Below are 144179 nucleotides of genomic sequence, written 5' to 3'. Positions count from 1 at the left end.
CCCAGTGACTTGCTCTCCCATGCTTAAGAGTGAACACAAGTGGAATGAGTAGGCCTGAGCTCCCAGTTCTCCACTCCCCAGTTTTCCAGGTAATGATTAAGCATGTGCATCCTCCACAATCTGTGCATCTGTGGTTACAACCCCATAATACCCCAATTTGGTTCAAACATAAAACAGAACACTCATTGAAGATCCCACATGCTTCCTCCTCAGTAAAATATGACCTTTACCCCAAGATGTGTAGACAAGAAAAAAAAAAAAAAGGTCAGAAAACTAAATATCTCCATGAAGGATCTCTAGTCCCATGCTGGAAGCCTCCAAAGAAAACAGAGAGAAAAATAACAGAAATTTAATCAAAAAATGGAAACACAACAAGCTATGTGTCCCTGACCAAGAGAATTGCTGAACAGGAAGCAAATCATTTAAAAAAAAATCAAATAAGTGAAATTGTACAAATTGTCTCTTACAGCACACAGCTTTTATCACTAGGCTTAATGTAATTGAAGAAAACCAAAGAGGCCTCAAAAGAGAAATAAGTGAATGAAGGTAAGTCAACACATAGAGGATTGCAATAACTGGCTGATTAAGGTTAATGAAAACTAAAATAATTTTTTTTCAAACTGTCTCACATAATCAGAGAACAGGGAATGTGCCCCAACTCCTTTTATGATGCTAGTATCAGCATAATACCAAAACCAGACATCTGGAGACCATTTTCAGTGGCAAGAGGCCTTAGTGAATGCACACACACACACACACACACACACACGCACACACACACATAAATAAATTTTTAAAAACCTTAATATTCTTATTTGTATACATTATGTAATGTTTGACTCAGGACAAAAGCTTTTATTTTACTTTATTTGGCCTTCTTTCTTTATTTCAAATTTTTATTAACAACTTCCATGATTATAAAAACTATCCCATGGTAATTCCCTCCCTCCCCCCACTTTCCCCTTTGAAACTTTTTTTTAAAATTTCAATCAATTAAAGAGGACATCACAAAGAGATAATGGCACTGTTTATTCTTAGGTCTTTAGGAATTGAAATCAATATTTCACATTGTTTCCACTTCTCATTAGAATATCTACTATATATGCACTACAAGAAGTTACTGGGTACATGTAATTAATGTGATTATAATAATGCACACACAGTTTCATGTAAGAGTAAATACATATGTTGTGCTTGGTAATGTATTCTTTCAAAATGTCAGTTTCTATAACTTTATTCAAACATATTTCAGCAATACTTTGGGATTGACAATTGCCTTTCTTCCATTTAAATGTAATGAGGATAAACTTTTTTTTTGCAGTAGGTAAATTCATTATGGGAGAAAACTCTATTATGATTTTCATTAGTTTTTGCCCATGAATACTGTAGCAGACAGCTTCAGGTTCACTGAGATGAACTTTCAGAGCAGACACAGTTATGGAGGAAGGGATATTTATTGAAGCTTACAGGTCCAGGGGAAGTTCCATAATGGCAGAAGAAACTGGCCTGCTTTCACAGGACCAAGCAGAGAGAGAGAGAAGTACAAGTCTAAAGGTCAAAATCCACAGCACACTTCAGGAACTCCAGCTAGGCACACTTGGCATATCTTTCGACTGAAATCTGAAACCCACCATCACACCTTGAGATCCACCCAGTGACACTGCCTTCAGCCAGGTTGCTGCAGATGCAAACTACAAGCAAATAAACAACTGAATATATTGGGGCCATCTATTTTATTCAAACCACCATAAACACCAATTAAAAAATATCACTCAGGGCTGGAGAGATGGCTTAGCAGTTAAGCGCTTGCCTGTGAAGCCTAAGGACCCCGGTTCAAGGCTCGGTTCCCCAGGTCCCACGTTAGCCAGATGCACAAGGGGGCGCACACGTCTGGAGTTCATTTGCAGAGGCTGGAAGCCCTGGCGCGCCTATTCTCTCTCTCTCCCTCTATCTGTCTTTCTCTCTGTGTCTGTCATTCTCAAATAAATAAATAAATAATTAATTAAAAGATAAAAAATAAAAAAAATATATCACTCATATAAGTCACCTTTCAAGGGGAAAACATTACCTGTTTAGCATTTCTTTGCAATAGCTGAAATGACTATCAATACTATTATTTGTAAAAATGGAGCAATTAGAGGCTAGAGAGATAGCTAATTGGTTAAGGCACTTGCATGCAAAGCCTAAGGACCCAGGTTCTATTCCCCAGAACCCACATAAGCCAGATGCACATTGCTTGTGCATCCGGAGCTTGATTGCAGTGGTTAGAGGTCCAGGCATGCCTATTCTCTCTCTCACTCTCTGCCTCTTTCTCTTCCCCTCTCTTTCTCTCTCATAAATAACTAAAAGTAAACTAAAAAAAAAAAAACAAAAAAAAAACTTTTTAAAACTATGCTTTTAAAGTAAAATTTTGCTAATAATATATTATCTCAATTTTATTTAGCATTTGAAAAATGCGTACATATTTTCAGAATATAACATATAAAATCTCTAATTTTTTTGCCTGTGCATAGTATGTAATGGCTCAGTTTTTTTTCCATGAAATTCACAAATGTGCTATATACATAGCCGTTCCTTGAAAATCTCATTTTCTTGATTATCTCCAAGAATGGAAGCTATCTTTTCCTTACATGACTAGGATTGATTTTGAATAAATGGAAGACAAGGTACAATAGCTGTCTTCTATTCAAACCATCACTTTCAAGAGTTCCCAGGTGATGCACTTAAAGTTTTGCTAAATACTATGTCAAAACTCAACCAGGCTATGGGTTAATCAAAGCTTTTGGGTAGTCACTCAATGTAATTCTTTGATGGTATTTCTAAAACTTGTATAACATGAGTCAGATAAATTCCCAGACAAGGATCAAGATCCAGGCATTATGTGTTTAATGAAATGAGATGACTGCTATGGGCTCATTTATTTGCCTTGGAGATAGACTCAGAGCAGTAGCTGCTGTAAATGTGCCTTCTACTTTCACACAGGGAGAAAAGACCTAGCATCTGCTGCTACCTCCCTTAGGAAACACCTTGCAGACTTTTATTAATTTAAGTCATATCCCTCGTGTTTATCAAGTTGTTTTCACTACATTTTTTATTTTATTTAAAATAAAACAGGAAACTAAGAAGCAATCTTTCCCAAATACAAACAGTATGACTAAATGAGATGTAGGTTGTGTTAGTATACTCTAAATGTATATGTATATATACACACACAATTTGAAGGTTTATAATATTTACATAGTTCCTCTAGAATCTCTCTATGAAAACTACTTAGGGACAATGATCTGGCTGAGGAGGAAGTAAAGTTTGGTGGCTCATGAGGAAAAAAATGATACCAAATTTTATGATGTATTTGGAAAGGGATGCAAATATCCTTGGCAGGAACAAACTTTAGTCTGCTTCCTCCATCCACTTGCACATTAACTTGCAAAATCCAGTTTCAGCAAAAGTACATGATAAGTCCCATTACCAGGAAACCCTACTTTCAATACCTCATCATCTCATATAACTGACAAGGGCTCTATTCTCTCCATCCCCTAGATAATGCCTGTCACTCTAGCCTATCTCTAGAGTTGTACTATATTATGTTAGGTGAATCTTTTCTTATCTTTCATAGGTATTTCCTCTAAGTGGCTGCATCTGTTGAACCCCATCCTGCTCCAGAGCCCTGGATTCTACCGGTTCATGCTTTATTTGCTGTTGTTTTGGGTTTCTCACTCCCATAGCAAATCCCATGGCAGTGGATCTGTACCTACTGCAATGGACCAGGATATTGTTTTTCTTACCATATCACTGACTTTACCTTTGATTAGGTTGCATGTATGCATTCATGTGTGCATACATGCAGGCACACACACGTACAGACAGAAAGAGAGAGAGAGAAAAAAAACACTCCAATTTTTCTTTTTCTACTACTTACTTCATGCTACCAGGTTTCACCTTTTACTTCAGTATATTTGAAAACAAATGGAGAAGTATCTTTTGTGATTTTGTGATTGGATGACTGTCATTTTAGCATGCTGTGATACAGAACTCACATGCTAATTCTTTCAAATATCTTTTTATTTCTACTAAAGTGTGTGTGTGAATAATTGAATATGTCATGGTTCTATTCTGTTTTCTTTAAATCACTGAATTTGTCTGTCCTCTTGTTTGATCATTAGCAATATAAGGCTCAAATAATGATAACACATGGGTGGGAAAATAATCTTTTAGAAATTCTGTGAATATATCATAAATGTATTATGTGTAATGAAAATGAAATTGAATTGCTTTAGGTGTTAGCTATTAGCATTATCTGTACCACTTAAAAGTATTTTCCCCAGTACACTATAGTCCCTTTATAAATATTTATTGAATACATACATTCACCTATATATGTAAATATATATTTTAGTCAATAGTACCAGTAGTGAAACTCAACAAAATTTGAGAAGTTGGTTACACAGGGCTAGAGAGATGGATCTGTGATTAAGAGAACTTGTTGAGGGTTGAATAAGACTAAGAGACTACTTAAGTTCAAACATTGGAGTCCACATAAACAGTTATGCATGGCCAGAGAATGTCTGTAACCCCAGTCTTTAGGAAAGCAGAGACCTGAGAACCAGCAGAGCTCATAGAAACTAAGCCAGTTCTAGAATCAGTCAGAAACTCTTGGTCAAACAATAACTGGTGGAAGACTAATGGAGCACGACACCTGATGTTCTTCTCAGACTAGTGCATGGGGAGCCACAAAGACACGTACACATGCACATACCACTCAAGCCACATTACAGGCACATGCTTAGGGTTTAAAGGCATTTATATTAACTTTCAATCACATCTAAACCACCCTTTAATTTCAAGGTTACACATAAGAAGTCTGAGACAAATATAGTAAAGGTTTTTGAAAGATGAGTAAGGTCAAGAGAAAGGTTACAAACATGAATAGGTACACACATGCAGTGAGCTCATGGGTACAGGGTGTACAGAAATTAGTGAAAAATAATTTTACCATTAGCTGTCACAAGGAATGGGGCCACTACATTACAAAATCATGTTCCACTTTAGAGTGGGTAATAATTTAGCACTGACCATTCAGTCTGAAACCTTGTTTTAGTAAGAGTTTAATTATACATTTCAATGAGATTTTATTATAGTTGTTGAATAAGTTTTAAAATTTCTGTATTAAAAGAATGTGTATTAGATACTAGGATATATTCACTTCATTAAATTGAAAAATATTAGGGCTGGGAACATGGCTCATGCAGTAAAATGTTTGTGATACAAGCATGAGAACTGAGTTACCATCCTCTGTACCCATATAAAAGCCAGGTGGTGTGACCACTTGAACTCAGTGGTGAGGAGATGGAGACAGAAGGATCCCTAGGGCTTTCTGACTAGCTAGTCCAAATGTGAGCTCTATTTTCAGTTGGACTATACTGATTCTTTTTTAAAAAAATTTTTTGTTTATTTTTATTTATTTATTTGAGAGCGACAGACAGAGAGAGAACGAGGCAGATAGAGAGGGACACAGAGTGGGCACGCCAGGGCTTTCAGCCACTGCAAACGAACTCCAGATGCGTGCCCTTTGTGCATCTGGCTAATGTGGGTCCTGGGGAATTAAGCCTCAAGCCGGGGTCCTTAGGCTTCACAGGCAAGCGCTTAACCAATAAGCCATCTCTCCAGCCCTAGACTAATTCTTAAAACACAAAACGAGAATAAAGAATTTTAGAGTACATTTAATTTGTTTCTTCTTTTTAAAATAATTAGAATTAGATGGCATGAGTAATGCCAACTAGAAGTTGATTTAGCAAGGACTATCACCAATGTCGCACCATTAGTTTATGGAAGGATTACTTTCAAAATGTGCAAAGTTCTCTTTTAACTGTAATTTCCTACATTTGGAGGATTGATGTTTCAGATGGGACTTATAAAAACAGTTGCATGCATATGTCTTAAAGTATCGATGCATTAGGAAAGGGTGATGCTGCTTAATTACATCTGGCCTAGGAAATGTCAATAGCTTCCTTGAGAGGTATGTATACCTTTCATGCTTCTCTGAGAGAGATTGGCAACTTGCTGTATTCAATTTTCCATCAATGACATGGCAGTAAATGAAGTGCATCTACGTCTGATAGAGTTTTTAAAATAGGCATTGTTATTTTATAATGCGATTTGGTTATAGTTTTAAAATTACATAATTTACTTTATTAGAGAAGCCATTTGCATGGCAACTTCTCTCAAGTTCTTATCATGAAAGAATATCATTAAAAACTGAAATTTAATAAAATTACATATGAAAGATTGATTGCTCTAACATAAGTGTTATATCTGTGTAAAAGTACCTGACTTAATTTTAACATTAAAATTAGGGTGAATGAAAACAACTCCTGTAAGAATATGTGTAATTGGGAAATATTTAAGTAGATAAAGTTCAAAGCAAAATTAATTTAAAAATATCATCCTGTAGTTGTCTAGACAGGAAATAGCAAATTCAAGAATGAAAAGGCTGACTTTAAAATGACAAATTCTAGAAGGAATTCACAAATTATATCTTTAGGAGTTTACAGTTGTACAAATGTGATTCGGTAGAATTAATGTCAAAATATTGATTTTCAAAAATGTCTAAAGATAAAGAAAATCAAAAACGAATCTACCACTGGGATTGATAAACATTAATGTGGAAGCATTTAGTAGGTTATGTAAACTTCACTAGATAAAGTTGAGTTTCTTTATATAAAATAAAGACAAGGTATGTGCTGTAACTCCTCTTAACATCAAAATAAAGCTTTAGCAAGTTTTTAAATGTTCACTGATTAAAAATGTCTGATAACTTCAGACTGATGCTGAATGAAGGACATGAAAATCCCTTAGGATTTGAAATGGAAAAACAAAAAAGGAAAGGAAAAATGAATTGATGACTTGCAAAGACTGATGAAGGTTAAATTTTGATCCAGATTTGAACATGGAATTGGAAATCAAAGCCTCCAATAATTCTTTCAGAATGGAAATAACTTGATGCAATTTTATTTGACTGGATTTAACTTTGATATACTATGCTAACTGATAAACCTCATTCTCTTTTTCTTCTACTAAAATAAACAATGCCAAAAATTCAAGGTATGTACCTTTCAAGAGGTTAAAAATTTTTTGTGGTTTATAAAAATGATCATTTAGAATGTGTTTCTGTCTTAACACAGAATTTGAATGCCACATACAGTAAGCAAATATAGGTGTCATATGAAATGAGGGGAGTCTTAGAGGTGCAAATTTTGTATGCCTCAGGATGCCATCACCAAAGCTATCAGTTGAGAAGAATAAACACAGTTATCCTTTTAACTATATTAACATAATAAAATATGACAGATACAGAAATAACTTCCAAATACAATGTTGCTACTGGATTTTTTTCAGTTATAAAATGATTCCATTTCATATATATGTATATTTATGTTTATATATGTGTATGTGTAGCTAACACATTTTAACTTTAATTTTCCCTGCTCAAATATACCATGCTTTTAAAAATTATTTTTCAAACCTATTCAAAATCTGAGACTCACTTTATCTTACAGGTAGAAAACTTATGAAAGAGAGGTCATGAAAATGAAGCTTTGCTGCAGGAAGATTTATACCATGCTACCTTTCCAGAAAGCAGTTGCTTCAGTGAACATGCTTGTGTAATTAACACAAGATGTCTACAAGGTTTATTGCTGGGCTCCTTCCTGCACAGGTAGTGCCAAGGGAAGAACCAGGCCTGCTGGTTCCTCCCTAGGGTTTGAGGGGATGATGAGCATCAGATGACCCAGAAAACTCTCCTGACCACCAGAGAAAAACCACACTGAATCTGGAGTCCTTTCTAAGCAGGAACTCACTTTATTATTACAGGTGGGTGTTTATATAATGTTGAGAAAGAAGGCGGAGACTTTAGGGTGGGGTGAGATGTAAGGGCCAATAGCATACCAAGACGTCTGAGATGATTGGTTCTAAGCGCATGAGGGGGGGGGGGAACTGACTCTAACTTCTTGTGTGGAAGTGGCAGGCCAGAGGCCATTTTGCCCCCTGCTGAGTTCTAAGTGCCCACAGGCAGGAATTCTAATTTCCTGTGTGGAAATAGCCGGCCAGAGGCCATTTGGCCCCTTGCTGAGTCATAGCTGGGCTGAGGCAGTTAGGCTCAGGAAGTTCCACTAGGCCTCACATCTGGGCCTCTCAAGGCCCAACAGTTTATCCCAAATAAGACAGAGGAAGAGGATGGTAGACAGAGGGAAGAAAGACAGAGGGAAAGAAAGAAAAAGAAAACTGGTTGATAAAAAACAGGGAAGTATGAGGTTTTGTCATGTAAGCACCACATATATAAAATTCTGCTGCAACCACTTATTTAAGTGTTTTGATAAAGAGAGAAATACTGCTATTTCCACTGTGTCTGAGTTGTAAAAACATTTTGGGAACTGAAAATATATCCACTTTCTTGCTAGGAATCTGTGAGACACAAAATTAATACAGATATTGTCTCCTGACAAGGAAATAAAGAGATTCACACTTATGATTCTTCCTTTGAATTGAGTTTCCTCCCAGTGGTGCTACAGATAAACACAACAGCCCAGTAAAAGTCTTCACTAGATGCTGGCTGCAAAGGAAAGTTGCAGATGCATTCCTGTTAACTAGGGGACTCAGAACTAACTAAGCAGCCCACCATGGCATTTTTTGAGGAAAACCAGCTAGTTCCAAGAGGAGGTGAAATTGCACTTATCATTCAAATGGTCTGCTTAGTGTTCTCTATAGTGATCTCTCTCCAAATCCCCAAATCCACATGAAGCAATTACTTTAAGAAAGCTTTATTGTAGTTATAAATAAATGGAATATTTACAATTTAGTAGGTAGTTGAGGCAGCACTTCTCATCATGTGAATTTTTTTTTTTAATTTTTATTTATTTATTTGAGAGCGACTGACACAGAGAAAAAGACAGAGGGAGAGAGAGAGAATGGGTGCGCCAGGGCTTCCAGTCTCTGTAAATGAACTCCAGACGCGTGCGCCCCCTTGTGCATCTGGCTAATGTGGGACCTGGGGAACTGAGCCTCAAACCAGGGTCCTTAGGCTTCACAGGCAAGCGCTTAACTGCTAAGCCATCTCTCCAGCCCATCATGTGAATTTTTAGTCAAGGCACTATAGGCAGCCTACCATGTAAACATTGCAGTTTTTTAAATTTTTTTTTGTTCATTTTTATTTATTTATTTAAGAGTGACAGAGAGAGGAAGAGATAGGTAGAGAAAGAGAGAGAGAATGGATGCACCACGGCCTCCAGCCACTGCAAATGAATTCCAGATGCATGTGCCCCCTTGCATCTGGCTAATGTGGGTCCTGGGGAATCAAGCCTCAAATCAGGGTCCTTAGGCTTCACAGGCAAGCACTTAACTGCTAAGCCATCTCTGCAGCCCAACAGTTTATTTTTTAATAGCATGCGTTAATTGTGCAAAAACAATGGGAGAGAATGTAAACTTTTGCAGTTACTTTAGAAATAAAAAATCTAAATATAGGTCTACCATATGATTTAGCAATGCCACTTTGGGGAATATATCCTCAGTATGCTATATCTTACCACAAAGATATTTTCAAGTTCATGATTATTACTGGTTTATTCACAATAGCAACAAAATGGAATCAGCCTAGTTGCCCACAAAAAAATGAGTAGATAAAGAAATGTGGTACATTTAGAGAATAAAATTTTATTGAGCCATATGGAAAAATGCAATCTTGACATTTTCAGGGAAATGGAAGAAACGGAAAATCATTATGTTACATGAAATAAACCAGAATCAGACAAATAATAACTGTTTTCCCAAAAATGTGTGTGCTAGTTAAACTCTGGTTATCAATTTAACAGAATTTAAAATCAGTGTGGATATCTGCCTCTGAATATGTCTATGGGACATTTTATAAACTATATTAATTGAGGTAGGAAAACCCACCCAAATTGTGCATGCTACCATTCCATGGGCTAGGATCCCAGACTGATGAAAAAGGAGCAATATAGCTGAGCAGCAACATTTATCACTCTCTACTTCCTTCTGATGTGATGCCATCTTTTTGTTCCTGTTGTATTTTCTCTGCCATGATGAACTCTATCCCATAGAACTGTAAGCTGAAATAAATGTTTTCCATTTATATGTTGCTGTTAGTCAGGAATGAAGATCATAGGTTTTAATGTGTGTTTGTGTGTGTGTGTGTGTGTGTGTTTGTGTGTGTGTGCCCATGCACAGGTATTGAAACTTGAAGAGCAAGGTGAGAAGAGACCTTAAGGCAGGGAGATAAAAATAGAATACTGTTAGGCTGGAGATATGGCTTACTAATTAAGGCACTTGCCCGCAAAGTCAGTGGACTCAGGTTTGATTCCCCAGGACCCATGTAAACCAGGTGCACAAGGTGGCTCATGTATCTGGAGTTTGCTTGCATCAGCTGAAGGCCCTTAGGGCATCCATTCTCTTTCTCTCTCTGCTTCTCTCTCTCACACACACACATACATACATACATACATAATATTTTAAAATCAAATATTCTTTTTTTTTTTTTTTTGGTTTTTCAAAGTAGGGTCTCACTCTGGCTCAGGCTGACCTGGAATTCACTATGTAGTCTCAGGGTGGCCTCGAACTCTCGGAGATCCTCCTACCTCTGCCTCCCGAGTGCTGGGATTAAAGGCATGTGCCACCATGCCCGGCTAAAATCAAATATTCTTGATGAAGATGTAAAATTGTTAATTTTATTAAATCTCAACATTGGAGTAAATGCCTTTTTTACATGTAACAAAATTGGAAGTTTACATGAATTACATGTGTTGCCCCCAAAATATGATTATTGAACCAAAGGTGGTTTTTAAATCATTTTATTTACAAATCAAATTTTATCAGCACTATTTTCTTTGAAAGACAAAGTAATAGTCACGTTATAAATAACAATTCCTGAGTAACTGACAGACTTCCATCCTTGTTTTAGAAAATGTTCAGCATGAGCATATTTCTTCAAAGTAAATCAGTGTTACTGTTACTAATGAAAGCATTCAAACCTGCAAGAGAAATTTATAATGTTGAAGGCCTGTATCTTCTGGCATGACTCACCAAAACCTACAAATTTTTCTGTCAAAGTCAATAGCAATGTTCCTGAAGTGTGATTATTGGTATTAGATCATTGCTATGGAACAAATTGTGTTCCTAGAAATTCTATATATTCTAGTTCCAAATTCAATGCAATGCGTGAGTGAGTTCAGAAAGAAGATTTTAAAGAAGTAATTAATGATAATGAGGCCAGTAGAATGAACTTCATCCAATATGTCATTATGAAGAGAGACTTGAACTCAGTCACACAAAAGGAAAAGACCATGTGATTATTCATTTATTTATATATTTGTAGTTGGGATGTAACCCAGATTCTCAAGATAAGCTATGTAGCACTTACTACTGAGCCAAATGGTCAGCCACAAACAGAAAGATTATATAAAACCATATGGACATTTAAAAGCCAATGGAGTAAGACCACTAGGAATCTTAGCCTCCCAAGTGAGAAAGCAAATCTCTGTTGTTTAATTCCTTTTTATGATACTCATTGTAGCCCTAACACATTAGCATAATAATGAAATATGTCAATATGAAGTATATTTGAGAAATTTTAGCAAATCAATATTTTTTGATAAATTCCAACATAATAACATACAAGTGGATTGCTAATGTAACAATACATTAAATGCTTATTGACATAGTTTCAGTTATTTATTCACTGCTATGGAATTAAACTTCAGTTATATTTCAACTGAAATTTTTGAATTTAAAATTTGTGCTTTGGTGGAATATAAGGAATATTGACTTAAAAAGTGATGAAACAATCTCATCCTTCAGCTGTGCATGTATGTGGTGCCAGATTTTCTTCATGGACTTATGTACATGAGACTTTACATGAAATAATGACATCAAAATATCCATATGTGCTTAAATGCATGAATTTTTGCTATAATCATGTTGACAAAATGTTCATCAATGCTTGTTGTGTATAAAAAGAGGAAGGCAATTTTTCTTAAGAAGAAATTCACAAAAATTGCACAGCACAAAAGCAGCAACATTGGCACCCATCCCATCTGTGTTTTTGCATTTGATCATCCTCGGCAACTTATTTAAAAGAAAAGGGCAAGTCAGTCACACAGTGAAACCTACTGCTATCAAAAAGAGCTTGAGTCATAATATTAAAAACTATATATGGTGAGATGGATGAAAGGCTTGATGCTAGTACACATAATACTTAGTCTCTTCAAGATCTAGGTGGACACAATAAAGTTTTGACAGCTGGAAGAAGTTGCTGGTGACCCCACCTATACAAAAACATTCATAGCAAGTTGACGGTATTAGAAGACATCATAATTTTCATAATGCGAAAGCCAGTGGTGCAGCAGTAAATTCCAATACTGTAGCTACCAAAGCTTTTAAGAACAGTAGTCACAGATGATTAGCATTCATTGAAACAAAAACAAACAAACAAACAAATAAATGACGTGCTGACGTAACTGGACGAGGAAAGAAGTACAGAAGCTGAGACTGAGAAACAAGAAGTTCATAGCAGAACAACAATAGAAACTGGGAGAGATGTTTTATACTATCATTCTTAATACATAGATCTTTAAAAAAACTGAAAAACATTAGAGAGATTCAGAAGAACTGACTGACTGACTCAGGATGCTCTTACTTATTATGGAGAAATAATGCAAAGAAGAAATAAACTATAGATCCAAAATCTGAAATTTTCATGAAGGAGAGTAAGTGTGCTGAACCTGCAGGGGTTTCTGACCCAGTATTTTCTACCCACTGTTCTTGAATCTCCTCCTAAAGGAAAGAAATGGATGATCCTGATGCTATAGCTTCCCTTTCACCCAGCAATTTGTTTTAGTTCAATGTTTTAAACGTTCTTCTGGTATAGTATGCTTTTGGCTGTAAGTCTAATGGTAACAATGCATACAACCACACTTTATTTTACTTTCAATAAATTTTTTATAAATAGCATCAGTCATTCAACACTTTAGTTAAATATACTCTGTATTAGATGACAGGCACAACTTCAGGCAAATGTAACTGCCGGAGCATATTTGAATTAGACTAGGCTAACTCTTCAGTAGTACTCATGCATCCTGACATTTTCAACTTATTTGGACATAACACAGATTAAGCAGATGATCTGCAGATTGAAGCAAACATATTTGTGTCTGACAGATGTATTCAAGATTATCTAAACTAGTATACAGCTAATTAATTATTTGTTATTTATTTAGACAAGGTCTTCACTGTGTACACAAGAAGAGCTTCATATTGGAGACCTCCTTGCCTCAGTTTCATTAGTGGTAGGATTACAGGCATGCATCATCACATCCGTTAGCTTTCAAAAAAATTGTGTATGAAATTGTTTCTGAAGAAAATGATAATTGCTGTAAAGTTTATGAATGATTATTCATGTGTCTCAAAAATTTCATTTATTGGCATGTGTGTGTGTGTGTACATGTGCATTAAATATGGTGTGGTTCACATGTGATGAGGCCAGAAGAGAATACCTCATGTCATTCTTTGTTCTCCTATGTTGTTCCCTTAAAGTGGAGTCTCTCAAAGTTGACTAACAATATCCAAGGATTGATTCTACTTTCTCTCACATCCCCCCTTCAGGGCTGGGGTCATAGGCATGTGTGGCCAAAAATTCACTTTTTACACAGATGCTATGGATTGATCACAGGCCCACTCAGACTCTCATGCTTGCTGTTGAGCCATCTCCCCAGGATGCCTCCAAATCAGGTTAAGCTACTATAGCTGATGCTGCAATTTCTTTTTACTTTTCTTTAAATCTCAAGTAATTTTTATTTTATATTATTTTTATAATTTGGAGAGGAACATTTATTTATTTATTATTAACTAGAAACTTTGTATAGAGAAACCATGTATTGGTACTATCATTTCCCTCCTCCCTGCCCAATTCCACTGAGTTTAATTTGTTATTAGACTATTTGCAATTAAATCTCCAATCCTTAGTGGGATTGCTGTTATTCACCATAGGGTGTGGGTTATAAGCTGTGAGAACAGTAGTCAGTCATTGTGGGGGGCAAGCACTGTGTCTGGATATTCCCTCCCCCCTCTGGCTCTTACAATCTTTCCTCTGCCTCTTCCACAAAAGTATATGAGCCTTTGTGGGTGTGTTTTAAGTCTACTTTAGTGTTGAGCTCTCAGCAGCTTCTAGATTTTTGCTTTGGTACATTTTGAGTATCTGCAGTGTCTGTCTCCATCACTCTTAGTCAGGTGGTCAGGCTTTCTTTGTACTCTTGTTCATCTCACCAGTTCCTCCAGGTTTCACCTATGTCCTAGGTGCTGTGCAAGTGGTCAGCTATCTTTTCTTGTCTTGTTTATATTTTGGTTATCCTTAGTTCTTGCTGCTTTCTGAAAAAGAAAAAAAACTGATTCTCCAATGCAGAGTAAAGTCAACACAGGTTAAAGGGGATGAGCATTGCTAATTTAGAGAAATTCTGATGGGTGCATCCTCTCTTTTGGCCAAGTACTAGTGGGAGCTTCTTCTTGGGATCCTTAATCTTTGTCTCCATAGGATTCTGACTTGGCTCCCTGTTCTAACTCTTTGTTCCTTTCCACTGAGTGGCTCTCTTAACCAATCAGAGACTCATTGGTTACCCACCTAGGCTGGGTCTTATCACCAATTGTTATGGAATAACAAGTTAAGTCCACAATGAGATATGATTTTCACCTATTTAGAATTATGATCATCTAACATGAAAAACATGATAGTTGTTGAGAATACATAGGCAAAGCAAGCCATATACACTGTTGATGGCAATGAAAATAGAATAACCATTGTGGGAAACAGTAGTAAACTTCCAAAAACCTTAGAAAAACAAGTATATTATCCAGTTACCTTTTCTTGGTATACTATACATCCAAGGACAATGAAATTTTTTATCACAATGTACCTCAATTTCAATTTTTATTGCTGTATTATTCATAGTAGCCCAGATGTGTCATTAGCCAAGTTTCCTATGAATGGATCAATAGATAAAATATGGCATGTATGCAAAATGAACTACTATTCAGGAAAGTGATATTCCATCTATCCTATAGTTTGTTGAAATATTAATTGAACTGCAGGACATTACATTACATGATATAATTATAAATGCAAGTAATTACATATTTTCTTTCATGGGAATTATGAAAGACTAATGTTGCTTTATCAATATTTTGTTATATCTAGAATGCATCTAATTCTAACTGATTTAATTGAAAAAAAATACATAGTATTATTAGTGTCCTACCACCTGTTCCTTCATGCCTAAGACAGTGAAACACTTGGATGCCATAAGACTGTTGGAAATAGGTAGTGTCAGTATGTAGATCCTGTGCTGGTTTGGTATATGCAGTATCACATCTGGAAAAATTCTGAAGTAAAATACCACATTCTTCCATATATGGTTTCTGTGGTTAAGCTAATCCTTTCTGCCAATTTCTCTGCATGCTCTAGAGAATGAGGGACATTTTCTACAAATGACATTCCATAGAATAGAAGTTTTGTAGAAACGTCTGCCCCTCATTGGTTTCTAAGAAGTGCTGGAAATCTACAAATGGAACTTGGGCTTGCTGACAGATTTTAGCACTCCATAATATTCTAGGCTGAATAACTTTTTGTTTCTGACCTTCATAGCTATTTGTCATCAGCCAGGCCAAATCAAATCTACTCACATGACCATTTTATCAAGTGAAAAAGAATGTGGCTTCATCCAGATGAATGGAATTTAGGTTAATGCATACATCCACACTGGTCATGGGCAAGCTCCATTTATGAGACTTAGAGTTATAGGATGAAGCTAAATGGCAGTGGTCTCAGAGCCAAACATAAGCAAAGTTCATCATGGTGTTGGCATATTGCACTTCTGTGCTGAAGATCACCACGCTGAACTCCTCAGTGAGCAAACATGAGATCAGAGGACTAAGATGGAACCTAGCTCTGCCTTTGCCTTTTTATACCCACACCCTCCTATAATTTTTATTAATTATGAACTTTACTGTATGAACAAATCATGAGTTGGTCATATTCTCCTCAGATTGTCCTCTTATATCCCCTCTCCCATAACTCTTTTCCCCCATTCCACTGAAAGCCCACCTCAATGGGATTATTGGTATTCACCTAGGGGTCATGAATGCATCAATCATTCTTCCTGTGTCTGTGGTAGACACAATACCCCAGGATACTCCTTCCCACCCTGTGGCTTTTACAATCTTTCTGACCCCATTTTGGCCATGATCACATCTGCCATGACCCAGGAGATATTACAGAGATAGTATGGATGAAAACAAGACTGCAGCTCTCACTGTTAGCCCAACAACCAGGGAGTTGGTAACAGACACTGAGCACATTCAAAACTTACCAAAGCAGAAACCCAGAGGTTTGCAGAGAGCTCAAAACTAAAGTAGTTATGGTTCAGAGAACATTTCGTAAGAGGGGAAAAAAAGATTGTAAGATGCTGCAGTTATATTTTAACTGGAGCTATATTTTGAAATTTTAGGAATAAGGGTATACTTATATTTGATTATTATCTATCTATAATTAAATTAAATACAAATAAATGCCTCCTGCAGACATCCTTTTATACATTGAAACTGTTTTAACAAAAATTGCAAACTATCTCTTAGGTAACATTAGTATGCCATAAAATGTATGTAAGGTTATCTTTTCAAAAATAATAAAAAATGTAATATTTTCCATTACAAAAAAAACATGCATTTTAACCAAATACAGCACTAAATAACTCCAGCTGTCCTTACTTAAATATGTGGCCACAGAAGCATGACTTACTTTGTCACATATTATCTTTCATTCTCAAGCCCACAATTAAGAAGAAAGAGCATTTTTCAATATTTTATCATTTAGGAATCTGATCCTAATTAAAAGAAGAAATTGTGCTTTTTTATTTTATGCTACCAAATAACATAAAGAATACTGTTAAAGAAACTTCATTTTGTACATTTAAATATGTCATATGATATACTAAAATTCTTATAAATCTCATGAGTATGTATTTTTCACATATATTAGTTATCAAAGTTTAATAAAATTCATTCACCATCTGTTCACACAACTGAATGCCAGTTACAAAGAACTTTATTAGTCTGACCTCTCACATGCTGTGACCTAACAATGTCTGAAATGGAATTTCCATAACACAGTAATTCTTTGACTCTTTGGAATTCTAGCTTTACAACAGTAATTCATGCCATTAATTTAATAAGTTCTAATATTGGCTTTGAAAGTATTTATATATTTTAATAATAAAACCCTTCCAATGTTCTTGACTCATCCTATGGTACATACCTTAGAAAACAGAAAATGTATTATTTAGAATTCACAGTGCACACAACAAATCAAATTATGAAAAGTATTAGGAGCCTGTAAATATTGTTATTGGACTAATTTAATGTGAAGATCCACTTAGTACAGATGACATTTTGAATTCCAATTATGAGATGCTTTTCATAATGTATGAACTTTTATAGTTCACATGTGAGGTTCATAAAATTGATGTCAGATTTTAGAAAATGAAGAAAATATATAAGCCTTGCTATCAAGGTGCTTACAATTTTGAAAAATAAAATAAAATAATAAACATCATAAGAAACCATGAAACTAAATGTGACCAGGCCTGGAGACAATGTCTCAGTCAGCTTTACAGTATCTAAAATTCTAGTACATAATGAATGGCATCAATATGGAATTAGCAAAAAACTTCTCAGGGTTTTCTTAAGTATTCCAGAGTTTTAAAGAGCACCTGTGATAATTAGTGAGTGTTATTGTTTTCTGTCTTTGTACTATGAGCAAAAATACATCTCAATATTTTCTTCTAACTGGCATGACAAAGACAAATTCTTTAGTTCATATCACCTTAATTAGATAAATTCTCATATTGCCATGGATAAAAATTAGGCAAGCAGGCCCATAGATATGTATTTAAGTTTGGGAGTATAGTAACTTCAGTAGAGAAAAGGATCCCTAGCCATTTCTATTGAGATGACTAGTATTTTTTTTAATTAAGTATATAATTTCTATGGTCACATCATGTGTTGCTACTGTTATTTCTCTTCCCTGTCCCCGTTCCACTGAGGGCCCTCCTCAGTGGGATTGCTGGTATTCCCTATGGGGTTGTGGATTATGAGTTGGGAGAACAGCAGTCAGTCATTGTGTGTGTGTAGGAGAATGCTGGGAATGCCTCTTACAATCTTTCCATCCCCTCTTACACAAAATTCCGTGAGTGTGGTGGGTGTGACTTAAATCCATGTTGGTGCTAAGCTCTCAGGAGCTTCTGGATTCTGCTTTAATACACGTTGAGTGTCGTCTGCCTCTTTCTCCTGCTGCAGGTTGTCATGCTCGCCATGAAGCCGCGCTCTTTCTCTTTTGACCTACTTCTCTGCAGTTTTCTTCTGGACTTTAGCTGATGCGCCAGGGGTGGTTCATCTCCTGCCAGGGAGTCAGCTTTTTTTTTTTTTTTTTTTTTTTTTTGTCTTGTTGATAGATTTTGGTTGTACTCAATTCTTGCTGCCTTCTGATAAACAAGAACAGATCCTACAAGAGAGAATGAGATCAGCATAGTTTAAAGGGGATAAGCATTGTTAATTTAAGAAATTTTGATGGATGTAGCCCCTCTTTGAGCAAAAATTAGTGGGAACTTGTCATTGGAGAACTTAATTTTGGTATCCAGAAGATTCTGACTAGGTTCCCATTTCCAGATATGGGCTACTTTCCAAGGAGTGGATCTTTTCCAATCAGAAAGCCACCAAGGCTGGGGGTCTAGGTTTTAGTTACCATTTTAAATGTAAACTGTGCCTAGGACTGGAGAATGCTTTTACAATTAGAAGAGAAATCAGAGGCTGAGGTGATAGCTCAGTTGATAAAGTATGAGGACCTGAGTTCAATCCCCAGAACTGACATAAAAATTCCAGACATGCTGCATGCTACCTTTACTAAGGAACTGGACACAGATGGATACTTGGGGCTTGCTGTCCACCCAGTCTAGCTAATTAGGGAGTTCCAAGCCAATAGAAGTCCCTGTAGCACACAAACCCACACACAAACATAATAAAATAAATAAAACTGGGTCATGGGGGTGGAGTGGCTGGAGAGATAGATTAGCAGTTAAAGGTGCTTTCTTGCAAAGCCTGATGGCCTGGGTTCAATTACCAGTATCCACATAAAGCCAGGTGAGCAAAGTGATACATGTATCTAGAGTCTATTTGCAGTATTACCAGGACCTGATCTACCAATTCATATTCTCTGTCTCTTTCTCTCCTCACTCCCCTTTGAAATAAATACAAAAACTCGGTGGGAACTATAATTACTGAAAATGATATCCAATATTGACCTCAGGCCTCCATACACACTACACATACACCTACACTCCCACCTCCCACACACATTTAATGAAATAACTAATAACTCAGATATTAGCATATGTTAAACCATGGTGACAGTGTTGAGGGAAGATGAGAACATGAGAGTTCTAGCTAACAATAACCAGAAATTTGCACTGGAAAAATAGACTTTCAGAAAAGATGAGTTTACTCTGATTGCAAAGTGAGGTATACCACTCACAAAGTGAGATGATTATAAACAATAAAATCTAGATATCACATGCATATGCATTTGATCTTTTAAAAATTTTTAGTGAGAGGGACACAGTTGTCAGTTGTGAAACTTTGGCTAGAGCTTGATCCTTTCTCTGTTCTCATTTTATTTTCCAATATTTCAGTTCTTTGGCTTAGTAGTTGCAGCTTTTACTATTATGCTGAACTATAATGTTATTGCATGCAGAGACTAAGTCATATTAATCTTTCCATCTTTGTCCCAACTCAAATTGTAGGTTTTCATACCTACTATAATTTCTCAGACTGAAGGATAGGTGAGACAATTATCAACCACATCATACTAGTAGGCTTTCACAAAAATGCACTTAAGATGGAAATAGATATTTTTAATTTAAATTTTTCTATTTATTTTAGAGAGAGAATGGCAGCTCATCAGGGCCTCCTGACACTGCAAATGAACTCCACACACATTCGACACTTTGTGCTTCTGGCTTTACATGGGTACTGGGCAATCAAACCTGGCCTGCCAAGCTTTGCAAGCAAGTGCCTATCACTTCTGGGCTATCTCTCTAGACCAACAATAGAGTTTTTGAAAGAAGAAACTTTGTTTCTCTTTCATTATGTTTTATTGCTTGCAGTTTGGGAAGAGGACCTCAGATATAACTTATTACTAAGCAAAGATTCTTTTAATAAATACAATTCTATTTTCTTAACTTTCTCTCACCTATAGAATTCATTGCATTTCTTCAGAGGACTTAAAATATAGAACATAAAGATCTAGAACCTTATTATGACAACCTGTTGAGAACCATTTAATCCTGAGTTTCAAAGCAAAAGGAAAATATATTCAACTAAGTTTTTAATTCATATATTTTCTACATACAACATTTTATCATTTGTTATTATTTGAACAATGATTAATGTTAGTATGGTAGCAACGAATATGTTAAACTTGTATTCAACTTATTCAGATAAGCTAACAATTGTATTTTCTTTTCTTTTTTGGTTTTTTGAGGTAGGAACTTGCTCTAGCCCAGACTGACCTGTAATTCAGCATGTAGTCTCAGGGTGGCCACAAATTCACAACTCACAGTGATCCTCCCACCTCAGCCTCCTAAGTGTTGGATTAAAGGTATGCACCACCACTCCTGACCCTGAGTTTGTGTGTGTGTGTGTACATGTTTCTTATATGTGCAGTTACATGCATGAGGGTGCATGTGTATGTGTGTGTGTGCATGGGGAGGTCAAAGGGCAACTTCCAAAATCATCACTCATGAATGCCATCCACCAGTATTTATATATATATTTGAATTATGCTAACTTGTGAGCCAGCAAGGCCCAAGGATCTCCCTGTGTCCATCTCTCCAGTACTGGAATTATAAGCATGCCACTGTGCCTAGCATTGTTATGTGGGTTTGGGGAATAAGTCAGGTCCTCATGCTTGTGATACAAACATTTTACTGACTTAGCCATCTGCCAACCCATAAATTCACAAATTTGAATCAGGCTGAAACTAGAATATTATTTTTATTTATATTGAAGACATCAAAAACAAATTAACATATAACTTGAGTTTTTACTGCATTAAAGATATTGTGCTACTCTTCTGAGATAAACAAAAAACTGAGATAAAGTTCTTATCTTCAGAGGATTTTAGATTAAAGAAAGCCCATGAAGATTAAAAACAAACAAAAATAAATTGTAAAGCTCAAGATGTGTCTATTATAAAATTACTAATAAAATGCCTTGAAATTTTAAAGACTTGTAAAACAATGATGCCAAATTGATTCTTTCATACTAAACCTTAAATAAACAAAGCAACATGTTTTGATAATTTTAGTTTTTCATGTACAGTAAATTTTTTTGACTTTATTACAGTATAAAGTGTATCCACACATATATGTTATTTTGAGTTTATCTTGGATCTTTATTTTATTTTCTGTAAAGTTGATTTTGTTTATAAGATTATAGGAATCTGATATAGCAATTGATTCATTTAAGTTGAAAGATTTTAAAAAATTGAGTTCATTTATGATTTGCAACCAAATAGACTTTTTTTTTTTTTGAGCTGCCCATCTGGTATAAAAGTTCTAAATCATTGAAAGTTGCTGTTCTACTTTTGTTGCTTTTGTCACTTCTGCACTAAATGCCAAATACCAAATTTTTATCTTTGGTAAATAAAGGAACTGAAAGTGCAATATTTCTTAATCTCTCTTATTTATTGCATGTACTTCTCCTACTATGAAAATTCTGGTAATTTAAACTAGCTTGTATAAATGGTCTGTGTACAAAGTCCATGCAGCATAAAAGCCATGGTGAATTGTTCATGGTTACTTTATTGCCACTGAAGACACCAATGTGGACTACCCATTGTAATTCTGTCAGGATTTGACCTCTCATTTGTTGTTGTCATTGTTGAGTAAAACTTAAGTCTTTCGACAAGAAAGATGGACTATGTCATTTTAAAAATTAATGTGCCCAGTTAGAGGGAAAAGAGGGAGAGAAAAGGGGAGAATGAACTTGGCTGGTGTCAGAAAAATTACCAGCTTTGTTTTAATTTGCTGATTTGTTTATTGTTTGCTGCTGTGCAGTATGGGAATTGAACCCAGGGTCTCAGGCTAGCCAGGCAAGTGCTCCACTCCTGAGCGAAATAATCTTACTCCATACCTCTCTCCTAGTTGTATCCCTGTAGACTTTCAAATTGATTATCCTGTTTTACTCCTTATGAAAAATGTATTGCAAATGGAGTATTTTTATCCAGTTGTAAAGAGCAGAAGTCCTGGGAACCTTCCCAGAATGATTTCTCTCTCTCACTGGTGACTCCATTCAAAAGATGTTATAGTACCTTCTCTGTTGGGGATTTCTCTACTAAAGGAAAGGTAACTATATCTACACAGTTACACGCAACCATATGTGTGTACATGATATTGATGATTGCATAAATATTCAAACACCTACATATCTATTAGGGATATATAGGAGTAAGAACTTGTTACATTATGATTATTCCAAATAAATGATTAAATATAGGAAATGTCTTTTAATTTTATCAATAATAATTTAATATTTTCAATGCTACTAAAGGTCTTACATCCCTAACTTCTTAAGTTTATATAGAATACATGCTCTTACTGCAAATGGGTTTTATATATCTCATTCATAGCAACATATTCTTGATTCCATTTCCAAAACCATACTGAAGAATAAACAAGATATTGTAATGAGCAACATTACAAAAAGCTATTTTAAAATAATGACTCTATTTTCTGAAAAACCTACATACACTTATAAGATGTTACTGTCTAAAAACAGATGTGGTAAACAAAATTTAATATAGCATCACATAATAATTATCAGAGACATACCTGCAAAATGCATGGAGATTTGTTTGAGAGATTTTGGCCTGAAACACCACCTCAACCCTCTTCTTATGTAGACTGTCAAAACCGAGCTTGAAATTCATCTCCAAAGTGTCAGTCCACTTTCTGGAGAGCAACTATGCACTCCAGTAAAATGTGTGAAACTGCTTGTTTTGCCAAGGAATTCTCTAGTATATAAAACATATACCAAACCTTTAATGGAGCAAAATAACCTATCACTTTTATTTGAATTGTAACAAAGGATTAGATGTTTCCCCCTAAAAATTGTTAGCTTAAAATAATAAACTATCTCATCATAAAAATTTAAGTTTAAAATAACAGCTATTACTTTACCAATTTTGAAATTGTTAGACATCTTAAACCAAAACAATTTGTACAATTAACATTTCAAGCTCAATTGTAAACTGGATGTATAAGACATAAATTTTGGGTTTAGGATTGAAATTAGTTGACATCTAATTTAAGCACTAAATCAATGTGTATTTTGTTCATTCATCTTACTACCTTAAGCAAGAGAAGTAAATATGTTCTAATATTGCCTTTGAGGAAACCATTGTTCACTTTTAATTTTAGAACTACTTTCACATGTAAGTGCTTTATGTGAAAAGCTCTCACTGTACTGGGCCCAACTTAAATGCACATGGATTTATTCTGTCACAGTTGTTCTGTCCTTTGAGGTTGCAGCTCTCTGCTTTACTGACCTTTGCAGGCTCTCCACAAGTGGTATAAGTGCTATTTTCCATAGTATAGGGCTGGGAGGTAAAATAGAATGTGTTGTATATACATATTTTTGTGTTGAGCTCGCTTGAAGGCAGTGATGAAGATATGCAGATTTATTAGTTATGTAGAGCTAATTGCCAAGCAGCAACATCCCTCCACGGCATTAAGGGAAATAAACTTTGAGGCAGAGACCTGGGCAACAGAAATGCAATAACCCATCATTATTGCAAAAGCCAATGTTGGTATGAATTATATTAACAACATTAATTTTTCAACTATATTTTTCTCTTTAGAAAACTGTAGAGCAATAGAAAATTAAACAGCCTCACTTCTCTGCCTTTTGGCTAAGATCAAGTATAAAACTTAAATAGCAACAATTAGCAGTGCAAACCAATAAAGACAAAACATGCTTAAGAAGTTACCTACTACCTTAATATATTTTCAATGCAATTGGGTGTACATTTTGTTTTGTTTTGTTTTAATTTTTTTTGTTCATTTTTATTTATTGAGAGTGACGGGGGGGGGGGGGGAATGGGCACGCCAGGGCTTCTAGCCTCTGCAAACGAACTCCAGACGCGTGCGCCCCCTTGTGCATCTGGCTAACGTGGGTCCTGGGAAATCGAGCCTCGAACCGGGGTCCTTAGGCTTCACAGGCAAGCGCTTAACCGCTAAGCCATCACTCCAGCCCTTGTTTTGTTTTTTGAGGTAGGGTTTCACTCTGACCTAGGCTGATCTGGAATTCACTGTGTAGTCTCAGGCTGGCCTTGAACTCATGGCAATCCTTCTTCCTCTGCCTCACAAAGACTGGGATTAAAGGTATGAGCAACAATGCCCAGTTTATTTGGGTGGAGTTTTTTAAACAATGTTTTCAGTTTATTTATTTATTTGAGAGAGAAAGAGAGAGCAAACCATGCCTTTAACTACTGCAAATGAAATCTAGTCACAGGCACCACCTTGTGCATCTGGCTTTATGTGGGTCCTGGGGAATTGAACCTGGGTCCTTAGACTTGACATGAAAGCACCTTGACTACTAAGCCATCTTTCTATCCCAGGGTTGACTTTTAATTGATTTCTTTAAAATCAACTCTTCAATTGAAATTCATCTCCTATGTTAGGCACACTACTTGTTCATTTGCTAAACTCTCCATTTTGAAACCATCACACGTTTTTAAAATTATTAGTTATTTAGTGTGGAAACATTAAGTGTTGGTACCATCCTCTCCCTCATCCCAGCCCCCTCTATGAAGGGGTCCTTACTCATTGCAGTCACAAGTTATCCCTTTTGGTGTTGTGGGTTATGTGTTGTGGGAGCATCAGCCAATTATTTGGGAGAGGCAGTGCCTCTAGACATGATGTCCCAACTTGTGGCTCTAACAATCTCTCTCCTCCCTCTTCCACAAAATTTCTTGAGCCATGTTGGATGTGTTTAAGTCTACTTCAGTGAGGGGCTCTTAGGAGCCTTTGGATCTCTGCTTTGGAAGGTGTTGATATCCTCAATATCTGTCCTTTCACCCTGGCAGTGATTATCAGGTTCACCATAGAAGCTGTAAAATTTCTCATCTCCCTAGTTCCTCTGTGCTTTCAGCTGGGGTCAGGCTGACTTCGATTATCACTTATTTTCTACCTTCTGTTTCTTTTTTGCCCTTATTGCACACAAGTTTCCTTAAAATAAATTCCTAACCGAAGGCCAGTCATTTCCTCTCACGATATCTCCATTTTCTCATAAGCTTTAAAGGTTCTTCTTGCTTATTTTGGGTTATTGAATATACACAGATAAAGAAAGATGTCTCCTGTAGCCCAAGTTCCAGAAGAAACACAGATTCAAGCTAAGATAAGCAGTGAAGACAAGCCACAAAAATGAAATCAATTCATGGTGAACTGAACCCAGCAGAATTACAACCAACTTGTGGCCCCCTCAACTGTCAATAAGAAATAAATGCCTGCATAAACCACTCAGATGTTGGCATTAGTTGTTGCTCTAATCACACATGAATACCAAAGCACATAGTCTGGATTTGTGAGTATTGAATTAATTGCTATATTTCTTATTTTGATATTTAAAAATTATGTTTTTGCTTCCATTAACTACAGAAGTATAATTAAATATTAATAGAGTTTTTCACTCTGATAAACATCAAGTAATATTGTGATGACTCTTGAAGTCCTTGAATGATTAATTCAATATAATTTAATCACTACATAATTACTAATTGTTAAATAATTATTAATAGTTGCTCTCTGATCTTCCCTTTGCACTTAATTTTTAATGTTTCCTGATTTTATATTTTACTCTCCTATTATCCTGGTATACTGAAATTTGAAAAAAATGACAAATTTCCCATCACACTGGTGATTCTAATTATAAACTGTTTAGATCATATTCATGCCTCTAACAACATGAAGTATTTTTTAGTCAATAGTGTTTACTTATGTCCCTTTTAAAATACATTGTTCATTTCCCTCCTCAGAGTCACACCTTTACCGATTTTGACTGTTCCTCCTGTTTTCTTTTCCTACAAAATTTGTTCTTCTATTCCTGTGGTGAATTCCAAACACACAATCTATTTTTATTCTTAAATTTTGATAGCAAAATTGATCACAAAGCTACATTCCTCTTTTATTGATGAATGTGCATTGTGAAATATATGCAAGTGGTTGTTATTTTAAATGAATTAACTTTTTACAGCGGTATATGTATATGTCATGTACATATATGTTTAGAGAAACTATAGGTTGGTAATCACAATTGTTATTAAATAGTCATAAGAGCCGGGCGTGGTGGCGCACGCCTTTAATCCCAGCACTCGGGAGGCAGAGGTAGGAGGATCTCCATGAGTTCAAGGCCACCCTGAGACTACAGAGTTAATTACAGGTCAGCCTGGACCAGAGTGAGACCCTACCTCAAAAAACAAAAAACAAACAAACAAATAAATAAATAAATAAATAAATAGTCATAAGATTTTATTGACAGCTTTTAGGAAACTCTCCAAGAGAGATTAATTGCATAAAAAGTTTGCCTAACAAATAAATCCACTGGCCTAGGAACCAAAGCTACTTGATTGGATTAGGACATTTTCCTCCTGTACAGAACATCCAGTCAAGGGGGAATCATGGGAATGAATATTCAGCATGTGAATCTCTCACTGAACCCTATCACTTCACCATTGGGTTATTTCCACATTAAGGCGGAAGAGATACACTGTTCAGTTTTATTAAAAGGTTTCATATAGGGCTGGAGAAATGGCACAGCAGTTAGAGGCACATTCTTGCAAAGCCTAGTGGCCTGGGTTCAATTTCCCAGCATCCATTTAAAGCCCAAAATGCACAAAGTGCTGCATTCTTCTGTAGTTAATTTACAGCTGCAGGATGTCCTGGTACACCCATTTTCTTTCTCTCCACCACTCACTTACTCTAAAATAAATAAATAACAAAGGGCTAATATAGTCACTGCAGTCAGCATCTACCTGAAAGAGGAGTCAGAGAGAAACATTAGTAAGAATTCCATGGTTAAACAGACCTGACTCTGACTCTTGAATTAGGGTGTGCAAACCCAGCAGTGTTAGTTAGTAGTTAATATTCTTGCCTGGTGTATATTTTCCCGACCCCAGGTGGCCATTATAATGTGATTCTACTCAGAAGCTCAATGTTGAGGCTTACTTTAGGCTGAGGCAGAAACAGCAATCCTAGGAAAATTTTGCAAGTTTTCTAGACATATAGGAAGATAAGTTCATAAATGTGCCAGGGATTCTTATTCATGAAACACTTGAGATCATATGTCATGTCAAATCAATGCCTATCCTTCACATGGGTCAGCTAAACCTGTAACCTTTTAAGGTCAATTCAGCCCACATTAGAGCTTCTTATTCCCCCATTTGCAAAATATAAGACTCTTCTGGTTTTATTCAGGCAATACAATGGAGGAAATGGTAGTTTTGTACTCTGCTACTCACCATTTACATCACTGTTCTTCATGGTTTTCTACGCTTAAATATTTTTGATCTACACAAAGACTCCCTTACAATGTCTCTCTCCACTGGCCACAGGGATGGCATCATTGTTGAAATTTCCAAGGCCAAAACCTTTCCTTTACAGCTCCTTCTCAAATATATCAGAGGCCCAGACTCTGGGATGGCTGAATAAATACACAGCCATTTAAATTGCCATCTGGAGTTTTGTTTTTCTTTTTCATTCCTGAGAATCAAATGTCCTTTCCCACCTCCTTTACAATTAAGTCTGCCCCCTTTTCCCTCAAATGATTAGTCTTTCTAAATTAGAGGCTTTGGAAGGATAGCTACAAGGAGTTATTCCCCTATATTATCATGAACTCAAACCATTACCAACTGAGAACTCTTGCATCAATAATAGCAATAGCAGTGTGTCCCACTATATCACAACCTGATGAAGAACAACAAAACACAACTCCATCTGAGATGCTGTTTCTTAGTCATGCCTCTGTGTATAGATTAGGATTGGATTTGGAAAATACTGCAATTTAATTGAGATTTAGAAACTTTTGACATTTTGACTAACAAATAAATCCACTTTAATGACATAAGTAAGCATGAACTCAAAATTTTTTGATGTTTGTACCCAACTTATGGGCTCAGACTTCTACTTAACCTGTATGCCAGGAAGAAAACAAGATCTATATAGTCTAAGTGAATTCAGGAGAAGGGGCTGGAGAGGAGGAGAGAGAAAGAAGGGTCAATCAAAAATTAAGGTGTTGTGGATAAGCTGATAACATCTATGTTAAAAGAAAGAAAGAGTTTTGGAAGATGTATCCTGTACAGGTAGATAATGTTGTGCCCAGAAACCATAGATTATTAGAAAAAAATTAGTGATGGGATGAAATTCCACCTTGCCAGTTGTTGATGTGGGGAAGGCATGGTGCCACCAAAACATTACATCAGGCTCTAGGTTCCCCACCAAAACAAGATGGTAATATTCTATTGCTGAAGAGTCCACATGCTTGAGCTGCAGGTCATTGAGAAACCAAACTAGAACTAAGCTGGAAGCCTCCTACCTATTTACTAGTAGTCATGTTGTTGAAAAGAGCTATGCAGCCTGCTGAAGAAAAATGATCAACAATCTCAACCAGTAGTGGACCCTGCAAGCTTTAAGACTGGCCAGCCAGGCCAAATTTACCAACTGGTTCAATGGTGGAATGGCTGTTATGACAATAACCAACTGTTCTCTGACTGGACTTTGGGCCCACTCAATGGGAGGGAATTCATGCCTGGTACTTAAAATTTAATCTGAGCCGGGCGTGGTGGCGCACGCCTTTAATCCTAGTACTCAGGAGGCAGAGGTAGGAGGATCGCCGTGGGTTCGAGGCCACCCTGAGACTACATAATGAATTCCAGGTCAGCCTGAGCCAGAGTGAGACCCTACCTCGAAAAACCAAAAACTAAAAAATAAAATAAAAAATAAAAATAAAAAAATTTAATCAACCTATTGCTGCAGAAGTCATAAGCCCTAGGGGGGAAGCTACTACTTTTTCCTGGCTAAATGGATGTGTTATGCTCACTAAACTGCCCTCTAAATATTTACATTTATGCCCATATATAAATGCTACTCTTACTTTTTGTTAGAGAAACTTCTGTTTTCAGATGGCACAGATCATTGGGGTGATTAAAACTCACTAAAGTGCTCAGAAGATATGATAGTGGAGTTTTCAACACTAAGACATTTCTATAATATATTCCAAGGCTCAGAAACCATTTTTGAAGAATGTGCAAAAAGAAGGTAAGAGCCAAAGGATGGAGAATAGTGCTTACAACACAATCAGATACAAGGTGGCCTTGATATGTATAATCTCACAGTGGCTGATACTATGTGCATAATAGGAGGAAAATACTTATATCAAAATAGAAGAGAGACTTGTTGAAAAGAATATAGGATTCAATGAAGCGGGGATTTGGGAAGGAGGATGGCACTGTGTGGGGATTATGAATATGGAAATAGTCATTAAAAAGTTAACAAGCAAACAGTCTAGGGTCAACTGACATCAACTGAGTAACTCAAGTGTCATGGTAGTATGTAGGAATTGTGGTCACATACACTCTAAGAAAAGGGAGAGTGTGATAAATTCTATGGACTTTTCCACTTAATGTTTTTCAGCATGACAGCTCTCTTCAGACAATTTGACCTGGACAGAAGAATATAGGTCTCTCATGCAAAGTAAACATCTATCTTCATGTATGAATTTGTTTAGGTTACACATATGGGCAAGATTTATGCCCATGTCATTTAGAACCTCATTTATGGCAGTATCTTCAACACTCAGGGCAGACTAATATGAGCTTACCTATCTTCCTCCAAATTTTTTTTGACATTTTAGAAATTCATATTTGTCCCTTCTATATAAAATCTCACCTGTACAGAAACATATGGAAGTGAAATCTGTGAAGTTTTAAAGTTTGTTAGGCTCCCTGAATGTGTTTTAATAAGGTGCAAGTTATCTTACTAATGGGAATTGAAGTTCATTTTTACCAAGGATGATGAAATCTCTTCTTACTTTCTTGGAATTAAAGAGAAAATAAAAGTGTGACAGAATTCTACATCTCATAAGTAAAACATCAATCTTTCTATCTTTCTAACTCAAGGCCAGTGGGGATAAATGTTCCCAGACCATGCGGTCCATTTCACCCTACCAATTGACCTGCTACACATGTTCTCACCCTACTGGAGTGAGGGGCAGAAGAAATCTTCCTTTAAGCTAAGACTTGTACCTGTCCTGTTTATTTATTTTTATAAAAGATTATACTATTTTATCCCCTGCTCCTATTTCCATAAGCCCCTCCTCTGTGGGGTTATGGTATTTACTATGGGGTCATGAAGGTCTCAGTTAGTACCAATGGGATAGTGGGAGACCATGCCTCCCCAGTGTTGCTCTTACAAGTTTCCATCCCCTCTTTCACAATGTTCCCTGAGTCACGGAAGGCCTGTTGGTAGTCTGATTTAGTGTTTAGTTCTTTGTTTCTGCTTTGATAGGATTTCCTTGAGCACTGTATCAGCCAACATCACCATGGAGCTTATTGTCAAGCTGGCAGTAAGAGCAGTGTTCACATCTCCACTTCCACTGCAAGTTTTCCTGTGCCATGGCAGATGTGAAAGTGGTGACAAGTCCTGAGGTGGGTACTCGATTATCTTATTGTCTTACTAATGGATCATGAATCTCCCCCATTTTATTTGCCATCTGTAAAATAAAGCAGGATGTCCAAACAACCGTGAGAACAGCTTGGGCTAAAGGGGGTATGCAAAGTTATTTTAGAAGTTTTTTGGATTACAAGTCCAGTCTTCTTCTCCAGAGAGCAGTGGAGGCATACTCTGAAGTGTGAATTTCTTGACTATGAAAATCTGACTTGGCTTCCAGTACCAGGTATGAGCTGTCTCCCAATGAGCAGACCTCATGTCCAGTCACAGAACAATTGGTTTCTAGCAGATTCTGTGTGGCACTTTTGAACAAGTGTGTAGTTCTTTTCTGGCTGGCTGGTTTTGTGGTCTGCAGGGTCCCCTGCTTATTGATGTTACTGGTCACCATTTTCCTCCAGGAGCTCCCATAGTGTTTGCCTTTTGGTGCAGGATTTAGGGATTCTGGGAGGGCTTATGAGGCCCAACTTTTGTTCCTTTATCTGCTTTTAGTAAAACTTGCTTTGAGAAGGATAAATTATGAGGTTTATTATAGGGGGTGGGGAATTAATATCCAGGGAGGTATCTAGCAGAAAAACTGAAGCCAAGAGAATTCTCCTCCATGCCTAGCTAGAATGGGAGAGGAGAGAGACATCACAGAATGTCTCTGGGGATAAAAAGGATTTGGAGGAGGCACATAGATGCATATGAAAACAGTAGACCATAAGAAACAAAATATCTCCTTCACACAAAGGCCAGAGAGGGTTAAGAAACAGTGAAGGGCTCAGAGATTAAGGAAATATCATACAATGACAAAATGAAAAGCCAAGCAGCACCATATTCTGGTAGTTCGAGTACATGGTCTGCAAAATAGTCAGTGCTTTTTTAGTCTGTCCTTTAGATCTGTAGTCAACTGACTGAAGAAGGTGTCAGTGGGTGGATCTTAAGGTGTGGTGGTGGGTTTGAAATTCTAACCAAAACATGCAAAGTGTATCTTGCTGGAGTACATGAAGTGTGCTGTGTCGTGTGGCTTTTGAGCTTTCTGGATTGTGGCTTCTCTTCTTCGACTTGGACCTGTGAAAGCAGGGTCAGTTTCTTCTGTGAACCTGATGCTGTCTAGTACAGAAATTGGTACCAGAATGTGGGATAAGATGAACATGACATTGTGAATTTTAGTCTTTTGGAACTTTCATTTTGGAGGAATGGACATGGACTTGGTGTTTGCAACTGAAGATGCCTTTTGGAACAGTAAGCCAAGTTTTATGAAAGTCTGAGAATGCTAAATGAAGCAAGAATTATATTTGGAGGCTTAGCTAATGAATTTGGAGACTTGGCTTATGAACTTTCTAAGGAGAAGGAAAGACTGCAGAGGACTTCATTGGAATTGGGCTACTGGCATTAAGGGCTAGCTGAGTTCTGCTGCCCAGAACCAGAGAGTTTGATCAATGTTAAATTTTTAATGGACTTATGTGCTTGGCTAAAGATATTGGACTGAGAGATTTAAGGTTTTACGCTGGAAAACCTCAAGCAAGTTAAAACTACAGGCAGTGAGACTGGTTTTAGGTTACTGAAGCTGTTACTATTGTCAACACATTAGCAGTCTTCAGTAAGATGGTCCAACTGCTTTTTAGTAAAACAATGGAGAGGATCCCTTAGGAAAGACTGTGTTTGAAATGCAAATTCTTTTGGGAAAGAGTTGAGTGGAGAAGGAACCTGCTTTTTTTTTTATTTTTTTATTTTTTTTTAATTTAATTTATTAGTTTTCTTTTCAGTAAATACAGGCAGTTTGGTAACATTATTTAGGCTCATCTGTGATCTACCCCCTCCCATTAGACCCTCCTTGTTATTGAAAATGGGTCGTGCATTGTGGAGTTAGCCCCCAGTTATTAGTATGATAAATGTCTCTGCAAATCATGACCCAACATGTAACTCTGACATTCTTTCCGCCCCCTCTTCCGCAAGATTTCCCTGAGCCATGTTGGGTTCATTTTTGGTCTGCTTCAGTGCTGAGGTGTTGGGGGCCTCTGAGGCTCTGGCTCTCTGATTTGGTAGGAGTTGATTTTTCTCCGCGTTAATCTCCTTCCCCTTTGTGCTGGTATCCAGTTCACAGGAAAACATCACCCTTGCTTATTTCGCCAGTTGTCCTTAGTTTCAGTTGGGCCCCTTCTGAGGTATGTTGCTTTTTAAGGTTTCAATCTATTTTGTCCCTGAATTAATAATATGGCTGTGACCTGCACACCAGGCACTGGCTTTGGAATAATGAAAAATGCAGTGAGTGGGTCAAGAAATACACACATGGCTCCAGGAGCCACTGCTCAGATGCAGAATGAGGCAGGCCATGATGACACTGATAAGCTGGAAGAGCCCTTGGAAGATGGACCATGGTTTGGAGATATGAAGGCATTTTGGACATACCAGGGCTGTGCAAAGGCCACTATGGAGGCTGTTAGTTATGGATATAAGTTTTCTTCCTATACACTGAGGTCACATCCAGAGTCACCATGCCTGGATTTGCATTTATTTTATTTAAAAAAATAATTTAGGGCTGGAGAGATGGCTTAGCGGTTAAGCGCTTGCCTGTGAAGCCTAAGGACCCCGGTTGGAGGCTTGGTTCCCCAGGTCCCACGTTAGCCAGATGCACAAGGGGGAGCACGCGTCTGGAGTCCATTTGCAGAGGCTGGAAGCCCTGGCACGCCCATTCTCTCTCTCCCTCTATCTGTCTTTCTCTCTGTGTCTGTCGCTCTCAAATAAATAAATTTTAAAAAATTTTAAAAAAACTAAAAAAATAATAATTTAATATATTCTTTGCACACATTTCATGGCAGCTATGCTTTACACAACTCTATTTCAGTTAGGTTAAAGGGTTTATACAATAGCCAGCAGCTAAAACATATCACAATTGGAATTCAAAAGTGAGTCTTTTAAATCCATGCTGGCCATTTATTCAACAAAGTCACTTCTTTAGTTCCTACCTACATGTTTGACTCTTCAGCTGAGGTAAAGCCAAAGGGACTAAGGCAAGGTTTGGAAGAGAGAAGCAGGCATCACATGGGAGAGCAAAGCCAATTATGGGTTTTCTTAGACTATTAGTAGTCACATGACTCATAGTTTTGAGGAGTTAAGCTAACATATTGTTGCCTCTAACACTGGGCTTCATATTTTGGAAGTATTTTGCAATGTGTCGGAAAGTAGGAAATGTCATTAAATAGTAGATATCATAATGAGCAAATTTAGCTGAAAATGGAATATATTAGCTTTTAAATAGTTTGACCTGTAATTATTCATGCTCTTTAGGAAATACAAGTTAAAGATATAACAAAATATTGTTTCTATCTATCAGATGAGGGAAGCCAAAATTTGCTTCTGGAAAATCTAAAGATTGGAAGGGGTCTGCAGAGATGGTTTAGCAGTTAAAGGTTCTTCCTGAGAAGCCTGATGGCCTAAGTTCATTTCTCCAGTGCCCACATAAAGACAGATGCACAGGATGGTGCATGTATCTGGAGTTCATTTGCAATGGCAGGAGACCATAGTTTGCCCATTCTTTCTCTTTCTCTTTCGTTTTCTTTTTCTCTTTCCTTCTCTCTCTCTTTCTGCTTCTTTCTTTCTCTCTCAAATAAAGTAGCAGAAGGAAATTGGCATTATAATTTGATATATTTTTGAAAAAAATAAAAAACTTAACACTTGTTAACAGATTTAAAATACTTGCTAGCAAAAGTAATAATTCAACTTCCAGGAACTTAATCAACAGCATATAAAAAATGTGCATGTAGATGTACAGAGAATGGATGTATTTTCAATGACAAAAGAGCAAAACTTATATTTCTGTAAATATAGGACAAGTTAAAATGTATGGTACAAATGTATAATTAAATAACATTATAAAAATTCACACACATGCACTCACACATATTAAGTGTTTGTGTGTTCGAATGCATGCATGGTATAAACATATGGCTATGAATAATATATCTTAGAGATAAAGTTAAAAGTCAAAGAATTTCGTAGATTATTGCTACCAAACAAATACATATAGACTACTATGGGCACACATTTAAAAACCTTTAAAATATTTCCAGATAACATGGAAAGAAGACTAAAATGTCTTTCCTTGATATACTCTTTTGTCCTAATTGTACATAAACCTGTATTTTAATAAAAACAGCTAAAAGAAAAATTCTGCAATGAATCAATGTTTATTGAGTAGTTGACAGACAGGAATGTAATATGAACTCCAATCTTCTTGCCCCATGAATTAGTGCCCTGCAAAGCACCCAGCTCCTGAGCAGAGAAGGGACCTCTCCCTATGATTGATTTCATGCCTGTGATGAGGTTCCATTATAAGAGAATGCAGATAAAATTAAAGCCACTAATCATTAGATTTTTTTAAAATTTAATCAGAGTGATTTTTTTGGGTGGGTCTGGCCTAACCAAGCATGCCCTTTAAAAGGATGCCTAGTAGTCATAAAAGTTTTCCTACTTGCCTTAAGAAGGCTATGCTGTGAGGGGATCTCTGTGGCATTTTGGAGGCAACTTCTCCTTCCTCAGTGTAATCATTGGTTGTTACTTGGAGCATACTGTTGTGAAGTTCTGAGGAAAGGAGGGTAACAAGCAGTTCTGGATTCTTTATGCATGAAAATGGAAGAAACATTGATTTATATTGCTTTTAGTTGTGAGATTAATGGTAACTCTTAATGCAATTACAGAAAATTAATACAAGTGATTTCAAAATGCTATTCACAAAACAAACAACAACTACAACATAGTGAGGAAGTTCCTCTATAATTTCTAGGCAAGCAAAATTGAATGGAATGAATTCAGTTCTAAGGAGGCAGCTGCATGTGTGGGATATAGAGACCAGCACAGCTTTGACTAACTCAAGAAGTTTCATAGGAATGTGAGAGGCCAGCCTTGTCTCATGTATTACAACAATGATGGCAGAAGCTAATCACTGACAGTGTTCATATAGTGTATTTATTACACCAAAAAATATCTTCCTTTGAAAGTTGTCTGTTTTGATGAACAGTTTTACTTCAATTATGGGTTATGGCCTAGGAAAATAAATAAGGATCATAGTGAATGATTCAACTGTGAAAATGAGAAATGGAGTAGGAAACCTACAGAACAGTGGCTCTAAATCACACATACATCTCCTGATAAACTTGAATTTTTAAATCAAGAATTTTAATATCTTTCCCTAGTAAAGTTTAACAATAATCCCCTCCTATTATTCTTCCCTGTTCCTCCTTCTCACACTCATTTTACTAAACACCCTCCTCTTTCCAAGTAATCTTTCTTCTATTCTAGTGGTTCATTCTGTTCTTCTCTCTGTAAAAATCTTGATGGGCACAGTATTACACAGAGCATGTGGTTGTAACATTTGTTGAGACATCACAAGTGCAGTAGTCAGTTCATGTTTGAGGGAGGATTGTGCCCCAAAGTACTCCTTCCCACCCTGTGCCTCTTATGTAATGTTCCCTGATCCTTGGAGGGTATGCTAGAAATGTCTCCTTTAGCATTGAGCTCTGAACAGACTTTTATTTTCAGTACTTTTATTAGACTCTTTCCAGTATCTACCACCATATACAAAGAGAAACTTCTCTGGCCAAAAGTGAGGACAGCACTGATGTACAGTCTAAGACCTGAGTGCTTGCAGGTGTGATAGAGATATCTCATCTGGTGCAAAGCACTTAACTGTCCCTTCTCATCACCCTGATGAGGCTCTGGTCTTCCCAGTAGTTATTACTATCTGCAAAAAGAAGTTTCTCTTACCAAAACCAAGAACAGCCCTATTCTATAGTCATACACAATTTTATGTGCATAATGTTTTCATCTAACTGAAGAACAGTGGCAGTTTCCCTTCTATGGCCTATGACCTTCCAAGTAATAGGCAATTTTGATTGTTAACCAGTACCAAGATTCTCTCCCATGGAGTGGGCCCCATATTTAATCAGAAAACAGATGTTCACCCCCACAATCAACATGCCACTATTGAACTAGTGGGCATGTCCTTCATGGCTTGTCAGTTGTGTGGGTTGCAGGATCCACAGCTGGGTAAGACTGTTGATGACTCTTTTTTCCCAGTAGCCTAAATACTGAAAAGCATTCTCTAGCAGTGTGCCAGTTAGCCAACAGAAAGAAGGCTTCCAAGGAGTCATCATTTCTAACAAGACTATCAGATGATTTTGAAGAGCTGAAGAGTATATGGATAGATAGCATTCTATTGGAGCTTCAAGCCTCATCTCTTCACCACTGGTAGAAATCTATAAATATAGCACATACCTAGGCTCATCTGTCACAGGTCCTGATAGCATTTGACTAGGGCACAATCTATCTCTAAGCTGCATGTACCCTACATTGTATGCCAGTATCTTTTGTGGTTAGATAGAAAATTGATCAAGAAGTAGATGTAAGCTTAAGAAATACCAAAAAGGAGATGTGAATTTAATCATTTGAGGAAATGAATTATGCTTAAATGTCTAAGGGAATTATAAATGGAGTGTGTGTGTGTTTGTGTGTGTTACCAAGAATCATTACAATACTGCCCAGTGTTAATGCAAGAAGTAACTCAACTGTGGTGAGTCTAGGCATGTCCAGCCAGTGGTCCAGGGTAGCTATGAATGTAGCTGACCACAAAATTAGAAACTTGCTTAAAATATTATAATATATTTTTAAAGACAGCTTTTTCAACTTGATTTGTGATTCTGGAACATGAACTTTGTAAATGACAATCTCATGTCACCGTGTCAAAAGGCTGGACATTCCTGTAACATAATTCATACATGAGAACTGTGGAGAAGCCAAGATACTCTTTAGAAGACTCTCAAAGTTTGGTTTTGGTTTTACAGGAAGAAGAGTGTAGCAGACAGATTCAGGTTAGCTGAGATAAACTTCCAGACCAGGCACAGTTATGGAGGAAGGGATTAATTGAAATTTACAGATCCAGGGGAAGTTCCATAATGGCAGAAGAAGCTGGCCTGCCTTCACAGGACCAAGCAGAGAGAGAGAGAGAAATACAAGCTTAAAAGCCAAAAGCCACAGCATACTTGAGGAACTCCAGCTAGACACACTTTGCATATCTTTAGATTGAAATCTGAAACCCACCACCACACCTTAAGATCACCCAGTGACATTGCCTCCAGAATGTGGCTACAGATGCAAACTACAAACAAACAACTGAATATATTGGGGACCACCTACTGTATTCAAACCACCACATTCCGCCCCTGGCCCCCAGTATATTTGTGACCATCATACATTGTAAATTGTACTCAGTTAAATTTCAAAGGTCTCCACAGTCTTGACAAATTTAAGATATTAAGACCTGTAAAATCAAACAAGTTAAACATTTCTAACATATAAAGGCACAGAGCAAACATTTTTAACTGCCATAAGGCACAGCAAGGAGAGACTAAAACAATGCAAACTCAACCACCATCAAACAAACACCAAACTTCTGCAGTTCAAGTTCAACATAACCAGAGACTGACAGTCTCCAGATTTTCTTCCACCCCTCCAGCTGGGCAGAGTAGCCAAGAAACACTTCCATCTCAGGCCAACAGTGCGTTCTATGGTAGCCCTTTCATAGTCCTGGTATATACAAAACATTTTGAGGTCTTCATGCAAACCACAGTCCATCTTCCAAAGGCTCTTTCAGCCTATCAGGGCATCATGCCCTGCCTCAAGCCACATCTCAACAGCAGCTCCTGGAACCATGTGCAATTCATGGCCACTCCTCATATTTTCCAAAGGCTCTTTCAGCCTATCAAGGCATCAGGCCCTACCTCATGCTGCATCTCAGCAGCAGTTCCTGAAACCATGTGCAATTCACGACCACTCCTTGCATTTTTCATGCTTCTGAAACCAATACCAAGTGTGCAGGACACAGCCATATTCTTAATTCACAGATACATAAATCATAACCTTGAAAAGCAGGGTTTTTTTTTTCTAGTCAACTCTTTCCAAAAGTGTTTGCATTTCTATGATAGTTTTTCCCCAGGCATAGTTTTCATGTAAAGCAATTGGACCATCTTCCTTAAGATTGCTAATATGTTGACAATAGCAGCTTTAGTAATCTAAAGCCAGTCTCTGTGCCAGTAAATTTAACTTGCTTAAAGTTTTCCAGCTTAAAATCTTAAATCTCTCAGTCCAATATCTCTAGCCAAGCACATCAGTCCATTATAAATTTAACCTTGATCAAACTCTATGGGCTGGGCAGCAGGATGCAGCCAGGCCTTATGCCAGTAGCCCAGTTCCAACAAAGTCCTCTGCAGTCTTTCCTTCCCCTTAGAAAGCTCATAATCTAAGCCTCGAAGTTCAATGCTTTCTGCACTTAGCATTCTCAGACTCTGATCAGAATAGTCCATAAAACTTGGTTTACCACTCCAGAAGACATCTTCAGTTGCAAGCACCAATTCCATGCCTATTCCTCCAAAACAAAGGTTCCAAAAGATCAACATCCACATGGTTCATCTCAGTCCACTCCTTCAAAAACAAACAACTGAATATATTGGGGGCCATCTATTCTATTCAAACCACCAAAAGGGTGATATTGGGGAGGCAAAAGGATTTTACAGAGTTTGCAAGTGGAAGCATTAGCTTGTAATAAAATTTTGAAACTGTAACTAATGTGAGGGGGCATAAAACTTGAAGTGTTTCACATTTGTCCTAGAAAAGAGGGGAAAACAATTGTTAAAAATGACATGGTGAAACCGGTGCTCTATGAAGTTCACTCTAGAAATATTTCTATGACGAAGAGGAGAATATGACAAAGATAAGGAGAGAAACTCAGAAAGGCAGCTCTTGCAGGTTGCCAATGTATGTTTGTTCCAGACATACTTGAGAGCTAATAAAGAGTCACAATTCCAAGTCAGGATATGTGGATAAATAAGACTAATCTCTCACCTGTTCAGTTCCTGATATGCCTATATATTTATCATATATTGAAAAGTTAAATACAAAATTCCACTATGCGGAACTGAAAAAAAATACTGATTTAATTAAGTAAAAGTTTCAAAAATTGCAACGGATATAGGCATTTCCACATTATGGTATAAATAACTCACACATTTCTTAAATTAACATATGGAAACATTTTTAAAGTCTTCTGAAACAATTGATTTTGTTCTTGCATAGCAAACTCACTTTATTCCCTTAGAACAGAAATATTTCACTCTCCCTGAAAAAAGTCTGTATTTTAAAAGCACTGCTTAAAATAATCAATTTAATACTTTGATCTTTTTTCATAGGTAATGTGAATTACTAATTATTTTTTTCAGAAAGTACTAAATATAAAATCCAAATTTCTTTAAAATTGGGCTATCTTTACAGATTAGCAGAAAATTTTCAACAAGAGAATTTGAGTTGTGCATAGAGACACATTGGGCCGTTAGAGTCTGGTCCTCCTGTGAGAAAAGCCTCACACTTGGAACTCAGCTGGCGCTGGCAGGAGTCAGGCTGGAAGCTGTGTCTTTGTCACAGTGCTCTCTCTGTGTAAAGCAAAGTGATATATGCAATATCAGACTCATGACCTCTGACTCACTGGCAGCAAATGCCTACCAACTGGCCTAGCAGCTGACGATGGAAAGATGAATTCCCCCATAAACGTCTGCTTTCGTGTTTGATCCAATATACAACACACTCTGGTCTGCTAAGCTGGAACACCCTCCCACTGAGGGATATTAAGTCAAAAGTACTGTCTTTTGTGGAAGTCTGCTTTCCTACAACTTAGAAATAACAATCCTTCCTACAGTCAAACAAGGTAGCTAAGCAAGAACTTCAAGTGGAATTCAAGATTTTAATCAGGCCAAAGCCACTCTCTTCTATGGCTCCTTTATGCCTAACATTGCTATGGGCAATTTTTCTCCTCTTTAAATGTTAAAAAAAAGTGTTAAGCTCTCAATTTGCTGAATTTTCTGAAAGTTAAAATTTCCATAAATGCCACAGCAACACTTAGATCATTCCAAGCAAATTCCATTTGAGAGTCACTGATGGATGAGCTCAGATTAGAGTATGAGCACTTTTGCAGGGAAGACAGACCAAGTCAGTCCTTTCTATATCTCTTCACATCCATACTCAGCAGTTTATCTCATTAGACCTCATCTGCTTAAGTGATGTAGACAAAAAGGCAAAACCTCAAATTATACCTAAAAATTTAGAAAAGGAAAATAATACATCATGTTAAGTACTGAAAGTTGCTTTTTATATTCTTGACCTCAAAGTTCACTATAAAGTGAATACTAAAGACCAAGATAATAGTTTAATTCCAACTTTATAAATTTATAGTTATATAAGTGATAAGTACAATAGAAAAATTTTAAATCAAAATAGTTATTAAACTTGCTGAGAAACTGACATTAAAATATCCTTTATTCCTTTATCTTAATAAATATATTAAAGAACATTTTCTTCCTGATAAAAGAGCTAAACTAGCTGGTATACAAAATTAGTTTAACCCATTATTCCATTATGGACAGGCCTATACCTTACTGTTATTCTATTGGTCATATCTACATGTGCTCAGTTTAAATTTTATGATCTAGTAGGGAAAAATAATAACTATAAGAATATTTAGCAGATTAAACAAACTTCCTAATTTGTATACTATGGCTACTTTATTTTTACTACAATAAGAAAAATGATTTTAGAATACAAAAGAAACCTGGAAAATCTGCAGTGGGGGATAATTTTATTAAATTTTAATTTAATATTTATAATGGAGACATTTTGTAAATTATGATAATGCAAACAGTATTTGGTGAGTAAAACATTATCAGCATTCTGTACTTGGATAGAATTTTCAAGTCATTCCCTGGGCTTTGCTTCTCTATAAATGAGAAAATCATTATTTTCTTAAAACCTCATGAGGATTTTAACTCAGATAATCTCATAATTATTTTGCAAATATCAAAATCAACCAGACAACTACCCTATTTTCTTTCTGCCTGGAGAATGTAGTACCCTATTGAACCTCACTATGTAAAACAATTGTCACTTTCAAGAACATTGCATCTCTCACTATATCCCTCCATATTCCTTTCTGAGCTGTCAGGAGAGTTTAGGTTTGCAAGAGACCCAGGTTAATGTGTTGTACTTGAAGTCAGGTCCCTACTCTATACTGCATTGCAAACAGAGGATATCAGTGAAGAATTGAGGAAATTAACAGATTTCCATAGTGAATATTTTAGTAAATATATGAACGCTTACAGGAACACATTTATTATATGAAGCATGTACATATGTATATGTACATATATATTAATTACTCTAACTGTACAATTTATGCCTCCTTAATTTTTTCAGTTACTCTATTCTTACCACAATGATGTTATGAAAAGCAATTATTCCACAGAGAAAAGAAACATCCTTTGGCAGCTATTGCTTGCAAGTATAATTCATTTTGATTTCTGTAAACACTAAAAAATAGTACACATTTTCCAAACTTCCTTTATTTTTTTATTATGATTATATTGTGTTGTGCCATCTTATTGTCTAACTTTACTGATTGGATATTATTACAGTCTCTTACATATTTCTGTCACTAGCTACCACTTGAAATAAGCTTATATGCCATAAAAAGAATGTTGTCTCTCACATTCTCCTTTTCTTCTTAAATATTCATGTTTATTTGCAAGCAGAGAGAGATAGAGACAAGAAAGGCAGAGATAAAGGATACAACAGGGCCTCCAGCCACGGCAAACAACTCCAGACTCATGTGATATTTTGTGCATCTACCTTTATGTAGGTACTGGAGAATCAATCACAGTTGTTAGACTTTCCAAAAAGAGCCTTAACCACTTAGAAATCTCACCAGCCCTATTCTAATTTTCTTTTTTTTTTTTCCGTGTTTTATTAATTATTTATATAGTGTGTTTACAGACATGATGGTACCATCAGTAGCCTTCTCCCTGTTGCCATCCCCACATGCACTCCCAGTGGATTGTGAATGTTGCATTGTGGTGGTGGCCTTCAGTTGTGGGACAGAGGCAGTGTCTATGTGCAGAATAGGCCAACTTATGCCTCTAACAATTTTTCTGGCCCCTCTTATGCAACTTTCCCTGAGCCATGTTGGGTTCATTTTAGGTCTATTTCAGTGACAGGAGGTCTTGGGAATCTCTGTGTCTCTGGATATCTGATTTGGCAGGAGTTGAGTGCTCTCTGTGTCTGTCACCTTCACCCTTGTGCTGATAACAGGTTCATGGAGAAAGCAACTCTTACTCATTACCCCACTAATTCTGAGGCTTTAGCTGGAGCCCAGGTGGGGTGCGATGGACTGATTCTCTCCTCAGGTTCTGCATCCATCTGAAAAAAAAGAAGCAAATTCTCCAATAGAGAGTGAGTTCAGTGCAAGATACATGGATACCCATTATTATTTTAGAGAGAATTTAATAGGTGTAGGCCCTCTTGTAGTCCACTATTGGTGGGAGCTTGATATTGGAGAGCAGGCTCCTTTTTGGATATGGTTCTGACTTGTTTCCCCATTCCAGGAATAGTTTCCATTCCACTGAGCAGATCCATTAGTCAAATCATAAGCAATTGGTAAACCACTATGGCTGTGTGCCACTATTGCACTTGTTTGAGCATTACATCAGGTTGCTTGCTGTTGAGTAGTTTAGACCACAAGTTGCTTAGACAGATGTTGTTCATTTTCCCCAAGTCACTCATGTAACACCTTCTGGCACAAGATAAGCTAAATGTCTGGGGATTGATTCTCTTCCAGTTTCCAGCCAGGTCACTAAATGTCCCACCCCAACAGCATACTCTGTCTTTGGCAGTAGGGTCTAACCATTAACCTTTGGTGGCTCATCAAGTACTCAGACAGAATTCTGTCTTCTTTTGGGAAACTTTGTAGGTCTCTCTGAACAACAGCTCATTGTGGATGCTACCCACATGCTGGTACTGGGAGTTACAGGTCAGTGCCAAAGGAGAAAAAGGAAGAAAAATATAGGTAACATAAAAGAGAAAGAGAGAGAGAGAAACAGGAAAAGATTGAGGATAGTCTTTATCATACCCTTTCCAGGCCCCTGTGAATCAGGTATTCTCTCTAAGCACCTGATGAAGGATGGACTTTCTAGTATGTCTTTCAGGATGTAAGATTTTATGGTACCATTTCTACTTGGGTCCAGTTTTTTTTCCCCACTCCCAACCTTTCCCTCCCCTCCCACCCCACCATCACTATTGTCCAGTCCTTGAGATGTTTATTAGATATGTCAGCATCTTGGGCAGATTAAGGTTAGGAGCTACAGAGTACTGAGACCATGTGATAATTATCTTTCTGTGATTGCATAAGTTCGCTGAGAATGACTTGTTCCACGTTTGACCATTTTTCTTCAAATTTCATTGTGTCATTTTTCCATACGGCTATGTAGAATTTCATCATGTAGATATTCAACATTTTAGTTATCCTTTCTTCTAATGATGGACATCTGGGTTGATTCCAGCTCTTAGCTATTATGAATTGAGCAGCTATAAACATAGTTGAGCAAATATTTCTGAGCTTTAAGGATAAATGCCCAGTAAGGAAATAACTGGCTCTGTTGGTACCTCTATAGTCATCCTTTTTAGAAGTCTCCATATTGGTTGTACCATCTTGCATACCCATCAACAATAAACAAGGGTTCTTATTTCTATACAACATCACCAGCATTTGTTCTCATTAGATATTTTTTTTTTTTTCGAGGTAGGGTCTTACTGTAGCCCAGGCTGACCTGCAATTCACTATGGAGTCTCATGGTGGCCTCAAATTCATGGCAATCCTCCTACCTCTGCCTCCCAGGTGCTGGGATTAAAGACATGCACCACCACATCTGGCTTTCTCATTAGATTTTTTAACATTTGCTATACTTAATGAGGTAAGGTGGAATCCCATGGTTGTTTCAATTTGCATTTCCCTGATGATTAGGGATGTTGAATATTTTCCTAAGTGTATGTTTACCATTTGTATTTTTCCTGTGACATCTCCCTATGCCCCATTTTGTGAGTGTGTTGTTTGATGTTATTGTTTAGGTTTTTGAGTTCTTTGTAGATTCTAGAAATTACACCTCTGTTTGATGTGTATCCGGCAAAGATTTTTTTCCCATTCTGTGGGAAATATGTTGGCTTTGTTTATTGTTTAATTGTCTGTGAAAAAGCTTTTCAGCTTCCTATGATCCCAATGGTAGAGTGATTGTTTAATTTCTTAAGATAGTGGGGTTTTCTTTAGGAAGTCATTTCCCACTCCTTTATCATGGAAAGTACCTCCTAATTTTTCTTCCAGTAATAGCAGAGTTTCAAGTCTTTGATCCATTTTGAGTTGATTTTTGTGCATGGTGAAATGTGTGTCACATTTCATTTTTCTGCATATAGTTATCCAGTTTGTCCAGAACCATTTGTAGAAGATGCTGTCTTTTTACGTCTACATTGTTAGGGCCTTTGTCAAATATCAAGTACCTATAGTTAATTGATCTAAAATCTGGGTCCTCAATTCTGTTACTATGGTCTATGTTCCTGGTTTTTTTTTGTTTTTTTTTTTTTTACCAGTACCAAATGTTTTCATTACTATGACTTCATACTACAGCTTTAGATAAGGTATGGTGATGCCTCCAGAGTTGCTACCTTTTCTGAGGATATGCTTGGATATCTCAGGCCTTCTGTGATTCCATATGCATTTTGAGATCATGTTTTCAATTGCTGCGAAGAAAGATGTTGAGATTTTTTAAATTTTTATTAACAACTTCCATTATTATAAATAATATCCCATGGTAATGCCCTCCCTCCCCCATTTTCCCTTATAAAACTCCATTCTCCATCATATCCCCGCCTCCTGTCAATAAGTCTCTCTTTTATTTTGATGTCATTATCATTTGCTCATGATGGTCTTCTGTAAGTAGTATTAGGCAACATGAGGCTATGGATACCCAGGCCATTTTGTGTCTGAAGGAGCATGTTGTAAGGAGTCCTACCCTTCCTTTTCACCACCTCTTCCACAATGAGCCCTGAGCCTTGGAAGGTGTGATAGAGATATTTCAGAACTGAGTACTCCTGTCACTTCTTCCCAGCACCATGATGCCTTTTGAGTCATCCCAAGTTCACTTCCATTTGAAAAGAGAAGGTCCTCAACCAAAAGTGAGAGTAGCATTCATATATAGGTATGAACATTAAAAGAAGTGCTTACTTGGCAGTTTGATGAGCATAGTATATACATTTAGCCACACAGCAGCAAACGTTATACCCCTAGGGCTCATGACTACCCCTGCTTTAAGTTTTCATTATCAGGTATGCATTCCTTCCCATGGAGTGGGCCTCCAGTCCAGTTAGATGGCACTTAGTTTCCTCCATGACAGATGTGCCACTATTGCACTGGTTGGCTCATTTGGCCTGGCTGGCAAAATATAGGGTTGCAGTGTCCAGTGTTGAGTATCGTCACTGGTTATTTCTCTTTCTCCCATTGAACTGCATACAGAATGGCTTATTCCAGCTTTCTATCAGCTGCTCTACATGGAGGAGGTTATTAGCTCAGTTCCAACAGTATTTCTCAGTAGTTTTGCAGCCTAAGTATTTGGAGTCTTCAGCCGTAGGACATACCATGCATTCCTGGTGGGAAATCAAGGGCTTCCGCAATGGACTGTAAAGATTTGGGGACATCAAGAACCTCTGTGTCCAATACTTCACTGGAAGGTATCCCATCCCTGGAACTGAAAATTTTCTAGTAACAATTTATGGCTCTTGAGAGTCCCATTGTCCAAAAAAGTAGGTTTCCATGTTTATATCCTTTTAGATTTTGATTGGCCCTCCCTCTGCCTTTTCTTTACTCAATCTCTTCCCCTGACCTCATTTGGGCCTTTTCACCCCATTAATCTATTTTTTTACTTACATATATACAGTACCATTCTATTAACTACCCTCCTTTCTCCCTTCCTTTCTCTTCACTTTATAACTCTTCTCTAGCTTACTGGCATTTGCTACTTAGTTTTCTTTCTACTCACTCAGAAGTCCAATTATCTGAAGCTACAATCTGCATATGAGAGAGAACATGAGATGCTTGGCTTACTGGGCCTGGGTTACTTCACTTAGTATAATCTTTTCCAGATCCATCCATTTTCCTGCAAATGTTGTAACTTTATTGTTCTTCACCACTGAGTAGATCTCCATTGTATAAATTTGTCATATCTTCATTATCCACTAGTCAGTTGAGTTACAATTAGGCTCGTTCCATTCCCCAGCTATTGTGAATAGAGTAGCAATAAACAGGGTTGAGCAAGTATCTCTAAGTTAATGAGATGAGATGAGTTCTTAGGATATATGCCTAGGAGTGATATAGCTGAGTCATATGGTAGATCAATTTTAAGCTGTCTTAGGAACCTCCACACTGATTTTCACAATGGCTGGACCAGATTGCATTCCCACCAACAGTGTAGAAGGGTTCCTCTTTTTCTTCATCTTCACCATCATTTATGGTCATTGGTTTTCATGATGGTAGCCAATGTGACAGGAGTAAGTTGGAATCTAAATGTACTTTTAACCTGCATTTCACTGATGAATAGGGATGTAGAACATGTTTTCTAGATGTTTATATGCCATTTCTATTTCTTCCAGTGATAACTTGCTATTTAGTTACATAACCCATTTTTTAATTGGCTTGTTTGATTACTTATTTAATTTCTTAAATTCTTTCTATGTCTCAGATATTAATCCTCTATCAGATGTATAGCTGGCAAAGATTTTTTTCCCCATTCTGTAGGTTGTCTCTTTGTTTTATTCACAGTGTCCTTTGTCATACAAAATCTTTGTAATTTCATGAGGTCCCAGCAGTTATTCTGTGATTATATTGCCTGAGCAACTGGAGTTATATTCAGAAAGTCTTTGCCAAGACCAATATGCTGAAGGGTTTCTCCTAAATTTGCCTTTAGCAGTTTCAGAGTTTTAGGTCTGATACTAAGGTCTTTAATCCATTTGGACTTAATTCTTATGCATAGACACAGAGAAGGATTTACTTTCATCCTTCTACAGATACATATCCAGTTTCCCCAGCACCATTTTCTGAAGAGGCTGTCTTTTCTCCAATGAGTATTTTTGGCATTTTTGTCAACATCAGGTAGCTATAACTACCTGGACTGACATCTGGGCTCTCTACTCTGTTCCATTGATCTACATGTCTACTTTTGTGCCAGTACCATACTTTTTTTTGTTAGTATGGCACTGTAGTATAGGTTAAAATCAGGTATGGTGATACCACCAGCCTTATTTTTGTTGCTCAAAATTGTTTTAGATATTCAAGATTTTTTGTGCTTCCAAATGAATTTTTGGATTTTTTTTCTCTATTTAAGTGAAGAATGCCATTGGAATTTTGATGGAGATTGCATTAAATATGTAGATTGCTTTTGGTAAGATTGCCATTTTCACAATATTGATTCTTCCAGTCCAAGAACAAGCAATGCTTTTCCATTTTCTAGTGTCTTCTGCAATTTCTCACTTAAGTGTTTTAAACTTTGCATTGTAGAGATCCTTCACTTATGCTTATTCCAAGGTACTTTATTATTATTTTTTTGATGCAATTGTTAATGGGAGTGAATCTATGATTTCATCCTTTGTGTGTTTGTTGTTACCATATAGGAAGAATGGATTTCTGTGTGTTTACTTTGTATCCTGCTAAATAGCTATAGGTGCTTATCCACTCTAACAGTTTGCTGGTAGAGTCTTTAGGGTCCTTTATGTATAGAATCATGGCATCTGTAAATAATAACTTGGTCTCTTCCTTTCCAATTTGTATACATTTTATGTACATCTGTTGCCTTATTGCTATGGTTAACATTTCCAATACCAGGAGGAGCCCAGGCGCCGAGGGTCGTGTCCCCCCCCCCCCGCCCCGTTTGGCTGAGGGACTCGGGCAGGGGAGTGGGAAACCTTGGCCCAAGTGACCAGCTGGGGGCTGGCACAGGGAAAGGGGGCGTGCTGGCCTCCCGCTGTGCCGGTGCCAGGCTGGGAGCCCCAGGTGGGCAGAGCTGCCTGGGGGAGGACAAACCATGACCCTCCTCCAGCCTGTGGCCCCTGTGGAGCCACGGTAGAAGCTGCTCTTGGTTGGGTGATTTCTACCAGAAATGTGAACCTGACTGCAACAGTAAAGTGGTACTGAGAAGTGGGATTGCTGCTAGACACCTGACCGTGTGGCTTTGGCCTTTTGGAGCTGATTTGCAAGAGGAATGTGGAAGGGTTTGAAACCTTGCCTAAGAGATGCCTTGCAGTGCTAAATGTTGCTGAAGTGCTGCTGAAAGGGCCAGAGATGCAAGGATTTAGGACCCATTTTGAACCTTTAAGCTGCCTGACATTGACCTCCTTTCATTATTAATAAAGAAGAAGCAGGAGTTTAGAGTGTATTAACACCACTCATTAATGTACTAACCGGACAATGGTCTGCAAACTCCTCTGCATGAGAAAGAACTGGATTGGCACAAAATAATTTCTATCTTACTCAGCTTATAATATGCCTCAAAGGAGGAAAATTTGATAAGCATGAGGGAAGACCATTCTTTTCATGTTTGTTACAGAATGGAAGCTTCTTGCCTTGAGCTGGCCTTGGAAGGGGAGCGTCTGTGTAAATCAGGAGACTGCCGCGCTGGTGTTTCATTTTTTGAAGCTGCAGTGCAAGTAACTGAAGACCTCAAAACCCTTAGTGCTATTTACAGCCAGCTGGGCAATGCTTACTTCTACCTGCACGATTATGCCAAAGCCATGGAATACCACCACCATGATTTAACTCTTGCAAGGACTATTGGAGACCAGTTGGGGGAAGCCAAAGCTAGTGGCAATCTGGGAAATACCTTAAAAGTGCTTGGAAATCTTGATGAAGCTATAGTTTGTTGTCAGCGACACCTAGATATTTCCAGAGAACTCAATGACAAGGTGGGTGAAGCAAGAGCACTTTACAATCTGGGAAATGTATATCATGCCAAAGGGAAAAGCTTTGGTTGCCCTAGTCCTCAGGATGTAGGGCAATTTCCAGAAGAAGTGAGAAATGCGCTACAGGCAGCCGTGGACCTTTATGAGGAGAACCTGTCACTGGTAGCTGCCTTGGGTGACCGAGCAGTGCAGGGACCAGCCTTTGGAAACCTGGGCAACACACATTACCTCCTCGGCAACTTCAGAGATGCTGTCATTGCTCACGAGCAGCGGCTCCTTATTGCAAAAGAGTTTGGAGATAAAGCAGCTGAAAGAAGAGCACATAGCAACCTTGGAAATGCAAACGTATTTCTTTGTTGCGCCCCTCCCGCCAGCAGGAAGAACGACAACAACAGGATTCTTCTCAAGCACACTTTATTGGGAGCTTATTCTTTGGGGTGTGGCCTTGGCTTATTTCCCCTTTTTGTTTTTGTAAGCATTCTTTAAGAGAACGATGGGCTCGTTCAACAATGCCTTGCCTTTGTGGATTATAAGGAAGGCCAGTAGTATGAACTACTCCCATAGTATCACAAAAGTGGCGAAAACTTTTAGCAGTATACGCAGGGCCATTATCCGTCTTCAATGCCCGGGGCTTACCCCAAGCTGCCCAGGCCTCCAGACAATGAGTAATAACATGATGAGTACGTTCACCAGCAAGGGGAGAAGCATGAATAATTCCTGAACACGTATCAATAGACACATGTACATATCGCAATTTGTCAAAAGAGGAGATATGAGTAACATCCATTTGTCAAATTTTTCCCGAACGTAGTCCCCGGGGATTAATACCAACATGAGGAGAATGTAAGAAAGGGACGCAAGCTGGACAGTTGACTACAATGTCACGTGTCATGGCCCGAGAGATATGAAATTTTTTGCGTAACACTGCAGAGGAGACATGATACAAATTATGAAAATCACGAGCTTTAGACAATGTATCAGAAGAGAATAGAAAAAAGGCTCTGGTGGCTTTGTCAGCAAGATCATTGCCAACAGCCATGGGACCAGAAAGCATAGAATGAGCTCTAATATGTTGAATAAAAAATGGGTTAGTGCGAGACCAAATTAAACGTTGTAACTTGGATAAATGTACAGCAACAGGACTAGTATCCTTAATAAGACCTGCTACTTTTAGATTTTTAACAGCATTAACTACATATTGAGAATCAGAAATTAGATTAAAGGATTCACTGAAAAGTGCAAATACATGACACACAATTTGACATTCTACTAGTTGAGGAGTATTTGGTTCAAATTGTACAGTAACTGGTTGTTTTCCCTGAATGACATAAGCTCCAAGACCTGTCTTAGAGCCATCAGTATAGATATCTAAAGCACCAGCAAGAGGTGATTGTGAGGTAATCTTTGGGAATACAATAGGATGTAGCGAAACAAAATGCAATAACGGATCTCTGGGCAAATGATTATCTAATTTGCCAGAGAAAGCACACATAAGTATAGCCCAATTATCAGTAGTAGCAGTTAAAATACGTACCTGTTCAGAGTTATAAGGGGTAATCAAAGTATCAGGTGCCACACCAAAATGTATTAAAGATGACTTTATACCTTGAAGAGCAAGAGTGGCTACCATAGTAGGATAATGTTCTATGTATTTTTTAGGAGAAGAATGCGAATGTATCCAAAGTAAAGGACCGTGTTGTCATAAAACCCCTGTAGGAGTTTCTGGCGTAGCAAGAATGCACAATAGAATAGGTTGTCCAGGGACTATTCTGCATAACTGTGCAGACTGTAACGCTTGCTCTACTTTAAAAATAGCTACTCGTGTAGCTGGAGTTAAAGCTCTAAATGAAGAAATATGTGAATCACCTTCCAATATTTGAAATAGGGGTGTCAGTTTATGAGTAGGAATCTTCAGATATGGCCTAATCTAATTTATATCTCCTAATAACTTTTGAAAATCATTTAATGTCTGCAATGTATCTGTTCTAATTTGTAATTTTTGAGGTCTAATAATATGAGTTGTAATTGTTGTTCCAAGGAACTTACCTACCTCTCCTTCCTGTACTTTTTTATTAGCTATATGTAAACCATAGGCTTTAAGATCCTTTTTGAGAGATAGATATGCTTTTGACAGAATGTCCTTCACGGGAGCCACCAAGAGAATATCGTCCATATAGTGGCAAATCCTCAATTTTGGGAATCTCTTTCTAGTAGGTGCTATTGCTAGGCTGACATAATGTTGGCAGATAGTAGGACTGTTGGCCATCCCTTGTGGGAGAACTCTCCATTGAAATCGTTGATCAGGTTCCTCATGATTGATAGTTGGTAGAGTAAAGGCAAATCTTTTACAATCTTCCAAAGCCAAAGGAATAGAGAAGAAACAGTCTTTTATGTCAATAATAATAAGAGGCCAGCCATCTGGTAAACTAGATAACAAAGGAAGACCTCGCTGAATCGGTCCCATGAGGTGCATTTGTGTATTTACAGCTCGGAGATCATGAAGTAGACGCCATTTTCTAGACTTCTTTTTAATAACAAAAATAGGAGTATTCCAAGGAGATTGAGAGGTTTCTAAGTGACCTAATGACAATTGCTCTTGTATTAATTCTTTTGTTGTTAGGAGTTTTTCTAAGGAAAGGGGCCACTGAGGTACCCAGACTGGTTCAGCCGTTTTCCATGGAATGGGAATCGCATCCTCAGTGGCCCCTAGGAAAAACCCAACCCTCGTGTGCCTGGATTACTAGAAGCTACAAGAGGATCCATCTGCCCCTGTAACTTTTTACCTAGTCTTCTACCTGGTATATGACCTATCATTTTTATAATAGATTGACTCTGAGGAGAATACTCATTAGTTAATTTTAGATTCATTTGTGCCAAAACATCTCTGCCCCATAAAGTAATAGGAATATCTACTATATAAGGACTAACTTTACCTTTTTGTCCCTCAGAGGTAGACCATGTAAGTTCCCGAGAACTAATAGCTGGAGTATGAGTATACCCCAAACCTTGTAAAGTTTGTGAAGATGATTGTTTGGGCCAGTTTTTGGGCCAGTACTTACTTGCAATAATACTTCGGTCAGCTCCTGTATCTAGCAATCCCTGAAAATTTATTCCCTCAATAGTAAGCTGTAGAATTGGTCTCTCATCTAATTCCATGGATAAATATGTCAAATCAACTCCTGTAGAGCCAAGTCCTTTGTTCCCTCTAATTTTCTCACCAGAAGGGAATTGCTTATGGAGGCTAGGAATAACCAATAACTGAGCTATCTTATCCCCAGGTGAAATAGCAATAATTCCCTTCTGAGATGAACAAAGCACTTTTACGGTGCCTGTATAATCAGAATCAATGACTCCTGGAGTAATAGTCAATCCTCTCAATGCTGAAGAAGATCTACCAAGCAGTAAACCTACAGTATTAGAGGGTAATGGACCTTGAAAATCTGACTCCACAGGTTGCACTCCCATTTGTGGTGTTAATATGAGTCTGATGGTGGCACAGACGTCCAGTCCTGCGGAACCTGGAGTTGCTCGTCTGATTGTGCTGGAGGGCGGAGAGATGGATTCTGAAGTGCCCCATATATTTGTGGGCCCTGAGGTCGGGGGCCCTTGACCCCGTTTTTTGTATTAGCTGTTGACTGGTTAATTGGTTGTTTATGGTTAATTGGTTGTCCATTGATATCTTTAATAGAGCGACACTCATTCGCCCAATGTTTTCCCTTTTTACATTTAGGGCATACGCCAGGCAAACGCACTTGACCCTGTATTCTAGAATTATTTTGAGGACATTGTTTTCTAAAATGTCCAGTTTTTCCACATTTAAAGCATGAAGAAGTTCCTCTGTGCCCCCTAGTGGCAGCCAAGACTGCTGCAGCAAGCCCTGCATTAGAAAGTGGACCGCCAACTTCTCTACAGGCTTTCATCCAAGCCTGAAGTCCTTTCCCTTTCCAGGGCGTAATTGCCCGTCTACAATCTTTAGTGCATTGCTCATAAATTAGTTGTTCCACAAGTGGCATGGCTTGATCAGCATCACCAAAAATACGACCGGCGGCTTCCATCATGCGAGCTACAAAATCTGAAAATGGTTCAGTAGCTCCCTGAATAATTTTAGTAAGGTTGCCTGAGACTTCCCCTCTATTTGGCAATGCCCTCCAGGCTCTGAGAGCAATGGCATTTATTTGCTGATAAACTTGAAGAGGATAGGCAATCTGATTATTAGCCCATTGTCCTTGTCCCATAAGCATATCATAATTCCATACTGGCTGATTATTTGCTGCATTTATTCTGGCTTGACTTTGAGCACCATCAGTATATAAAGATTTCCAGTCTAAATATTGTCCTAGGCTTAAACAAGCCTTTGATACTCCAAACCAATCTGCCGGAGTCATACAATTGCTAGCAAGACGTTCCAACAAAGCCATCGTAAAAGAAGCATTTATTCCATAAGTTCTAGTAGCTTCTGCAAGATCCTTGAGCTCCTTATATCCTATAGCGTCATGATATCTAGTATTGGTATTAGGGTCCTCAAAGACTGGATAAGCACTAGCCAACTTTCTCCAAGTCTCTGGTTTTATCAAACTACATCCGGACGAAGGACACGCCCCGAACGGAAGTCGGCCATCTTGTTGTTTACACTTTTTACTCATAGAAGCATAAGCTGGAGGAGAAGTAAAAACGCCATCTTGTCTGGGTCGAGAACATTCCCGACCACATTCAGTCTCTACTTCCTCAAAATCCTGTTCTTCCTCTGGAATTAATTCTTCTCCCTCAGATTCACTAGAACTTTCTATATATACATTTGCAAGTTCCGTTAAATCTGGATATAGCTTAGGACCTGAATTTGGCCCTTCCTTTTGTGATTCACTTTTATTCTGTGCACTTTTATTCTGTTCTATCTGAAACCTAGGTTCTCTTTTTATTTTAACCTTTTTTTGTTTTCCCCTTTTACTTTCTTCAGACTCTGACATACTATCTTGATGATGTGCTAATATGCGTTGACCTTCCCTGATCACTTCTTCACAACGTTTGTCCTCCAAGCATGATCGCACCAAGTGCCATAAGGGCTGTGTACCTGCACGCAACTTTCGCGTTTCTGACTCACAGTCGATGTCTCTGCCTAACTTATCCCAACAGGTCAAATTTAAACCTCCAGTCAGCTCAAACCAAGGCGCTATCATATCCACTTCTTCCAAAAACCCTTTAAGAGTTTTATCTGAAATCTTAAGTTTACGTTGTTTTAATACTTCCTGAAGTGGCTCCAAAAAGGTGGAGTGGTTGTGTCCCATTTTGCAACCTTATGCATGGTACTTAGAGATCAGTTACAGGCCAAAACTTATCATATAGCACCAGGGGAACTTACTGGTACCGCCGCTCCGTGTGTTGAGTTCTGAATCCTCCCTCGGACGTATCCTCAGGGGTCCTCTCCACTGGCCGTTTGTTGACAAGTTTCCCAGGTTTCGGCACCACTTGTTGTGCCCCTCCCGCCAGCAGGAAGAACGACAACAACAGGATTCTTCTCAAGCACACTTTATTGGGAGCTCCAAGCTGAAAGAGAGAAGGACCCCGACCCTACGGAGCGCCAAGCTTATATACTTATGGTCATGTGATTGTATAGCGTCGTCTGATTGGCTTAAGTCTCATCAGATGATTTTGCATCACCCAATCGGGATGGGTGAACAACCATATTAGAATAACATCATGTGCTCATGCGCAGACAATTAGGATACAAAAGCAGTAAACAAGCTGACATGGCAAAGCCTGACGAAGCCAGCATGGCTTCCCACATTTCTTGGGTAATTTGAAACTGCTTCTGAATACTACAAAAAGACTCTGCTGTTGGCGCGACAGTGTAAACACTGAGCCGCAAAAGCGCAGTCTTGCTACAGCCTTGGAAACACGTATGCATTACTTCAGGACTATGAGAAAGCCATTGACTATCACCTGAAGCACTTAGATGGCCCAAGAGCTAAAGGATAGAATTGGGGATGGAAGAGCATGTTGGAGTTTAGGAAATGCATACATAGCCCTAGGAAATCATGATCAAGCTTTGCATTTTGCCAAAAAGCACTTGGAAATTTCAAAAGAGGTTGGGGATAAAAGTGGTGAGCTAGGGCTGGAGAGATGGCTTAGCGGTTAAGCATTTGCCTGTGAAGCCTAACGACCCCAGTTCGAGGCTCGGTTCCCCAGGTCCCACGTTAGCCAGATGCATAAGGGGGCACACGCGTCTGGAGTTCGTTTGCAGAGGCTGGAAGCCCTGGCGTGCCCATTCTCTCTCTCCCTCTATCTGCCTTTCTCTCTGTGTCTGTCGCTCTCAAATAAATAAATAAATAAATAAATATTTTTTTTTAAAAAAAAAAGTGGTGAGCTAACAACCCAACTGCATCTCTCAGATCTTCAGATGTTTCTTGGTATGAGCTACAGCACAAATAATTCCATGATGTCTGAAAATATTGAAATTGATAGCAGTATAAATGGTGCACAGTGACTCAGTATGGAAAATATGGAGCTTATGAAGTTAACACCAGAAAAGGTACCAAATTGGAACAGTGAAATTCTTGCTAAACAAAGGCCTCTTTTTTGCCGAACCTTCTGCAAAGCTACTGTTTGTCAACAGATTGAAAGGAAAAAAATACAAATCCAGTACCTCCACCAAAGTCCTCCAAGATGCCAGTAATTCCATTGACCACCAGATTCCAAATTCCCAAAGGAAAATCAGTGCAGAAACCATTGGAGACAAAGGGTTCTTTGACCTGTTGAGGAGATTTCAGAGCAACAGGCTGGATGATCAGAGGTGCTGCTTACAAGAAAATGCCTGCCCCACAGCCAAGGCAGCCTCCTCCACTTCCCGCAAAGCCTCGACGAAATCATCACCTGCTTCTGTGGTATCCCCCAACACAGACGAGTTTTTAGATCTTCTCGCCAGCTCACAGAGCAGCCATCTGGATGACCAGAGGGCAGTTTCAGTCATTTGCCAGGGCTTCGTTTGACCAATAACAACCACCAGTCACTTCTTGAGCACCTAATAACCAAGGACAAGAAGGAGCCTGATGAAGATTTCTTCGACATCCTCATCAAATGCCAAGGGTCCTGATTAGATGATCAAAGATGCACTCCTCCACCTGCCGCCACCAAGGGTCCAACAGTACCAGACCAAGACTTTTTCAGCCTTATTTTATGGTCTCAGGCTAAGGGAATGGATGAACAGAGAGTTCTGCTACAAAGAGATCAAAACAGAGGCAGTGCATATGAGCTAAAGGGCCTTTTGCAAAGTAAAGCTTTGCTGGAATTTTAAAATTCAGGAAAATAATTGACAAACCACTAGATCATATTGTATTTCTACAGAAATGACTTGATTTCCAATCAGAACACTGCAGGGAAATTCAATCTTTTTTCCTAAAAAGGAAAATATAAGCACTGTTGTGATTTACTGACCCCGGCCTAAGACTTTTAAAGGTACTCCTATTGGATTTTGTTCCTGTTTCTCAAGATCTGACACATGCAGCAGTTTGAGTGTTTCTAGCATGTAAACACTGACATGCTTCTGGACAAGTGTGTTTCAGGGTGAAGGTGCTCCAACTTTCTGCTTGGGACTATTCTCTGGCAACCTGTTAGATTCCTTGACTAGTGTTTATAAAATAGGAATTTAAATGAATTCTAGACTGTAATTCAATCCTCTTAGTGAAGTAATTTTTCAAAAGCTTGACAATGACATTTTTTACACTTAACCATGAAGTTAGTAGGAAATTACTTGGCCAATGTAAAAAGACAGAAAATAGTTATAAAATTCTAGATTGTTTTCTCTAAGAAAACAATTTTCAATATATATTTTAGGCCAAAGCCAATGTAAAAGGAACTTTTACAAAATAAACTACTTCTCACATGCAAAAAAAAAAAGATTTCCAATACTATATTAAATAAATGTGAGGACAGTGGACACCCTTCTCTTGTTCCTGATTTTAGTGGAAAAACTTCCAGTTTTTCCCCATTTAGTAATATGTTGGCTGTAGGCTTGTTATAAATAGCCTTTATTACGTTGAGATATGTTCCTTCTATTTCCAGTCTTTGTAGGACTTTTATCATGAAGGGATGTTGGATTTTGTCAAATGCTTTCTCTGCATCTAATGAGATGATCATGTGATTTTTGTCATTCACTGCATTTATATAATGTATTACATTTATGGATTTGTGCATGTTGTACCATCCTTGCATCTCACAGTTAAAGCCTACTTGATCAGGATGAATGATCTTTCTGATATATTCTTGTATTCTGTTTGCCAATATTTTGTTGAGAATTTTTCGTGTATGTTCATGAGGAAGATTGGTTTGTGATTTTCTTTATTTGTTCTATCTTTGTCTGGCTTTGGTATCAGGGGGGATGCTGGCTTCATACAAGGAGTTTGGTAGTATTCCTTCGTTTTCTATTTTATGGAGAAGTATAAGAAGCAATGGTGTTAGTTCTTCCCTGAAGTTCTAGTAAAATTCAGCAGTGAATCCACCTGAGCCTGGGCTATTTTTTAGTTGGGAAAATTATGATAATTGCTTGGATCTCCATATTTGTTATAGGCCTATTTAAGTGATTAATCTCATCTTGATTTAATTTAGGTAGGTCATATAAATCAAGGAAATCATCCATTTCTTTCAGATTTACGTACTTAATTGAATATATGTTGTTATAGTATGTCCCTATGATTTTTGAATTCCTCTTGTATCTGTTGTGAAGGTGCCTTATTCATCTCTAATTTTATTACTTTGTGTCTCTTTTCTCTTTCTTTTGGTCATATTTGCTAAGGGTTTATCAATCTTGTTTATCCTTTCAAAGAACCAACTCTTTGTTTCATTGATTCTTTGGATTGTTTTTTTTGTTTCTATTTCATTAATTTCTGCCCTAATCTTTATTATTTCTTCCCGTCTACTACTTTTTGGTTTGCCTTATTCTTCTTTTTCCAAGGCTTTAAGGCGAAGCATTAGGTCATTTACTTGCGACCTTTCTAATTTCTTAATATAGGCACTTAAGGCTATAAATTTACCTCTTAGAACTGCCTTCATTGTGTCCCAGAGATTTTGGTATGTTGTGTTCTCATTATCATCTTTGGGTTGCTTTTTTGGTTTCTAATAAAGTCTCAATTCATTTCCCAGCTATTATGAATTTGGAGGCAATAAACATGATTGAGCACATACTTCTAAGGAAATGAAATGAGTCCTTAGGATATATGCCTAGGAGTGCTATAGCTGGGTCATATGGAAGAACCTGTTTTAGGAACCTCCACACTGATTTCCACAATGGCTGGACCAGATTGCATTCCCACCAACAGTGTAGAAGGGTTCCTGCTTTTCCACATCCCCACCAGCATTTATAATCATTTGTTTTCATGGTGGTAGCCAATCTGACAGAAGTGAGATGTATTCTCAATGTAGTTTTAATCTGCATTTCACTGATGACTAGGGATGTAGAACTTTTTTTAGATGCTTGTACGCCATCCATATTTCTTCTTTTGAGAACTCTCTATTTAGCTCCATAGGACATTATTTAATTGGCTTGTTTGATTTCTTATTATTTAACTTTTTGAGTTCTTTGTATATCCTAGATATTAATCCTCTATCAGATATATAGCTGGCAAAGATTTTTTCCCATTCTATAGGTTGCCTATTTGCTTTATTGACAGTGTTCTTTGCAGTACAAAATCTTTATAATTTCATAAGGTCCCAGTGGTTAATCTGTGGTTTGATTGCCTGAGCAATTGGGGTTATACTCAGAAAGTCTTTGCCAAGACCAATATGTTGAAGGGTTTCCCCTGCTTTTTCCTCTAGCAGTTTCAGAGTTTCAGGTCTGATGTTAAGGTCTTTATTCCATTTGGACTTACTTATTGTGCATGGAGAGAGAGAAGAATCTATTTTCATCCTTCTACAGATACATATCTAGTTTTCCCAATACCATTTGCTGAAAAGGCTGTTTTTCTCCAACTAATATTGTTGGCATTTTTATCAAATATCAGGTGGCTATATATAGCTGGACATACATCTAGGTCTTGTATTCTGTTCCATTGATCTACATGTTGGCTTTTTTTTTTTTTTTTTTTTTTTTTTTTTTTTTTTTTTTGCCAGTAACATGCTGTTTTTGTCACTATGGCTCTGTAGTATAGGTTAAAATCTACTGATTTTCAGGTTGCCTTATTCTTCTTTTTCCAAGGCTTCAAGGTGAAGCATTAGGTCATTTACTTGCAACATTTCTAATCACTTTATATGGGCACTTAAAGTTATAAATTTACTTCTTAGGTCTGCCGTCATTGTGTCTAAGAGATTTTGGTATATTGTGTTCTCATTATCATTTGACTCTGAATTTTTTGATTTCCTTCTTTATTTCTTCATTGACCCATTCATCATTTAGTAGTGTGTTGTTTAATTTCCATGATTTTGTGTATGCTCTAGAGCCCTTCTTGCTATTGATTTGTAGTTTAATTCCATTGAGGACTGATAGAATGCAAGGAATTATTTCAATTTTCCTATATTTGTTAAGATTTTCTTTGTGTCCTAATATATGGTGTATTTTAGAGAATGTTCCATGTGTGATGGAAAGAATGTATATTTTGCAAGATCTGGATGAAATGCCCTGTATATATCTATTAGTTCCATTACTTCTATGACCTCATTTAGTCCAGATGCCTCTCTGTTTATTTTTTCCTGGGATGACCTGTCAATTGATGAGAGTGGGGTATTGAAGTCACCCACTACCACTGTGTTTGGTGTTATCTGTGACCTTAGTTCTAATAGTGTTTTTTTGATGAATTTCTGTGCCCCCATGTTAGGTGCATATGTGTTTAGGATTGTAATGTCTTCCTGTTGGAGGGTACTTTTAATCAATATAAAGTGGCCTTCCTTATCTTTCTTAACTCATGTTGGACAGAAATCTACCTTGTCAGATAATGCAATAGCAATCCATGCTTGGATTCTATGTCTATTTGCTTGAAACACCATTTTCCAACCTTTCACCCTAAGATAATATCCATCCTTTGTAGAAAGGTGGGTTACTTGGAGGCAACAAGTTGAAGGATCCTGCTTTTTAACCCAGTCTGCAAACCTATGTCTTTTGGTTGGGGCATTGAAGCCATTGATATTAAGAGATATTATTGAAAGGTGTGTATTCATTTTTGTGATTATTTTGTAGTTCTTCTGGTTTTACCTTTGCTCTCTTGTGCTATCTAGTATTTGCGTATTGTTTATTTTTTCCCGGTTCCTTATATGTGTGCTTTTCTTTCTCTTCAGCATAGAGGATTCTTTCAAGTATTTTTTGTAGAGCTGGTTTCATCTTCAAATACTCCTTTAGCCTGCTTTTGTCATGGAATGTCCTTATTTCTCTGTCTACTTGAATGGATAGCATTGTAGGATAAAGTAACCTTGTTGACAGTTGTTTTCTTTCAGAACTTGGAATATACAACTCCACGCTCTTCTGGCATTCAAAGTTTGTGTTGAGTAATCGGCTGTAATCCTGATAGGCTTTCCTTGTAGGTAACTTGATTTTTCTCTCTGACTGCTTTCAATATTTTTTCTTTGGTTTGTATGTTTGATAGTTTGATTATAATATGGAAAGTAGAGGTTCTTTCCAGGTTTTGTCTTGTTGGTTTTCTAAAAGTTTCCTGTATCTGCATTGGCACCTCTTTCCCAAATTTGGGGAAGTTTTCTTCTATGATTTTGTTGAAGATGCCTACTATGCCTTTGGAGTTAAATTCTTCTCCTTCTACTATGCCCTGAATTCTTATGTTTGATCTTTTCATAGTGTCCCGAATATCTTGAAATTACCACGCATACTTTTCTATTAATTTTTCTATTGGTTTGCCCCCTGGTCTTCTAGCTTAGATATTCTGTCCTCTCCTTCATCCATTCTACTGGTGAGATTTTCTACAGGATTTTTTTATTTCATTAACTGTGTTCTTTATTGCTAGTAATTCTGACTGGTTTTTCTTTATTATTTCTATTTCCTTATTTACGTCTAGTATTGACCTCTTTATTTCATTAAATTGGCATCCTGTGTCTTTGCTTCCTTTGATTTCTTCTTTGAGTTTTTTGAACATATTTATAATCATCCTTTAGAAATCTTTCCCAGGCATTTCCTCCAACTTGTTCTCACTGGAGGTCATTTTTGATGCACTAATACTTTTTGGCAGATTTATATTGTCTTGATTTTGGTGTTTATTGTGTTATGACTGTATATATATATAAATATATATATATATATATATATATATATACACACACATACATGCATCCTGGATTATTTAATGATTGGATTTTCTAGTTAACTGGGTATTATGAGATGTATCAATTAATCTGATATTATATATCTTCAGGGTAGGAGCTTTAGGTGCTAGGTGTGGCTTTCAAGACTCTCAGAGTATCTATAAAAGTGACCCTAGGTGTTGGGTTTGCCTTCTATGAGAGTATTCAAGTAGGTTGAGTGGAACCAAATACAGATAGTTTCTAAACTTAACTAAACATTGTACACTTTCAATGAAAAACATCACAGAGTATTGATCCCAGAGTAGATATTATGACAACCAGATCCTCTGTTTTGTCCCTTAGGCTGTGTGGTGCCTCACCTGCTCCCTTAATCCTGACAACAAGGTGGTTAAGATTTCTGGTCTGTAGATAGTTCCAAGTCAGCTTGTGACCAGGTGAGACTCTTCACTAATGTATAACAGAAGAGGAAACAAGCCACTATAAATCAAGAAGCAACAAATAACAAGCCCAAAATACAGCTTATTTAACAATGGCCAATCTGACCATCCATCTTATTTAACATATAATTTATCCTGATATGGGAGGTGCAATTAGCACTTCTCGTTCATGCCTATATATGAGGTTTATTAGGCAGGTACTGACCTGGTGTAATCCCAGTTACCTTTTGGAATGATTTTGGTCTCAGTAAGCTGCGCTACTGCTTGGGTACCTCTTTGGTGTGCTGTTGGTTCAAGTAGGCATGGCCAGGTCCCTGGAGTGCTGCTCTGTTTGAGGGGGGCTGGGCACTGGAGGTGGGGGAGGGGCAGCTGCTGATGCTGCTCTAGTTTGCTCACTGTTCCATATGTTTTTCTACCTTGTGATCTCCTCCCCTGGTTGTTCACTGCCGTTCTCCCTTCATGTTTCTTGACTTGTAGAGAACTCCAGTGTGAGTGGAAAATCCCCTCACCTGACTCTTTCTGCTGCTGAAACCGAGCCTGGCAGCTGGCTGGAGAGGCTTGTGTGGGCTCTAGATCTCTCCTACTTCTCCACTGCTGTTTCAATTTCCTATACACCTCACTTTTTAGTAAGAGTGTGTGTTTTGCTGGGCTTTTTTTTTTTTTTTTTTTTGGCTTTTTCCCCCCTAGGCTGCTTTGGTGTGGTACCTACACTGCCATCTTAACCAGAACTCTCTAACTCTCTGTTTGCAAGGATTTTGTTAAGGATTTTTGTGTCTATGATCATCAGGAAAATAAGCTTGTAGTTTTCTTTTCTTGTGGCATCTCTGCCTGGTTTTGGTATTAGAGTGATACTAGCTTTATAAAAGGAATTGGGGAGCTTTCCCTGTTCTCCAATTGTGTGGCATAATTTGAAAAAAAATTGGCTTCATTTCCTCCATGAATGTTTGATAAAATTCAGCTGAGAAACCAGCTTGTCCTGGACCCTTCTTCTTTGGGAGATTTTTGAGTACCCTTTCAATATCACTGTTTTGGATAGGTTTGTTTAGGAGATTAATCTGCTCTGAGTTTAGCTTTGGTAGGTAGTGTGTGTCCAGGAATTCATCCATTTTCTTCATATTATCCATATTTGTGGAATATATGTTTTTGAAGTAAGTCCTGATAATTCTCCCAATTTCACTTATGTCTGTTACGATCTCACATTTTTTATTTCGCATTTTGTTAATTTGAAACATGAAGCATTTCTCTTTTTTCCATGAGTTTATTAATCTTGTTCATTTTTTCAAAGAATCGGCTCTCTGTTTCATCAATTTTCTTAATTGTTTTCTTAGTTTCTAATTAATTAATTTCTTGTCTGATCTGAATTATTTCTTCCCATCTGGAACCTTTTGGTTTCAATACTTCTTGTTTTTCCAATGCCTTTTGGTGGATGGTTAGGTTGTTGATTTGGGATCTTTCTGTCTTTGTTATGAAGGCATTTAGTGCAATGAATTTTCCTCTGAGAACTGCCTTCATTATATCCCTTAAGATTTGGCACCTTGGAGCCTGGGTCTGAGTTCCCTGCACAGTCAGTTTGTGGGAAGGTGCAGCAGTCTAGAATTTGTAGGCTTGACCCATTTCTACCCCATCCCACATCCTGGGTCTGAGTTCTCTGTGTGGTCAGTGTGTGGGCCAAGAAAAGTCAGAAAACAGAACAATCTCCACTGAGGATGCCCAGTCCAACACAGGATCCTCCAATAAAATCATAGAGAAACCAACAGAAATTGATTCCCCAAATTAAAAAGTAACAATGACAGAAACTCTGATTAAAAAAAAAAAAAATGCTGACCTTGAAGCAAACTATCAAAGGACCAAAATTGTGTCATTGAAATTGAACAAAATGATCCCCTAAAGTGTTATGCTTTTCACAGTAGGCTTAACTTGGTGGAAGAAAATGTTAGAAACCTACAAAGAAATATTAATAAATTGAAAGTAAGTCAAGAAATGGAAGACCTCAACAACTGGTTGTTTAAGTGTAATAAAGACTTGATCGAATGAAAGAATGAACTATAAGAAGCATCAAGAAAGTCAGAATTTGAATTTAAATCATACCTCAAAAAAGAGATGGGCATTATACAAAACATCAAAACATCATAACAGAAAACAAAAATGAAATAGAAGTTATGAAAACCTCTCTAGGACCACTCACCAACAATTACTGATATGAAAGGTAGAACCTCTGACCTGGAAGATAGAACAGAAGAAATTGATTGGAAGGCCAAAAACTATGATGAGAATATGAGGGAACTGTGGGACACTCAATAATGACCAAACATCCAGATCATGGGCATACTAAAAGGAGAGGATATCCAGACCAGAGGCATAGAAAACATACTCAACAAAATTATTGATGAAAATTTTCCAAATCTTGCAAAACAGAGGCCCAGCCAGATACAGGAAGCCCACAAAACACCAAACAGGAAGTACCAAAGAAGAAACTCTCCAAGACACAACATAGTTAAAACCCTTAACAATGAAAACAAAGAGAGAGTGTTAAAAGCAGCAAGAGACAAGCAATTCACAATATCCAAGGCAATCCCATTAGAATAACCTCAGAGAAGATTAGTCTCCTAAACAAACATAGCATATCCATGGAGATTGAAAAGACAATAAAAAACATCCCCCAAAAGAAAAGTCCAGGACCAGATGTCTTCTCAGCTGAATTCTATCAAACCTTCAAAGAAGAACTGAAACCAATATTTCTCAAACTATTCTGCATAATCTGAGACCAGGGAATCTTCCCTGACTCCTTTTATGAAGATAGCAGTCCCCTAATACCAAAAACAGACAGAAATGCAACAAGTAAAGAAAATTATAGGCTTATAACCCTAACGAACTTAGATACAAACACACTGAACAAAATATTTGCAAACCAAATTCAATAACAAATCAAAGAATTATCCACCTTGATCAAGCAGGCTTCATCCCAGGGGTGTAGGGATGGTTTAATATGGAAATTGGTCAATGTAATAAAACACATAAATAAACCAAACCACAAGAACCACATGATTATCTCAATTGATGCAGAGAAGACCTTTGACAAAATACAACACCATTTAATGATCAAAACACTGGAAAGAATAGGTATGGAGGGTTTATAACACAACATAATAAAGGGTATATATAAAGCTCCTAATACCCAAATAATTCTTAATGGGGAAAAAGTCAAGGAGTTCCCACTGAGATATGAAAGAAGACAGAGGCACACTGTCAACAAAGCTCATCAACATAGTACTAGAAGTACTAGCCCAAGCAATAATACAGGAGAAAGAAATAAAAGGGATTCAAATTGGTGAGAAAGAATTTTAGTTATTCCTATTTGCAGATGACATGATCCTGTATATAAGTGACTTGAAAGTCTACATCCCAAAATTTCTAAAGGTCATGAATTCCTTCAGCAAAGTGGCAGGGTACAAAATCAATGCACAAATATCAGTAACTTTTCTATATGCAAAAATCAAATATACAGAGAAAGAAATCAGAGATGATGTCCCATTTTTTTTAATTTTTTATTTATTTATTTGAGAGTGACAGACACAGAGAGAAAGACAGATAGAGGGAGAGAGAGAGAATGGGCGCGCCAGGGCTTCCAGCCTCTGCAAACGAACTCCAGACACGTGCGCCCCCTTGTGCATCTGGCTAACGTGGGACCTGGGGAACCGAGCCTCGAACTGGGGTCCTTAGGCTTCACAGGCAAGCGCTTAACCGCTAAGCCATCTCTCCAGCTCTGATGTCCCATTTTTAATAACAACAAAAAATTAAATACCTTGGAATAACACTAAAAAATGATGTGAAGGAACTATATAATGAAAACATAAAAATACTCAATAAAGAAACAGAAGAGGACTTAAGAAGATGGCAGGACCTCCCATGTTCCTGGATAGGTATAATTAATTTTGTGAAAATGGAATTTCTACCAAAGCAACATACAGATTTAACACAATACCAATAAAAATACCAGCATAATTTTTCACTGAGACTAAAAAAATTATCTTAAAATTCATATGGAATTGCAGAAGACCTTGGATATCCAAGCACATCCCCAGCAAAAGAAACACTTCTGGTATCACCATACCTGACCTAAAGTTATATTACAAAGCCATACTGACAAGAACAGCATGGTACTGGAATAAACAGACCAGTGAAACAGAATTGAATACCCAGGCTTTAAGGCAAGCAGCTACATCTCCGTGATCTTTGACAAAGGGGCCAATAATGTAGACTGGAGAAAAGACAGTATCTTCAACAAATGGATGACCATATACAGAAAAATGAAATTAGACCCACTCATTTCACCATACACAAAACTCAAGTCCAAATGGATTGAATACCTCAATATAAGACCTGAAACACTTCAACTACTGGAAGAAAAAACAGGAAGTACACTCCACAATATAGAACTGGGAAAATACTACCTGAACAAAACTCCAGTAGGCAAGGAAATTATACAAGCACTCAACCAATTGTATCTCATTTAGTTAAAAAGCTTTTGCACAGACAAACATACCAGAAGCAGAGCCAATAGATTTCTCACTGAATGGGATAAAGTCTTTGTGAGCTATAACATGGACAGAAGGCTAATGTCTAGAATCTACAAAGAAATCAAAAAGCTGAACAATAAAAACTCAAACAACCCACTCCAAAAGTGGGGCAAAGAAATAAATAGGGAGTTTTCACAGAAAGAATTACAAATGCCTAACACACATTTAAGATAATGTTCAAAAATCCCTAATCATTAAAGAAATGCAAATTAAAACAACTATGAGATTCTACCTTACCCCAGTAAGGATAGCAAACATTAAAACATCATATGAAAACAAATGCTTTTGAGGCTATGGAGAAACAAGTCTCTCATTCAATGTTGGTGGGAATGTAAGCTGGTACAATCTCTGTGGAAATCAATTTGGAGACTATTGAAAGGATGAATGTAGAGTAGCCAGCAGACCCAGTTATTTCCTTTCTGGGCATTTACCCTAAAAGCTCCACAGCTGTTCAGAGATATTTGCTGAACCATGTTTATAGCTGCTCAATTCATAATAGCTAAAAACTGGAATCAAACCAGGTGCCCATCATTGGATAAATGGATAGCCATGATGTGATATATCTACACGACAGAATTCTACTCAGCACTAAGAGAAATTGTCACATTGAAATTGGTAGAAAAATGGATGACCATGGAACAGATAATTTTTTAAATTTTTTTTATTAGTTTTGTATTAAGTAAATACAGTCAGTTTGGTAGCGTTATTAGGCTCATCTGTGACCCACCCCCACCCCTTGGCCCCTCCTTGTGGAGGTATATGAGTCATGCATTGTGGAGTTAACACACAGTTATGGGTAAGATTAATGTCTCTGCATATCATGATCCAACATGTGGCTCTGACATTCTTTCCACCCCCTTTTCTGCAAAATTTCCTGAGCCATGTTGGGTTCATTTTTTGGTCTCCTTCAGTGATGAGGTGTTGGAGCCTCTGGGTCTCTGGCTCTCTGATTTGGTAGGAGTTGATCTTTCTCTGTGTTGATCTCCTTCCCCATTGTGCTGGTATCCAGTTCAATAGGAAAAAAGCACCCTTGCTTGTTTTGCCACATTTTCATAGTTTCAGCTGGGGCCCTTTTGAGGTATGATGGGGTGGCTCTCTCCTTAGGATCTATGTCTATCTGAAAAAGAGAAGCAGATTCTCCAACAGAGAATAAGTTAGCACCAGGACAAATGGGATAACCCTTACTTTTTAATAGAGAATTTAATAGGTGTAGGCCCTCTTGTAGCCCACAATTGGTGGGAGCTTGATAGTGGACAGTGGGCTTATGTTTGGATATGGTTCTGACTTCTTTCCCAGCTGCAGCTATGGGTCCCATACCACTGAGGGGATCAGTTAGCCAAATCAAGAGCAGTTGGTTCCCCACCATGGCTGTGTGACACTATTGCACTTGTGTGGAACAGATAATTTTAAGTGAACTCACACAACCACAGAAACACAATCATCTGAACCTGAAGCAGCCCAAGTTACTGACATAACTGAATAGCATTTTTTGTTTGTTTGTTTTGGTTTTACAAGTCAGGGTCTCACTCTATCTCACTGTACCCCAGGCTGACTCGGAATTCAATATATACTTTCAGGGTGGCCCTGAGCTCATGGTGATCCTTCTAATTGTGTCTCCCAAGTGCTGGGATAAAAGGCATGTGCCACCATGCCCAACTTCTGAACAGCATATTGAGGTTTGGAAAATAAGGAGGGCTTGAGGGAAGTGAAAATGTGAAGGAGTCCCAAATCTCAAACCAAATTGAGCTGGTACCATAGGATGCTATATCCTGGAACTCAGACTAAAAGTTGGAACACACAAGCAAACCTTAGGGAGAGCAACTGATTTGAATGGTCCTGCAGAGAGTGAGATGAAAATTAGCCTCGAATTTCTCTTTCTTCTCTCTATTTTGCTGTTTTATTTTCTCTTGTTGATGGCCTGTAATTCCCTGTACCAGGATGTGGTCTATATCCACAATGAGCTATTGATCACAGAGATCTATTAGATCTTCCAAAACAAACAAGACAGACTTCTGTCAGAGCATTGGTTACCTACCAGAGGTTAATGCTAAGACTGTAGAGCTGAAGACACCAATCACTGTCAATATGAAACATATAGAGACATGATTGGAATCCAGAGGAAAGCCATTCCTCAGATAATTAGCCCATCTAGTGCTGGAAGGCACTACATGAGCTACCAGGGGAAAGTGGCCAACATCTGTCCAAGCAATCGAAGTCTATGTGACTCAGAAGCAAACAACTTGATGTGATACTCACAGAAGCACAATAGCGGCACAGTATAAAACTGCCTAAGCCCTTATAACTCTCTCTAAATTAATAATGGTTATCACATTTAACTGGTGCTGACATCATCTCCAATGGAGAATCTGCTTCTCTTTTTCAGATGGGAACTGAACTTGAGGAGATAGACTACCCAGCACACTCCATCCTGGCCCCAGCTGAAACCACAGAGGAATTGGGGAAATGAGCAAGAATGCTGCATTCTCAGTTAAGCTGATTTCAGGACAAGGTTGAAAGACAAAGACACTGAGGACACTCAACACCTGCCAAACAAGACATCTAGATGCTTCTAAGTGCCATTACTTAAGTAGACTTACAATACTCCCAGCATGGCTCAAGGAAACTTGCAGAAGAGAGGCAGAAAGATTGTTAGGGCCACAAGATGGGACCTTTTACACAGGGACATTTTTCCTCCCACATAACTGACTGCTGCTCCACAATGCAAGATACATTATCCTTATGGGGTTGGCCTGCATCCCCAATAAGGATGGACTCTTCAGAAAAGGGGCAGGGAGGAGGGAAAGCATGGTACAGACAAAAAATAAAATATATAATAAAAATGTGGTACATTGTTTTCTCATTGTCATTTATTTATGTAAATTTTGAAGTTTCTTTTTTATTTTGTCCACTACCCACTTATTGTTTAAGAGTGTGTTGTTCATTTTCTAGGAGTTGGTTGGGTTCCTGGTACATCTTTTGTTGTTTATTTCTAACAACATACCACTGTGATCTGATATCAAGCAGGAAATTATGTTGATTCTCCTAAATATATGGAGGCAGGCTTTATGACCCAGCATAAGATCTATTTGGAGAAGGGTCCATGGGTCACTGAGAAGAATATATAATCTTTGGATTTTGGGTAGAATTTTCTAATAGGTCTAATTGATCTGTGGTGTTGTTGAGCTCTCTTCCTTGTTAATTTTCTATTTGGATGATCTAGCTATTTCTGAGAGTGGGGTGTTGAAGTCCCCAACTATAGTGGTGGCGGTGGTTATTTCTGTTTTATTGTCAAGTACAGTTTTTTGTATGAATTGTGGTTCACCTATATTTGTTGCATAAAGATTAATGATTGTGATATCCTCTTGTTGGATCATTCCCTTGATAAGTAAGAAGTGGCCTTTGTATTTTTTTTATTACTTTTTGTTTGAAGTCTATCTTATCTGACATAACTATTTTTTGTTATTTGTTTTCTTGAAATAACATTTTTCACCCTTTCACCCTGAGGAGGTATCTGTCTTTGGTGGTGAGGTAGGTTTCTTGAAGACAGCAGATTGAGGGGTCTAATTTTCTTATCCACCCTGTTAGCTTATGTCTCTATATGGGTGCATTAAGGCCATTAATATTTCAGGTAATAACTGTGAGATTTGACTTAATGTCTGCCATATTTGTGGTGGTTTATGTAGTTTCTTGTTTTCTTGGCCTTTGTGCTTTTTGTGCCTTTTTGAAGTTTGGTTATTGTGATCTGCTTCTCATAGGCACTTGAGGTTAGTTATTTGAATCTTCTGTGTGGAGCATTCCCTGAAGTACTCTTGGTAGGTTATTATTTGTGTTCATATAGTGGTAGAGCTGAGTTTTATTGTGGAAAGTTTTTCTTTCACCATCTATTATGAGGGATATTTTTGCTGGGTATAGTAGTTTGCGTTGGAAACCATAAGATCTTTGAGTTTGCAATGATCTATTCCAGTCCATTCTGGTTTTTAAGTTTACCATTGAAAAGGTTGAATGAATTCCAGTGGCTTTTCCTTTATATATAATGTGTTGTCTCTCCCTAGCTGCCTTTAGGACTTTTTCTTTGTGATTGAGGTATAGAGTCTTAATGCTAATATGTCTTGGAGAATTTCTGCTTTGTTCCAGTCTGTTTGGAGTTCTGCTAGCTTCTTGTAACTTGATGGGACATTTTTCTTGTTTGCGAGAGAGTGGGAAATTTTTCTTGGATAATTTTTTTGAGTAAGTTTTCCATGCCTTTGGTCTGGTCTGAATTTCTTCCCCTTCTAATATTCCCATGATTTGAATGTTGGGACATTTAAGGGTATCCCACATTTCCCTTATTTTCTGTTCACAGAAATTTTTGAACTTGTTGAAAGTTTTGGACTCATGAGTTGTTTCTTCTCTCTTTTTTATGTGTAAATTATATGATTATTTTATTTATAGTATTCTAAAAAAATACCACAAAAATTTACAAGCTAGGCTGCAGGATGCAAGATCAATATACCAACATTTAAAGATAATACTAACAGAAATAAAATATCCAAAATTAAAATCTTTAAAATCTTATTAAGATAGCAAGAAAATAATAATAACAAGAATACATAAGTTATATAAACAGATACAAAGCATTGTTTCGGAAAATTACAGAAAATTTTAGTATACCTCCAATGCTCATGGATTAGGAGATTTAATATTGGAATAAGGTAATATCCCCCAGAGTGATTAGCAAACTTAATGCAATTGTCAGAATCTAATTGCTATATCCTTTTTTCAGAATTTGATAAGTTGATTCTAAAATTCATATGTAAATGCAAAGGATTTAGAATCCAAAGCAATATTGAAAGCAAATAAAGTTGGAGAATAAACCATTTGATTTAAAAATTTATTGCAAAGTTTCAGTAAAATTGCAGAGTAGGAGAAAAGGAACATGCCTATATTAGGGGAAAATGGATTTAATAGAAATAAATGATTTCACACACAACTAACTGATTCCTGGGAGGTCTAGACAATTCACTTAGTACAGCTGGAAACCAGCCAGTCTTGTCCAGCCCGACAGGGGCCCACACCAAAGGGAAGGGCATTGTCTCCACGGTGACAACTCCCATGTCGCCACTTGTGGAGTGGTCACTGAGGTAGACATTGTAGACATGTTTCAGAACATGGAAATGCTAACTCTCCTGATATGTGTACATGTGCCTCGCAAGAGACTTGGTTTCTTCTCTTTTGTCATCCAATTCTGAGTATCTAACCTCCACATGGCTAGCTCTATTCTTGAGAGCTTCTATGGAATTTTGGGCTTGTTCAATTTGTTTCATTTTTCTACTGCTTTTTATGTATAGTTTCCAACCCTCTGTATTCTTCCCTTTTCATGTCATTTTCTGATTTTCTTAATGGTTCTAGGAGTTCATCCTTGTATTTTTTTTTTTTTTTATGTCTTCATTGAGCTTAGCCAGCTGGTAATTGAGGACCCCCCTTTGTTTCACCCTCCTTCCAATCATTTAACTGTCTTAGGAACCCTTCTTGGTTCTTTTCTAGTATGTCTAATATAGTGAGTACACCATTCATACAATTATTGGTCCTTTGTTGAGTTTCTCTAAGTTCTGGTATTTGTTTGGCCAGGGTTGCATAATTTGTTTTGTTTCATTTGGGTTTCTGATCCTATTGTCTCTTCTATGTTTTTATTAGAGACATCCATTGTGGGACTGGGGTATCTAGCTAGCCGGATTTACTTGCATCTGATTTTTTGTGGTATTCCTTTTTTTGTTGTTGTCTGCCCATCACAATGTTTCAAAAAGCCTAGGGTGTGGGACACTAGTCTACTTTCTAAGGGTTGGGGGATTCTGGTGAATGGGATGGCAATCACCCACAGAATTCAGAAAGGTTAGAGTGCAGACATTAACCTGGTCATGTTTGGGGTGGGAGGGGACAGTGGCGAGTGGTGTGGCAATTGCCGGGTAAGCTCAGATTGGCTTGGTGGGAATGCTGACTGTGCTCTCGATCATCTGTGGGGTTTAGCAAGGCTGTGCAGGAGCCCAGTCGCTGGTGGGGTTCTGCAAGGTTCTGTGGGAAGAGCGATTTCATGCTCCCGCAGTAGTCTGCAAAGCTAGGTGGGAGCATGGGGGACAGCAAGGCTGGGGGGGGACTGTGATCATGTGCATAAGTGGGGGCCAGAAAGGCTGGGCAGGAATGGCCATACAGCATGTCCATGGGGGACAGCAGACTAGGCAGGAACAGCGATCACATGCCCACACAAGTCTGGGCGGGAATGGCAGTTGCATGCAGGGGTCAGCAAATCTGGGCAGACCGGGGATCTCATACACAGGGATAGCAAGGCTGGGTGGAACAGCAGGACACCGATCACACAGGTGGAACTCTACCTAATGGTGGAAAAACCTAGGGTGGAAGACCTAACCTGCTAGCTTGGTTCCACTTGGCCTGCAGTTGGTGCAGGGGGGACCTCCTACTGGGACTTGGGCTAGGACTGCTGCTTGAGGGGGTTGGGGGACTGGTGGGCTACTGGAGAGTGTAGGAATCAGCAGATAACCTATTTTGCTCCTCCATACCTTCCCACCTACTAGAATCAGCAGTCCCCTAAACAAAAACTACCTTCCCCCCAAATTAAGGTTCTTGCCTTTTCTTCCCTATGAAGTGAGGCAAGGTTAGGTGGACACGGTCTTGACTGGAAAATGACCTCTTATTTTTCATTTTTTTAAAAGATTTTATTTATTTTTATGTATTACAGACAGAGGGAGGGAGAGAGAGAGAGAGAGAGAGAGAGAGAGAGAATGGGCACACCAGGGCCTCTAGCCACTGAAAACAAACTTCACATGCATGTGCCACTATGTGTATCTGGCTTACCTGGGACCTGAAGAACCGCACAGAGGTCCTTAGGCTTCGCTGGCATGCGCCTTAACCGCTAAGCCATTTCTCCAGCCCTCTTCTTATAATTTTTAATAGTTTATTATAAACAAAATAATTTTTGTTAACAATACCATCTATTTCCTTACAAATATAAGATTAAACAGTCCAAATTGATAGTATGTTTCTAGGAATTTACTTTTTCTTAAAACCAAACAATAATTATACTGTTAGTAAATACTGTACCTAAATTGATGAAACAACTTTAAGCAATTTGGAAATTGTGATTTATTAATTTACATTAAAATTATTTTTAGATTAAGGAATAATTTTGAAATTATTAAAAACAAAGTTGGAAGATATTCCATTGGGATTTGTGGCAGGTGGTCTGCTCTTCTATCATCTGCTTCACAATTTCTTCCAGTTTCAGTCAATCTGCTTTATATGTGAATCCACTGCCATTCCAGCTGAATCTCTGCAGAGTATCCCTCAGGAGTTTGCATTCCCTATTATACTTCCAGGCTTCCTGCATTACTTCATTAAGCTTCTCCTCTTCATTTTCTCCTTTTCCAGCCAGAGGGAGGACACACTGGGCAATGACATCACAAAGCTTTTCCAAGGCAATATTTGAATAATCAGCTCCATTCTCATGGTCATGGCTATAAACACCTTCTTTTGGTTTGGTGCTGAAGATCTTTCTCTTCCTCAGAATGGAGTTGTTTACTGAGTGCAGGGGTTTATGGATGACTTTCAGATCCTGGATTCTCATGTTGGCAACTGCTCTGCATGAGCCTGCTGGATCTATACAACCACTACCTTGTCCATCATCAGCTTAGCAGATGGGCACACATTATCCAGGGCTTCTGTTGAGTTGAGTCAGGGGTGGTCCAACACTCCCTCCATGGTGAATCTTTCCTCTAGTTTGACTAGAATGAATGACTCAGTTACCAGAAAATAAATAAATAAATAAATATATATATATATATATATATATATATATATATGGTTTTCTTTATTTTAAGAACAGCCTACTACATAAGCAACAGTCATCAGAAGGATTTTCTAGCCCATACCAGCTAGTTGTAGTCACCTGAGTTAAGAATATCTGTAGATAGGTAGACCCATAGAAACTACTATACAACTCCCCTGCAAGATGAAGTAGGTCCTGTTTGATTACTTTCATAATCACATAGTGCCTTATGCGAGAGAAACTAAGCCATTAGTAACCCTTAGGTAATTCAGTGCTAAAAGCTTACTTTGGAGGAAGAAGATGTAACTCAGTGAATGCTTGGTTAGGCTCTGAGTCCTGCCCCACCACCATGTAAGAATAAACAAATAACTAACTAAATAAATAAACAAAAGGTTATTTTTACCAGCTTATGCTACACCAAAAGAGCACTGAGGAATGCATGAACCAGTTCCATTCCTGGAACTGTACCATTGTCACTTCTGTCTGGGTCTCACCAGTTCTAAACTGTGTTAACCCTTTATTATTTTCTCTTCCAAGAGTCAAATGTAAGAAGGTTATAAATATCACAACTCTATAGTTACCAAGCAAAAAAAAGAGAATCAAAGGAGTGAAAAGGAAATAAACATGAATTTTACAATATGAAATATAATGTCATAACCCTGACTAACAAGACTACAGGAAAAAATTAAAGTTGAAGTAGCTTTATTTGTAAATTTGGCTAATTATTTTCCTTATAACTAGAGCCACTCATTATTGCCCTTCAGTTCCTTCACTGTTGAATATGATGTTCTTCCATTTGCAGACCAGCGTTCTAACAATGCATCAGGAAGACACTGTATGATCACTGTGATTATTACCTCTGGAAAGATCAGTTGATTTGCCACGTTTTATTCTGCTGAATTTTCAAAAGTTGAAAATAATTTGAAGTGCAAAGTAGCCAGGTGTTTTGCTTTCCAATTTTTTAAATTTTTATTTGTTTGAGAAAGTGAGGGAGAGGGAGAGAAAGAATTGGCACATCAGGGCCTCCAGCCACTGAAAACGAACTCCAGATGTACGTGCCAACTTATGCATCTGCATTACATAGGTCCTGGGGAATCTTACCTGGATCCTATGGCTTTGCAGACAAACACCTTAATCACTTTGCCATCTCTTTGCCCTGCTTTTTGTTTTCTATACAAACAAGTCCAGAATTCTCAGGTTGGTCACTAAAGACAGTGGTACTCATGGTGCTAAGATAATTCCCTCTTTGGATTTGCTTAAAATTAAATGAATGTGTGAGGGCTCTAGATGTGCTCAGATCAATCAAGTACTTCAATTTATTGTCTGGGAATGCTAATTATATCTGGGGAATTGATGTATATGCTTTTGTTGAGCTCTTCTCCATAACAATGAAATGTACAGCCTCAGTATCCTGAGAAACCATCTCTCTTGACAGATGTTTCATCATATGCAAGGGTAATAAAAGATTGGTGGCTGGTTTTGTCTTAGGACATCTGAACTGAGCTCTGCAGTCTTGCTTAGGGGACTTTATTACTAAATATTCTGTCTACTGACCTCCACCCACCCTCAGGCTGTATATTTGAAAAAGTCCTTCTTATTGGTTGTTCCCAAAGACTGTTACTTTGTTGCTCTCATTTTCCCCCATGAACACTCCATCCTTAGGGGCCACATACATACCTGAGACTTTCTAAAGACTGTTATTCCCCAGGAGATGGGGACATGGAGGGTAATTCTGCTAAACTCTGGTCCAGATCTGTTTCCCAACTTGTTTGTACTGAGTTCAATGCACAGTGAAGAACAGATAGTTCCACATGGCTGTCACATTCCTGAAAACCAGTTTAACTTCTGCTGACATTAATATGTTCATTCTTACCTCCTGTATCTATTTGGATCTTTGTAGAACTGATTAGAAAGAACTGTCTTCACTATTCTGTATTCTTTTTTGTGAGACTACTCAGTCATCCTTCCTGTGATATCGTTATTTAATTCTTTTTTTTTTTTGGTTTTTCGAGGTAGAGTCTCTGGTCCAGGCTGACCTGGAATTAAGTATGTAGTCTCAGGGTAGCCTCAAACTCTCAGCGATCCTCCTACCTCTGCCTTCCGACTGCTAGGATTAAAGGCGTGTGCCACCACATCCGGCCTTATTTAATTCTTAACTGGTTTCTAAGCCACTTAGGATGCTATTAAAATAACTAAAGAGCCTTCTGGAATTCTTTCAGCTACATGAGGATACAATGAGGAAGCTGATTCCTGTAAGTCATAAAAGACTTTCACCATAAGCAGACCATTCTCATACATGAAGTCCCTAACACTGAGAAAATGTTTCTTGTTTCAGCCACCCTGTCAGTGATGTGTTGCTATGGCAGCCTGAGCTAAAACATTCAGTTATTTAAATTATATGAAAAATTCTTCTATCTTCTTCATAGGAGCTAAGAAAATTGTAAAGTTTGAAATCAATCTACTGAGTTTATTTACTTTATGTCTGCTACAGAAATTTGTATATTTCTTTGTATACCACAAGAACTGTAAATTTTCATCAACTACAGCAAGATGAAATATTTGAAATATCATTTAAAGAAGCATAATTTATGGCCTTATGAAGGATAAAATGACTTTGAAAAACCAACTGACTTCTTTAAGCCAAATATGGTTCATGACTATAACCCAGTGCTTGAGAGGCTGAGGCAGGAGAATTATGAATTCTAGAGAGAGTGATACTCCTGTTGCTGAGATGATTCCATATTTTGATTTGCTTAAAATTAAATGAATGTGTAAGGACTCTCTAGCTATGCTCAGATCAACTGAGTACTTTAATTCAGTTGGCTGGGCACAGTTGTTGTATCTGGGGAATCAATGTTTGTGCTTCTGTTGGGCTTTTTTCCTTAATGATGAAGACTGCAGCCTGGATACCCTGAGAAATCGTCTCTCCTGACAGATGATTCATGTGTGCACTATAATGCTAAGATTTAGGCTGGGATATAGAGTGAAACTCTGTCTCATAAAGAAAATAAGTAAATGAATAAATAATTGATCACTTCAGTGCCCAGTAGTGAGCTGGGGCAAAATACAAACAGGGAATTAGAAAGTGGGAAAAAGTCAGTTACTAAAGCATTTTCTCATGCAGTATTAATAGAATGTTTTTAACAACTGAATGCATGTTATCAGTGGGAATGAAATATAAATTGTAACTTTTATTCCTGTAACCCTGCATGCAGCCAGTGCAAACCAAGATAAGAACTAAGATTTCTCAAGAACAGGTCAGCATATCATGGTCCTACTCTTGCTTAAGTACATCTGGGGATTTTTTTTTTTTTTATTAGTTATGTACGTAGTTTCTATACAGCCATGATGGCACCATCATTAGCCTTCTCACTGTCACCCCCCACCCCACCTCTGAGAATTGTGGATGTTGCATTGTGGGGATGGACTTCAGCTGTCAGGGAGAGGCTAGCTGGACTGGGCATCACACACACAGGGGTCAGTAAGGCTGGACAGGAAGGGCTACCAGTGGCTGATCACAGCGGTGGAGCTCTGCCTTGCCTGGTGGTCGGAAAGCCTAGGGCGGAGGACCTTGCCTGGTAGCTTGGGTCCACTTGGCCTGCAGTTTATTGCAGAAGGGACCTCCTACTGGGACTGCAGCTCCAAGGCTGCTTGAAGGGATCTGCAAGATCGTGGGAATCAGCTGATTCTCTATTTTGCTCCTTTGTAAGCTCCCGCTGGAAGTCTACTAGAATCAGCAAACCCCTAAACAAAAATACCACCCCCCAACCCTTAAGGGTGTTGTCCTTTCTACCCCCTGAGGTGAGGCAAAGTTAGGTGGATGCAATCTTGACTGAAAGTCCCTCTGGGGATTTTTATGTGTCTGCCAAGAAAACATAGAACTTTTCCTATACACTCTCATTCCTGTCATACATACATTTCCTTAACCTGGTGTGTGTGTTTTACTTAATACTGCAGAACTGAGAAATGCTCTTCAGTTCTTTCATTCCTGGTTTTCTCTGTTTTCAACATAGTGACATTTATATTTAATAGGAAGAAGTTACATATTATAATGTAGCTCTGAGAATTGCAGGGCTTTGTTTTAAATCTCCAAACAGAAGTGAAGATGCTTGTTAAATTCCTATTTGAGTTACTGAGTATGTAAGAATAGAATAAACACAATATTATGGAACTGTGGATGAATCTTCAGGGAATCTTTACATGCCAGTCAATTCTCATCCCTTAGTCTTAGTATGGGAAATTTGAGAGCCACAATATAATATGTTTAAATATTGTTGTAGGCATGAATTTTTCATGTCATGTGCTATACTCCATTTGTGACTTGGTCTGGAAGTAAGCACTGAAAGATTTTACACACACACACACACACACACACACACACACACGTATATATACTCTGACATTTTTGATTTCAGATTTTTTCATTTGAAAATCACATATTCTGGGACACTTGCTTTGCAAGAACTTTCCAAGCTATACAAATTCTATAAGTAAGTACAGGGCAGGATAGATTAGTCCTGATAACATCTGTGAGCATAAATTCAATTCAATATAAAAGAGAATTCACAAGAAGAAAAAATTAATGAGTACAAGTTGGACATATAAATAAATACCTCACAGAGTCATTTAGTATAATTTCTTAGGAGGAAACAGATGTACATTTGTCATCAAGAAAATAGGAGAAAGCCGGGTGTGGTGGCGCATGCCTTTAATCCCAGCATAAGGGAGGCAGAGATAGGAGGATTGCCGTGAGTTCGAGACTACCCTGAGACTCCATAGTGAATTCCAGGCCAGCCTGGGCTAGAGTGAGACCCTACCTCAGAAAAAAAAAAAAAAAAGAAAGAAAGAAAATAGGAGAGACCTGAACAACCTTTACATTAACCATACACATGACATCCATACTTATAAAAGTATCTAGGGCCTAACTCTTAGAACTATTATTTTCCCCTTTTTTTAGATTTTATTTTATTTGAGAGAGATAGAAAGATGAAGGGAGTGAGAATGGGCATGCCAGGGCCATTAGCCAGTGAAAATGAACACAGATGAATGTGCCACTGTGTGCATCTGACTCATGTGGGTCCTGGGTAATTAAACCTTGGTCCTTTGGCTTTACTGGCAACTTCCTTAATTGCTAAGCTATCTCTCCAGCCCTTCCCTTTTTTCTTCAAATTTAAGAGTGAACCTTAAAAAATGTTCAGCAATATATATTTTTAGTTCACTAGCTATAAAGTGTTCTAAACCACAGAGCCCATGAACTCTTGTGATCTAAAGAATGAATAAAAGAAAGGGTCCTGTGACTATGATGTGACTATGTCTTATAGTACTTCCCCCGTAAAGTTCCACGGGGCATCCAGGAATTGTGCTTCAACGTCAGCATCATAAGATCCATTCTTCCCACTTTAAAGACTTATTTTTATTTATTAGAGACAGGGGGTGGGAGAGAGGGAGTGGGCATGCCAGGACCTCCAGCCACTGAAAACGATCTCCAGATGCATGCACCATCATGTGCATGTACATCTGGCTTGTTTGGAAGCTGGAGGACCAAACCTAGGTTCTTAGGCTTTGCAGACATGCACATTAACAGCTAAGCCATCTCTCTAGCCCATTCTTACCACAAGTATGATTGCTCTTAGGATAACCACTAAATATGAGCTTGTGAATAAATATGCCTGGAAACCACTTCCATAAAAATAAATTGTGTTTACCAGTTCTTTAAAAAAACTAATTTTTCGGGCTGGAGAGATGGCTTAGCGGTTAAGCACTTGCCTGTGAAGCCTAAGGACCCTGGTTCGAGGCTCGGTTCCCCAGGTCCCACGTTAGCCAGATGCACAAGGGGGCGCACACATCTGGAGTTCGTTTGCAGAGGCTGGAAGCCCTGGCGCGCCCATTCTCTATCTCCTTCTATCTGTCTTTCTCTCTGTGTCTGTTGCTCTCAAATAAATAAATAAAAATTAAAAAAAAAAAACAAACTAATTTTTCGACTTCCAGGCAAGATGGTGACCACCTAGCTGCACTGCAAATACCGGGGAAAGAAAGACAAAAAATTAAGGGTTACCAGGGTCATTTTGCCAGTGGAGGGCACAGATTGGGGAAAAACAGGGAATCACAGATCCCCTCTCAGGTGGGTAGTCTACACCCCAATACAGCCGCCACGCCCTGAGCCCCAACCGGCTGTGCTCCAATCACGTGCCTGTCAGCCCACTGTGCTGTGCTCTGATCGCACACCAGCATGGACCTCCACTGCTGTGCTCCGTTCGCACACCCGTGGGGATCTCCACACGCAGGAACTCCACTGTTGTGCTCTGATCATGCCTGCCAGCCCGCTGCGCTGTGCTTGGTTCCTATACCCTCAGGGACCACCTCTGCTGTAATCAGGCAGCCATGAGACCCCCCTCTCTGCTGTGCTCCGATCGCACTCAGGCTGGCCAGCCTCCACTGTGCCCTGATACCTTGGCCCCAGCAGCAGCTGCCAGAGCACTACAATTGCACGTGCAACAGGCCCAGTCTTACAGCAAGGGCCACACAAGCCCACACTGAGTCACTAGCACAAGTGCAGGTGCCATCCCCTACCTATCTGTTGCCGCCCATCCCCTACTCCCCTGTTGTGCGAGAGCACACACTGTTTGCAGATCCCAGTGTTCTCAGCCAGAGTTTGGGCAGCTTCAGGGCTTGCTACCTCAGTCCCCTCCCAAGTTCAAAGGCAGGCAGCTTTGGTGCATTACTGGGTGAGAAATCAGGCAACTTTGATCTGGAAGACAAGATGGAAGAAACAGTTCGAGAGTTCAAAAATTTCAGTAAGTCCAAATGTTCCTGTGAACAGAACATGAGGGAATTGTGGGATACACTTAAACGTCCTAATATCAGAATCACTGGAATACCAGAAGGAGAAGAATTTCAGACCAAAGGCATGGAGAGCTTATTTAACAAAATAATTGAAGAAAACTTCCCCAGTCTCTTAAAAGAAAGGCCCATCAAGATACAAGAAGCAAAAAGAACTCCTAACCAACTAGACCAAAGGAGAAACTCCCAAAGATATATTATCATTAAAACTCTAAACATTGACACCAAAGAGAAAATCCTAAAAGCAACTAGGGAAAAAAAGCACAGCACTTTCAAAGGAAAACCCATCAGAATTACTTCAGACTTCTCAATGGAAACTCTGAAATCTACAAAGGCCTGAAACGAAACTCTCCAAACTCTAAGAAACTATGGCTTCAAACCCAAAGTACTCTACCTGGCAAAAGGCTCTCTCATAATAGATGGTGAAAGAAAAACTTTCCATGACAAAACTCAGCTTTACAATTATATCAACACAAAACCAAACCAACAGAAAGTATTCCAGGAAATTCTCCACAGAGAAGAAACAATAACCAAACACAAATGCCTACAAGAAGCAGATCACAACAACCAAATCCAGAATAGACAAAAAAAAAAGTCAAATTCCATGAAAACACCAACACACCTCTACTACCAAAACATGGCAGGGATCAAATCAAATCTCACATTCAGTACACTAAATATTAATGGCATTAATGCACCCATCAAGAGACACAAGCTAACAGGGTGGATCAAAAACTTAGACCCCTCAATCTGCTGCCTTCAAGAAACCCACCTTACCACTAAAGACAGAAGCCTCCTCAGGGTGAAAAGGTGTAAAACAATATTCCAAGCAAATGGGAATAAGAAACAAGCAGGTGTAGCTATATTAATATCAGATAAAATAGACTTCAACAAAAAATAATCAAAAAAGACAAAGAAGGCTACTTCCTACTTATCAAGGGAACAATCCATCAAGAGGGTATTACAATCATAAATTGGTTTGCACCAAACACAGGGGCACCACAGTTCATAAAACAAAACCTACTTGACAATAAAACAGAAATAACCACCAACACCATCATAGCTGGGGACTTCAACACACTATTATCAGTAATAGAAAGATCATCCAAACAGAAACTGAACAGGGAAGTAATAGAGCTCAACAAAACCATAGATCACTTAGACCTAACAGACATCTACAGAACTTTCCATTCCAAATCCACAGACTACACATTCTTCTCAGCAGCCCATGGAACATTCTCTAAAATAGACCATATACTGGGTCAGAAAGACTGCCTTCACATATTTAGGAAAATTGATATAATTCCCTGCATGACATCAGATCACAATGCTATATTGCTAGAAATTGGCAACAAAAGACCCACCAAGGATCCCAATGGCACCTGGAAACTGAACAGCACGCACTTAAACAATAAATGGATAGTGGATGAAATAAAAAATGAAATTGCAAAATTCCTGGAATTGAATGACAATGAGAACACATCATACCAAAACTTATGGGACACAATGAAGGGATCCCTCAGGGGAAAATTCATAGCACTCAATGCCTTCATTAAAAAGACAGAAAGATCCCAAATCAATAGCCTAACCATCACCTAAAGGCACTGGAAAAACAAGAAAAATCCAACCCAAAGAAATCCAGAAGGAAAGAAATAATTAAAATCAGAGCAGAAATTAATGAATTTGAAACCAAGGAAACAATTAAGGCAATTGACAAAAGAAAGAGCTGGTTCTTTGAAAAAGTAAACCAGATTGACAAACCTCTGGCCAATTTGATCAAACAAAAAAAAGGAGATGCTCCAAGTTAACAAAATTCAAAATGAAAAAGGAGAGATCACAACAGACATAGTGAAATTGGGAGAATCATCAGGACTTATTTCAAAAACCTCGACTCCACAAAACTGGAAAATGTGGAGGAGATGGATAAATTCCTGGATGCATATCATCAATGAAAGCTAAACTCAGAGCAGATTAATCACCTCAATGAACCCATAACACTCATGGAGATTGAAAAAGTAATAAAAAAAACCTCCCCAAAATGAAGAGTCCAGGACCAGAGGGATTCCCAGCCGAATTTTATCAAACCTTCATGGAAGAACTCAAACCAATCTTCCTAAAACTGTGCCACACAATTGAAGAACAGGGAAAGCTACACAACTCCTTCTATGAAGAATAGTATCACCCTAATCCCAAAACCAGGCAGAGATGCCACAAGAAAAGAAAACTATCGGCCAATTTCCCTAATGAACATAGACGCAAAGATCCTCAACAAAATTCTCGCAAACCGAATCCAACAACACATCAAAAGCATTATCCACCTTGACCAAGTGGGATTTATCCCAGGAACACAAGGGTGGTTCAACATACGCAAATCTGTCAATGTAATACACCACATAAACAAGCTTAAACATAAAAATCACATGATCATTTCGATAGATGCAGAAAAGGCCTTTGACAAGATACAACATCACTTCATGATCAAAACATTGGAGAGAATCAGCATGGCCAGTCACATCTTACCATAATAAAGGCAATATACAAAGCTCCAAAGGCCCAAATAATACTTAATGGAGAAAGACTGGAGGAATTCCCATTGAGATCAGGAACAAGACAGGGATGTCCTCTCTCACCTCTGCTTTTCAATATAGTTCTGGAAGTCCTAGCCCAAGCAATAAGGCAGGAGAAGGCAATAAAAGGGATACAATTTGGAAAGGAAGAAGTTAAGTTAGCTCTATTTGCTGATGACATGATTGTATATGTAAGAGACCTGAGAGACTCCATCCCCAAACTCCTGAAGGTGATTAACTCCTATAGCAAAGTAGCAGGATACAAAATCAATGCACAAAAATCGGAAGCATTTCTGTATGCAAATGACTAAGACACAGAAAAAGAAATAAAGGGCGTAGTCTCATTTTCAATAGCAACAACAACAACAACAAAAAATGCCTTGGAATAACATTAACCAAGGAAGTAAAAGATCTATACAATGAAAATATAAAAACTCTCAAAAAAGAAATTGAGGAGGACTTGAAACGATGGAAAGACCTCCCATGCTCCTGGATAGGCAGAATTAACATTGTGAAGATGACAATCCTACCAAAGGCAATATATAGATTTAATGCAATTCCAATTAAAATCCCTACAGTGTTCTTCACAGACATAGAAAAAATGATCTCAAATTTCATATGGAAAGGTAGAAGGCCTCACATATCCAAACATATCCTCAGCAAAAGAAATACCTCTGGTGGCATCACCATGCCTGATATAAAGTTATACTACAAAGCCATAGTACTAAAAACAGCATGGTACTGGCATAAAAACAGGAGTATAGACCAATGGAATAGACTTGAGGACCCGGATTTTGGGCCAAGCAACTATAGCTACTTGATATTCGACACAGGCCCGAACAATATAGACTGGAAAAAAGATAGCATCTTCAACAAATGGTGCTGGACAAACTGGATAACCACATGCAAGAAACTAAAACTTGATCCACACATTTCACCATGCACAACACTCAAATCCAAATGGATCAAAGACCTCAACATAAGACCAGAAACTCGAAAACTACTGGAAGAAAATTTAGGAAGTACTTTCCACGATATAGGAATGGAAAAAGACTTCCTGAATAAAACCCCAGTGGCTCAAGTTCTTAAACAGTCACTCAACCATTGGCATCATATGAAGCTGAAGAGTTTCTCTACAGACAAGCATATAATAAGCAAAGCCAATAGAATACTCACAGAATGGGAGAAAATATTTGCAGGTTATCCAACTGATAGAGGCCTTATCTCTAGAATTTATAAAGAACTCAAAAGACTAAACAATAAGAAGACAAATACCCCACTCACAAAATGGGGCACAGAGTTAAACAGGCAATTCACAGAGGAAGAGATACAAATGGCTAACACACACCTAAGAAAATGTTCATCATCCCTAATCATCAGAGAAATGCAAATTAAAACAACTATGAGATTCCACCTTACCCCAATAAGGATAGCCAACATCAAAAGGTCAAATGAAAATAAATGCTGGCGAGGATGTGGAGAAGCAGGGACACTCATTCACTGTTGGTGGGAATGCAGGATGGTACAACCACTTTGGAAAGCAATATGGAGACTCCTGAAAAAGCTGACTATAGAAATACCAACAGACCCAGTTATACCATTACTGGGCATCTACTCTAAAACCTTCAAACCAAAAGCCAGAGAGATTTGCTCAACCATGTTTGTAGCAGCTCAATTCATAATAGCTAAAAGCTGGAATCAACACAGATGTCATTAGAAGAATGGATAACAAAGATGTGGTAAATCTACACAATGGAATTCTATACAGCAGTAAGAAAAAACGACATAAAGAAATTTGAGGAAAAATGGTTGAACCTGGAACAGATCATTCTCAGCAAGCTTACCCAATCACAGAAAAAAAATCGACACATAGTCTTACTCATCTGCAACACCTAACCTGAATCTGCCCAAGATGCCTTACATACACAGCAAGCACCTCATGGTTTAGACAATAAGATGGATGGGAGGGCGGGGAGGGAACCAAAGGGTGGAAAACAGTAATCCGGACCCAAACGGCAATGGTACCATAAAATTCTACTTCCTAAAAGACAGACCAAATGGCTGAACCTTCACTAGACCCTTACAGGAAACACCTGAACCACAAGACACTGGAGAGGGTAGGATCAAGACTGACCTAAATCTCCTACATCTTCCCTCCCTCCCTCTCCCCCTCTCCCCTCTATCTCTCTCCTCTCTAACTCTTGTATATTAGTTATCTTTTCCTCAGTTTCTTAGTGGACACTGACCTGTAACCCCCACTTCCAGCTTGGGCCTACCATCCACAATGAGCTTTTGATCAGAGAAACCTACAAGGTTTCCCCAAACAATGACAGACTTCTGTCAGTGTACTTGATGACCCACCAAAGGCCAGAGGTAAGACCCTATTGCTGAAGACTCCATATGCAGCTGACGCGTAAAATGGAATGACATGGCTGGAAGCCAGGAGAGAATCAGTCCCCAGACAGTCAGCGTGTCTAGTGCCAGAATGCGCTACATAGGCGACTGGGGGACATGACCAAGATTTGTCCAAGCAACACATTGTTTAACCTAATTAGCAACAAATAACCGGATGTGATGCCCACACAAGTGCAATAGTGGTACACAGGCATGGTGAGGAATCAATTACTCTTGATTTGGCTAACTGATCCACTCAGTGGTACTAGACCCTTAGCTGGAGCTGGGAAACAAGTCAGAACCATACCCAAACACAAGCCCACTCTACAATATCAAGCTACCATCAATCACGGGGTATAAGAGGGCCTAAACCTATCAAACTGTCTCTCAAAAAGGTAAGTGTTATCTCAATTTTCCGGGTGCTAACTTACTCTCCATTGGAGAATCTGCTTCTCTTTTCCAGATAGATGCAGATCCTGAGAGCTGCCCCAACATACCTCAAAAGGGGCCCAACTGGAACTAAGGACAACTGGCGAAATAAGCAAGGGTGATATTTTCCTGTGAACCGGATACCAGCACAAAGGGGAAGGAGATTAACGCGGAGAAAAATCAACTCCTACCAAATCAGAGAGCCAAAGCCTCAGAGGCCCCCAACACTTCAGCACTGAAGCAGACCAAAAATGAACCCAACATGGCTCAGGGAAATCTTGTGGAAGAGGGGGCGGAAAGAATGTCAGAGTTACATGTTGGGTCATGATTTGCAGAGACATTTATCATACCAATAACTGGGGGCTAACTCCACAATGCACGACCCATTTTCATTAACAAGGAGGGTCTAATGGGAGGGGGTAGGTCACAGATGAGCCTAAATAATGGTACCAAACTGCCTGTATTTACTGAAAAGAAAACTAATAAATTAAATTAAAAAAAATCACAATTAAAAGCAATGTGATAATAACAAAAAAAAAAAAAATGAGTACAGAGCCAGGTGTGGTGTTATATTCCTTTAATCCCAGCACTTGAGAGGCAGAGGTAGGAGCATCACCAGGAGTTTGAGGCCATCCTGAGATTACATAGGGAATTCCAGGTCAGCCTGAGCTATAGTGAGACCCTATCTCAAAATAACAAACAAACAAACAAAAAAAGTACTGAGAGAGGTGCAATGGAGCTGGGCACCTGATGTTCTGCTCCAGCCATCTGAAGTCAGCACCAGCTCCTACCACAACTTTGTTAAGGGGCCCTGCAAGGGCACATAAACATTCACATATCAGACTCCATATATTAATTAAGGGAAGAGGGCATCAACAATTTACTCTCTGTTCAATGCTTGTGTCTTATAAAAGAAAAGCACAGGCATGACAGTGACATAACATTCTCTATCACCAAATATCACAAAGTTACTACAATGCTATTCAGTTCCTATCACAATATGCATCCCTTCATTCTCCCATCCCATGTGCTTCATAAATACAGCCCAACTCTGATGGAGGTTATCTAGCTATACTACTCTAACCCCAAGCAAAGACTTTTGATAAATAAACATACACATCAGTTGAAGATAAAATATTAATTTTGTTAAAAAACCAAACTTGGGACATGTTATATTTAGGGATTAATGTAAGCACCTGATATCAAATAAGATGGAAAAAAATAACATAGATTTTGACAAGACAGTTGCTAAAAACTAACATCATAAAACCAACATTGGAAGGGCTAATTCTAAACGTAATTAAAAATGTTTAAACAATTCTTAAAGTAAAAGAGCTGTGAAGAAGTTCCACTTAGAGGCCATGGTTGATGTTCAATTGATTTCAGAATAGTGGTGTGAGGCAAGCAAATGTAAGCAAACATCACTCAGTACTGAGCAGTAAAACACTTTAGAGATATAAATGTTACTAGAAACTTAGGAGTTCAGAGCCAGGAAGGAGGGAGGGTGGTAGTTGACTGGGAGATGAACCATAGAAGGGATTGTTCTGTCTTCTTGCACCCTACTTGCAGAGGAAAGAACATTCTTGGATAGGTCATACTAAAGAGACAAAATGGTAGGCTATGATTGATGGGTGGTGGTGGGTGAAAAGGCAGGGAGTGCTTCAGTGGTGGGGGGACATTACTCTTCTTGGAATTCCTAGTTCTTTTCATTATTCTTGGCTCAAAACAGAAGTGAGTTAAGTGGTTTTGGGGTTAATGGATGAAAGGGGAAAGGTAGACCAAAATGAGGAATTCCTTTCTGCAACAATGGAAAGTGATAATGTGTGGCTTATGAAAATGCCCTGTTGGTAAGATACAGACAGTGAAGGGGGATTTCAAAGTACAAACATTAACAGCAAAGTGGGCTGTTTGGTAGCAGTGTCTAATATGAATAAAAGTGAGACATTGACTATAGTGAGGAACTACACATTTCTAGAGAAACAAATTCTTAGATGTATCAACTTTTTTAATGAAATATTGAACTTTGGTCGATAAAGTCCAGAATAAACTATAGTTGTTGCTTGGTTTTGGTGGGGGATCAGATCTAGGATGTCTATACATACTAAAATCTAGGCTCACATGTTCAAAAAAATGATGTAGTACCTTCAAATAACTTATGCAAATCCTTCTATATACTTTACCTTATATCTTTATTACCAGCAATACAAAAAGCAATGTCAAAGCTATGTAAATAGGTTCACTTTCATATCTAGAAAAAATTATTTTTTTAAACAGCCCATCCATGTCTAGAGTAGATGTAGTGTTTTTCTAAATAATTTGTACCTCTGCTTAGTTGAATCACAGATGAAGAATCCATGGAAACAAAGCACATAATACTTATGCTTTGAGAGAGTGTTATGAGTATGTCATTTTCTTGTCAAAATCACTTTGGGTTTACTGCTATTCAGATGAGTTTTAATCTTTTGGTAAAGTAATTTTTTCCACTTATGACACATTATTACTGTTAAATAACTTGTAGAACCTAGAGAGATCATGCCCAGTTGCTGGCTTTATAGTAAAATTTTCGTGTTCCTAGAAAGTCAAGAGAATTATTGCATGATAGTCTATTAATAGGCAGTCTTATTCATTTAGTCTTTTTAAACCTATATGAAAACTTAAACCAAATGGAGCACTGTCATTCTATTTCCATATCTAATTTTAAATAAGCTCTAGCTAAATGGTAGGAACATTATCTCTCCTAACAATGAGATCAAACCCTCTTCATTCTTTCATAGGATCAGTGTCATTGGGAGGTTGCTCGCCAAAATTCTTACTACATCTGTCATTAAATTTTTGCTGCCTGATGAAGGACTAGAGCAGCTGGAATGGGAAACACAGAAAGGAAGCAACTGGTGTTATGTGAGAAAGGTTCTCTTACTTTTTTCTTGTGCACTGCCAAGGAGCATCGCCGGGAAAATTCTAGACTACAAATTGTGAACACAGTCTCCTCAATTTTTTTGACTATATACAAAGTGATAGGAGACTGCTCTTCTCAAAACTCAAGGACAGCTGTCTCCTGTCACTTTGTTCATCTTCACTAATTATCAGGGAAATGCAAATTAAAACAATTATGAGATTCCACCTTATCCTAGTAAGGGGAGCAAACATTAAAAAATCAAATGAAAATAAATGCTGGCAAGGATGTGGAGAAATAGGAACCCTCATCCACTATTGGTGGGAATTTAAGATGATACAACCACTTTTAAAAGCAATATGGAGATTATAGAGTTACCAATAGACCCAGTTAATCCCTTACTATACTTTATCCTAAAAGCTTCATGCCTCAGTTCAGAGAGTTTTGCTTAAACATATTTACAGTATTACATATTTCAATTCATAATAGTTAAGAGCTGGAATCAACCCAGATGTCCACCATTATATGAATGGATAACTAAGATGTGGTATATCTACATGATGGAATTCTACACTGCAGTATGAAAAAATGACATAATGAACTTTGAAGAAAAATGGTCAAACCTGCAATAGATCATCCTCAGCGAACTCACCCAATTGCAGAAAGATAATCACCACATGATCTCACTCATCTACAGCTCCTAACCTGAATCTACCCAAGATGTCAACATACCTAACAAGCATCTCAAGGACATCTCAACACAATAGGGTGGGTGGGAATCAAGTCATAACCATATTCAGAATGAGCCCACTCTCCATTACCAAGCTCCCACCAATTGTGGGCTACAAGAGGGTCTATGCCTATTAAATTCTCTCTAAAAAACAAAGCTTACCCATTTATCTGGCACTAACTTCACTCTCTGTTGGAGAATTTGCTTCTCTTTTTCAAATGGACACAGATTCTAAGGAAAGAGCTAGCCCATCACACCTCAAAAAGGTCCCAGCTGAAACTAAGAATAAATGGGAAAATGAGTAAGAGTGCTGCTTTCTTGGTGAACCTGGTACCAGCAGAAGGGTGAAGGAGATAGACACACAGAACACTCAATTCCTACCAAACCAGATATCCAGAGACACAGAGGCTCCCAAGACCTCATCACTGGGGCAGAAAGAATGTCAGAGCAACATGTTGGGTCATGATACACATAGACATTGCTTCCTACCTGTAACTGATGGCTAACCCCACAATGCATGACCCATATTCCCCAATGAGGAGAGTCCCTGCAGAGGGGGAAGAACAGGGAGGCAGCTAATGTTGGTACCAACTTTATTTCATATACTGAGTAAAAAATTAATAATTTCCAAAAAAAAAAAACTCTAGGACAATATCATTCAGCTGTAGTAGATTAAGTGTGCTCCTTTCCTCCACCTGCATTCTGCTTAACCAATTGACACCTGACAATCATTGGAGATAGCATAGAGTTGATAATGGATGACCTATGCATGGAAGGGAAAGTGTGTTTGAGTCCAGGCTCAAATCTTAAGTATGGAAAAAAAGATATCAAGTTTGATGTCTGAGTTCTTTATCCCTCAAATTCAAGTCATAGCAGTCACAGTTTAGATTTGTTGACAGAAAGATAGAAAATATATCACATAGCTGCTCACTATGTGTTAAACCATATGTAGTTAATAGATATGTGTCTAAAGTGTTGCCTCTTTTAACTTAAAGAAAGTAATCAGATCTTGGTTGTCATATACAAATTATTCAACTTTCATTTGTTCACTTGTTTGGCAATTTAACGTTATAACTTTTTACAATTTTTCTATAGAAAAATAAAATACTGATTTTTGTTAGGGATGACAAATGCTCAACAAATTTCTTATTCTGTAATAGCTTATTTGTTTCTAACTCAGCCAATCAGTTTATATATATATTAAAAAAAAAAAACCCTTTCCGCTAACACTCTTTAGGGAGAAAAGATTTCTTATTTAACCCTGACCCTGAGTTTTATTCATCATAAAACTAAATAGTTTATATCCTGTTATTGTTATCCTCAAAGGATTCAAATAATCAGAATCTGGTTTATATGCAAACTCATGAACACTGCCTTCTAAAATATGCAAACATTTTACAAATAATGTTATTTTTAATCCTGCAGGGTTTTAGAGGAATACAATTATTTATTTATTTAAGAGAGAGATAGAGTGATAGTCAGAAGGAGAGAGAGAGAGAAAAAGAGTGAGAGAGAACAGATGTGCTAGGGCCTCCAGTCACTGCAAATGCACTCCAAATGCATATGGCACCTTGTGGATCTGGCTTATGCGGGTCCTTTGGCTTTGCAGGCAAGCAGCTTAACCACTGAGCTGTTCCTCCAACCTGAGGAATATAATCTTTGTTTTTAAATTATTGATATTAAAGTAAATAATTGACCAAACTCTACTTAAAATCAGTTAAATGTTTTAGAAATTATATAAATCCAAATTAATGCATAAGTGGCCAATAAACCATGTTATTCATGTTATTTTGGTGTTAATCTTAGAGGTTAGTCATGTACTTATTCTGTCATTGTTGTTAGCTTGTTAAAACTTTTTTGCATTTTAATTTTACTGTCATTTTCTATTTTTTGTTTCTTTGTTTTCTCTTTTATATCTTCCATGTCTGTGCTGAGAAATCCTGTGTTTTTCTTTGGTTCATATTTGTTAATAATTGTTTACTGATCTTTTTTTAGGACGATAGCTTTAAAATACTAGTCACATCATTTTACCATCTTTGTCACTTTGGCTTGTCATCTATTGCTTGTGGGTAGCTCACTTAGAGATCTGAGGGAGGGATTCATCAGAAGGCTAACTGCCTTCTGTGACTAGCCTGGACTTCCATAATGTGTTTCTGTAGGTGAAGAGTAATTGCCCCCCCTCCCCCTCCCATCCATTGTTCTTTCAGTTGTGGGCTTTCAGTGCTTCTATCTTCCACATCTGTAAAATTCTGCATTGTCTGCTTCTGGTGTTATTTCCAGGGTTTATAGTTCTACTTAGCATGGATAAGCACAGAAAAAAAAAAAATTGATGCTATCTTTTCTCAGCTGGCAGGCCAGCACTACATTATCAAAGCATGAGTATTTGTTCTTTTATAAATCATGTCCACTTTGGAAAATAAACATATAAATCATTTTTTGATTATTGATTTTATCATGCTGACTCTTATTCATGATATATTATAAAGTGAGACAGAATGGAATCACCTATACTTAGATAAAATTTTTAAATTTTTAACCTTATTATTGACAATTTTCATACATTGACATGAGATATTTTGATGATAATCTCCCATTACTTTCTTTTGGCCCCCTTTCCTCATCTCTATTCCACTAAATACTTTTTTTTCCTACTATTTCCTCTTCTATTTTGATATCTTTTAAAATGATAAACATGAAAATACATAGACTGTTAACCCAGAGTTCAAAAATGCTTTTAAAAACTATATTGTGGCTATAGAAAAACTCATCTGGTTGTTAAAGAAAAAAATTATGACAGATTAGAATGGAGTGGTCTAGCATCTCAAAGTCTGTGTTTCCATTTTATTGCACAATCATACATGTTTCACTTTGACCCCATTCTTGTTTTCTTGATTATACAACCCAGATCATGCATTATAAAACAAACATCAAAGTGGAATTTAAGGTGTGGTCTTGGATGGAGCTGAGTTATGGAAAAGGGATGGAAATGATGTCATTTAATCATTTTGGAGTATTTTGATGCCCATAGTACAGAGTTAGTTTACTTACAATGCTTATACTTCTAAATAATAACATTTTACTTATCCCTCCTGATCTTTGAAACCATTATGTTGGGTGGTAATTACTAGAAGCATATCTTTAGAAATTGACTTATAGTGTATTACCAAAATATATTCCCATATGTTCACTTACAGCCTCATAAGTTTATATATAGTAGATATTTTAGGTTCCTCTTGGAATTGAGTATTTTACCTATGAAAAAGCCCATGGGCCTCAGAACTCTCCTGAGCAAACACCCCTGATTATACATCACCTCAATAACTTGCTTAAACTTGCACTTCATATGAATACTGATTATTATCAGACTTGGGAATGTACCTAGTATAAAAAAATAAAACAAAAAATATTTTTGTTTTAAAATACAGCCTGATCTTATTACATAAATTGGCTGTTCTTCTATTGTTGGTATTATAGAAAGAATGCATTATTTATCGCAAAACATTTCAAGTACTTGAATTTCAAGTTCAGTATACCAAAAATGAGTAGAAGTAAAACAGGGATTCACTGTAGTTAAAGTATGACTTTTGAAAAACTTGATGTGAAGAATAATTTTACCTAATAAAATGTATATTAATCCTAATTCTTGAACATGAAAAAATATACATTTAGGACAGTATGATGTTTGTTAAAAATATTTTCCCTTCTCTCATTCTCTCTCTCTCTCTTTCCTTATTTTATTAAGAATATACTTTGTATGGATGTGTCATGTATTGGTACCATCTTTTCCCTCCTCACTGCCTCCATTCCTCTGATGGCTCTCCTCAGTGGAGTTGCTGGTATTCCCCATGGGGTTGTGGGTTATGCATTGTGGGAGCAGGAGTCAGTTATTGGAAGGAGGCAATGCCTCTGAGTATGATGTCCCAACTTGTGGCTCACACAATCATTCCACAGCTTTTTCTACCAGCTTCTTCCCTGAGCCTTGGTGAGTGCATTTTAAGTCTACTTCAGTGATGGGCTCTTAGGAGCTTCTAGGTTTCTGCTTTGGTACGTGTTGGGTATCCTCAGCATCTGCCTCATTCACTCTGGTGCTGATTATCAGGCTCACCATAGAAGTATCACTCTTTTTCATTCCCCAGTTCCTCTGTGGTTTTAGCTGGGCCTTAGCTGAAATGTGAAAGATGGTTGATCTCTTTGAGACTCACTGCCTTCTGCAAAAGAAATATGTTAAGAAATAACTTGTTTTTTGACTACTAAATAGTTACAAGGAGCCCCTTTAACAAGGGATGAGAGGAAGTCCTTCATTAAACAATCTGTTGGGTAATGCCATGTTTAACTATTCTCATTGTTTTACTTTAATTATATGTTTGTATAAGGAAACTGATTCATATCCTCTGCATACCATCTAAAATTACATCCTTAAATTGAAGTATATTTGCTATCAAACACCAAGTAACAGGTAGTAAGAAAAGGAAAAGCTGTCTACCCACCAAGCACTTAAAACTGCTTTATACAGTCTTTCTTTTTCTTATGAAGTGTTTAAAAAAAAAAAGGTGAAGTCCCCAGTCCTAGATGCAGGCATCATGGATTACCTGTTGTACTGATTACTGTACCAGGATTTTGCTGAAATTATATGGTGAATCTAATGTCCAGCTGTTGACAAACAAATCTTATACTGACAAAAACAGATATTGAAAACATTTCCTATTTATTTTTAGTGAAATGCCTATTTTTTAAATCTTGCTAACTTGTCTTGATATCTATTATAAATTTCATAGACCTGTTTTTAAGTTACTGAGTGAAAAATGAATTCACATTGATGAAAAATCCAAGGTCAATTTGATCATTGCCTTTTGAATCAACAGAGAGAAGAACAGAGCAGATGGCCAAAGAAAGAGAGTTCCTCTTAAAACTGCATGGCAGAAATCATACATTGCATCCCTACCTGTGCCTACATGGCCAGGGCTCAGTCACATGTCTGCAGCTACAGTAAAGACAGGAACCTGTTCTACTAGGTATGCAGTTATACATTGAACAATGTCTATTACTAAGAAAGTGAAAAAGAATGGTGTGGGTGGACATCTAGTGACCTTCAGTCTCTTTTGAATGTCCATTTCATAGACTGAAGTCAGTATGATTACAGATACCATGGTCTGAACATGATATTGTGAGAGCTGGATTCAAATATAACATCATTTTGGTTTTCTATGATCTTCACTGATAAAGGATTTAAAGAGAAAAATTATCTAGTTTTTATGCACTATTTATTACTTTGGGCACAGTATTTGGGAATAGAATAAGAAAGCAAAATAAGAGTGGGTATGAGTTATAGATATAAAGCACATAATTGTAGGATGTTATATTTGGAAGTGATATTAACTGAATAGTATAACAGCCCATCTAAACAAGAGCCTCTTGATGTAAAAGTTCTGATGTAACTCTTCAGTCATTGTTAAAACATCATCTCATTAAAATAAAGTACATTCTATTCATTTCATTATTTCAGAGCTCTGATTAGAATTTTCTTTCCTAATTAAACAAATAACTCTTTCTCATTGGCTTTAGATTATATCTTTTAAAAGCTATATTTTCCTATGTAGTTACTACTTGTCATATATATACATGAATTTTAATTAAGGAGCTTTATCCACTCCTGCTTTCTAGAGTTCTCTGTACTTTTACTTCTTTCCTTCTGTTTATCTAATAAATTCTCTCTAAACTTTAAAAATTAAATAAATGGGCTGGGAAGATGATTCAGTAGATACAGCACTAGCCAGCCAAGCATGAGGACCAGAGTTCAGATCCATAGCACCCACACAAAGGCCAGGTGGGTATGGCATCCTGTATCTAATTTTAGTGTACTAGAGACAGAGACAGGGATTTCGTGGGCAAGCTGGCTGACTTTTACTCCAAATGAGAGACCCTGCCTCAGTAAATAAAGAGGACAGTTATCAAGGAAGATACCTGACTTTACTTCTGGCTTACATACACATGTACACATATTTGAATACATGCACATCATGTGTGTGCCCACATTCACATGAACACTAAACACACACAGACACACCAAACCTATAGATGGGAAAAATTAATACATTGGGAATTTAATTCTTCAGCATGTTAGCCACAGTTGCAGTGCTCAGTAATGATGGCCAGTGGCTGCTTTAATGGATGGTGTGGGGCAACTGATCACTGTAGAAAGTTGACTTGCCTACTAAATCTAGTGTGAAACATGAAATTTACATTTTCAATGGCCTTCTAACATGACAATGTTTTGCACTTTTATTAAGAGGTCAGGTAATAAGCCACTTTAATTTGAAAATAATACTTATTGTCACCATACTATACTTTTAGCTTTATTTTCAGACTTTGGTTAAGTTTCCATTAACAGCAGGAAGTTTCTTATTGTCATAGAACTTTTACTTAGCATATATTGCAAAGGCTGACATTAAAAAAAAATGAAACAGTAAATTTGTGAAGCCTGAATTTTTAAGATGTTGATATGTATAGTGAAAACCAAAAATATAAGATGAAGAGGAAGAAAGGGTTGTGGCTTTGAAGGACCAGTTTTCACAGAGGATATTCTGAGCCAAGATGGGAAAAGGGTGAGATTAGCCATGTGCTTGAGAAGGGGTGTTCCTGCAGGAACAGTACTTGGGTGAAGAAAGCAATCATTTGATGGGCAGAACAAGGAGAGTGGGGACTAAGAGGAGAAATTGTGACATGAGAAATGGCTACGGGGTGGTAGTTGTACTCAACTTTGGCGAGCTTGGTAAGGACTATGTGGAGCCAATTTAAGATCTTGAAAGAGAGGAGACATTTTCTAGATTATTATTATTTTTTTTTTAAAGATCAATTCTGCTGACATAGTGAGACTAGGATCTCAGAAAGGATGAGGTAGAAGTGCAGGGGTGAAAACATGGAGCTATATTTAATAGATAGACTGGTTTATAAGATTGCTTCCTGACTTCTGTGATTCTCAATATCCATAGTATCTTCTCATCAGCCTGATCTAGTTTACCAGTGCCCCCTTAAAACATAGTTCCAATAATAGTACACAATACACCAGATGTTGAGACAAGAGATGCTTTGGGACAGTTATTTCTAATGATCTGATGCTATTGTTCCTTGATGCTGGCTTTGTTGTCAGAGCTTCCTACAACATGCAATTTGTCATTTGGTAATTAAACACAAATCTGTGTTTATCTTTCTACATTTTATTCTGTTTTATTTAGCTCAATGTTACACAATCCCTGCTGTTTTTAAGCAGGGAATTTTAAACTATTTGCTTTCACCCAAATTCTCAATTAAATATCTCTATAAGGCAAGGGTTAAGGATAGAGCACTGTAGCATTTTGCTGCATGGAATTTCCATTAAGCTGGAATGGATGTAAATAATGTTCATTTTCCAAGCTAATATTGAATTGTTAATTTTCTCTTGGTGCAATTCAGCTCTATTTATTTTTTTTTATATTTTAAATATTTTTATTTGTGGTAGCGAAAGAGAGAGAGAGAGAACACAAGAATGGGCACTCTAGGGCCTCTTGCCACTGCAATTGAGCTTCAGATATGTGCATCATTTTGTACATCTTGCTTTATGTTAAGTGCTGAGGAATCAAACTAAGGCAGTCTTTACATGCAAGTACCTAGAACCACTGAGCTATCTCCTCAGCTTCCAGTCAGTTTTTTTAAAGGCTTTGAAAATATTTTATTTATGTATTTATTTATTTGAGAGAGAGAAAGAGAGGAAGGAATAGGCAGATAGAGAGAAAGAGAGTATTGTGGTTTGATCCAGGTGTCCCCCATAAACTTAGGTGTTCTGTATGCTAGGTTCCCAGCTGATGGAGATTTTGGAATTAATGCATCATTGAGGCAGTGTGTTCTTGGGGGTAAGCTTATGGGTATTATAGCTAGTTGTCCCTTGCCAGTGTCCGGCACACTCTCCTGTTGCTATGGTTCACCTTATGTTGGCCAGGGGGTGATGTCTACCCTCTGCTCATGCCATCATTTTCCCTGCCATTATGGAGCTTCCCCCTCGAACCTGTAAGCCAAAATAAACATCTTTTTCCCCACAAGCTGCTCTTGGTTGGGTGATTTCTACCAGCAATGCAAACCTGACTGCAACAGTAAAGTGGTTCTGAGGAATGGGATTGCTCTTAGACATCTGATTGTGTGGCGTTGGGCTTTTGGAGATGATTTTCAAGAGGAATGTGGAAGGATTTGAAACCTTGGCCTAAGAAATGGCTTGCAGTGCTGTAAAAATGTTGATGAACTATTCTGGTCAGAGTTGAAAAGCCTGAATACAGTAAGAACTATTGACTTTGAGGATTGACTTATGAGGGTGAGAAAGAGTTTGCTTGGACTGAGCTAGAAACAGTTTAAGAGCTTTGCTGTTTTATTTGGGTCCTTAGAAGTTATTCAGGGTCGTATTGTGTAGGAATGGACTGGTGTTAGCAGAGGGATATGACACAGAAAAAATTAAATCTTTGGGCCTAAACTGCTGCCTACCTGCAAATTGTTTGAGAGATTACAACCATTGAGATTGGGCCAGCTAACCTGCACTGGGGCAACAGTATAAATGTAGACTCTTTTGAAGGGGCCTGAGTACTCAAGGAGTGTCCTGTTCTTCAAAGTCTGTTTTATTTCCCCACCCCCTGGATTAACAAATTGGTACCATACCTGGTATTGTGGAGTAAAAGAAATGCAGGAAAGAGAGGGTCATTGAGTGTGCAACACGGTCTTATGTTTTGGAAATGGCATGGGCAGTGTGAAGCAGGTTTGCTGGATGCTAGCATGGAAGTATGTCCTGATGATTCTTCCAGTTTTATTGATGTTGGTTGTGACCTCTCCTTTTTCAGTTCTGATTTTGTTAATTTGAGACTTTTCTTTTTTGTTTGATCAAATTTGGCATAAGTTTATCAATCTTGTTTATTTTTTTTAAAGAGCCAGCTCTTCATTTAATCAATTTTAGTGTTTTCTTGGTTTCAAATTCATTAATTTCTGCTCTTATATTATTGACTATTTCTTTCTGCCTGAAGCTCTTTGGGTTGGATTCTTTTTTGTTTGTTTGTTGTTTTCTCAATGCCTTTTGGTGGATAGTTAGGTTAATGATTTGGGATTTCTCTGTCTTTGTTACAAAGACATTTAACACTAAGAATTTTCCCCTTAGGTCTGACTGCATTGTGTCACATAATCAGGACCTACTTCCAAAATGTCTACTGAACAAAATTGTATATCTGGAAGAAACTTATGAATTACTAGACACAAACCATGTGCCACAACTAAACTTAGAGCAGATTATTCTCCTAAACTAAACTTTCACATTCATTGAGATTGAAAAGGTAATTAGAAACCTCCCCCAAAAGAAAAGTCCAGGACTAAATAGCTTCTTGGCCAAACTCTATCAATCCCATATTGAAGAGCATAAATCAATTTTGATCAAGCTGTTTCATACAATCAGGAAACAGAGAATAATCCTAAAACTCCTTTTAGGAAGCTAATATCACATTAATACCAAAAGAAGACAGACATACAACAAGAAAACTATAGACTTATAAACCGGGTGAACTTAGATGCAAAGACCCTGACGAAATTCCTCTCAAACCGAATTCAATGACAAATCAAAAGAATTATCCACCTTGATCAAGCAGGGTTCATTCCAGGGATAGTTCAACACAAGCCCTGGATGATTATTCCAATAGATACAGAGAAGGCCTTTGACAAAATAAAACATCACTTCATGATCAAAACACCGGAGATAATAGGCATAGATGCTTTAATTTATTTTTTACAATTTATTTTTCTATTGACAAACCTCTATACTTATAGTAAACCATGATAATTTTCTCCCACATGGTCAGAACATGCTCACCAGAATGAAGAAGTTAATGACCATAAGGATAAGGAGGGCTCTCCTTGATATTTATGTTCCTGGAACAAAGGGTTCAGAACACAACAGTCAATCTCTTGAGTCCTGGTGTATGTGGATTCATGCTGCCCTGATTCCCACTTTCCCTAAAATAACATTTGTTCTCTGTTTAGTGTTTGTTCTTGAATAGCATGACTAGTTTCCTTGGAGTTTGAGTCTGTAAAAATGAATTTGTTTTTCAAGATGTGTTCCCTAATTGTCTTGGATATAAAAATGCCAGGCTCTCTGCAATAAAGTGTCATGCATAAGACTTCTGGCACCTGTGTCTTCTTTTCAGGACTCTCCTCCTGGATCCCAAGAATTGAGAATTCCCACTCTCTCTCCCATTCACAACTGCACTCTCCATCATATTTCCTCCATCTCTCCATTAGTCTCTCTTTTATTTTGATGTAATAGTCTTTTTCTCCTAATATGAGGGTCTTGTGAAGGTATTGCTAGACACTGTGAGGTCATGGATATCAAGGCCAATTTCTGTCTGGAAAATTGCATTGTAAGGAGTGGTACCCCTCCTTTAGTTCTTACATTCTTTACACGACCTCTTCTGCAAAGGATTCTGAGCCTGGGAGGAAATGATAGAGATGTTTCAGTACTGAACACTCTTCTGTCAGCATTATGTTGACTTTTGGGTCATCCCAGTAGTCACCACCATCTGAAAAGAGAAGCTTCTCTAGCCAAAACAGAGAGTAGCATCAATATATGAATATGAACATTAAGTGTAGTGCTTATAGGGCATTTTGGTGAGCATAATATATGCATTTAGCCAGCCAAGAGACTTACTCCTAAGTCTCATGACTTCCCCTGCCAAAGGCTTTTGATTTTTAGTATTAATCATGTATTCCTCCCATAGAGCGGGCCTGTAGTCAAATTAGAGAACAGTTCGTTCCCCCAAACCAGACATGCCACTATTGCACCCATTCGGTTACTTGGCCTGTCTGGCCAAACTTGAGGCTTCCGATGTCCACTGTTTTCAGCACTGATGACTTCTGTCTCTCATAGGGCTGCATGGAGTGCAACTTTTTTCATTATTCAGTTGGCTGGTCTATAGGAAGAAGGTTTTCAGCTCAGTCCCAGCTTGATTTATCAGGGACCTTGCTGCCTAGGCATGTGAAGTCTTCAGCAATAGGGTCTAACCATCTGTTACTCATGGGAAACCAAGGGTCTGGGCAATAGCCTGTAATGTTTTGGAGGCAACAGGGACCTACCTGTCCAACAACTCACTGGAAGGTATCCCAACCCTGGCATGGGAAATTTTCTAGTGGCAATCTATGGCTTCTGGATGTGCCATTATACAAAAAAGTAGGTTTTCATATGCTTATTCAGAATATCTTCAACTTTGAATGACCTTTCCCCCACCCTTCTCTTACTCAATCTCTTCCCCTGGCTTCACTTAGGCCATTTCACTCCCTGTAATCTGTTCTTCTACCCACATACATACATATATAATACACACACACACACACATACACACACACACACACACACACACACACACACACACTCCTCCCTCCCTTGTAGCCTTTTTCAAGCTAACTGGCCTCTACTACTGATTTTTGGATCTAGCTAGAATCCACATATGAGACAGAACATGTGATGTTTGGCTTTTGGGGCCTGGGTTACCTCACTTAGTATAATCCTTTCCAGATCCATCCATTTCCCTGAAAATTTTGTAATTTCATTTTTCTTTACCACTTAATAGAACACCATTGTTTAAATGTACCCCATCTTTACTAACCATTTATCTATTGAGAGACATTTAGGCTGGTTTTGTCTCCTAGCTATTGTAAATAAAGCAGAAATAAACATGGTTGTGCAAGTATTTGTAAGGTACTGAGAAGAGTCATTGGGATATATGCCTAGGAGTGCTATAGCTGGATCCTATTGTAAATATATTTTCAGCTGTCTCAAGAACTTCCACACTGATTTCCACAATGGGTGAACCAGACGACATTCCCACCAGCAGTGTAGAAGGGCTCCCCTTTTTCCATATCCTCACCACAACTTGTTGTCATTTGTTTTCTTGGTGATAGGAATTCTGACAAGACTGAGATGGAATCTCAAAGTAGCTTTAATTTGCATTTACCTGATGGCTAAGGATGTAGAAAACTTTTAAAAATGTTTATATGCCATCTATATTTCTTCCTTTGAGAACTCTATGTTTAGTTGCATAGCACATTTTTAATTGGTTTCTTTGATTTCTTGTTGTTTTGATTTTTTTTAGTTCTTTGTATATCCTGTATTTGAATCCTCTGTCAGATGTGCAGCTGCCAAAGATTTTCTCCCATTCTGTACATTGTCTCTTTGCTCTATTCTCAGTGTCCTTTGGTTTGTATAAAAGCTTTGTAATTTCATGAGATCCCAGTGGTTAAATAGTGGCTTTATTTCCTGAGCAATTAGGGTTACATTCAGGAAATCATTGACTATGCCAGTATGTTAAAGGGTTTCCTTTACCTTTTCCTCTAGCAGTTTCAGAGTTTCAGGTTTGATATTAATGTCCCTAATACATTTGGACTTGTGCATGGAGGGAGAAAAGAATCTTTTTTCATGCTTTTACATATATATCCAATTTCCCAGCACCACTTATTGAAGAGGCTGTGTTTTTGCCAATGAATAGTTTTTGGCATTTTTGTCAAAAATCAGATGGATGTAGCTGCCTGACTTAACATCTGGGTCCTCTGTTCTGTTGCATTGGTCTATGTGTCTCTCTTTGTGCCAGTACCATGCTGTTTTTGTTACTATGGCTTAATATAGTATACAGGTAATGTAACTTAAAATCAGGTATAGTGATACCACCAGCCCTATTTTTGTAGCTGAAAATTATTTTGGCTATTCAAGGGTTTTTGTGCTTCCAAATGAATTTTAGGATTTTTTTTCCTATTTCTGTGAGGCATGCAAATGGAATTTTAATGGGGATTGCACTAAATGTGTAGATTGCTTTTGGTAAGACTGACATTTTCACAATATTGATTCCTCCAATCCAAGAACATGGAATGTCTTTCCATTTCCTGGTGTCTTCTGCAATTTCTTGCTTGAGTGCTTTTAAGTTCTCATTATAGAGATCCTTTACTTCCTTAATTAGGTTTATTCCAAAGTACTTTATTTATTTATTTTTTGAGGTAATTGTGAATGGGAGAGCTTCCCTGATTTCATTCTCTGTGTGTTTGTTGTTACTATATAGGAAATGTACTGATTTCTGTGTTTATTTTGCATCCTGATACATTGCTAAAAGTGTTTAGCAGCTCTAACAGTTTGCTGGTAGATTCTTTAGGGTCCTTTATGCATAGAATCATATATCTACAAATACTGATAATTTTATCTCTTCACTTCTAATTTGTATTCATTTTATGAGTGTTCTTGCCTTATTGCTATAACTAGGACTTCCACTACTACACTGCATAAAAGTGGGGACAGCAGACACCCTTTTCTTACTCCTGAATTTAGTGGAAAACTTTCAATATTATCCATGTTTAATGTAATAATATTGGCTGTAGTTTTGTCATAAATAGCTTTTATTATGTTGAGATATGCTCCTTCTATTCCCAGTTTCTGTAGGATTTTTTACCATGAAGTGATGTGGGATTTTGTCAAATGCTTTTTCTGCATCTATTGAGATGATCATGTGGCTTTTGTCCTTCAGTTCATTTATATAGTTTATTACATTTATTGACTTACATATGTTGAACCATCTCTACAAGTCTGGGATAAAGCCTACTTGGTTGGGGTGAATAATCTTTTGGATATATTCTTTTATTGTGTTTGACAATATTTTGTTGAGAATTTTTACATTTGTGTTCATGAAGGAGAGTGGTCTGTAATTTTCTTTTTTGTTTTGTCTTTGTCTCCTTTTTGTGTCAGGGTGATGCTAGCTTCATAGAAGGAGTTAGGTAGAATTCCTTCCTTTTATATTTTATGAAAAAGTTTGAGAAGCAGTGGTGTTAGTTCTTCCATGAATGTCTGGTAAAATTTACCAGTGAATTCATCTAGGCCTGGACTTTTTTAGTTAGGAGACTTGTTATAACTGCTAGGATCTCTGTACTTGTTATAGTTCTATTTAAGTGGTTTATCTCATCCTCATTTAATTTTGGTAGATTATATGAATAAAGGAAATCATCCATTTCTTTCAGATTTTCAAATTTACTGGAGTATATATTCAGTAAGTATGGCTTTATGATTTCCTAAATTTCTTTGGTGCCTACTGTACTGGTGATATTTTCATCTCTAATTTTATTAATTTTTGTCTCCTCTTTCTTTCTTTTGGTCAGATTTGCTAAGGGTATATTAATCTTGTTTATCCTTTCAAAGAACCAACTCTTTCTCTCATTGACACTTTGGATTTTTTTTTTTGTTTGTTTGTTTCTAATTCATTAATTTTTACCCTAATCTTCATTATTTCTTCTTGTCTTCTGATTTTTGGTTTGCCATTTTCTTCTTTTTCCATGGACTTAAGGTGAAGCAGTAAATAGTGAACTGTCTAATTTCTTAATATAGGCACTTAGAGCTATAAATTTCCCCCTGAGGACTGCCTTCACTGTGTCCCAAAGGTTTTGGTATGTTGTACTATCATCATCATTTGATTCTATGAATTTATTGATTTTCTCAATGACCCATTCATCATTCAATAGTTTACTGTTTAGTTTCCATGAATTTGTGTGTGCTCAGTAGTTTTTCTTGTTGCTGATTTGTAATTTAATACCACTGTGGTCAAATAAATTACAGTTTCCCTGCATTTGTTAAGATTTGCTTTGTGTCCTAATATACAGTCTATTTTGGAGAACTTTACATGTGCTGCTGAGGAAAAAAAAAATGTATGTTCTGCAGCATTTTCATGGAATGTTCTGTAGATATCTGTTAGGTCCATTTTTCCATGACATCGTTTGATCCAGTTGTCTCTGTTTATTTTTTGCTGGGATGACCTGTCAATTGATGAGAGTGGAGTATTGAAGTCACCCACTACAACCGTGTTTGGTGTTATCTATGACCTTAAGTCTGATAGTGTTCATTTGATGAAATTGGGACCCCCATGTTAGCTGCATATATGTTTAGGCTTTAATATGCTCCTGTTGGAGTTTTCCTCTAGTCAGTATAATGTGACCTTCTTTAGCTTTCCTCAGTAATGTTGATTTGAATTCTATCCTGTCAGATATTATCCTAGAAACCCCTGCTTGTTTCCTAGGCCCATTTGCTTGAAAAAACATTTTCCATTCTTTTACCCTAAGACAGTGTCTTTCTTTTATTGAGAGATGAGTTTCCTGGAGTCAACAAATGGCAGGATCTTGCCTTTTAATCCAGTCTGCAAGCCTGTTCCTTTTGCTTGGGGCATTTAGACCATTGATATTAAGAATTATTATTGAGAGGCCTGTATTTACTCTCATCATTGTTATTTTGTAGTGTTTCCTGTTTTCCCTTTACTTTCTTGCTTTAAGTGCAATTTGAGTGTGGTTTATTTTATCCTGTTTTCTCCTGGGTGTGTTTTTCTTTCTCTTCAATGTGAAGAATTCCTCAAGTATTTTCTATAGATCTGGTTTGGTTGAGATAAATTCCTTTAGCCTGTTTTTGTTGTGGGATGTCTATTTCTCCATCAATTTTGATATGTAGCTATGCAGGATAAAGTAATCCTGGTTGATAGTTGCTATCTTTCAGAACTTGGAATATGTCATTCCAAGCCCTTTTGGCTTTTAAAGTTTGTGTTGAGTAATCTGCTGTTATTCTGATGGGCTTGCTTTTATAGGTGACTTGCTTTTTCTCTCTAAATGCTTTCAGTATATTTTCTTTGATTTGCATGTTTAGTACTTTAATTTTAACATGGCAAGGAGTGGTTCTTTCCAGTTTCTGTGTGTTTGGTGTTCAAAAAGCTTCCTTTATCTGCACTAGCATTAGCTATTTGGGGAATTTTTTCTAATATTTCATTGAAAAAACTTAGTAAGCCTCTGAATTGAAATTCTTCTCCTTCTACTATACCCTGAAATCTTATGTTTGATCTTTTCATAGTGTTCCAGATATCTTGAAATTAACATTCATACCTTCCTATTAGCTTGTCTTTTTCTTTATTTGATTGTAATAAATCTGCCATCTATATCTTCTAGTTCAGATATTCTTTTCTCTCCTTCATCTATTCTACTGGTGAGACTTTCCACAGGATTTTTTTTTTTTTTTTAACTGACTGTGTTTTTAAGTGATAGAATTTCTCCATGGTTTTTCTGTCTCATTACTCATGTCTTGTAATGACCTCCTTATTTCATTAAACAGTTTTCCTATGTTCTCTTGGAATTCCTTCAGGAGATTTTTTTTTTTTTTTACATTTTTCATATTCCTGTTTTATTATTTCAAATTTATTTATTTATTTTATTAATTAGCTTTGTACTCACTGAATACAGTCAATTTGGTACCATTATTAGGCTCATCCATTACCTACCCCTCCCCTAGCCCTTCCTTGTTGAGGTATATGGCTCATGCTTTCTGGAGTCAGCCCATAGTTATGGGTAGGATAAATGTCAGCATATCATGATCCAACATGTAGATCTAACATTCTTTCTGCCCCCTCTTCCACAAAATTTCCCTGAGCCATGTTGGGTTCATTTTTGGTCTGCTTCAGTGATGAGGTATTGGGGGTCTCTGGGACTCTGGATCTCTGATTTGGTAGGAGTTGATATTTCTCTCTGTTGATCTCCTTCACCCTTGTACCTGGTTCACCAAGAAAACAGCACCCTTGCTTGTTTCACCAATTGTTCTTAGTTTCAGCCAGGGCCCTTTTGAAGTATGATGGGGTGGCTCTCTCCTTAGGATCTACATCTATCTGAAAAAGAGAAGCAAATTTCCCAATGGAGAGTAAGTTAGCACCAGACAAATTAGATAGCCCTTACTTTTTTATAGAGAATTTAATAGGTGTAGGCCCTCTTGTAGCTTGATAGTGGAGAGTGGGCTCATGTTTGGATATGGTTCTGACTTGTTTCCCAGCTCTAGCCATGGGTCCATTACTACTGAGGGGATCAGTTAGCCTAATCAAGAGCAAATGGTTTCCCACCATGGCTGTGTGCCACTATTGCAATTGTGTGAGCATCATGACAGGTTATTTGTTGCTAAATAGGTTAGACCATGAGTTGCTTGGACAGATATTGGTCATTTTCCCCCAGTCACCCATGTAGCACCTTCTGGCCCTAGACACACTGACTGTCTGGGGACTGACTCTCTTCCTGCTTCCAGCCATGCCATTCCATTTTATGTGTAAACCACATATGGTGTCTTCATTAGTAGGGTCTTACCACTAACCTTTGGTGCATCATCAAGTACTCTGACGGAAATCTTTCTTTCTTTTAAGAAATCTTGTAGGTCTCTCTGATCAAAAGCTCATTGTGGATGATAGCCGCATGCTACTACTGGGAGTTACAGGTCAGTGCCCATTAAGAAAAGGAAGAAAAAGATAACTAATATAAAAGATATAGAGAGGAGAGAGAGAGAGAGAGAGGTTAAAATTCTACATCCTACAAAGCAGACCAAATGTCTGAACCTTCACCAGACCCTTAGAGGGAACACCTGACCCACAAGACACTGGAGAGCATGATGAAGACTGACCTTAATCTTCTACAGGAGTTTGTTTTATTATTCAATTCCTTTGATTTTTTTTTTTTGAGTATAAATATTTTTCTTTTAAATCTTTGTCAGGTATTTCATTTAAAACAGTTCATTGGAGGCCATTTCTGGTGGATTTATAATTTTTGTTGGGATTGTGTTGTCTTCATACTTTGTGTTTCTTATATTATAATATGGTTATTTTTCATCCTGAGTATATTTGATGTTTGTGTTTTCTAATAATCTTCTGTGCTTTCAGGTTTGGAAATCCAACTTTATGTACCTTCAGAGTAGGTGTTTAAGTTGCCATGTGTAGGTTTGCATACTCAAATACAACAACAGAAGTAATCATAGGTGTTGAGTTTACCTTATAAAGCCACAATCTCTAAGTGCTCTACAACCTTAATCCTGTCAGCTGGGAGGCTGAAATTTCTGTTCTGAAATGGGTTCTATGTCAGCCTTAGTCTGAATCAGAACCTGTCTCCAGTAATGACAGAAGAAATAGACAAAGGCCTTATGAATCTAAAAGCATTAAAGGTAACAGTAGTCAACTCCCAAATACATCTTAATTGAGAATGGGTAAGCCAACCAAGAATATATAGCCCATAATGTGCTCTGACATAGAAAGAGAGATTAGCACTTCCAGTGCAGGCCTAACTATGGATCTAGGTTTTTTTTGTTTTTTGTTTGTTTGTTCGTTTTTTGTTTTTTTTTTAAACTTTTTTAAATTTTTTATTTGAGAGCGACAGACACAGAGAGAAAGACAGATAGAGGGAGAGAGAGAGAATGGGCGCTCCAGGGCTTCCAGCCTCTGCAAACAAACTCCAGATGCATGTGCCCCCTTGTGCATCTGGCTAACTGGGACCTGGGGAACCGAGCCTTGAACCGGGGTCCTTAGGCTTCACAGGCAAGTGCTTAACCGCTAAGCCATCTCTCCACCCCTGTTTTTTGTTTTTATCAGTCATCATTGTTACCTTTTTTAGTGGCTTCAAATCTCACTAAAGCTGAGTGACCACCTCAATCTCTCCATGTTGTGCTGTGAATCTGGTGCTCTGATTATCTGTGTTGAATCCCTGCTTCCCTGCTGCTGGGATCTGAAAGCAATCTCTGGAGGATCGCAGTTCTGTTTTTTGTGGGATGGGAGAGTGCAGGAAGCCCTAAGTGTTACTGGAACTGCTTAGCTGGTCCTGCCAGTGTCCCACTGTCTCCCCTTCGGATTTCTTGATTTTGCAAGGAGGCTGATGAGATTGGAAAATCCCCTTGTTTGATCTCTGCTCCTGCAGCTGGGACCTGGGTGGGCATGAGGATCCTCATAGGTCCCACAGATTGTATAGAGGTCCACAATCTCCTTGCTGTGATTCTAGCTGATTTCCTCCTTCCTGATAGAACTTAATCTCTCCCACTTCTCCACAGTGGCAGATGGAAACCTATACACCTCCATTTTTCAGATGAACAGTGTATTTTGGTGTGGTTTTGCTCAAACCCCTCCCTAGGCTGAATTGGTATGATTCCTATGCAGTCATCTTACTGGCATAGATTCTTTATATCTCAACACAATAAAAGCTATATATAAAGCTATAAAGCCCAAATAATATTTTATAGGGAAAAACTCAAGGCATTCCCATTGAGATCATGAATAAGATAGGGGAGTCCATGCTCACTACTCTTTTTCAAAATAGTACTAGAACTCATAGTCAAAGCAATAAGAAAGGAGAAAGTAATAAAGAGGATACAAATTGGAAAGGAAGTCAAATTAGTCCTATTTGCAAATGTGATGATCCCATAGAAAAGCAACCCCAAAGTCCATCCTAAAGCTCCTAATGGTGATTAATTCATTCAGCAAGGTGACAAAATACAAAATTAATGCACAGAAATCAGTGGCCTTTCTATATGCAAAGGACACATACACAGAAAAAAGAAATCGAGGCTGTGACATTTTAAATTGCCACAAAATAAATTAGATACCTTAGAAAAACACTAAACAAGGTTGTGAAATACATATATAATGAAAACATAAAAACACTATAGGAAGAGATTGAGGAGAACTTGAGTGAATGGAAAGACCTCCCATTTTCCTAGATATGTAGAATTAACATTACGAAAGTGATAATTATGCCTAAAGCGATATACATATTTAATGTAATCTCAATAAAAATAAACAACCCACATAAACATGTGATAGAGAACTGAATAGTGTTTTCAGAGGAAAAAAAATGGCCAACACACTCTTAAGAAACTGTTCTACATTCTTAACCATTAGAGAAATGCAAATTAAAACAATTATGAAATTCCACCTTACCCCAGTAAGGATGGTAATCATTAACAAATTAAATGACAACAAATGTTGTCAATGATGTTGGTTGAATGAAAACTTGTGCAACCACTATGGAAATCAATATGGAGATTCCTGAAAAAGATGAATATAGAATTACACAGACCCGGTTATCACTTACTGGGCATTTACTCTAAGTAGTCCATGCTTCACTACAAATATATGTGCTTATTCATGCTCATAGCTGCTCAGTTCCAAATAGCTATGAACTGGAATCAACCCAGGTGCCCTTTGTTGAACAAATAGATAATGGAAGTGTATACATAAATACTGGAATTCTATCTATCAGTAAGAAAAAAATACAATGAAATTTTTAGAAAAATGGATGGCCTTGGAACAGATCATTCTCCCTTTTTTTAATTAATTTATTTTTTATTAATTAGTTTTGTACTCAGTGAATATAGTAAAGTTGGTACCAATGTTAGGCTCATTCATGTCCTACCCCCTCCCACTGGCCCCTCCTTGTTGAGGTATATGGGTCATGCATTGTGGAGTTAGCCCACAGTTATGGGTAGGAGAAATGTCTCTGTGTATCATGACTCAACTTGTGGCTCTGACATTCTTTCTGCCCCCTCTTCCACAAAATTTCCCTGAGCCATGTTTGATTCATTTTTGGTCTGCTTCAGTGATGAGGTGTTGGGAGCCTCTGTGCCTCTGGATATATGATTTGATAGGAGTTGACTGTTTTCTGTGTCGATCTCCTTCACCCTTGTGCTGGTACCCAGTTCTCAGCAAACACACACAATCACAGAAAGACAAATGCCACATGTTCTCACTCATCTGAAGTCCCTAACCTGGATTAGGTTGAGTTGCTAGCATAAGAAATAGGCAACTTGAGGCCCAGACAATAGGAATGGAAGGGTTTGAGGGAATGTAAAAAGAAGATGGGAGGAAATAAACACAAAATTAAACCTAACATGAACTGGTACCAAAGATACCTTTCTCCTTGAAGGAAGACTCCAATATATAACCCTTAACAGAAGTATAGGGGGAGTGATCAAAAAGAAGGACCCTGGAGAAGGTGGGATGAAGCCTGACTAAAAAAAAAAAAAAAAAAGAAATTGGCTCTCACCTGTAACTTGTATACCAGAAATGGGTGCTACATAACTTTGAGCTATTGATTGGCAAGACCTATGAGGTCCCCAAATACAAGACAGTCTTCTGTTAAAGAACTGTATTACCTGCCTGAAGTACAATGTAAGAAGAAAGACTCTATTGCTGAAGGTGCCATATGTGGCCAAAAACTTAACATGGGAAGACACAGCTGGAATGTAACACAGAGAGATCTAGATAGAATTGGGAAAAGTCAGTCCCTAGACACCCTATCTAGTGCTGGAAAGTGCTACATGAACTACTGGGTCAAAGTGGCCAACAATGGTGTGTCTAAGCATGTGTCTAAGCTATTCAGAAACAACAAACTTGACAAAAATGTACACACCAATGAAATAGCGCAACACAGTCTTGGTGGTTAACCAATTAGCTCAGTGAAAAAGAACCCATCTGGAACTGGGAACCAGGCCTGAAAGTCTGAACCCTATGGAGCAAATATTATGCTATCCAATGTCAAGCTCCCACTACTCTTTGACTTAAAAAGGGGTACATCCATCAAACTCTCCCTAAATTAATAACACCTATCCAATTTAAGCTATACTGACTTCAGTCTCCATTGGAGAATCTGTTTTTCTTTTCCAGAAGGTAGTGAGATCAGAGGAGATAAACCACCCTTTGCATCTCAATCAAAACCCAGGTGAAACCCCAGAGGAATTAGGAAGACCAGCAAGAGTGCTGCTTCCATGATGTGCCTAACAATCAGTCCAAAGATAAATGAGATAGACGCTGAGGATACTGATCAATACACATACCAAAGCAGATATCCAGATGCTCCTCCTAAGAGCTCATGACTGAAGTAGACTTAAAACATATCCACCAAGGCTCAGAGAATTTTGCAGAAGAGGGGGCTGTAATACTGTAAGTGTCACAGATTGGGATGCCATTCCCAGAGGCATTGCCTCCTCCTAATACCCGAGTGCTGCTCAAAAACACATAACCTACAACCTCATGGGGAATACCAGCAACCCCACTGAGAAGGGAACGCAGTGGAATGGAGGCAGAGAGGAGAGAAAAGATACTAACAACACATGATGTATCCGTATAAAGTATGTTCTTAATAAAAATAAAAACTAAAAACACAATAAAAGTGGGCAAGCTTTCCAGAGAGTGAAATAGTTACTTCATGGAAAGATATATTAGGCCCAGTCATGAAACCCAAAGTAGTAAGAAGGTGATATAAACAGAGAGATGGTAGAACTTCTTACTATTGAAGTGTCATCATGCATCTTTAAAATGTCAGAAAGTAGACATTAAAATCCACTGCTTTGTAATATCTAAAATCTCACAACAAATGCATAAGTGTCTGCTTTAATCCTACATTTATTGATTGTGGTGAAATAGATCCTGTATCCTTGTATCTGGAACACAGATTCCTTATTTTGTCCATCTGGAAAGTCACAAATTACCTGTTTTGTATGGTATTTGGAAGATCTTAATAAAGGTTAAAGTATTGTAATAAGACTTAACTTCGAGTTGGAGCTTTGCATTTAAACAAAAATAATCTACATTTTCAATAGAGTAGTAAAAAGAGTGACAGCAGCACAAATGAGCAGGAAGAATTTGAGAGTTTGATGATATATTCTGTGGTTTAGCTTATATTCATGTTGGCAACAGTAAAATGTCTATTGAATAAACTTATATTTTACTTTATAAAGTATATTTCAAATGTATATGTGATACTATTAATAAGAGTATAATTTCTATATAACACATGCTCATACATTGAGATTTTAATTAGAGTAATGTATGGTTATCATTTTGTCCTTCCAAATATACATTAGTAGGATCTTGATCAAAGTCTTACAGTTAACTGAAATTACATGACTAAAACAACATTTACAACACAGCTTTGGAAGATATTGTTAGTTCTATATGTGGCTTTCTTTCATTTGTAGTCCTTACAGGAATATTGTTATAGTCTATTTGCAAAATTAGAAGCAGATACAATTAATTGCATTGAGAAATATTTGTCTTGCATAAATTATAAAGAAATTTATCACACACTTAGTTGTTTGATAAAAAGGACATATGAGTATTTGAAATTAAATGGATGGTTGTCATTCCTTTTCATCTAACAGTTTATCATGTAAAATTAGTGGCATTCTGAGTTTTGTCCAAATTGGGTTGTGCCTAACAGAACTCTTATATATTGTATGTATGCAGCCCAGCATGTGATACATCCTGGAGAATATTCCATATGCACTTAAGAAAGTTCTGCTGTTCAATGTTATGTTTTAGAGTTCTCCTCAGTCCATTTAATTGATTCACTTCCCATCACTGCTTTTGGATTTTTCTGTCTGTATGACCTATTCATTAATAAAAAAGGGGACATTAAGATATTGAATTCTTCTTTTTTGATTGCATTTGAGACAATTCTCCTCTCAAGTCTATTTATAGTTGTTTTATTTAGGTACTGCAATACACACACACACACATACACACACACACACACACACACACACACACATATATATAGTAGTATACATATGATATATATATATTATATATATTAATATATTAATATGTATTAACATATTAATAATATAATATATCTATATTATATATATGACAAAGATGATACTGTTATAGATATCAATGATATAAATACAGATATAGATATGTTTACAGATGTTATATCCTCTTGATAAATTGTACCGTTTGTCAAAATATAATGACATTTTATGTCTTTTTACACTTTTTGACATAGGTTATATTTTATCTTGTATAAATATAGCTGCTCTTGCTATGTTTTGGGCTCCACATGCATAAAGTCTCTCTGTAGCCTATTTCATTCTGAAATCATGTGTATCCTCATAAGTGGAATGAGCCTCCAGTAGGCTCCAGAGCCCCGCATAGTTGAGTCTTTTTCTTTTGTCTGTTATGCCATGTAAACCAAATATACAAGGTAGCACATGTACCATTTGCCTCACTTTCTCTCTAGCCTGTCAAATGAATAAATAAATAAATTGTGTAAAAGAAAATATAAATCACTTAAAAGCCCCTTATTGCCTTCTCTTATCTTCAAACACACACTTTGAACTTCAAAAAAATTTTTTAAAATTTTTCTTTATTTATTTGACAGAGAGGAAGACAGAGAGAGACAGAGAGGGAGAGAGAGAATGGGTGCACCAGGGCCTCCTGTCACTGAAAATGAACTCCAGACACATGTGCCACCTTGTACATCTGGCTAACATGGGTCCTTTAGAATCAAACCTGGGTCCTTTGGCTTTGTAGGCAAATGCCTTAACTGCTAAGCCATTCCTCCAGCCCCCTTTGAATTTTTTGTTCTTCCAAAATAACCACGTGTATACATTGATGTCTGCTTTATTTGACCCATGGAGTATTTTAAAAATATTTTATTAATTTATTTTCAAGGAGAGAAAGAGATAAAGACAGGGAGAGAGAGAAAGAGGAGAGAGAATAGACACACCAGGGCCTCCTGTCACTGGAAAACAACTCCAGACAATGCACTACATTGTGCGACTGATTTTATGTGAGTACTGGGGAATGAATAAAACACAGGCTGTCAGGCTTTGCAAGCAAGCACCTTTACCCACTGAGCAATCTCTTCCCTGGTCCACTGAGTTTTATTAGGGTGGTTTACATGAGCATAGGTGGTAAGTTATTTCCCACAGCATGGGAAACTTACCATTGGCTACCTCACTGAAGAAAATGGTCTTCCACTCCCCAAATAATCATTAATTATTGATATCTCTTCAGCAAGGGATGGGATCCCATTCATGACAGGCTGTTAATAGGTCTAATCTTACATAGGTTTTCTTCAGGTAACCACAGCTGCTGTGAGTTCATGAATGGAATGACCTCATTATGTCTGGAAGTCTGGAAGACAGCACTTCAGCGCACTCCTCCCCATCCTCTGGTTTTTGCATTCTTTCCTCTGGCTCCCACAAAAGCAAAATGTTATAATAAATATCTGAATTACAGAACCTATAAAGAAAAACCAAGATTAATGTTCACATGATACAGCCAACATATGTTTTATCTTTTCTATGCAATTATACTTACCAATATTACTGGCAACATCAAGGCACCACTGTCCTGATTTTACCATGAATATTTGTTATATATGATCTCATATATAATGTTAATATTCATAATATTTTTGATTAATTATTATTAGTGAATAGTCAGTCATTATATTCAATGGTGCTGTTACATTATTTCATTATAAAATATTTATTTTATATCTTTTAGGTGCTAGTTCCTTATTGGACATTAGGAAGGACACTGGAATAGAGACATGATACCTGTTGTGGTCTGTAAATTCTAGAACATGAGTAATATAAACAAAGAAGGTATAAAGTCAATTAATTATATAATTGCAAACAAAGAATTAAAGGTATATACCTGAAACAAATATGTTATTAGAGACAATAGGGAGACCAAATTTAATTGGACTGCTAAGGAAGTTCTATCCAAGAAATTAAATTTATTTTGAAATCCAGAGATTAAAAAAGCAAAGAATGGAGTTTAGATTGTCCAGAGGACTGATGTTAGGGTCCTTGTGGTTTGGAACCTGAATGAAGAGCAGTGTATGAGCTCATAGTAACACTGGGAACCTGGTTCTAGATAAGATGTCTAAGTTTTTTTTAAATGTCTTAGGAAGGTATCTGAAGGCTCTGAGATGAAAGTTTAATAAAATTAAACTTTTAACTGTAACTAACTGGCTGCTGAATAATGTGAAAAGTTTAATTAGAAAACAGTAGACTCGGGCTTCAAGTTGGGATCAAGAGGTAGTCCAGGAAGCAATAAGTGTGACATGGATGAGGATATTGACATTAAAAATGGAGAATGACCCAGTTTCCAATAGACTCAGGAAAGTTTGATGATTTCAGCCTCACTTTCAGCCATGCTAAGAGCAGTTTTATATGTGTCATAGGGTTGCTAAAGATATAGAAGGAGATAATGGTAAATTATTATTTTTTTTTGTTTTTTTTCAAGGTAGGGTCTCACTCTAGTCCAGGCTGAACTGGATCTCACTATGTAGTCTCAGGGTGGCCTCGAACTCATGGTGATCCTCCTACCTCTGCCTCCCGAGTGCTGGGATTAAAGGCGTGAGCTACTATGCCTGGCCTGGTAAATTATTTTTAAAATGATGAGGAAAGTTTGTTGAGCTGGAGAGATAATAACTTTCATCTGACACCCAGAGCTATCTTGGAAGATGATGGCTATATCCAAGCTGTGAATGAGCTTGCCCCTGGCTGTTTAGAACCTGAAGTCATCTTAGCACACCATATCACACAAGTGTATCTGAACCTCTGCCCTTCAGAATAGTTTCTTTTAATCTGGATGGTCTATGGAACATTGTCAGGGATCATATAGCTGTTCACTATTGTAGAAGACAGCTTCAGGTTCGCTGAGATGAACTTCTAGACCAGACACAGTTATGGAGGAAGGGATATTTATTGAAGCCTACATATCCAGGGGAAGTTCCATAATGGCCAAAGGAGCTGGCCTGCCTTCACAGGTCCAAGCAGAGATTTAGCAGAAGCCTAAAAGCCAAAAGCCACAACAAACTTCAGAAACTCCAGCTAGGCACACTTTGCATATCTTTAGATTGAAATCTGAAACCTACCACCACATCTTAAGATCTACCCAGTGATACTGCCTCCAGCCAGGAGGCTGCAGATGCAAACAATAAACAAATAAAAACCTGAATATATTGGGGGTCATCTATTCAAACCACCACCACTATGAATGTGCAACAGGGCACATATTAACATTTGTGGAACTTCTTATCAGTACCATGTGTCCTGCTAGGTATTCCATAAATGTTTAATATTAATCCTAACTTTGGAATAAACTCTATTTTATGTATATTGGCTAATGTGCAGAAAGCCACCAATTAAATTACATCCTAGGATTGTGAGATTCCAAAATTCATCCTTATTCACAGGTTTTACCATTTCTAGGATATGATTTTCCTTTATAGTGTTGGCCATAACTGTGGATTTTCTGTAAGATATAGTCCCTTGTTTTTGTCTTGTAATATTACCTATGCCTAAATTTCTATCTCGTCTTCGAGGTCATACTCCTCTGGTATCATATACCTCGCTGCTTCTAATTGCCTCCTCCAACTTCACAAAATGAAAATATTGTTTTGTTCCTATGTTTTAGATATGGTTAACCAGTTTTGATACTATCTACCATGTCTTTAAATTTATTTGTTCCTATATTTATTCTCCATGTGCCACAACTCCTGCATCTGTTACTGGAGCAAAACTCACTGGTTCTTTTTCCATGACTACTATGTGCTTTTTCCTGCCTGACAGGGGGAGGACTATCCAGAAGTCCCTTCACTTCTTTGGCAGCCACTGTCTTCTGTTTCTGGGCTTTATGTACAACTTAGACTCTTGATAATTACATAAATTATTAGATTAGTTTCTGTATTGTAAAAGCATGAGTATATGCTTTAATTCAATTCAAGAATGTTTTACTAAAAGCATCCATTCTAAGAAAGAATTTATAATAAAAAGAAAGTGCAATAACACAATTCCTTCTCTGGTGGCTGAATCTTTATATTTTCCAGTGTAGGAGGACTATATTTGTTCATCAAGCTGAGGGTTTTTTTTTTATGTCATAAGAAAATAGTGTTATCTAAGTCTCAATTTTTAAAATATAGAGGAATGAAAAATAATTTTAATATTAAAATTAGTATTTGATTAGATTAGTAAAATAAATCAAACAACCTTAATTTGGAGAAACTGGCCTCAATTATTATTTATGTACTTTAGGAATGAGAAAGGGACACAGTAACTCATCTGTACTTAAATCTGTTCTGCTGCTATTTTCAAGCTAAATCCTAAATCCTTGTATTTGATTAGAAACATCAGGCTACTGTAAGTTAGAAGAGAAAATGCATTCTTTGCAGGAAAATTTAGGGAGTGGCTGTCATCACAGCTAGGTCAGCCAAGAGCTAGAGGGAGGAGAAAGAATGGAATAGGAATCAAAATTTATTAAACCATATTGTATGCATTTTAAAAGCATGTTTTATGTTATTTCTTCCGGGTATAAAAAAGAAAAATCTGCAAACAATTTACACTAATGTTTACTTTCAGCCCCCAAGAGTGTTTGATAATTTGGAGCAATAAGTATATCAAGTTTTTCATTATTATATAAAGTTTTATGAACATAGTTTTTAATTAGGAGCATGACATGGGCCTTAGTTTCTTTACTTCTAAGCCACATGTGTGAAGGCCTCACTGTCTAGTCGTGGAAGATATAGGGTCTTAACTAGTACCAAATCTCCATTCCTTAAGACCTATTTATTAGCCTGCAAGAATCTTGGTATGTGGAAGTTACTTCCAAGTCATATTCCCCTGCAGGACACAGGAGCAAAAACTTGGTGGCCCAAGTAAAATCTGGCAGATCTACAAATATAGGGCCACTCAGGTCATCCCCCAAAAGGGCATAAAAGGTTGGTACAACAATGGTCTTCTTCTTCACCTTACAGAGTAAAAAGGCACACAGTTTCCCTCTGCAGTCCCCTTTAGGCTGCTCAGTAAGGGTTGCTGAAAAGGGAAAATACTTCATGGCTTCCAAAGATTATTCCTCCAGAGAGTATGCAGATAGTCTGGTTTTCCAAACCTCTATACTCTTGGTTAAGAGAGAGTCTAGTTGGAGCCATAGAGATGGCTCAGTAGTTAAAGTGCTTGTTATCATATCTTGACAGCCCAGGTTCCATTCCCCAGCATCTACCTAAAATGAGATGCACAAAGTGGTGCATGTATCTAGAATTTGTTTTTAGTGGCAAGAGGCCCTAGAGTACCCAATTTCTCTCTCTCTGTCCTTTCTCTCTCTCTCTCTCTGCTTGCAAAAAATAATAATAATAATAAAAATGTTTAAAGAAAAAGAGAGTGGGTAGAGTTGGATATGTGCCAGTACTGAGTGGACTGGGAATACTCCCTCTTAACTTTGAGGAGGATGAGCAGTAATTCCTCTCTAGTGTAGTGCCCTATTCAAGTGAATATGATGGGTTCTAAATCTAAATGCTTCTACTGCAAAGGGTTATGGACAGTCTTTGTTTTCTAGCATTTAAATACAATGTCCATGCAGCTGGGTGATAATTACAATATCTCATGAACCTTGGCCTCATGATTTAACATATGTTATTTTTAACAATATATCTCTTTAATCATTATATTTATGTTTTCATGTTCCTCTTTCTTTTTTTGCAAAAGTTCAATAATTTATTTGGTAGGACAATAGTTTACATGAAGTAAATCAGATCATCTGAGAGGAAGAAGTGAAGGCCTTGTGTGGAATAATCAGTAGGAAGAACATGTGTGTTCAGAGTCCTTGGATCCTCTCCAGGATTGAGTAGGCAGTCTGACTTTTCATGGATACTCATAAATTACACACATACAACTGCTTACTTATTGTGAAATAATACAGATAGCATGTTACTCATATGGGATGAGGTAAAGTTCAGTCACTCTTAGCATTATGGTTTGAACATACTTGGTTTGTGTATTACCAGTGGTTCATGTGTTGGCACTCTGGCCCTCACTATGGCAATCTTGTGGTGTGGTGGAACCTCAGAGCACTGGAGCCTAATCCAAGTTTAGTTACTGGGGTTGCAGCTCTCAATCATAGGGTACTTGACTTGGCAAGAAGATTGATATATAAAACAAGATCAGCCACTCCCAACATTCCAACTCTTGCATGCCATATGATTATTTTTTACTGTATGCATTCCTGCCATACTATAACCCACTATGAGATGACCCAACCCAGGAGGCCTTTACCTGGATCTGAATGGACAAGGAAACTCAATCTTAGACTTTCATCCCCCAATGCTATGAGCTAAGTAACATCTTTAAAGAGAAACCAGCTTATGGTATTCTTTACAGATGCAATGGAAAAACTGACCAATACAATTGCCAATGTCAAATTTGCAAGTAAAGAAATTTATCATACCCATGGCTTATTGAACTCTGAACACCAAGATGGCTTCCTTCTTTGTTACTAATAAATATTGTTAAACAACAAACCTTTCCAGTGCTCACCTTTGTATGTTAGATAATGATGGTTGATGAATCAAATTGCAAAATTCTGGACAAAGCATTTTATATTATCCATGCTGCCTTTTCCTGTCTTTCACTAGTATTGGCTATGTGACTCTTTTCAGCCAATGGGATACCATGTAACAAGCAAAGCCTTGGAAAAAAATATTTCAGCCAAAGGGATACAAGATAATAAGCAAATCCTTAGAAAAAAAAGGGGGGGTACTGACTAGGTCATTCCACATGTTCCTTAGGGAACTCCACAATCACCTGGTGAGTGAGCCTGGTCTAACCCACTGGATGAATTGGTACCCATGGCCCAGCTACATCTGTTGTATCAACAACATCCAACTGGTGGAGCTGTGAATAGGCACACTCCAGGTCATCCAAAAGCAGTTAGTGCCCATGAGTTTGCTGAAGCAAGAGTGAGGTTAGCTGAGATGGTTGAATAATCCATGAACCAAGTTCAGCCTATATTGTCATCTGAAGAATTGTGAGCTAAATAAATAGTTACTTCAAGCCCCTAATTTTCATTATGACATTCTCTTCGTTTAAATTAACAATAATAAAATGAAATCCAAATTAGCCCCTCTTGACACTATTGGATCACTATAATACAAAAGAAGATATGTGGAAATTTTTTTTAAATTTAATTTATTAGTTTTCTTTTCAGTAAATACAGGCAGTTTGGTACCATTGTTTAGGCTCATCTGTGATCTACCCCTCCCATTGGACCCTCCTTGTTGGTGAAAATGGGCCGTGCATTGTGGAGTTAGCCCCCAGTTATTGGTATGATAAATGTCTCTACAAATCATGACCCAACATGTGACTCTGACATTCTTTCTGCCCCCTCTTCTACAAAATTTCCCAGAGCCATATTGGGTTCATTTTTGGTCTGCTTCAGTGCTGAGGTGTTGGGGGCCTCTGAGGCTCTGGCTCTCTGATTTGGGAGGAGTTGATTTTTCTCTGTGTTGGTCTCCTTCCCCTTTGTGCTGGTATCCGGTTCATAGGAAAACATCACCCTTGCTTGTTTCACCAGTTGTCCTTAGTTTCAGTTGGGCCCCTTTTGAGGTATGTTGGGGCAGCTCTCTTCTTAGGATCTGCATCTATCTGGAAAAGAGAAGCGGATTCTCCAACGGAGAGTAAGTTAGCACCTGGCGAATTGAGATAACACTTACTTTTTTGATAGACAGTATGATAGGTGTAGGCCCTCTTATACCCCGTGATTGATGGTAGCTTGATATTGTAGAGTGGGCTTGTGTTTGGGTATGGTTCTGACTTGTTTCCCAGCTCCAGCTATGGGTCTAGTACCACTGAGTGGATCAGTTAGCCAAATCAAGAGCAATTGGTTCCTCACCATGGCTGTGTACCACTATTGCACTTGTGTGCGCATCACATCAGGTTATTTGTTGCTAATTAGGTTAAACAATGCGTTGCTTGGACAGATCTTGGTCATTTCCCCCAGTCGCCTATGTAGCACCTTCTGGCACTAGACACGCTGACTGTCTGGGGACTGACTCTCTCCTGGCTTCCAGCAATGTCATTCCATTTTATGTGTCAGCTGTGTATGAAGTCTTCAGCAATAGGGTCTTACCACTGGCCTTTGGTGGGTCATCAAGTACTCTGACAGAAGTCTGTCATTGTTTGGGGAAACCTTGTAGGTTTCTCTGATCAAAAACTCATTGTGGATGGTAGGCCCAAGCTGGAAGTGGGAGTTACAGGTCAGTGTCCACTAAGAAATTGAGGAGAAACATAACTAGTATACAAGAGTTAGAAAGGAGAGAGATAGTGGGGAGAGGGGGAGAGGGAGGGAGGGAAGATGTAGGAGATTTAGGTCAGTCTTGATCCTACCTTCTCCAGTGTCTTGTGGTTCAGGTGTTTCCTGTAAGGGTCTAGTGAATGTTCAGCCATTTGGTCTGTCTTTTAGGAAGTAGAATTTTATGGTACCATTGCCGTTTGGGTCCGGATTACTGTTTTCCACCCTTCGATGCCCTCCCCGCCCTCCTATCCATCTTATTGTCTAGTCCATGAGGTGCTTGCTGGGTATGTAAGGTATCTTGGAAATTTTACAAAGAGTTGATGAATAAGGTGATATGGGAAGCACCTTGACAAGCATAGATCTATTCTCTGACTTATTCACTTTGGCATGACACGATATAACATTATAGACAGAGTCCTATTGTCCAGGAAACTTCTCAGTCTTGGAGTTACTTAAAGTCATCTGGTTTTGTACTCTCATGTATTTTTGAAACTGGCAGAGCCAGGACTGAATGTAAATTAGCAACTAACAACCATTAGATGCAAGTTCCAATAGGATTTTATCTGGCAGAACTTCTCAGTCCTATTCTCACAGTGAATGGGAGAGAGAAATGTCCTAGGAAATTTTGCCAGCATGGGGTATGGATGCTTCTAAGTAGGAAAGACTCTCTCTAGGTGAGGCATCTCCCTTTGTGTGTATATATAATCCCAGCCCACTCTTAAGAGGTATTGTTACAGATCAAAAACTCTGGTTTCCATATAATAGTAAAACTGGAACCAAGAAGATATTTTTTGTATAGAAATAGCCAACAGTGTTCACATTTTTAATCTGGCACATATTTGAAGAACAGCCAATGATAATAATTTTGTAGGTGAGTGGGGTGATGCTAGTTCCTAATATTAGAATAAAGAATTTTGTCTCTGTAACACAGAAATAATAAATGAAAGTAATACCCAGTTTTACTCATCTAATTCATGCCAACCTGTGTAAGTCTAGACAAAATAATTCTTTTATGAAACATCAATTGCACACATAAGACTAAGACAATTACCTCACATTTTTAATTACTTACCTAACTCAAATACCTATAATAACATTGAACCGTGCAGGGCATTTTGAATGCCTTTGTGTTTTAGTTTCCATTGTCAGAAAATAATTCTTGAGAAGAATAAAGATGTTAGTTGCAGTATTCTCTAATACTTTAAGACATTCCAGAATAACATGACATAATATGTATGATCCTGTAGGCTTTCATTGTTCTAAAATTTGTTAATAATTATATTTACACTATGCCTATCAAAGCATATTCCAATAGCTAGAAACATTTGCTTATTAATGGTAATTATGGGTATCTAGTAAGCACAGGTAGAGAAAAGTATTCTCTTTGACCTGGGAGCTATGTGACTTAGGAACTGCTTGCTTCTGAAAATGAAAATAGTCAGTTGGTCAGAATATATTTACCATCTGTTATCTTTTAAGTTTTTGCTTGGCACTGCCCACTGGAACATTCACAGTGCCTTTGAGCATTAAAATTTTCTTCTCAGTGAGATCTGTCCAAGTCTTTTTTTTTTTTTTCAGTTATTCAGGGGCATCCCTGTTACATCCATCATTTCATTCCTACTGGCACAGCTCTGTCTGACAGAGGCAAAGCAATTGGACAGGGTAATTTGAACACTTCAGAAATTAAGCCAGCTGCAGATGGAGAATTTTGTCTGTTGTTACTGGTAAGTTTAAGTAAACAAAACTAATAGGAGATTCTGTAAGAAAAAAAGAAGTTGGGAAAACTAGCATCTCATGACATTCTGCATTTCACTGAGCTGTGAGGCTGTACAATATTGTCATAAGTAAAACTAATGTAAATATTCCAGGAACTGAGTATATTTATCTATTTTCTCATCACCATGGACATATTCATTGATAACCATGTTGATATTTAAGTATTAGCGTGGCCTAAGGGAAGAATTCTAAGAAGCAGCCAGAACAACTGGCATAAGTTCTTCATAATGCATTAGGAACCATTATCTGTCCACTCTACCATGTCAATTCTATTCTTGTTATTTCATTGTAGGATTCTCCCTTATACTACAGGATTAATAATTTAAAATTCCCCCTATATATAAACTCAACATCATACAAATGATGGATAAAGCCTTAAAGTGATAGGCTGCATTGTTTCTTCTCTCACCCAGAGAGAATTGTAAGATTTCACTACCACCAATGCTGTAGCTGACATTAATTCACTAAGGTTTTGTGAATTCATTTAGAGTCAAACTGACCCAATATTGAGGTGCTACAGGTGGTAACAACTTCCATTTATGATGGGCTGTGAGTTGAAATTATGCTAGCTATGAGAACAATAAAATCACTGTGCTGATCCAATTCTTGTCTTTGTGTGTGTGTGTGTGTGTGTGTGTGTGTGTGTGTGTGTGTGTTGTATATCTGTATTCGTGTATGTGAATAAAGGTGTGCATCTCCTATCATGTGTGTGTGGATGCCACAGGTGTAAAATTACTGATGCTTGTCTTTCATCTTATTTGAGGTAGAGTCTCTTGTTCACTGCTGTGTACTCTGGGACAGCTAGCCTAAGAGATTCTGGGGTTCTGATGTCTGTGTCTCCTACCTCACCATAAGTGTGGTGAAATTACAGATGCTTGCTGCTATGCAAAGCTTTTGTGTGGGATCTGAGGATCTGTAGTCTGTTAATCATGCTTGCACAGCAAGCACTTTGATACACTGAGCCATCTTCCCAGCCCCTTATCAGATTCTTTCACAATGATTCCTGACACACACATTTCAAACACATCGTACTTAATAATGTAGAAAAAGAAGAGGTTTTATAGTAATAATTACCAATAAGGAAATTCAAATTATTGGCACAAAGTAGAAAAAGAGAAATTATTTAAATAATTCAACCTAGTGTCTAGTCCATGAAATGCTTGCTAGGTATGTAAGGTATCTTGGGTAGATTCAGGTTAGGTGCTGTAGATGAGTGAGACTATGTGGCGAATTTTTTGCTGTGATTGGGTAGGTTCACTGAGAATGATCTGTTCCAGGTTCACCCATTTTTCCTCAAATTTCTTTGTGTCATTTTTTCTTACTGCTGTGTGGAATTCCATTGTGTAGATGAAAACTAGTTGTTTTCCCATATATCTAGATATTTTCAAAAAACACAGAATTGGAAATGTATATGAGATCATATATTTGATTAAGTCACATGTTTTGTAAATAGATTACCTGGATGTGTTGGTTATTTGACTTTGGGAAAATATATTTTAAAATATATTTACATATTGTTGTACACAGTTTTCTGTTGCTGGGATGAACATCCAAACCAGGGACAGTTTTTGGGAAGAAGGGGTTTATTTCAGCTGCCCCCAGTGACACACTGTCCAGCCAGGCTGCTGGAGACCCGAGATACAAGTTTTAATAAAACACCTGAGTCTATGGAGGATATGCATTCAAACTACCACACATATCTCCTTTATTTCATACACCATCGTGTTATTTACATAGAAACTAACACCAATAGAATATAATCCAAGTCTCAGTGTGATAGGTCTACTCCAAAAAGGTGGTGATACTAACACATTCTACCCATGAAGAAATTTTTCTCTGGGGAACCAGTACTTATGGAAACTGGGATTGAAGAAGATTGCAAGAAGGCTTGCAGCAGCTGCTTTTGGTAGAGGCCCACTTAGTGGGATGCTTTGAAGTGTAATGAGTGAGTACATTGTGGGAAAATACAACATTGCCATAGGTAATTTCGGTGCTTAGCAATGTTCTTGTAAAATATCTTGGAAAATTGCCAGTGACCAGGTGCTTTCATTTGACACCTCCTGGCCATAGCAATTAAAAAAAGGCTAAAGGAATGACAGTGGGAAGTGGGTGAGACCTCCCAGATAACTGGCTGACATATTCAGACATGGAACATTAGGAAGGACATTTTGCTGTTATGTAAGAGCCTGTGGAATTTTCACATTAATATTAATGAATCCTCACCTGAACCCTCAGGCTGAGAAGGTGACAGATATTATGAATGTCTTCCTATAACAAAGACACATTTTTATGCCTGTTTACCTTGGGGCACATACATATAAAGCACAAGTAGCATACCTTAGCTTAAGATGCTTCTGAACATATGGACTATTTTATAGGTTCCTACTATTGCTCCCTGGGGAAATCAACCATCTCCCATTACCTTTGTATTTGTTGATGCACTGCTGACTTCTGCTTCCTGAAGAAATACACACAGGTTTTCAGAACTTCTGCAAACCACAGAAATGTAAGGACTGAATTTTAACCTGTTGTTTTTCCTCCTTCTCTGTTATAGCCAGATAATAATGACAACCTGACACTCTCAGTCCATCATACACAGATTGTTTTTGTTAAATAGTATAACTTTGTTTCTTAATGAATTGTTGATCAATGTATCACTAGTGTATGGTTTTAATAATATGTTGATGAAAGAGAATCTATTGACTAGGTATGCTTTTTTGTATTCCACCTTGTGTGGGCTATCTCTATATCCATTCAGAGTTGATAATGACAGTTCAACATTTCCCTGTCATGTTAACATGAGGATAATATGTAAAATGAAAACTGGTTGACATAACTGGCAGCATGTCAGATGCTCATCAGCGGATTCAATTCATTTAATTAATATTTATCAAGAGTCCAGAAGGAGCCTGGCAGTCTGTTGAAGTGCCAGCCAGTCCCACCCCTCTTCTTAATGCCATCTGTTGTGCTTGTATGGCAAATGGTCACCATAGGAAACATGTCCCTAGGTGTCCCTTTGCTATATCAAATCCTCAGGCTGTCTGTGGTAGCTCCCCATGCTTGAGCTTGAGCATAAATGTAAACAAAGGCTTAAGGCTCAGAGTTCTAAATATACCTCATAGTTAAGTATTTGGATTTTCTTTTCTTTTATAGACTAATGAGTTCTCAATTTAATATAAGTGATTATGCATATTTCCAGTTATTTAGAAAAACAACTATGAAATGTTTTTAAATCTACTTTAAAAATAGTTTTGATTTCATAACAAAATTGAGTAACATGTATAGAGATGGTCCCTGCAACCTCACTTCCACACATGCAGACCCTCCCCTCTGAGAAGCAAAATACTTTTCTTGCCATACATCATATACTAAGGTAGCTAGTACACATTATGGGTCACTGTTGGTGTTGTACATTCTGAGTTTGCACACATAAATAGCATTCATCCAGTAATAGAGTATGGAACAGTGTAATTTCACTGTCCTAAAAATTCCATGTTCTACCTATTCACCCCCATTTCCTCCATCTTGGCCACTACCTATATTTGTATAACCTTTCTAGTTTAGCCTTTTTCAGAGTGACATGTTCATAGAATTTAAAGTAGTTACGCTTGTCAGGCTCTCTTGTTTCACTTAGTTTTCACTCATTTTTACTTCATTTACATTTTTCTCTGCATATTTTCAGTTTTTATTTTCTGATTTTTACTAAAACATTAAAATTTAAATTTTAACATGGATTAATTGTATACATTAGTATGATGCCTGAGATATTTCCATAATTGCATGTCTCATGCACTCATCGCATCTATTCTTTGTACTTTTACCTTCCTCCCCAACCCCTTCCCTATTCTGGGCTCTAGGTTGAACTCCAAGTTCCATTCTGAGGTGATTCTTTTCTTGTGGACTAATCAATGGATAGACTCAAAGAATAGGTGGACAAAAGTCAAGTCCCAAGTCCCTGAATATATAAAGACATTTTGCTTGCATTACATATTCTGAAACATATGTTAAATAGAAATAATTCATTTTCTTAGGTAACTAAGACTCATAATGTTGTATCTTTTCAATAAGAATTCGTAGCTAATTAAGTTATGTTAATTATGTTATATTATTTATCAAAATACAGCAAAAAAGCATAATAAATACCATGCATTAACATATAATTTTATCCAAAATGCAATTTACCTATGTACCTAAATTATATAATGGAATATGGGCAAGAGTTTAGGCTGTACTTTAGAGCAAAGGTGAGATATCTTTAAGAGTACAGAAATTGGAGCTGGGATTAGTGGTGCATGCCTCTATTCCCAGCACTCAAGAGGGACAGGAAAGAGGATTTCTGTGACTTTGAAACCAGCCTGGGAGTACATAGTGAATTTCAGGTCAGTCTGGACTAGAGTGAGATCTTACCTATAACTACCCCCTGAAAAATAATAAATACAAAAAATTTAAAAATAATGCAGAAATTGGTGAGATAAGTAACAATTGATAAGATCAGCATATTTTCTAGAAATTAATTTGTCCTTGGAAAGGTATCTATTTTCATAATTTTATAATGTTGAAATAATGTACATTTTACAATATTGTTTTAAATGAATATCACTAATAACTATATATTGGAGAAAATATTTGTATATGTTTATTGAAGAAAATATTTTTTCACTCATTTCCTAAACCCATTAGGAAGCCAAGAAATTAGGTTTTGAGAGAGAGATAAAATTAAGCATAAGATATCACTTTTAGTGTTTATTTACTAGTGTTAACATAACTATCATCAGTACTTCATAAGAGATATTTTTGCACCTTGTACTGATAATTAGGCATTTTTTCTCAATTTTTATTAACATTTTCCATGGTTATAAAAAATATCCCATGGTAATACCATCCCTCCGCCCACATTTAGGCATTTTTTAAGTTTCACTTTCACTGAACAAACTTACCTCTGGGGTTTTACATTTATATTAGCTTCCAAAGCCCCAAAGAATCTGTAAATTAGAGAAGAGCTGTGACCTGCACACACCCAGTAAAGGAATTTTTAATATTATGGTTTTAAAGTACTTAATACTGAACTTTTTCATCACTTTTAATTATATGTCAGATATGATTCATTTGAAGAGCATCAAGGAGCTGTCAATAATAATGAATAAACATGGGTGTCCCAGCATCCTCTTAAAATTTGCCTGCTGCATCATAAACATTTTCCCTAGTAATTCTTTTGTTATCTAATGTGTTAACATTGAATGAGAAATCAGTGGTGAAATGGAAACATATTAGAATGCAATCAGTCCTAAAATATCTATGTGTATGCAATAACGATGGCAATTACTTTCACACTTTTAGTCATAGGCAGTTAAAAAATGTGGTCCCTTATTGGGACTGATGACATAACTTGAAGATTCCATCTTCTAGTTTTGTCAACAGTAAAACCAATAGACTGTTAACAGATAAAAATAAAACCTGGAGTGGAAAATAGTTGCTTATAAATCTAGGAGGGGTCCTCCATTTGTTTATCTGTTTATTTCACCTACAAGTTAAAGATCATTAAAAATAGAAAAAGGAGGGGCTGGAGAAATGGCTTAGAGGTTAAGGCATTTGCCTACAAAGCCAAAGAACCCCAGTTTAATACTCCAGGTCCCATGTAAGCCAGATACTCAAGGGGGTCCATGCATCTGGCATTCACTTGCTGTGGCAAGAGGCCCTGGCATGCCAATTCTCTCTCTCTCTCTTTCTCTCTGTCAAATAAATAAATAAAAAAAATATATTTTAAAAACAGAGAAAGAGGAATCTAGGAAATGTATGAACTTAGTTTCTCAGAGGCTCCTTTATATATCCTCAGGACAGGATTCCAGATTATAATTTGAAAGAGAAATTACAGATTTGAAAGAAGTAGTTGACACTAATTAAAGATACATTTTTCCTATCTCATTTAATGAGGGATTCCCTTGAGAAACTGTCAATGTCATAAGGCCAGCAGCCACATGATTGGATATTAAACAAGACCTTGTCAGGAGGAACTCTCAGTAGTAAATGGAAAAGACACTGCTCTGATACTCAGGACTGGAATTCATTTAATACACAACTTAAGTTTAAATGTAGTAGGACAACTTCTAAGCCTTTATTTGTGTTAATAACAACACTGTCATTTATACTTCAACTGAGAGAATCCAGTAGCCTTATAGCAAATATTACACACCTGTAGATAAATATTTTAAAGCCATCTCAAAATCACAGAATATGTAATAGCTCATGTCACATTAAAATAATTTAATAGGGGGCTGGAGAGATGGCTTAGCGGTTAAGTGCTTGCCTGTGGAGCCTAAGGATCCCAGTTCAAGGCTTTATTCCCCAGGACCCACGTTAGCCAGATGCACAAGGGGGCACACGTGTCTGGAGTTTGTTTGCAGTGGCTGGAGGCCCTGGTGTGCCCATTCTCTCTCTTCTCTCCCTATCTGCCACTTTCTCTCTGTGTCACTATCAAATAAATAAATAAAAATAAACAATAAAAAATAATTTAATAGAACTTAAAAAAATACCATTTACCTAGGAATCAATCTGAGCTAATAATTTTCTCCATAAAATATTTTTTCCTAGTGGTGAAATAAGTGATTCCCTTGAAAAAGGATAAATTTTGTCCTTCACACCATCTTCCTTAATTTAAAACAAACAAAATTTATTATTATTGGATGTGAGAAAGAGGGTAGATGAAATTTGGATTTAAGAAAGTTAAGGAAAAGGGTTATCAAAGCAAATCATACTATTCATGATACCTAGCTAGTTCAATGGAATTTCATAGTAAGTGGAATTCAGGTTTGGGCCTACTAGGGTTTATGAATTCAAAATAAATTCTATCATTTCATCTGGATTTCAGAGCAATGATATTCTGACAGAAATTCTGATATTTAAGTGAACTATTTACATATATGTGATCAAATGCCATTCTTTTCTATTCCTTAAAATCCTTTTGCATTTTGAGGTTATTCTGCCCCAGTACATATTTTTATGAAAGTCTCAAAATCTCCTGCTCCTAATGTAAAACTGCTACAATCCCACCTTAGTTCTCAAGACACTTTTAGACATGGCATTCCCTATTCTTTGTTCATTTGAAATAGTCAGTGACTATTCCAATCTTGGAATATTCTTTTAAAATATATATTTCTCATATCATATTTACACAAGAATGTTTGAATTTGTGGTAAGAGCCTAACATGAGATCTACTCTGCTTAGCAAATTGTTAAGTGTAAATATAGGATTGTTGACCACTGGACACTGTTCTGCCTGAGTTGTTTAGAAGAAGGCTAGCATAGAGGTGCAAGGTTACTTCATAGTACACCCACTGTACTTATGTAGTAGAAATTTCTGGGTACCACACCTTCTGCTGAGAACATTCCTACCATGCTGCTGACTCGTGTTACATGGACTCCTCTTCCCTCTCCTATTTCACATTCCCAAGCACAAACACTCCATTCATGAACAGCCTTCAGAAACTCTTCAAGGTATCCTAGCTTGTTTGTACAGAGACACATAGATCCTTCTATCAAACTTCTCATTTTTCTGCTGTTCATGATGCCGAAGGTCTCTTCTTCCCTAACTAAACATAGAAGTTATACTCAGGAAAAGGTAAGTCCTTCCTTGAAGACTACTGTCACTCATTTTTACATTAACAACCTATTTTTCACTGCTACTTTCACAAACATTTCTTTTGTCCTTGATGTTTATTAAGTAAAAATGTTTCAAATAAAAGATAAACCAAGCACGTCCCCATTGAATAAGCACTTTGTTCTAAAATAAAAACAGTATTTTTTTTATAGAACTTAGAGCCACTAGGTTTTCTCAGGTCATAGCACCACCAAAGCTAAACTATCCACAAAAGTTAAGGTTTGTGTCTAATTCAAAGCTCCATTCATTCTGCTTGTACTTCTGCCTGTCTCTAAACAGTGATTAGAAATAGAAGAGCTTTCATTCTTATTCATTCTGAAACTGTACTGGTATCTTTGTTTCTTGCCTTGGTTGGAAATTCAAAGCAGTTGTTTCTTTTCTCCTATTTCTCATGCCTATATGTGTAACAAATTCCAGATCTAGGATCTGGCAGGAGTTTCTAAAACAACATTCAGAAGTCATATTACTAGGAATGTTCTTAGATTTGGACGTGTGGTTTGTCTTTTTATCTTAGTGTATTCTGGGTAACATTATGCAAATCCATCAAGCAAATCCATCAAGGAAAGCAATGACAGAATTAAAAATGAAAAATACTTGCATAGTTATGTATTTATGCAATTATTAGTAGATATATATCCATTGGATATTACCATAAAAGCATAATTCTTCTTTCAAAAATACTTTGAACTCAGATGAGCATAGTTTTACAGATCTGTAATCCTACCATTCAGAAGGCTGAAACAGGAGAGTATCAAGTTCAAGAACATCTATGCTACAGAATGAAATCAAGGCAAGCCTGGGCAATGTACTATTACAATGTCTCAAAATCAAAAAATAAAATAAGAAATGAAAAGAGGGCTGGGCATAAGACTCTAAGGTAGAACACTTGCATAGTATTGTGAGGCCTTGGGTTCAGTTACCTATATTAAAATAACACTTTATCTACTATCAAAAAAATAAATAAAAAACATGGAGATGAGAAGTGAGGAAATACTATTTCTTTGAAAGCAAGGAGATTCAAGGCAAAATTGGAAACACCCACCCAGGTCTTCAGTACTGACTTTAGAAATGTCCTGTTGCTATGCTAGATTCTAAGTTATTGAACATTCCCTGCCTTTTACCTTACAACCTTATTAAATGCAACAAGAGATTTTGTCTAGCTTTATAAAGGCAATTGCAATGTGTCCTCCATGACAAATTTTCTGCTAAAAGTGGTGTAAACTTTATGTAAATTAGTTTTCCTAAATAAAATTCAGTTGATTCCTTTTTTCCATAGTGAAGTGAGCTGTAATGATGGATGTGGATGGAGTCTGGTCACCTAGTACTAGTCCATAACTTGCTTCTCACTGAGTCTAAAGCTGCTAAATTAAGGTAAAGCATATCAGCAATCTGATAAAATCAAATGAAATTATTGACAAGTTAGGAGATAATACATCCCCAAGTTTTGTTACAAACAAAAGGACTTTTAAAAAAGGGATTACATTTAAGGTCAGAATTTGGTCCTGTTCTGCCTTTTCCAATCTTGGTGTGCCTTTCCTTTTCTTCCTTCTTCTTCCTTTCTCTTAACTTCCTTTTCCTTCTCAAAATGCAATACTGTCCTAAAGAACTCTAACTAAAACCTATGTATTACAAAATTGATTATGAAAATACTATCTCTATGTTGTTAGTTCTAACTTGTTTGCATATGCATTAAATAAAATAAGTAATAATAAATTGACATCATAAATCTATAAGCAATTGAATATTGTCCTCATATATTTTTATAACTACAGAACAAAAATCATTTATGTATTATATAATTATTTATTTTTTTATTTCTTTTTTTAAAAAAAAAATTATTAGTTTTATATTCAGCAAATACAGGCAGTTTGGTACCATTATTAGGCTCATCCGTGACCTACCCCCAACCCAATGGCACCTCCTTGTTGATGTATATGGGTCATGCATTGTGGAGTTAACCCACAGTTATTGGTATGATAAATGTCTCTGCATATCATGACCCAACATGTGGCTCTGACATTCTTTCCGCCCCCTCTTCCGCAAAATTTCCCTGAGCTATGTTGGGTTCATTTTTGGTCTGCTTCAGTGATGAGGTGTTGGGGGCTCTGAGGCTCTGGCTCTCTGATTTGGTAGAAGTTGATTTTTCTCTGTGTTGGTCTCCTTTCCCCTTGTGCTGATATCTGGTTCATCAAGAAAACAGCACCCTTGCTTGTTTGGCTAATTTTCCTTAGTTTCAGTTGGGGCCTTTGTGAGGTATGATGGGGTGGCTCTCTCCTTAGGATCTGCATCTATCTGAAAAAGGGAAGCAGAATCTCCAATGGAGAGTGAGTTAGCACCAGGACAAATGAGATAACCTTTTTTTAATAGAGAACTTAATAGGTGTAGGCCCTCTTGTACCCCATAATAGATGGTAGCTTGATATTGGAGAGTAGTCTTATCTTTGGATATAGTTCTGACTTGTTTCCCACCTCCAGCTATGGGTCCCATACCACTGAGGGGATCAGTTAGCCAAATCAAGAGCAGTTGGTTCCCCACCATGGCTGTGTGCCACTATTGGACTTGTGTGGGCATTATGACAGGCTATTTGTTGCTAAGTAGGTTAGACCATGAGTTGCTTGGACCGATACTGGTCATTTCCCCCAGTTGCCCCTGTAGCACCTTCTGGCACTAGACACGTTGACTATCTGGGGACTGACTCTCTCCTGGCCTCCAGCCATGCTGTTCCATTTTATGTGTCAGCTGCATATCGAGTTTTCAGCAATAGGGTCTTAGCACTGACCTTTGGTGGGTCATCAAGTACTCTGACAGAAATCTGTCATTCTTTTAGGAAACCTTGTATGTTTCTGTGATCAAAAGTTCATTGTGGATGATAGCCCCATGCTGGTACTGGGAGTTACAGGTCAGTGCCCACTAAGAAAATGAGGAAAAAGATAACTAATATACAAGAGTTATGAGAAAGAGAGAGAGAGAGGGAAAGACAGTGAGAGAGAGAGAGAGAAAGAGAGGGAGGGGAGAGGGAGGGAGGGAAGATGTAGAAGATTTAGGTTAGACTTGATCCTACCCTCTTCAGTGTCTTGTTCAGGCATTTCATGTAAAGGCCTGGTGAAGGTTCAGCCATTTGATCTGCCTTTTAGGAAGTAGAATTTTATGGTACCATTGCCATTTGGGTCTAGATTAGTGTTTCCCACTCCTTTGATGCCCTCCCCTCCCTCCCCTTTAATCCTAGTGTCTAGTCCATGAGATGCTTGCTGGCTATGTAAGGTACCTTGGGTATTTTAAGGTTAGGTGCTGTGAGACTATGTGGTGATCTCTTTTCTGTCATGGGGGAAGTTCACTGAGAATGTTCTGTTCTAAGCTCAACCACTTTTCCTCAAATATCTTTGTGTCATTTCTTCTTACTGCTGTATAGAATTCCATTGTGTAGACATACCACATCTTAGTTATCCATTCTTATAGTGATGGACATGTGGATTGATTCCAGCTCTTACTAGTTACAAATTGTGCCACTACAAACATGGTTAAGCAAATATCTCTGGCCTGTGGTTTGAAGGTTTTAGGGTAGATGCCCAGTAAGAGAATAACTGGGTCTGTTGGTATCTCTATATTCAGCTTTTTCTCCATATTGCTCTCCAAAGTGGTTGTACCATCCTACATTCCCACCAACAGTGTACGAGTGTCCCTACTTCTCCACATCCTTGCCAGCATTTATTTTCATTTGATATTTTTGATGTTTGGTATCCTTATTGGGATAAGGTGGAATCTCATAGTTGTTTTAATTTGTATTTCTCTGATGATTAGGGATGATGAACATTTTCTTAAGTGTGTGATTGCCATTTGTGTTTCTTCCTCAGTGAACTGCCTGTTCAGCTCTTTGCCCCATTTTGTGAGTGGGGTGTTTTACTTCTTACTGTTTAGGTTTTTGAGTTCTTTGTAGATCCTAGAGATTATGCCTCTGTCAGTTGGATATCCCACAGATATTTCTCCCATTCTGTGGGTAATCTATTTGCTTTGCTTATTATGTGCTTGTCTGTAAAGAAACTCTTCAGCTTCATGTGATCCCATTGGTTGAGTGACTGTTTAAGATCGTGAGCTACTGGGGTTTTGTTCAGGAAGTCTTTTTACATTCCTATACCATGGAAAGAACTTCCTCAATTTTCTTCCAGCAGTATTTGAGTTTCTGGTCTTATATTGAAGTCTTTGATCCAGTTGGATTTGAGTGTAGTGTATGGGGAAATGTGTGGATCAAGTTTCAGTTTCCTACATGTGGTTATCCAGTTTCTCCAGCACTATTTGTTGAAGATGCTGTCTTTTTTCCAGCCTATATTGTTCGGGCGTTCGTCGAATATCAAGTAGCTATAGTTGCTTGACCCAAAGTCCAGGTCCTCAAGTCTATTCCATTGGTCTATACTCCTGTTATTATGCCAGTACCATGCTGCTTTTATTACTATGGCTTTGTAATATAGCTTTAGATCATTTATGGTGATGCCACCAGAGGTATTTCTTTTGCTGAGGATATGTTTGGATATGCGAGACCTTCTACTTTTCCATATGAAGTTTGAATACATTTTTTCTGTCTTTGTGAAGAACACTGTAGGGATTGTAATTGGAATTGTGTTAAATCTATATATTGCCTTTGGTAGGATTGTCATCTTCACAATGTTAATTCTGCCTCTCCAGGAGCATGGGAGGTCTTCTCAAGTCCTCCTCAATTTCTTTTTTGAGTGTTTTTATGTTTTCGATTTGTAGATCTTTTACTTCCTTGGTTGACATTATTCCAAGGTATTTTTGTTGTTGTTGTTGCTATTGAAAATGCGAACATATGCCTTATTTATTTCTATGTATGTTTTTCATTTGCATATAGAACTGCTACTGATTTTTGTGCATTGATTTTGTATCCTGCTACTTTGCTATGGGACTTAATCGCCTTCAGGAATTTTGGGATGGAGTCTCTCAGGTCTCTTACATATACAATCATGTCATCAGCGAATAGAGGTAACTTAACTTCTTCCTTTCCAAATCGTATCACTTTTATTTCCTTCTCCAGTCTTATTTCTTGAGCTAGGACTTCCAGAACTATATGGAAAAGCAGAGGTGAGAGAGGACATCCCTGTCTTGTCCCTGATCTTAATGGGAATTCCTCCAGTCTCACTCTATTAAGTATTATTTGGGCCTTTCGAGATTTGTATATTGCCTTTATTAGGTTAAGATTTGTACCAACTATGCCTATTCTCTCCAGTGTTTTGATCATGAAGTGATGTGGTATCTTGTCAAAGGCCTTTTCTGCATCTATTGAAATGATCATGTGGTTTTTATGTTTAAGCTTGTTTATGTGGTGTATTACATTGACAGATTTCCTTATGTTGAACCACCCTTGTGTTCCTGGGATGAATCTCACTTGGTCAAGGTGGATAATACTTTTGATGTTTTGTTGGATTTGGTTTTCAAGTATTTTGTTCAGAATCTTTGCATCTAAATTCATTAGGGAAATTGGCTAGTTGTTTTCTTTTCTTGTGGCATCTCTGCCTAGTTTTGGGATTAGGGTGATACTAGCTTCATAAAAGGAATCCAATTCATTAATTTCTGCTCTGATTTTAATTATTTCTTTCCTTCTGGAGCTCTTTGGGTTGGATTTTTCTTGTTTTTCCAGTGCCTTTAGGTGGATGGTTAGGTTATTGATTTGGGATCTTTCTGTCTTTTTTATGAAGGCATTGAGTGCTATGAATTTTCCCCTGAGGACTGCCTTCATTGTGTCCCATAAGTTTTGGTATGATGTGTTCTCATTGTCATTCAATTCCAGGAATTTTGCAATTTCCTTTTTTTTATTTCATCCACTATCCATTTATTGTTTAAAAGTGAGCTGTTCAGTTTCCAGGTGCCATTGGGATTCTTGGTGGGTCGTTTGTTGTTGATTTCTAGCAATATAGCATTGTGATCTGAGATCATGCAGGGAATTATGTCAATTTTCCTAAATATGTGAAGGCAGTCTTTGTGATCCAGTATATGGTCTATTTTAGAGAATGTTCCATGGGCTGCTGAGAAGAATCTGTAGTCTGTGGATTTGGAATGGAAAGTTCTGTAGATGTCTGTTATGTCTAAGTGATCTATGGTTTTGTTGAGCTCTCTTACTTCCCTGTTGAGCTTCTGTTTGGATGATCTGTCTATTACTGACAATGGTGTATAGAAGTCCCCAGCTATGATGGTGTTGGTGGTTGTTTCTGTTGTATTGTCAAATAGGTTTTGTTTAATGAACTGTGGTGCCCCTGTGTGGTGCATACAGATTTATGATTGTAATATCCTCTTGATGGATCATTCCCTTGATAAGTAGGAAGTAGCATTCTTTGTCTTTTTTGATTATTTTTGGTTTGAAGTCAATTTTAACCGATATCAATATAGCTACACCTGCTTGTTTCTTATTCCCATTTGCTTGGAATATTGTTTTCCAACCTTTCACCCTGAGGAGGTTTCTGTCTTTAGTGGTAAGGTGGGTTTCTTGAAGGCAGCATATTGAGGAGTCTAATTTTTTGATCCATCCTGTTAACTTGTGTCTCTTGATGGGTGAATTAAGGCCATTAATATTTAGAGTAATGACTGAGAGATTTGATTTGACCCTGCCATGTTGTGGTGGTAGATGTGTGTTGGTGTTTTCATGGGCTTTGAATTTTTTTGTGCCTACTCTGGGTTTGGTTCTTGTGATCTGCTTCTTGTAGGCATTTGAGTTTGGTTATTTGTTTCTTCTCTGTGGAGAATTTCCTGAAATACTCTCTGTAGGTTTGGTTTTGTGTTCATATAATTGTAGAGCTGAGTTTTGTCATGGAAAGTTTTTCTTTCACTATCTGTTATGAAGGATACTTTTGCTGGTTAGAGTAGTTTGGGTTGGAAGCCATAGGTTCTTAGACTTTGGAGGGTGTCATTCCAGGCCCTTCTAGCTTTCAGAGTTTCCATTGAGAAGTGTGAAGTAATTCTAATGGGGTTTCCTTTGAAAGTGGTGTGCTATATTTCCCTAGCTGCTTTTAGGATTTTTCTCTTTGGTGTCAATATTTAGAGTCTTAATGATAATGTGTCTTTGAAAGTTTCTCCGTTGGTCCAGTCTGTTTGGAGTTCTGTTCGCTTCTTTTATCTTGATGGGCCTTTCTTTTAAGAGACTGGGGAAGTTTTCTTCAATTATTTTGTTAAATAAGTTGTCCATGCCTTTGGTCTGAAATTCTTCTCCTTTGGTATTCCACTGATTCTGATATTAGGACATTTAAGTATATCCCACAATTCCCTCATGTTCTGTTAACAGGAACTTTTGAACTTATTGAAATTTTTGAACTCTCGAACTGTTTCCTTCATCTTGTCTTCCAGATCAGAGTTTCTATCCTCCATTTCGCTGACTCTATTCTTGAGAGCCTCTAGAGTGTTCTGGACTTGTTCAATTAAGTTTGCATTTTCTACTACTTTTCTATGTGTCATTTCCATCGCTCTGTGAAGCTCCCTTTTCACATCATTTTCTAATTTTCTTGATGATTCTTGGAATTCATCCTTGCCTTTCTTTATGTCTTCATTTAGTGTGGCCAGCTGATTTTTAAGGTCCTCTTGTTTTCAATCTCCCTCAAATCTCTTAATTCTCTTTGAAGTCCTTCCAATGACTTATCAATTTTTTCTAGCTTACTGATGGTAGCATCCACATGATTATCAGTCCTTTGTTGCTTTCCTGCAAGTTCTAGCAGTAGGTTGGTCTGGATTGCATTGTTCATAGCTTCCATTTGATGTTCTGATCCTAATGACTGTTCTATGTTTTGGTCAGATGTATTCCTTGTAGACCTAGGTGATCTACCTGGATTTTCTTGCATTTGATTTTTCATGGTATTTCTTTTGCGCTGTGGTCTACCCATGACAGTGTATGGGCAGGTAAGTGGGTGGATCAGCCTAGGCTCTAGTACAATGGGAATCTGAGGCAGCCTGAGGCAGTTGCCAAGCAGCTTGGGCTTTGGCACTCACTTGCCAAAGCCACCTATCTACTGCCTGTCAGGGGCGCTAAAGTTGCCTGAATTCTCAAGCAGTAATGCTGCCAAAGCTGCCTACCATAGAGCTTGGAGGGGGACTGAGGTACCAAGCCCTGAAACTGCCCAAACTGCCTGGGAACACTGGGACTTGGAAACAGTCTTTGCTCCCCCACCACAGAGGAGTGGGGGATGGCTGGGGACATTCAGGTAGGGTATGGCACTTGAGCTCCCGCTATTGAGAGACTGAGTCTGGGCTTGTGTGACCCTTGCTGTGGGATTGGGTCTGCTGATTGTGGGATTGGAGCACAGAGGCACCTGCGGCAGCAGGCACATGATCAGTGCACAGTGCGGTGGGCTGGAGGCGTGCGATCGGAGCACAGCAGCAGCTGGCCCAGTGGGCACGCGATTGGAGCACAGCTGCAGCAGGCCTCCTGGCAGGCACAGGACCGGAGCAGCGCTGCGGGCCTAGAGGGGCGCCATCGGAGCACATTGGTGGCTGTTTGGAGGAGGGGTGAGTGCACCCACAAGAGGGGATCCACTATTCACTGTTTTCCCCCCCTCTGTGCCTTCCCACTGACAAGAAGACCCAGAAAATCCTTAATGTCTTGCCTTTCTTTCCCAGGTATTTTGCAGGGCAGCTAGATGGTCACCATCTTGGTCAGAAGTTTATGTTTATTTTTATTTCTGAGGGAGACACAGAGAGAGGGAGAAAGGGGCAGAGAGAGAGAAAGACAGAGAGAAAGAATGGTCACACCAGGGACTTTCAGCCGCTGCAGAAGAACTCCAGATACGTTTGTCCCCTTGTGAGCACATGTGACATTGCACTCTAGCATCGCTTTTGTGTCTGGCTATACATGGGACCTGGAGATATGAACAAGCATTCTTAGGCTTTTCAGGGAAGTGACTTAACTGCTAAGCCATCTCTCCAGCCACTAGAATCCTTTTCTATTTAGAAATAAGTATAATTTATAGAAATGCCATCCTAACAAATGGTATTGAAATGTTCTTTTTCAAAAACACAAAAGAACATTATGCTTTATGGTAAGGATTTTGGAACGAAGTAGTAGTTAAGCAATTCAAAACATGGTTTATGCCACATTTTAAACCATAAAATTACAAAAGTAATATTTATTGCTATCTTATAGAACTATGTACATTCTAGGACAAAATATTTTTCCATACTCATTTTAGTATCATAGAAGTAAATATGAAGAGAGAAACCAGACACATACAAAGATTTTGTTACTGAATATTTCACCAAAATTCCCAACAATAGTCATTAACTGAAATATAATTGCAAAATCTGGTGTAGCACATGTTATGATATTACTCAAAATCTATTGAATAGATGGCCTATTTCCATGATTTTTTTCAAATTATGGTTAGCAGACTTTATTTTTTAAGTATAACAAACAACACTAAGGAATAAGTTAAATCCAAGTCGGGCATGGTGGCACAAGCCTACAATTCCAGCACTCAGGAGGCGGAGTTAGGAGGATTGCTGTGAGTTTGAGGCCATCCTGAGAATACACAGTGACTTTCAAGTCAGCCAGAAGAGCCTAGAGTGAGACCCTGCCTCAAAAAACAAAAGCAAATAAAAAAAGAATAAATTAAATCCTAGGAAATAGATTTTTAAATAGAAGTAGGGATGAAAAAAGAACTATCCAACAATATCATTTTTCACTTCCTTGGAGCTCTCTGTATCATGCCTAGGATGCAGTAAGTCTCCAACATTTCCGCTTTCAAAATTCATTTGCCAGTTTCAATAGTGGCTTTTATCAAACTAGCCCTCTTAAAAAAGATATCTATTAAAAATATATGAAACACACTAAAAGTGATTGAACTACTGAAAACAATAAACAATGGTACAAACTAGGAAAAAAATTTAGGGACCTAGCCTCTTGAAAAGTGGATTTCCATTGCTGAATCTGTGCTTATGTGGTTTTCTGCTGAGCTTTCCCTAGTCTAGTAGAGCTCAGGGCAAAACCTAGGGGTATAATATCTGTAGGGATACTAGACAGAGGTGTGGTTTCTGTATTTAAGTATTTGGACATTACCAGTTGGCTTGTAATCAGGGTCCACAAATATGGAAGCCTGCCCATTTGCAGATTCAGTCCCCTTATCGCAGTGGGCAGCCCTTTAACTGTGTGAACAGGAAGTCTACAAGCAACTTAATAGAAAGCAGAAGATAGGAGGCATAAAATGTCTATGGGACTTCATTTCTGATCACAGCAGGAAATTTTGAATTTTGGACTAAAGAGTGGAGAGATGGCTTAGCACATAAGAGGGCTTGCTGTATGAACATGACCTGTGTCAATTCTCAGCACCCATGTTAACAGTCAGACATGGGCACACATGTATCACTAGTGCTACAGATAGAGACAGTAACATTGCTAGGTCTCCCTGGTCAGAAAGTCTAACCAAAAATTATAAGGTCCAAGTTCAGCGAAAGGCTCTGTCACATAGAATAATACCGAAAAGTGGTAGAGGAGGACACCCAATGTCATCTTCTGGTCATTGTACATATATACAAGGAGTGCATATATACCCATACATATGCATACAACGTGTACACTCATACCCCATACATTACACACATATACAACAAAAATAATTAGGAATGTAAAATACAGACTCAATAAATTTGAAAAATGTGGTTCAATCAAGGTAGCAAAGCAAAAATCTACTGACATAGCCTTGCCTATTGTCTCCTGTTAGAAACATGATATGGGTCTTACAGATTTAGCCTCATGATTTTCTCTCACTCTCTGCCAACAACCTGGGTGCTTCCTCAAGTGGCTCCTTGTGGCACATTAGCCTCCTCCTTTGGAGATCTGGAGTACAACAGACCAAATGTTAAATGGTAATTATCAACTAGTCTCTTGGTGTCACTGCAGCTGAATGACAGTGAAACCTTCAGTTCATTGCAATGCCTCCAGCACAAGATACTTTCACTGCCCAGAAACTTCTCTCACAGCAGAAGTTTGCAGAATATTCCTGTAGCAGCACTCAGGAACCAGTGGCTTCCCAAAAGACACCCTTAGGAAGTTTCAGAGTATAGTGTCTGTGATAAGCTTTACACAGTTCCCAGGAAGATAATTTCTGGAATTTTCTGAAGGACTGATTTCCTGCAGGTTGCACTGTCAGAACACCATAGTAACTTCTCAGTATTTCAGTGAGCTGAAGTGATTTCTTCTTCTATAGTCCGGATCTCAGGCCTGGCTGAAGAAGTCCATGGATGCTGGTATCAGCTATGATACTGGCTGCTCCTTATGTATTCATATAAGGTGCATTCATGTCATCTTTCATGACTACTAGCAAACCTTGGATTACTCCAATCCACTATTATAGATAGTAATTCATCATATTAAACTGTTCCTGTTCAAATTACAGTATAGTTTTGTCTTCTAATTGGACTCAGACTTATATATTATTAAAAGACACATAACTATAAAGAGAGAATTGAGTCACATTTGTTTATAAATCCAGTAGGAATTGGACTTTTTATAATACTAGTGTTGTAACTATACATTAGTGTTCAGTTCTCAGCAAATGCTTAAAAACCTAATGCTTTCTACATTGTTTTGCTATATAGAAAAAATTTAATTTTTACAAAGTAATATGGGAAATGATCATTCTGTCTTACTGAATGAAACAATTATTCATTAGAATTTTGCTAAATTTACTGTGAACTAATTTCAGTCTTTATATGTGAATGTAGAAATTCTTCGTCGGTGGGGGGAAATCTCATGGGAGCCGTGAAAGCAGCAGGTTGGGTGTTAGGAAGCTGAATGAAAGTCACGATATTCACAGGAAGACAAAGCCATGTTACAGATAACACAGACAAGAACAAAACCATCTCACTAACAGTCCTCATCACAAAGTAATATCTAATCCTGCACATTACCTTAAGATGCCTTTTCAGTGCATTTGGACTTTGATGACCTGTGGCCTCCCAGCATTTCACACAATGGGTATCTTATGGAGTTTCCACATCCTGACATAAATAAGAATGGTTTGACTTTTTCTAGCCCAAGTAAACTAGTTAATATCTGTAAGCATCTATATGCAATTTCTGTGGGAGGCCATAATTATTTTTTAAATTTGTTCTTTATTGTTTATTAATTCACTGTTGTATAATGAACAAAAATATTATATATATTCAAGATTTTCTACACAAAGTTGTGATATACATATGCATATTTAATTAATAACCACAATCATTCTAATAAATATATTCATCATCTCATATAATTGATTTTTTCAGTGGTATAAAGGTGAGATCTATGCTCTCAGCAGATTTCAAGTGATTAATTATCACTAATTATAGTCATGCAATTCTTTAAGTTTCTAGAACATTTTTACCTTTTAATTGAATATTTGTACCTCTTGTCCTGAATCTCAT

The 144179-nt window shown here is 37.6% G+C and overlaps 3 pseudogenes; 1 reads left to right on the top strand and 2 right to left on the bottom strand.

Annotated features, from left to right (window-relative positions):
• Positions 1-12246: 12246 nt before the first annotated feature.
• LOC101603220 lies at positions 12247-21105 on the bottom strand (annotated as a pseudogene).
• Positions 21106-48977: 27872 nt separating this feature from the next.
• On the top strand, positions 48978-57036 carry LOC101603512 (annotated as a pseudogene).
• Positions 57037-74161: 17125 nt separating this feature from the next.
• LOC101603804 lies at positions 74162-131695 on the bottom strand (annotated as a pseudogene).
• Positions 131696-144179: the final 12484 nt, after the last annotated feature.

This window comes from Jaculus jaculus, chromosome 10 (assembly GCF_020740685.1).
Source record: "Jaculus jaculus isolate mJacJac1 chromosome 10, mJacJac1.mat.Y.cur, whole genome shotgun sequence".
NCBI classification, from domain to species: Eukaryota; Metazoa; Chordata; class Mammalia; order Rodentia; family Dipodidae; genus Jaculus; species Jaculus jaculus.
This window is presented reverse-complemented; position numbering and strand designations above follow the sequence as displayed.